Source organism: Cibotium barometz, chromosome 27 (assembly GCF_041138505.1).
Source record: "Cibotium barometz isolate CiBa-2024 chromosome 27, ASM4113850v1, whole genome shotgun sequence".
Lineage (NCBI taxonomy): Eukaryota > Viridiplantae > Streptophyta > Polypodiopsida > Cyatheales > Cibotiaceae > Cibotium > Cibotium barometz.
The window spans coordinates 54,493,333-54,619,389 of NC_141072.1; the positions used below are offsets into that span (position 1 = coordinate 54,493,333).

Below are 126,057 nucleotides of genomic sequence, written 5' to 3' on the forward strand. Positions count from 1 at the left end.
GCCCATGTTCCCTTCCATCTGCTCTCTATTGTTCCACCCTCACATGGTAGAAACAATCTTCAAGAGAGCACGTAGGACAAGAGAACACTACACAAGGTAAGTGAACCATGAGTTCCATAAGTCCAATGCATCCCAAATAAAGGGAGTCAAAAAGAATAATCCATAAACCACCTATCATCATTCTTGTACTTGAAAATATTCCGCCTGCCATCATAACACACCATGTGTGCATGGCCGGAGTCCACACGGGCACTGCCCGAAGGTCCACAAATGTCCTGCCATATCCTTGGACTCGTATGCATCCACTCATATGATCCATACACATGCCCAGGTATAATACATACATGCATCCGCATGTTTCTAGGCCTGACACGCATCCGCATGTCCCTAGAATATAGGGGTTTGTGACACTGTGGTTGGCCATAGTGTATGCTTGTCAAAAGTTTCGCCACCACTTACTGGGTGTGCACTTCATAGTCCTCACTGAACATCATGCTCTCAAGTACCTCCTCAACAAACCCCAGGTGGCGGGCAGAGTGTGGAGATGGCTCCTCTTATTCCAAGAGTTTGACTTAGAAATCCTTCTACGGCCGGGCAAACACCATGTGATGGCGGATCATCTCTAACGCATCGACTCCGGCGAGCCCGCCACCCCTGCAGGTATCCATGATAATCTTCCTGATAGTGTGCTTTTCACGGTAGATGCTACCCCAGCTTGGTATGGGGATGTGGTTGCTCTTTTGTCCACAGGCGAATTTCCTGCCGGTCTCTCTCCCAAGGACAAGAGTCGCCTCTAGCTAAAAAGCCGTCCATTTCAACTACTGGCTGGCCAACTCTACAAAGCTGGTTAGGATGGCATCCTCTGTCGGTGTGTCAACCCCCACAAGGTCCCTGCGCTTGTGGAGGATGCTCATGATGATCCATCTAGGGGTCACTATCCTGGTCAAACGTCTTTTTCACTCAAGACTCTGGTGGCCTTCCATGTTCAAGGATTGCGGAGTTCATGCCCAATCTTGTGACATTTGTCAACGGTGTGCTCCCAAGCCCAGTAAGCAAGCCAACAGACCTCTCCACATCTCCTTGGGATGGTCTCCATTTGAAAAATGGGGACTAGACTTCGTGGGTCCCATTGAACCCATGGCCCACCCCAGTTGATGCAGGTACATCCTTGTGGTCAGTGATTATGCCACTAAATGGGCTGAAGCCATAGCCACCAAAGACTGAACATCTCAAACAGTAGCAAAATTTTTGTACGAGCACATCTTCGCTCGCTTTGGTTGTCCCGAGGAGATCACCAGTGATTGTGGCACCCACTTTGTCAATGAGCTGAGCACCACCCTCCTCACTCAGTATCAGATCTTCCATAGGAAGTCATGCGCCTATTATCCTCGTGTGAACGGTCAAGCCGAGAGCACCAACAAAGTCTTGTGCCGACTACTTCGCAAGGCTTGCCACCAACATCCTCGACAATGGCCGGATGCTCTCATTGGTGTACTTTGGGCCTACTACACAGCTTCCAAGGCCACCACCTAGCACACTCCATTCTAGCTTGCATTTAGTCTTGAAGAAGTCTCCCCCTTCGAGTCAAGTGTGCCAAAAAACTTATTCCTACATGGGAAGGACCATTCCAAGTACATGCGATCTTGCCCCAAGGTGCGGTGGAGCTCCACACCTTGGGTGGACAGCCACTCCCATTAGTCAACGGCTCTCGTCTCAAATTGTATTAGTCACCTAGGATCCTCGCCTCAACCCCCCATCCTACCTCGCCTTCATTCCTCACATGAGGTGGATCAAAAAAAAAAGCCAAAAAAAAGCGCATTACTTTGGGGTCTTGTGCCCACATTCGACAGCCCATCAATGTCCCATCCTCACCTTCCCTCTTGGGTGTGCAACTTTTTTGGGATACAACCGCTACTTTAGGTGTACACCACTTTATGCACCGTGCACACCACTCAGCATCCCATTCCTGTACTTGTGCACCCTCGTGCATCCCCCTCGTGCATCTCCCTTGTGCATCCCCACACTTCCCCATGGACACTACTTGGCATCCCTGCACGTGCACCCGCGTGCATCCCCCTTGCGCATCCCCACACTTCCATGCATCACCGTGGACACCACTCGACATCCCCCACTTCCTGCATCCCTGCACTCATGCATCCCCATGCAACCCCATGCAACCCGTGAGTGCATCCCCGTGGATACCACTTGTGCATCCCCGCACTTAGTGCATCCCCACCCTCTTGTGCATCCCCACCTTGCGCATCCCCATCTCCTCACCATGGACCCCCTCATGCATCTAGTGCATCCCCACCCTCTTGTGCAACCCACTTTGCGCATCCCCATCTCCTCACCGTGGACCCCCTCGTGCATCCCGTGCATCCCCACTCTTCGTACTTAGTGCATCTCCACCCTCTTGTGCAACCCCACCTTGTGCATCACCATCTCCTCATCGTGGACCCCCTCATGCATCCCGTGCATGCCCACTCTTCGTGCATCCCCGGCCTCCCGTGCATCCCCGTGGATACAACTCGTGCATTCCCATCTTGTGCATCCCCACCTCCCATGCATCCCCGTGGATACAACTCGTGCATTCCCATATTGGGCATCCCCACACTCCTGTGTATCCCACGCATCCCCGTGCATTCCTTTTGTGCATCCCCACTCTTTGTGCATCCCCAACCTCCCGTGCATCCCAGTGGATACCACTCGTGCATTCCCATCTTGTGCATCCCCATCCCCTCACTGTGGACCCCTTGCACATCCCCCCCTTTGTGCATCCCCACGTGGACCACCTTGCGCATCCCCACCGGACAACCCTATAAGAAGAAAAAAAAGAGAAGGGGAGGGGGGGGAAGTAGAAAAAAAAAGCAATGCCAGCCACTTGAGCCCTCCTTAACCCTTTCTCGTACCCAACCCCCCTCGCATACCCTGCGGCCCCCTCCTCGCGTGCCGCGCCTCACCTTCTCGCACACCTTGACCCCAACCCCCCTCGCTTACCCTCGTGGCCCCATCCTCGCGGTACCCCCTTGTGCCCACACCGGCTACCCTTCACGCCTCTATTAGCATCCCTAACCTCCCTCGCATACCCCCTGGCCCCCTCCTTGTGCGCCGTGCCTCACCTTGGCACGCACCCCAACCCCAACCCCCCTGGCATATCCCCGTGGCCCCCATCCTTGCGTCACCGCCTTGTGCCCACCCCACTGACCGTCCTTCGCATCCCTAACCTCCCTTGCATACCCGTGGGACTCCTCGCCCATGCCTCACCTTCTCGCGCACCCCAACATCTCCTCGTGGCCCCATCTTGCACCGTGCCTCACCCCCCCTGCGCAAACCTCTCGTGCCCACACCACCCGGCTTCCCCCTTTGCGGAACCCACCAGCCCTCGCATACCGTGGGCCCTCCCCTCTCATGCACCATCAACCGCACCACTCCATCGGGCTGTCCATCTCAACTCCCGTGTGCACCCTTCTCTGCAGCCCCCGTCCTCCTCTCTCCTGTGCACCCCACCCACCGCCTCTTCTTACCCATGGATTCTTCCAACTCCCCTCCACTACCCCATCCTGCATCTGCCCTGCTCCCTTTCTCCCCATCAGGAGGACGGGTGCCCCAGCCACACCTTGTGCCGGAACCTACCCACTTCACTCGTGCGGCCCGTCCCCCTGCTGCCCCTCTCATCTCCATCACTTCCGAAAACGACCTGCAGGTGGACAACCTTCCCATATCTTCTTCACGCACCACCACCCCCACCAACTCCTCTCCCTCTGCTCCTGATGACGGCTCCGGAAGCGAGGCTGATGATCCCAGTTACATCGCTCAACACACTACCGTCCGCTCTACGTTTGAGCTTGTAAACCCATTTCATACCAATGGCATTCTTGTTAAGAGGTAAGTTTGCCAAATCCCATGTATCATTTTTTAGTATCAAATCATACTTAGATTGTATAGCACTCATCTGATTTTCAAATTCCTTTACTTCATCAAAGGAGACACGTTTCTCTTCATTACATAAACTGGCAATAAGAGCATGCCGTGCATCAACATGAGATGCATGATGAGAATCTGCATGCGAATTCCGATTTCAATAGTTTCACTGAATTTTCTCATTGTCATCTTAGAGAATATGAAACGGTAGGATTTTCTTTCACAGAGTATTTACTTAATCATTTATCAATTTTCAGGGAAATTAGGCATAGGATTAAAGAGAACTCTTATTTTGATATAAAAATAAAATTCTTTTATGCATCCTTTTATGCATAAAAATCGATATTAGTGAAAGTAACACTTTTACAATAAAAAATTTCTTTTATGCATTATTTTATGCATAAAAATCAATAATGATGAAAGTAACACTTTTATAATTAAAAAAATATTCTTTCATGCATACTTTTATGCATAAAAATCAATAATGATAAAAGTAACACTTATATAATTAAAAAAAATCTTTTATGCATCCCTTTATGCATAAAAATCAATAATGATAAAAGTAACACTTAAAAAAAATCTTTTATGCATTCCTTTATGCATAAAAATCAATAATGATGAAAGTATAATAAAATATTATTCTTTCATGTATACTTTTATGCATAAAAATCAATAATAATAAAAGTAACACTTTTATAATATAAAAAAATTTCTTTTATGCATCCCTTTATGCATAAAAATCAATAATGATAAAAGTAACACTTTTATAATAAAAAATATATTCTTTTATACATAAAAATCCATTTTGATGAAAGTAACACTTTCATAATTAAAAATCCATTTTGATGAAAGTAACACTTTCATAATTAAAAAAATTATTCTTTTATGCATAAAAATCCATTTTTGATGAAAATAAAACTTTCATAATAAAAAAATTATTCTTTTATGCATAAAAATCTATTTTGATGAAAGTAACACTTTCATAATAAAAAAAATCTATTTTGATGAAAGTAACACTTTCATAATTAAAAAAATCCATTTTGATGAAAGTAACACTTTCATAACACCCTCCATCTGCCTCTCCCAACACCCTTCCCTTCATGGTCACGCCCTTCCCTATGACCCCTCACCATGCCTCCCACTTCTATTCCTTTCAAATTAACTTCCATGAGCCTCATCCCTTTCCATGCCCTCCTGTCAGCCGAGTTAGTCTTCCTTCGAGCGTGCCTCACCACCACCGAGACCGATCTTGCGGCCACTTGCTCTCGCCTCGAGGCTGCCCAGCATGAACTTTTTGAGCTTCCATCTCTTCGGGAGTAGGCCTCGCAGCTTCATGGGATTTGACAAACCCTATAGCTCGCTTTTGGTGGTGTCGGTCTTGTTCCTGTAGCGCCACCCTCCAGCACTACTCCTACGAGCACCACTGCTACCACCTAGGGGCGTCCCACCCATTCCAGCACTTTCAGTTTTGCTTCTTAGTTTTTACTTTTTCCCATATGTTTTTTTTCATGTTATTCTGCCTATCTTGGCAACTCATTGTATATCTTATCAGAACTGCTACTCGGTTATGCTACATGGTTACTGCTATATATGGATCATTGCTTGTTGCTTACTTTGTCCCACACACACCAGCATGCACCAGGGTTACTTCTCAAGGTGGCAGTGGCTTGTGGTGGCCGCCTCTCTTCTCTTCATCTTTCTCGGGAACATTTAGTGTCACACTTCTTCCACAACACTCTTGACCTGTGGTGGTCTTCGGTTTTCGTCATCCTGAACCTGTGGTGGTTCTACTTCTTCAGCACCTTCTCCGGTTGTCTCCCATCTCCGCAGTCCTACACCTGCGGTGGTTCTGCTTCTTCAGCACCTTCCCTTCCCCGCCCTTGACATGCCTCTCCGCTCCTAGTGGTCACCGGGACAGTGAACAGATTAATTGGTGGGGGACCTGTAGTCACCCTCATTGCCCGGGCACCCAAGCCTTGTGAATCCCCAAGATTGGGCATCCCCAAGTCGACATCCTCACTGTGTGAACCCCTAAGATCGGGCATCCCCAAGTTGGCATCCTCACTGTGTGAACCCCAAGGTCTGGAACCCCCAAGATCAGGCATCCCAAAGTTCGTGAACCTCAAGGGCACCCACAAGGCCAACCACCAGCCACACAAAGTGGGAATCTCTGGTGACCCCACTTCCAAGTTTGGTTACCCACTTGACCGACGAAGCGGCGCCCACCTACTCGTCGGTGCCTCTCACCCACTCCAACGGCATCTGACACCATGCTCGGTGCTCTCACCTACTCCAAAGGCATTTGTTAATGACTACTTTTAGCACCTGGCTCAGGATAGCCCAGGGGGCACGCCCATTGTATATAGAGAGCCTGTTGTACGGAGAGAGGATCCCTAATGCAATACATGGTCTTGTGATGTTCCAACTTTGGCTTACTTCTATCTTGTGTTGCGTGTATGTCACTTAGGTAGCTCTTGTGTGGTGTTCCATTCTTGAGTCTGTGTGAGTGCGTAGTGGAGTGGGACAGAGAGGTCGCCATCTCCCTAGCTTGTGCCAACTCCTAAGGGTATACTTCCCTAGAGTCTAGAGAGGACCCTAGTGATTTAGTGTGCCTGCATGATGGGCATCCCAATCCGCTACAAATCTCTTACAAAATAGGAGCTCAACCACAGATTTGACACCAGTTTATGCAAGCCAGATATGATTGACATCCCAAGAGCTTCCCACAAAGCTAGACAAGTTTGAGGGACATGCTTTCACACATGGCAAACAAAGATTAAATTTACCTTCATGAAAAAGGGTTTGTGGAACATAGCTAACGGAAAGAAAAGAAACCCAACACAAGGGATGGCGAGGCCACATGGGTTGCATGGGATGAGAAGGCTCTAGCCATAATTGCTTTCGGTTTAAGTGATAATTACATACACCAAAAAGATGGAAAAGATTCATCTAATGAAGCCTAGGAAGAGCTAGATGTCTTGTTTGGAGCTCAAGCTAAAATTTCTTCTCATTAAGTTCTTTGAGTTGAAAATGAATCCGCAAGGTTCACTCCCAACTCATTTGAACTACACAAAGAGCATATTGACACAACTTACAAGAATCAAGAAGATGAAGATGTTGTCATTGCAATTCTCTTAAAACGTCTACCTTGAGAGTAGTATGGTAACATTTTACCACTCACAAACCTTCCTTCTTCAAATCTGGTGGATGTTGAATCTTCCTTACTTGAGAAAGAGAAGAAGATAAAGCAAAGGTAGGGACACTACTTCAAGACGAAGCCAATTTCAACAAAGGTGGGTTCAAGAAAAGTGATACAATAGTGTCCATGTAATCTCATCATGGTATAAAAGAAAACAAAGACTAGGGCTATGAGTTGGGAATGTCAAATCGAGCCATATGATCCAAAATAGGAGGGGGCCATGAGAGAGAACGAAAGAAACCCAATGGGTCTATGACACCAAAGTGATACAATGCTATCCATGGTATGTCTCATGATGGAAAAGAAAAACAAAACAAGTACAAATAACATAGCTCTGTCAAAGTAGAGGATGATACAATGATCATCATGGGGAAGTACACGGGGTATAAGCGCTAGTACAAGAGAGTCTTATCATGGAGTACATGAGAATATGAAGCATGTGGGGCACATCACCCTCTAGTAGAGGGTACACCTCTCTCAAGTATGTCGAGCATGGGGCTACTGAGTATGGCTGAGAGGTCCCCTTCTGTCACGATACGTGGGAAGGTGGTGCGATGACGGTTAAGCATGTCTTGGATCTGGAGCTAATGGGAGGATTGTGGTCAGTGTCCCGTGGGCTTGGGATGCTGGGTACGCCAAAGATCGCAAGCCCATTCCGAAGTGATTCCTGGGGACGGGGTGTTACATGTAGAACATCGGCCATGGGGTAAATGCCAAGAGGCCGCCTAGGTACAGCGAGTCGGATGGCTGAGTGGAAGGGAGAGAGAGAGAGAGAGAGAGAGAGAGAGAGAGAGAGAGAGAGAGAGAGAGAGAGAGAGAGAGAGAGAGAGAGAGAGAGAGAGAGAGAGAGAGAGAGAAATGAAATGAAATGAAATGAAATGTTATATTAACGTCTTCAAAAGGCCATAATGACCTATGAGACCAAAAGTTACATCATGGTGGATCTGATACAATGTCTGGATAAAAAAAAAACCCAGAAAAATGAAAAATAAAGATGATACTACTGGTACCTAGAAAATGAAACTGGAACTGGAATATAGCGAGGGGGGGGGGGTACGCTATGGAGGTGAGTGGAATATAGTGAAGGGATACAATAGAGAGAGAGAGAGAGAGAGAGAGAGAGAGAGAGAGAGAGAGAGAGACATGTTTACATTCTTGCAAATACATCTACATGCTCATATATACATGTGTAAAACAATCTGAAGTGCCACAAATGCTGCTTTGTAAATGTCTCTAGGTGTAACGAGAGTATCCAAATTACATAAGTACTCTGTTGAGACCAAAGGCTTGTAGGATATCAATACTAGCTTCGCTTGCTATGGTTTAGAGGTCAAAAAATCTGATCATTAAGGGACTTCTCAAGATCTGCGAGTTTAAATACAAGCGATGGCTGCCTTACCAACTCACCCTGACCGCTTGTCTTAGGACGGGCAGAAAGCGGAGGCACATCACTAGGAATATATGCTTCATTTGCTGGTTTGTGTGAGGAAACATTGGCTACAATTTCTTGAAGCTGCTTTGGCAATATGAGAGGATGCTCCCTCTCATATGCGCTCGTGTACTTGACATCTTGTGAGAATTCTGCCTCTTTTGGTTTGGTGAGCTCTGGCCTTGATAAAGATAATCTGATTTTCTTTTCAAGTATATCTGTTTCTAAAGGAGCGAGCCATATTCTAATGGAGTTGTCCCATGAACCTGAAAGATACTGGTTTCTGTTGCTCAAATATGCAAGGGTATGCACCTGTTCTGTGTGTCCTGTATATGCACACACTTGTTCTCCTGTCAAATCGAGCCTGTAAGCCCTTATGGCATAGTCTGATTGCATGCTGACAAGAAGGAGCATATTGGCTTCATCCACTAGCAGGGCTGTGACAGGTTCTTTTCTGTAACAGATGGATCGGATGGGGCTTAGTGATGTGGGGTCCCATAAAGCAATGGTTCCGTCATCTGAAGCTGTCACCCAGAAACCTTTATCCAAGTTGCACCATTTCACCTGCAATATTGAGATAATGGCCCTCAAATGAATCTTCAGATTCTGCACAAACGCCAAATACTTTTACAAACTTGTGAAGAGAACCTACAATGATTATATCTCCCAAGTTGCTTGCCACACTCTTCAATCGCCTCCTTTTGCGGGCATTCCAAAGCTTGAATCTAGGCTCTCCAGCACAAGAAGCAAGCTCATCTCTTTTGTCACAAAATTCTAAGTTCTATAAACAACCACAGTGTAGTTCAAAGAGTTGTTAGAATGTCTGTCAAACTGTATATTAATGATTCTTTCTGCTAGAACATTAGGGTGATCACAAAATGTGCATCATAGGACCTTCACCAAATGAAACCATAGATGGAAGGGCCATTAAGAGTGTGTATTTTATCTTTTAATGCAATTATTCTGAGCAAATGAACCCCAGGGGAGCCATTCAAAGACAAGGATGCAGGTGCTTAAGTACATCAGAGGCATTCCAAATATTGGAATCACTGTTGCAATTTTTTTTTTCCAAGAAAGAGACTTCTATAAATGCATTAAACTGAGAAAATGAACCCTAGGGGAACCATTCAAAGACAAGGATGCATGTGCTTAAGTACATCAGAGGCATTCCAAATATTGGCATCGCTGTTGCAATAGACTTCTATAAAGGGCATACAACAATCACGGCTATAATCCGGAATAGAATAGAATCACCCCAATATGTAAGGTGATTTCAACCACTGAGGAGCATCATCATGCCATGAGAGACCTGTGGGACTAGAGGAAAAGAAAATGCCACGGTCCCACTCCCGCATAAATATAACGCGCTTTGCTTGTGCGGAACGAGAGGACCCCTGAATACGAGCCCAAGTAGCCATGAGAGTATGGATAATATCACCCCATATAGTACTAATGCACTGAGACCCAAAGATCTGGACACCCTCAATAGCCTTCATGCATCTAGCTCTCAAGATCTGCCATGTTATAATACTAGCAACAATCTCCTAACTGGTGTCAATCCTCTGTCTTGGGGGTGTATAATTAGAGTGAGGGACATCCTGCAACAAACCATACTGGGCAATACCTCTACAAATGAAAATAGCAGAGTCTGTACCACTGCCCTCGTAAAAAAGCTGCGGATCGGATTGGGAGAGCCAAGCAACTGCCCCCCAAGTCACATGCATGGCATGGCCACTCAATTGCCCATAAGTTGGGCTATAGAAACCCCAAATCTGCTGTACAGTTCCGCATCCCCATAAAAAATGCTGCACACTCTCAGAATCAGCTGCACATCTCAGGCAGGTAGGTGCTACACCGAAAACCGATCTCCACTGATTGGTGGGAAGACCACCATGTAAAAATAACCAAAAGAGATGAGAGATCTAACTCCTTCTGTATGAATGCCAAAGCCTATGCCAATATCTGCCTTGTATCGTTGGAGAGATATCATAACTCTCCCAATCAGGCCAGAGAGTAGGGATCCTATGCATTTGTCGAGTGAGGAGAAGCCTGGCATTCCGGACCGTAAAACTGAAAAAGGAAAGGCTTTTCAATGGATCGAAGGCATCAATCCACTTCCACTCTCTTGGATCCCACTAAAAATATCTGATAGGACTACTACCATATAGCCATAAACACCAGGAGCCATGAGTCAGTATTTGAGGGGAAGGGTCAATGAACCAATCCTCACTGGAATAAGCCTAGTATCTGGGATGATCCCCTCCACGCTACATCTCCGCAATCTCCCTCCAGGCATGATAGAATAAATGATGCAATGTATAGCCTCCTAGCCTGGGAGAGCAATGACCTACAGAGGTATGCCTATCCTCGAAAAGACTCCTAGCCAACTCGGATGATAGTCTCCATGAAAGGTCCCAGAGAGCCACTCATGCGGAATAGCTCCATCAATCTGATCAATACGTATGCGAGAGCCCCTAAGGTTCTGAATGGATGCAGCTCTCCGATCTGCCGGAAGACTCTTAAAGGTCTTCCAAGCAAGAACTATGCCTTGATGTTATCGATTTGGACAGACTTAGTGATGAGAGGTGCTCAGTTATATTGTTTCTGCCACATTTTGCGAGTTCTCTCAAGCTAAATACTAAGTAATCTATAATGACTCTCTCATAAACCTGAAGTTGAGAACAAAGCCACATGTTTTGCATCCTGTAAATCAGTGTTTAAGGAGGACATGGGAGTGGTGCAAAGACACCCAAATGTACTGTGCGAATCATATAAGAAGCAGTCTAAGCATGCATAGATGCAGCCTGCATCCCTCGTACATTCTTGTTTTCAAACGATATGCCCTCACACATAATAACACTTAAAATAGCATACTGCCATGGTTTTCTCCATATGATTGAAAGCCACACTCAGGCCAATCTTTGTACTTACTGACATACTTGAATAGGAAGCTCGTGTGCCATCTCAACTGTGTCCAATGGTAGGCACAGGTTCAGGTCCCACCATCTTAAGCTCTTATCATATGAACCAGAAACCAAAATCTGCACTTTCCAAAAATAAAATATACCATCAATCTTGAGGAGGAAAATGACTACCTGCATAATGGTGTATCACTGCTACCAGTCAGCACATGGAAGCATAAAAGACATTGTAATTTGTTTAAACAACTAGGACCAGTTACAGATAACCCCCCTGCCCGTCCCATGGGCAGGAGGCTCAATGGGCACATTGACCAATGACAGACAGCCGGATATCTGTAACACGCCTTAATTTGCAGCTGTCCAATTGCAAAATCAGATATCTAGAATGAAGCTCACATCATCTCTACACACAGCAAGTGCAGTTATTTTTCCTGTATGACCTCTCAAAACATCTGGACCCCGGCTGGCAGACTGCACTGCCTTTTTCCATTTTGGTGCACCTGGATGGCCTTCCAAGTTCCAAACCCTCACCTTGAAGTCTGCAGATCCTGTGATATATAACATAAAGAATGAAAATTTTATGTTCTATCACATGGATATGCATGAAACTGTAACCGCAGTGGGTCACATGGAATATACAGAGATTCTTTACTTAATTAACACACTTTTTTTAAAAAAATCACTATTATATTACTTTACTGTACAGAGAAAAGCACCTCATGGGATTAATTCACAAAATTAAAAACAATCGAAAAACAAATCTAGATGTATCTGATCTAGCTGTTGGCAGTCGTATAAGGATTGACTGCCATCATTGATGAAAGTAATGATACTTGTCAATCAAGGGTGACTGGAAAGCGAGTTGATTGCGTGCAATCCAAAGTGACCAAAGAGACCAAAATCTTGTCCATTCAAAAAATGGAGCCGTTACTTGGAATCCCAAAATCCAAAGACAGCTTTCTTTTGCTGGGTGTATTATGGGCCAAAGTCTCTCTGCAGTTGACAGACTGGGAAATTTCCCGACATTCTTGCTAGCCTCCTCTTTATCTGCCAAAGATCCAGAAGTTCCCGGAGAAATGTGTAACAAGAAATCTAGCAGTCAAATGCACGTATAAACTATGCAAGAAATCATGGGTGTAAATACATCGCCATAGCAAGTGCTGGTTGGTAGCATTAGAGCCTGAACACCTTGGGCATTGAGTATTCGTAATCTTTCTTTTTGCCAAAGTTTCACCACTATGCGCAGGGTATACAAGAATGCAATGCAGATCTGTCTAGCTCCAACCAGTACCAGTGAGAGAGAGAGAGAGAGAGAGAGAGAGTACCAGTGATAAGAACATCCAGCTTCTGATGATGTAACATGCATAATATTGAATGTTGCAATGAGGGACCAAGCTCTGAAAGAGCCCAAGTTTTTGAAGTCCTATCAGTCTGCCACTTTAATAGAGCTCCATCACCGCCTCCACTATAAACTTCAATATCAGATGGAATAAATCCATCTTCGTCGGTTGCAACATCACTCTCCACCTTTGGCTCTCTTTGTTTCTTAAAGGAAGGAGACCAATTTGGAAAACTGTTTCCGAGGTGTGAAATGGGAGTTAGTTTTTCACTCCTTTTTAAATTTTACGGGCTCCTATCTAATTGAAATAGAGTAATTATTTAAAAACAAGTAATTATTAAAAGAGGTGATTTCAACAGTACAGTTTCTTTAAGGAAGATGCAGCTTTCATTGCATCTTCTTTTATTTTGGTTTGTTTTCTGTGGGCGACTACAATTGCTTCAACCCAATCACTATGGCCTTGCAAAACACGATGTGGTCCAAATTGATTATATCTCCATACTATTATCTCCCGGTCAGTTGTTAAGCCAATTGCAACATCCGTGTCTGGTGCATGGAACACCTGATTAAAATCAACCATTGAGCCTAAAGTAGTACATGAAATAATACACTATCAGGTGGAAGACACTAAAGTAGTACATGAACTAATACAATATCAGGTGGAAGACTCTACAATGAGATTGGATTTTTACCTTGCACAAAGGGAGCCTACGGAAGGAACAAGTATCTGCCACCCAGTCTGTTACATTGGCAGGAGCCAATGCATCAATAATGATAGGGTACCTTCAAGAAAACCAAAAAAAAATGGTTGAACCGAAAACAAAATGGATATTGCATAACATTTTTCTAAGTATCTTACGGATTTGAAATTCAGAGGTGTTGAGGTCGTTCCTAGTCATCCATGTCTGCTCTGGCATGTCAGAGTGCTAATTATGACATAAATGGAACCTCAAGCATACTATGTCACAGGCTGAACCATGTTACCACCCACATGAAGGGCACAAATTATAGGGATGTTGTAGAATGTATGTGATCCTAACTCTGTAAGCAATGCATGTGATCTTAATTCTGTAAGCAGTAGGGATGTTGTAGAATGTATGTAATCCTAACTCTGTAAGCTATGCATGCAAATCTGTTTAACAAAGCATGGCGTTTTTTTTTGGGAAAAAAGGAGACTTCTATTGAGTATGAAAAGACCATACAAGATCACGGCTGGAAGCTGGAACAAAACAAGACCTTATCCCAAAATGTAGGGTGATCTCAACCAATGAGGCACAAAGGCGCCAAGAAAGTCCTGTGGTGGGGGTCATTGAGAAAAAGATCCCTTGATCCCACTCCCTCATGAAAACAGTGCGCTTTGCATGTGCAGATCTGGATGGTCCCTGTATGCGAGCCCATGTGGCCATAAGATATGGTTTTTTTTTTAAATCTTGACAAAAATTCAATCAATCCCAAGATAACGTCTGAACCTCTCTGCATCCCCACACACAATGTGGAATGGTCCCTGCTGGAGCACCAGAGATGAGCTAAGACGGAAGAGAATCACTAACCAATGATGTCCACAAGTTTACTGGCAGGCCACTGTATAGTGCCAATTATAGAAAAACTGTGATCTTCCATCCTTCATAAACTTCATATCTTCCTCTAGGAAAAAATATGCACAGCGCTAGTATTATGCTATATCTCTCAGTAAGGTCTCTTGGTCTAGCTCCAAATGGTCTCTGAGGTGATTGTGTCTACCATACTTGTATAGACATAGACTGGTATTATCTACAACAGCTTCTCAGCATCAATCCAACGCCAATCATCCCAGTCCCAATGTGTATCTCACATAAAAACTTCCAAGTTCGTCCATCCACTAATAATCTAGGATTTTACATGAGCCATATAACCGACAGAACTCTAAGAAAGCATGTCACAGTTGTCAAGGCCACCAGCCATTGGTGGCTTGAAACCTTCTTGCCCTTAGAAGTACCCTTCAGGTAACAAGTCTTCTTTGGAATCAAGTGAAGTATGCTACTATGTTATCACCAGAGAATGGATGGAAATTGCAAAGAATTGAATGGCACTAAAGAATGGACAGAACTGAACCTTAAAGAGCCTCTGGTTGATGAAAAGATACATTATATTTGCAGCCACCCTGGCTGCCCATGGGACTTCGCACTGGTCAAAGTGGTAAAGTGTCCATTTGTGCCAGTCAAAGTGACACTGGGCTAGCCCAAGTGTCACACCTCTTCTTTGGACCCACCTCTCCAGATGCCATCAATGTCAGTCATGAAGAACCTGCAGCCGTTGCTACATACTCAATGTGTCACGACCCTGTGTTTTTCTCTGGACAGTATGCAGGTGTGCACGGGGACATGGTGGACAGTGTGAATGGCATCGGTTTGGAAGTCAAAAAGGACTCAAGGTTTTAAAAAGGTCCCTTGTTCACAACCCCATGTGGGGGGAGGGGACAAAAGGTGCACTTACATGCTGGCTTGCTGGACTGCAGAAAGCAAAGGGCTGGATGCGCCTCTCTATTGGCTGCAGGACTTGGGCTGCAGCAGAGAAGTGTGTTTTTCCTGGTCGGCAGAGGCAGCCAGGAGGATAAGGCAGGGGGCTGGTTTCTCTGGACATACAGGCGCAAACCAGACTTGATTTTTCAGAGAGTACATGGGCTGTGCTTCTCTGGCTGCTGTGCTACAGACAACACAGGCACAGACCAGGCTTGCTTTTTTTGGAGAGAGAAGGTTGGCTGGTTGGCTGGTGTGATACAGAAAACACAGGCGCTGAACCTTCCTCTCTCTCTTTGCTTTTTGGAAGGAGAAGACCAGTTGGCTGCTGGACAGAGGTGCACAAGTGTGCTGATCCTCCTTGCAACAGGGATGTTTTGAGACTGTTTATGGGTTGTTTTGCTTGGCTGCAAGTTATTTATTTATTTATTTATAGAAAGGAGACTTCTATTAAGTATGAAAAATTTTTAAAATGGAGATTTCACAACAAGCAAACAAGCAAGGTGGAGATCTCAACCAATCAGGAGCCCTGTGCTGCCAATAGGGTCCCGAATGAGAGGATGTGAAAAAGATACCAATATCCGACTCTCTCATAAACTGGACGTGCGTCCTCTTCGCAGCCCTCAAAGATCCCTAGATTCTGGCCCCCCAGGTAGCCATAATGGTGTGAATAATATCACTCCAAATCCTGCAGAGACACTGAGAAACAAGAACGGGAGTACCCTCAATAGCCTCAGTGCATCTAGCCTTCCAGATATTCCAGGCTGAGATGCTAGCAATAATCTCCCAAGAACTGTATAACCTCTGTGCCGGAGGGAAAAGTGTGAAAGTGGCAAATTCTGAAGACAACACTTCCGAGCAACTCCTTGTTTAACCATAATGGCCAAGCTCCTGTCAGTCCCCTCGAACCTCAACTGAGGCCCAGACTGTGTCAACCAAATGATAGAACCAAAAGAAATGATAGCATCCCTCTTAATCCTACCAAAGAGGTGTGCAATCGCAGACCAAACCCTTTGTGCTTCCCTGCATTCCCATAAACAATGGTAAACTAACTCGGAAACTCCTGCACATCTAGGGCATGCTAGGCAAGCACCAGTAAACAGACCTCCACTGATTGGTGGCCAAACCACCATGAAGGGAAACCCAGATAAAGGAGGAAATCTGTGGCTTCCTATAAGAATGTCACAATCCCCGCCAAAATACCCTCTGAATGTCAACCGAAATGCCGTAAGACTCCCAATGGGGTCTAAGCGTAGGGACACTCTGAATGTGTCCCAAGATAAGATGTCTGGCATTCCGCACCGTACAACTGAAAAAAGGCATGCTTTTCAAAGGGTTACAAGCATCTTTCCACTCCCACTCACCGGGGTCCCAATGCAAATGTCTAATAGGGCAGCCACCATACAACCAAAGACTAACACTCTCTGTGATCATCCCTTGGGGGGGGGGGGGGGGGGGGGGGGTCAACAAAGACGTGCTTCCCTAACTTGCCAACAACTGTGACTGGATGAATATGGGGGCCCTCAATAAGGTCCTGCACATCACATCTCTCTAGCTGCCATCAATGTACAGAAAAAAAGACCGGTACATCATCCTCCCTAGGCAAGGAGATACCCATAACCTGAAGAGGAACACTTGTCTCGCAGAGAAAACCCCAAACCAAGAATGATGACGACCTTCCAAAAAAGATCCAGTAATCCAGTGGTTGGGAATGGCTGCATCAATCTGTGCAATCCTCCGGCTAGAACCTCTAAATGTTGCGTGACATCCAATCTCTTCACCTCAGTAAGGCTCTGAAACCTCTTCCAATCTAGCAGTGTGGGGCATAGGGTCTCCCAGCCAGCCCAGAGAATATGCATAGCTGCCCCAAGAGGCCTACCATGCACATCTAAGATCAAATTATTCCACAGAATGGGTTGCCGGTTAGCTTCCTCCGCTGAACGCGGGGGGATGTGTACCAAAAACTCCTCAAGCAGTCCCAGGCCCGTAGGAGGGACCTAACCAGGGGGAACGAAGGGGAGCGGTGAATGTATCTGAAAAAATAAAGTGTGAGCTGAGAGTCCAGTCACCTCCGCGAACAGGGACACACTTCGTGATCTGCTGCATGAGAAAGTCCTTCCATGGCTCAGTGCCTGGAAGAAAGCCCCTAACCAACAAGCTTACAGAGCAAAGCCTTACATTGCACCTTGGGGTCAATGATATTCAATCCCCCTTCCTGCTTAGGCCTGATAATGGTTTCCCAAGCAACTCTGGCCCTGGTGTGTGCATTTCCATCAAGCCTTGACCAAAGAAAGTTTCGAATAAGGCGACGAAGCTGGCCAATGCAGCCCTTATGAAAAATCCAACACGAAGCAATAAACCAAGTCGTGGCTAGCAAAACTTGGTTAACCACCAAAGCTCTACAGGCCAAGTCGAGCTTCCTCCTACTCCAGTGATGAAGTTTGCTTTTAATGCTTAAGAGCACTAGAGCAAACTGTTGTGCAGGGGAGATGTCAACGCCCACCTGACAACCAAGGTATCTGGCAGAGCATCCTCTCTCAGTCCAAGTAAAACCAACATCTGTACCCCAATCTGCAAGAGGAGAATCACTGATCCAAAAACCAACTGATTTATGCCAATTGATAGTAGCTGTTGCTGCCAAACAAAAGGCCTCCAAGGCTGTCTGGAAAGCACATAAACAAGCATGTGAAGCCTCAAGGAACAATGCCGTATCATCTGCTAACTCAAAGTCCAATGGCAGCCTGAGACCCACAACACTAGGGGTAGCCCAAGGAAACCTGCTCATAGCCTCAGCTACAATGAGGTAAAGTAAGGGGGCGAGGGGATAGCCCTGTCTCACCGGATGGGAAATCTGAAAAACGCTCGCCGCATCCCCCACTTTTTTTTTTTCCCCAAAAAGGAGACTTCTATTAAGTATGAAAAATTTTACAAAATGGAGATTTCACACCAAGCAAGGTGGAGATCTCAACCAATCAGGAGCCTTGTGCTGCCAATACGGTCCCGAATGAGAGGATGTGAAAAAGATACCAATGTCCGACTCTCTCAAAAACTGGCCGCGCTTCCTCTCTGCAGCCTTCGAAGATCCCTGGATTCTAGCCTAGGTAGCCATAATGGTGTAAATAATATCACTCCAAATCCTGCAAAGACACTGAGAAACAAGAACGGGAGTACCCTCAATGGCCTCAATGCATCTAGCCTTCCAAACAATGGCTCGATTTGTTTGTGGATGCCAAGTGGATATGAAGCCATGATGCAGGGTCTTTGCAGGCTTCAGGAGTTCTACTATGACGGCTGAGTTTCCAGCCTTATTGTAATCAAAGCTCTCTTATAATCAATTAAAGAAATACCGCAAGGGGCACCACTGCGTTTTGGGGCCAATTGGTGTCCGTGTATTGTTTGCAAGAGCACTCTAGCTCCCCCTGTTTGTTTTTCTTTTCTTGGTCCTCAAAGGTGTTGAAGTGTTTTGTGTGCAAGTTTATTTTTGCATCGCCCTTTGGTTTTGTCTGAAGATCGAGGCCGGTTTACACAATGTTCACCTATGATTGGCGCACCAACTTGTGACTTATGCATGACATCTACAGTGATAATGGAGGCAACTACACTGACATTCCATCTTCCACCATGGATGGCGGTGTTCCTAGTTTAGGTGATGCCCACCATTGGGACCGATGTACAAAGAGGCCAACCCATTGATATTTCACTGATAGCGCACCAACTTGTGACCAGTGCATGGCACCATTGGGACCGATGTACAAAGAGGCCACCCAGTGGACTGCGCTAGGGCTAGTATAGTTTCTAGTTCAAGGGTTAGTGTGCTTATTGGTTTGCCCGCTAGAGCTTCCTATAGCATATTTTCATCTCGAGTCATTTGGTTGCTCTCAATGTCTAACAGTGTGTCAATCCTCTTAATCGTGTTAAGTGGTTTTCTACATGTGTGGTCTAGTGGTGTTCCAAAGGTGGGGTGTGTTACGTCCCAAGGCTAACCAAGGTTAAGACTTTTAGGTTACGTTAACCATAGCCTACGGGTTAGGCATCTTAAGTGGGGGTTAGTAGCTTTCATGAGACATGCTATATTTGGCTCCTAGTTATAGGAGGCCTATATAGGTGACTTTATGAGTCAGTTTGAGAGAGAGCTCCTAAGACCTAGACTCGAGGCCTTGAGACCACTCTGCGCTTACATTTGATGGGTGTATACTGGTGATATGAGATGCCAGGGCCTTTGCACGTGGAGCCATACCTTGGATGCTGCTATCCCTTGTGCTCGGGAGTGAGCCTGAACGGCTCTATAGATGCCAATGTCTATGTGTGTGTCCTTTATGTTTATGCTTAATCTCAGGGATTGTTAGCCTGGGGGCTTGACATTGGTATTAGAGCCAGACTTGTTAGAATTAAGCTGGGAAAATACATCTCATGGATCTTCTCGGTTCTGATCTATGCGCTGCTTTTTGTCTTCCGATGCCTAATGGTATGGGACACTTAAGAGAGAAGATGGAGCAGAGTCAAAAGTGAACATAGAAGACACTGGTTAGGTTTGCTTAGACGGTTCTTGAAATCGTTGTGTATCTATGAAAATGCAGGAGCTTTTTGTCGTGTTTATCTGAGATTTGTGTGGTCTTTGACTGACCCTTGTATGCATGTGTTTTGAGGGTGAAACCCTAGGCCTTGGTCTTTTTTATGCACATGACGTTTTGAGACTGTCTACTGTGTCATATAAAAATCTGATCAATTTCTACAGAGGGCTTAATCCTATGCAGTTTTGGGTGTATAGGAGTTTTTGCTTTCTGGGACTGTAATTGACATTTTATGCCTACATGACTGTTCATTACCTTGGAATGAGCAGACAACTGAGTGAAGGGGGGAAACCTGCTGGTTGTAGCCACTTAAACCATCCATGAAACTGTAGAGAGCATGACCAGCTACATCTTCCAGCACCCTGTCCATGAAGGGGATGGGGAATCCATCTTTGATTGTGGCCTTGTTGAGAGCACAGAAGTCAACACAGACCGGGATTTTGTTAGTCTTCTTCTTGGGGGAGATCCACTTCGTGTGTTCCACCAGGGCAATGATGCGAGCGGCCTCCATTTTCTCGAGCACCACCTTCACGGCTTCTGCATACTTGGGGTTGAGTTTGTAGGCACGCTGGTCAGGTACCGTCCTGGAGAGGGATGGTATGCACGCCTATGTCGGCTGGCACGTCGTCCAGATCTTGGTAGGTCCAGGCGAATACATCCTTGTAAGAGTGGAAAAAACTGGTGGCCTGGTAGAGTAAAGCAGGGTGGTCCCATAACCAAGAAGCCAGTAGAATGGGACATGGATCCTCTGGGGTGCCTAGGTTGAACTCCTTGACTGGCTCCTGGAGAGGGATGGTGTGCACGCCTATGTCGGCTGGCAGTCATCCAGATCCTGGTAGGTCCAGGCGAATACATCCTTGTAAGAGTGGAAAAAACTGGTGGCCTGGTCGAGTAAAGCAGGGTGGTCCCATAACCAAGAAGCCGATAGAATGGGACATGGATCCTCAGGGGTCCCTAGGTTGAACTCCTTGACTGGCTCCTGACATGAAGGAAGTGGGAGGGGCTCTCCAGTGGCCGCGGAGTGAAGGATGTCGGGGTCATGTGCTGGTTGTTGGTCCAATGGAAAGTCACCAAACTGCTCCTTGGTCCAAGATGGGGGTAGTTCCTCTATAGGGATTGGGGGCTCCACGGTAGCCGCGACCTTCGGCTGGCCCGAGATGGGTGTGGCTATGGGTGGATTTGAGTGCACCTTTGTCGTGGTTGATCCCTTGGTAGTGGCCAACGGTTCAGATGTGATGAAGGTGGAGTGCTTGCCACGCCTTCTATTAGTGAGAGGCTCTCCTAAGTTAATCACCTCAAAGTGCTCGATCTTGAGGTCTTGAGGGGTGGAAGCGTCATGAAGTGGTTCTGGTTCTCCAAGGGCCTGCTTTTGAGCACGAGTGACCACACCTGTGGTGGGGTGCTCCACATGAGATGAGGGTGGTGGGTTGTTTGGGTGAGGGGACATTCCTAAGGTGACAGAGGGGTGCACTGGCACCAAGGAAGGGGTGTCTGCAGCACTTCCCACAGAGACCAAGTGAGTGGCAGCTGGCGCTGGGAGGTGAAGTCAATGGAAGCACCATCTCGTTGCTTCGGGCAGTCCCGAGTGTAGTGATCTTTGGCCTCGGGGCAGTGACGGCACGAGGGTGTCCCTTCTGGATGAGGACATCAACCTTGTTAGTGACCATATTCCTCACAGCGGTAGCATAAAATGGGATGGTTACGGGGAGCAGGTGGGCGGGGGACAGGTGTGACTGCAAGGGTGGCGGGTGTAGGAGGTGGTGGGGTGGGCATGAGGGGTGGAAGGTAAGGGTTAGGGGGTAAGGGTGGGTGTGGGTGTGGGTGTGGGAATGCGGGAATGGCGGGCGGGTAGACAGGTATGGGTGCGGGGGTGAAAGATGTGAAATGGCTGGCGGGGGTGGGTGGCAGATGCAACGGTCGTTGGTGATGCAATTGGCGGAAGCCCTTCAAATAGTAGCAATCCCTGTCCTCATGACCACCTTTCTCACAGAAAGAGCAGTACTTTCTCCGTGGGCACTCTTGGGGGGAGTGCCCGGGGCTTGGCAAATGGCGCACCACACTGTTTTCTTTGCCTCTTGTAGCCCCTTGATTTCTTCTATCTCCTTCTTTAGCTGGGCCAGGGTGTTGTCTTCACTTTGCACCTTGTGAAGCTTCAGGGCGTCCAGCTCCCTTGTGAGTGCAGCCACAGGGTCTGTGGGTGAGGACGTGGCATTCTCCAGTTGAGAGACCAACTCTTGGAAGTCCAGTAAGGTGGTACGTGCAGGCCTACTTTCTTTGATCTTTTGTTGGGTGGACTGGGGCAGGGCTTGCAACACCCATTGCTTGACCATAAAGTCACCTGGGTAGGTTGGCAGACGAGATACCAAGACCCTTGTCCACGTCATCAGCTCAGACACGCTCCCCCGGGCAAGAGTTGAAGTCTTCCCAAGTCTTGGAGAATGCGGTCTTCATAGTTTCCTGGCCTGAAGGTGCAAAAGAAGGTATCCCTCAAGGTGGGCCACTCCACGAAATGGTTACTTGCAACTAAACCACTTGTCAGCGGAGCTTTCTAGAGTGGATGGGAATAAAGCCAAGTAGGCATCCTCCCGCTCGAGACCACGGCTTTGATGAAGCGCCGCACGTGGTCATCCCCATCTTCCGAGGTGGAACCCTTGAACATGGGAAACTTGATGATAATCTGGCCCAACACCACGGACAAGGGTTCTCAAACCGGAGGGTTGTTCCCAGCGTGACCTTGATTCATGGCGGCCATGGGTAGAGGGAGAGGAGCAGGAGCACTTTTTGCAGGCACAAAGTGGACTAGCCACTTGCGGCTGTAGCACTTGACAGAAAGGGGACTCTTGATGGGACTGATGGAAGGAGAACTCCGTGAACGTGTATTGAGCATGCAGAGATGATGAACTATGACAGACTCAAAATTTTGGGAACTCCTGATTCACATGAGTCCCCAGCAGGATCGCCAAATTTTTAGTGTACCTGTAGCGGACTGGGATGCCCGTCGTGCAGGCACACTAAATCACTAAGGATCCTCTCTAGGGCAGTATACTCTCATGAGTTGGCACAGGCTAGGGAGATGGCGACCTCTCTGTCCCACTCCACTACGCACTCACACAAACTCATGAATGGAACACCACACAAGAGCTACCTAGGTGACATACACGCAACACGAGATGGAAGTAGGCTAAAGTTGGGACACCACAAGACCTTGTATTGCATTAGGGATCCTCTCTCGGTACAATAGACTCTCTACATACAATGGGCGTGGCCCCTTGGGCTATCATGAGGCAGGTGCTAAAAGTGGTCATTGATAGATGCCATAGGAGTAGGTGAGAGGTACCGAGCACAAGTAGGTGACAAATGCCATTGGAGTAGGTGAGAGGCGCCGACGAGTAGGTGGGTGCCGCTTCGTCGGTCAAGGGGGTAGCCAAACTTGGAAGTGGGGTCACCGGAGATTCCACTTTGTATGGCTAGTGGTTGGCCTTGTGGGCGCCCTTGAGGTTCACAAACTTTGGGATGCCTGATCTTGGGGGTGCCCGATCTTGGGGGTTCACGCAGTGAGGATGCCGACTTGGAGATGCCCGATCTTGGGGGTTCATACGCTTGGGTGCCCGCCGACCACGGGCAGTGAGGCTGACTACAGGTCCCCTACCAATTAATCCGTTCACCGTCCCGGTGAACACTAGGAGCGGAGAGGCGTGTGTCAAAGTGAACCTACAAATGGAAGGGGGAGGTGCTGAAGAAGTAAAAACACCACAGGTTCAAGGCGGCGGAGACAGGAGACCACCACAAGTCCAAGTGGGTTGGTGAAGAGGTATGACTTCTCAAGAAAGATGAGGGAGGAAAGAGGTGGCCACCATAGGCCACGGCCACCATGAGAAGTAACCCTGGTGCATGCTAGTGTGTGTGGAACAAACTAAGCAACAAGTGAATGGATTGTATCGATTGTCTTCAAGAGTAGGGAAAACCCCTTTTATACAAAAAGCCCATAGGCATTTGCAATCCCCTCATGTGGGATAACTCACACACCTCATGCTTCCGCATGTGCCTACCGCAGGCAACCTACCCATTTACAAGTGCCCCAGGTGTTGAGAGTTCACTATCCCGGTGAACAAACATGAAGACTAGCACATAACTCCCATACATGTGTATAACCATGAACCACCACAATCCAAGAACCAAAAACAGCCATCATCAATCACATGAGTAGGAGAAGGTGGAGTCATGCTTGAGTAATCGTGTTACCAAGCCATATTCTCCCTACTGCACCAAGGAGCGGGTCTAACCCTCCATCCCCTTGGCTCCTAAGCTAATGCGCCACACCACATGGCTCCTACAACTTCTCATACCCAAATGTTTACTTTGGAATGAATCCCATCCATACAACCAGAAAAACCTCATACACATGAATGGAGCTACATAATTGCAAGCATGTGAACACACCCAAGATACAAAGAGATCACCCACTACCATAAAGGTTCCAGCTTCACTTGGTTCTGTAGGAATAGCAGAGTACCACAGCTTGGAGTTGAATATTTGGCTTGTCTGACATTGAGATCGTTGCCCAATCAGCAATGCAGCAAATTCCATTGCACCATGAGTTCCTGCAGTAGTGTACTTTATCCCCATGCTAGAAAGCAGTGAATTCATGGAGCCCCCCCTGGCATGCAATTTGAGTGCCACAGAGAGGCTCAGTTCAACAATAGTTGTATGCACCTCCGCAAGATTTGGAGACACCTTCATGAGCACCAAGACTTCTAGTTGAGACCCTGCACTATCATAAAAACCAGGGGATCTATTTTGATGGTCCCACCTCTGGTTGCCGTTGTGTAGGTTATGCAACAGTTCCTTTTGCACCATGACATTCATCATGAGCTTGCCATTGGTGTGCAGCCTCCACTGTAGTGATGAGATGCACTGGCTGGCGCGGAAGAGATGGAAATGTCAAGAAAAGAAGATATGGTGGGAGGAGGAGAAGCAAAGAGATAGGGTTTTGGTTGGCTGCTTAAGAGAGGCTGAAGATAGATCACATGGCAGGGCAATAGGTAGGAGTAGTGAAGGCGATGAAGGGGTGCAGTAGTGATAGGCACAGGTAGAGGGGGTTATACGCGGGTGGAGTTGATGATAAGGTATGAGGAAGGCGATAAGGAAAAGAGCGGTGATAAGCGTGGAAGAATGGTAAGGTGATAAGTGGGGATAGAGGGAGGCTGGAGCAGAAGAGTCAGGCGGTGGGCAGAAGCGTATTATGAAAGGGCCATTTGGGTGTGAGGGAGCCCACCGTGTGAGTAGCCACTTGAGACTGAAACGGGCAAGGTGGTTGGCGTGCTGTGCGGAGACACGTGACACTGAAGAACACTACGGTTGACGGACGGCACCACAATCCCTTTTGCAGTTAACAGACGGCACCACTCGAGAGTATGCTATGCAGATCAACGTTGCGAACGATGCCAGGCGGGGCGAGTATGTGGAGGCGGAGAATGTGGGAGCAACTATGAGGTGAAGTGAGGGAGAGGTGAAAGGTGGTTGGGTGAGGTGGGTGAGTGAGTGGGCAGGGTGTTGAAGGATGCGAGTGAGGTGGGCAACAGTGGGTAGAAGGGAACGAGACGCCGGGGGGGGGGGGGGGGGGGGGGGGGAGAGGGTGGGGGTTGTTGGGTTGGGGGGGAGAGGGGGGGGATAGAAGACCGCGAGATCATCACTGGCAACCATGCGACCACACCAGCCACAACACCGAATATACTGCAACACCCACAAACAGCCACCAAGAAGGGAGCCCACCCATGAGAGCATCCGACGGGACCCCATTCGTAAGAAGACGAGCATGATGACAAGCATGGTGACGAAACCCAATTGCAGAACTCCATTACTGACGAACCCTAGAAATCGAGAAACCACAGGAGACTCTAATCCTAGAACAGAAGATGGGGAAGGGAGGAGATGAAATCCCCCTTCCCCATTAGGATCATCAGAAATCAGCACTACCTATAGCTGACTTGAATGCCCAAAACAAGAGAAAATGAACAAGTGAATGGATTGTTTGCCTTCAAGAGTAGGGAAAATCCCTTTTATACAAAAATCCCATAGGCATTGCAATCCCCTCATGTGGGATAACTCACACACCTCGTGCTTCCACATGTGCCTACTGCAGGCAACCTACCCATTTACTGCATGTATCTACAAACACCCACAAAATTAGCTCTCTTACCCTTCAAATTGGAATAAAAGCCAAGTATACATATGTTTTTATAAAAAATGCCCAAAATACCACACACGCTTCTTTTTTTGGATGGTGTGTATAGTGCACCCATGCTTCCAGCCATATTCAGCCTTAATGTCCGCCCTATAGACACACATGTGGCCCTATTACTTTTTTGTTTTTCGAGCCAGGGTCAGAGACAAGCGAATTGTTCTGGGCCTCTTATTGTACACCGGACATACTCAGGCCTCCATCCTTGTGTGTGAAGCAAATGGCAATCAAGCATGCCTTTAGCTCCACTAGACCATGCTCTTGAGGAATCCACAATCGGTCAGAACCTTGGTCATGCACGACACCTGTACTTCTAAGCCATGGTTGACAAATGAGTAATGAGTAGGCCCCTCTGACTTCAAGAAGCCGGATCACCAAAAAGTCTAGTAGGAATGGGATCCCCTAGATAACTACAGTGACACCTTCTACCAGGCCGGATGGGGGTCACCTCCCGTTGGTAGGCCATCCAAACACAGAAGATGGCTGATTGTGTTACCTTGAGACCGACTCCATGGAGTGGGAATTATGGCATGAGGTTTACCCCAGAGCCACCATCGACAATTGCCCCAGAAAGTGGCATACCAAGAAGCTCCACAGAGAGGTAGGGGCTTTCGTAGTCAGTAAGGGAGGGACTAGAACGGCTGTTACGCATGCAACCGGCAACACCTGACCCGGAAGCCCACCATACTGCCAGGCACTAGAATTGGTTGGCATACCATTGAGTTTCTCCAATAGTGCATTGAAACATTGTCGTACGCTCAATCTAATCTCGAGAAGATCAAAGAGGTTCACTGTCATTGTATTTTCCTTGAGTAGATCCTCCACGGAGAAAGGTGTAAGCTGTGGTTTGGAAAGTGGAAGGGAGAGTGTAGGTGGTTTGTGCGACACACAGGGGTGGTTGTGGAGGTCCTTGAAGGCTTGCAAGAAGGGCTAATCTATGACTGTGTGGACGAGTGGAGGAGTGTTATCATTGGGCTCATTTCCCATTTGCTCTTGGCCTTCCTTTGTACCACTATGGCGGATGGTGGATCCTCATGAATGGTTGGTGTGAGTGTGACGGACATATCAAGGGTGGGAGAGGAAGGGGGGCAAGTGGACGGTGGATGTCCTACTAAGATTAAGTGGGTGGTCGGGTCTGGGAATGTGAAGTCGGAGGAAGCGGATGCCCTTTGCTTTGGGCAATCCTGGGTATAATGATCCTTGGATTCTAGACAATGCCTGCAGGGTGGAGCACCTTTAGGAAGGGGGGATCGGCTTTGGTAATGACCATATTCCCCACATCTGTAGTAGAGGACGGGGCGACTGTGGGGTTGAAGGGGGTGCGAGTAGGACGGTTCATGGGAGCTGCTGCCATGGTGGCTCGCGCAAGAGGATTAGGAATGAGTGGTGGGAGGTAGGTCACTTGAGGAGTAGGTTGGCAAGGGGAAGGTGTGGGAGTGTGGAAGGTTTGTGAAACGGCAAGGGAGGTTGTGGCGTAATGGGCTAGGTTGGGGGTTGTCAAAGCGGGGTGAGGGGTTTTTTGCTGATGAAGTTGACGGAACCCCTTCAGATAGTAGCAGTGTTTGTCTTCATGTCCTCCTTTCTCACAAAAAGAGCAATACCTCCTCTTTGGGAATTCTTGGACGGTGTGTCCAAGTGACTGGCATATAGCACACCACAGGCCGTTCTTGGCTTCTTGTTGAGTCTTTGATTCCTCAATCTCCCTTTTGAGTTGGAGAAGGGTACTTTCCTTGCTCAGAGATTTCTGGCTCACTTTGAGTGCCTCCAGCTCCCGCTTCAGCTGAGCCACCGGGTCATCCAGTGGTGTCACTGTTGGATGTAGAGAGCCCACATTATGCTCAAACATAAGTCGTGCATTTTCAAGTTCCGAGGCTGGGAGTCTTACGGCATTTCGATTTGGGAGTCTTACCGCATTTTGATTGACATTCAGAGGGCGTTTTGGCGGAGATTGTGGCACTCTTATAGGAAGCCACAGATTTCCTCCTTTATCTGGGTTTCCCTTCAGTGGAGGTCTGTTTACTGGTGCTTGCCCAGCATGCCCTAGATGTGCAGGAGTTTCGGAGTCAGTTTACCATTGTTTATGGGCATGCAGGGAAGCACAGAGGGTTTGGTCTGCGATTGCACCCCTCTTTGGTAGGATTAAGACGGATGCTATCATTTCTTTTGGTTCTATCATTTGGTTGACACAGTCTGGGCCTCAGCTGAGATTCGAGGGGACTGATAGGAGCTTGACCATTTTGGTTAGGCAAGGAGTTGCTTGGCAGTGTTGTCTTCAGGATTTGCCACTTTCACACTTTGTCCCTCCGGCACAGAGGTTAGACAGTTCTTGGGAGATTATTGCTAGCATCTCAGCTTGGAATATCTGGAAGGCTAGATGCACTAAGGCCATTGAGGGTACTCCCGTTCTTGTTTCTCAGTGTCTTTGTAGGATTTGGAGTGATATTATTCACACCATTACGGCTACCTGGGCCAGAATCCAAGGATCTTCGAGGGCTGCGGAGAGGAAGCACGCCTAGTTTATGAGAGAGTGGGACATTGGTATCTTTTTCACATCCTCTCATTCGGGACCCTATTGGCAGCACAAAGTTCTTGATTTGTTGAGATCTCCACCTTGCTTGGTGTGAAATCTCCACCTTGCTTGGTGTGAAATCTCCATTTTGTAAAATTTTTCATACTTAATAGAAGTCTCCTTTCTGGAAAAAAAAAAATTCCGGAGGCTCGCTCCTAGAATTCCAACAATGTAGTTGGTGGGGGCTGACTCTCTCAAATATTATGTTGGGTGGTCCTGGGCAAGGCTTGTGTCGTGGGCCACCCGCACTGTGTTCCGTGTCATAAGTTCCGACACCCTCTCCCTTGGTAGCAGTTGTAGCCTCCCGAGCTCTTGGAGAATGCGATCTAGTCTGCAAAGTGGTGAGCTGGAAATAGATTGAACCACTTACCTACAGAGCCTTGTAGAGTGGACGGAAAGAGTACCAAGAAGGCATCCTCCCGCTCAAGGCCTCGCCTATTGTATATCGAGATGAACTGCCGGATGTGGTCATCAACACCTTCAGTGGAAGAACCTTTTTTTTTTCTTCTTCTTCTTCAAGAAAGACACTTCTATTAAGTATGAAAAAGGCATACAACAATCACAGCTATAAGCCGGAAAAGAATAGAATCACCCCAATATGTAAGGTGATTTCAACAACTAAGGAGCATCATGATGCCATGAGAGACCTGTGGGACTAGAGGAAAAGAAAATGCCATGGTCCCACTCCCGCATAAATATAACGCGCTTTGCTTGTGTAAAACGGCAGGACCCCTGAATACAAGCCCAAGTAGCCATAAGAGTATGGATGATATCACCCATATATTACTAATGCAATTAGTACTGAGACCCAAAAATCTAGACACCCTTAATAGCATCCGTGCATCTAGCACTCCAAATCTGCCATGCTATAATACTAGCAATAATCTCCCAACTAGTGTCAATCCTCTGTCTGGGGGGTGTATAATATGAGTGAGGGACATCCTGAAATAAACCATGCAGGTTAATACCTCTACAAATGAAAATAGCAGAGTCTGTACCACTGCCCTCGTAAAAGAGATGCAAACCGGACTAGGAGAGCCAAGCAACTGCCCCCCAAGTCATATGCATGGCGCGGCCACTTAATTTGCCCATAATTTGGGCTATAGAATCCCAAATCTGCTGTGTAGTGCTGCATCCCCATAAACAATGCTGTACAGTCTCTGAATCTGTCGCACACCTAGGGCAGGTAGGTGCTACACCAAAAACCGATCTCCACCGATTGTTGGGAGACCACCATGTAAGAATTAACCAAAAGAAATGAGAGATCTAGCTCCTTCTGTATGAATGCCAAAGCCTATGCCAATGTATCACTAGAGAAATATCATAGCTCTCCCAATGAGGCCTGAGAGTAAGGATCCTATGCATTTGTCGAGTGAGGAGAAGCTTGGTATTCTGGTCTGTGAAACTCAAAAAGGGAAGCCTTTTCAATGGATCGAAGGCATCAATCCACTCCTACTCTCTTGGATCCCACTGAAGATATTTGATAGGACTGCCACCATACAACCACAACTACCAAGAGCCATGAGTCACTATCTGAGGAGAAGGGTCAATGAACCAACGCTTCCATGAATGACCAACAATCCTCACTGGACTAAGCCTAGTATCTGGGATCATCTCCTCCATGCTACATCTCCTCAATCTCCCTCCAGGCATGATAGAGTAAATGATGCAATCTGTAGTTTCCTGGCCTGGAGAGCAATGACCTGCAAAGGTATGCCTATCCTCAAAAAGACTCCTAGCCAACTCGGATGATAGTCTTCATGAAAGGTCCCAGAGAGCCACTCATGCGGAATAGCTGCATCAATCTGCTCAATATGAATGTAAGATTCCCTAAGATGCTGAATGGATGCAGCTCTCCGATCCTCCGGAAGACTCTTAAAGGTCTTCCAAGTAAGAACTATGTATGCACATCTCTCCCATCCTAGAACTATGTATGCACATCTCTCCCATCCTGACCACTGCATGTAACGAGATGCACCAAGTGGCCGACCGGCCTCATCCCTAATGAGCTCATTCCACATAATAGGTTGTCGGTTTGCCTCATCCAAAGACCTAGGAAGCCTTTGTCACAAAAAAGGTCTCATGCTTCTCCATGCTCTGACAATAGCTGCAATAAGAGGGGAGGATGGTGCCCTAATATCAGCCTCTGTGAACAAAAACCATGTGCCGGGCAGCCATTCTCTCCCAACCCGGGGTGTACATCCATAAATGTGAGACAAGAGAAAATCCTTCCAAGGCTCAGCGCCCGGTAGGAAACCTCTAACCACAAGTTTGCAGAGCAACGCCCTACACTGAACATCCGGATCAATAATATTCAAGTCTACCTCTCATCTGGGATGAATAACTGTGAGCCAAGCTACCCTGGCACGAGTGTGTGAGGTGCCATCCAAACCCGACCCGAGAAAATTGTGGATCAATCTCCGCAATTGACCAATGCATGCATGAGAGAAGCACCAACAAGAGGCAATAAACCAAGCCGAGGCAAGCAATACCTGACTAGCCACCAAAGCTCTAGAAGCTAAAGGTAATCTTCTAGAGCTCCAATGAAGAAGCTTCTTCAGGATACTCATAAGTACCGGAGCAAACTGTTGTGCAGGAGAAATATCAATCCCAACCTGGCATCCCAAATATCTGGCAGTGCATCCTCTACTGATCCAAGTAAAACCAAGCTCTGCACCCCAAGCAACTCTTGGTGAATCACTAATCCAAAGACAACAGATTTGTGCCAATTAATGAATTCCCCTGCTTCCAAGCAAAACTCTTCTAGTGCTACCCCGAAGGAACATAAGCATATATGTGAGGCCTCCAAGAACATGGCTGTGTCATCAGCTAACTTAGAGTCAACCACCTCCTCTTATTTGAAACGATAATGACCCTATCATCTCTGTAGATAGCGCACTTGCCCGCTCTATATCCCTCATGAACTGTCACCATCACATCACGCCGGTGAGCCACCTGTGCTGGGGTGAGATCACCCCCCATGTACACTTGTGTGCCCTTGAGGGCAGCCCATCTGTCTAAGAAAGTCTGTCTGCTGATGGTATCAAGGAAACTCCGATGATGAGGGGGTGCTCTCGTGTCATATCCTTCCCTGCCCTCCATATAGCTGCTGCAAACACAAAGTGTCATGGCATCTGCCTTGGGGAAAGCCCCCATCTGTAGCCCTCGCACTTGCACATGGAGGGCTCTATCCTTCAAACATTTCTCCTCCTCAAGAGTTTCATGTATGATGTTCTGTGGGGGTTTGTGCTTCTTCACCACCTCCACGAGAGTTTCTGTGGGGGCCCTATCCTTCCTATGTTTCTCCTCCTCGAGAGTCTCATGTATGATGCTCTGTCAGGGTTTTTCCTTCACCTCCTCCACCCAATCTTTCTTGGTGGTCTCTGCAGTTCTTCCTGCAACTTATCACCAGCAGCCTTCAGCTGCTCCAAGTGTGTCCTTAGAATATGCAGTTCCCCTTCCTCCATTGTGTGGACCTTAACAGTAGCCTTTAGGGCTTTCATTTCTGCATGGAGCTCCCCTATCACTGGGGAAGCCTTTGGCATTGCTTGTTGTTGCATTTGGGTCTCTTTCAGCGTCCAAATCTCCTGCTCCTCGTGGTTCACCTTTGCCTCCAGTTCTTCAATCTTGTTATTCTTGCCCAGTATCTCCTTACACAGGCCTTCAAACTGTTTTTCATGTTGGTTCAGGACCCTGAGCAACACCTTCTTCTGCTCGACCAACGCTTTCCGGTGTTGTCCTCTACAGTCTTAATGTATGCGTCCAGCTCCTGTATGTTCATCTTGGCTATTTCCCCCAAGTTGCTGCCTTGGGGGCCTGAGCAGGGTGGGTAGGGTAAGGGAGGCAGAGGGGCGAGAGTACCACACAGCTCTGTGCGCAGGCGAACAGCAAGGCGCGGAGGGCCAATAACAGCGCACAGTTCTATGCGCAGGCCAACAGCAGCCACATGTGGCAACAAGTGCTAATGCCAGCAGCGCGAAGCGCAAATAGGGCAAGGTGCCCATCGCTAAAACGAGAGAGATGGGGGGGAGAAGAAGAAGTGTTTGCACTTATATTCACACAAAAATGAAAAGTGATAGAGCTTGATTCTCGACCCATTTGCTAGAGGAAGGTGCTCATTGGACAAGGTGCACAATTGCATGGCGCCTTGTGGCATGATTTCTTGAACCTAGGTCCTTTAAGTTACCGAGCCTCGTAGAGGAGCATCAAGTGAGCATGAGAAAAGTGAGCACCACATAAATGACGGTCGTGCCATGTCTTGCATCTGTGTGTAGCAGGGCTGGTTTTCCGGCACACTACATGGTGGCTCTTATCTGGACAGTATGTCCGGAGTCCTCAATGCTTACAGCGCAACATAGAAGACACTATGTAGTGGACCACAACACAAGAAGAGACGAGACTGCGGAAGGAACGAGAACACTTGCACTACTCAGAGAACACTCATACATGTCCTTCACTGTACCGTGCACACTCAGCAGAGGTCACAGTGAAGAGGACGACACAGCTCAAACTAATGACAAAACACAGGGGTACAAGTGGTATGGAGGATGAGCACAAGAATGTCCTCCAAGGTAGGATAAGGATGCGGGAGAAGGATGTCCTGCAAGATGGGTCGAGGGGCCACATATGCTTTGGGCCGAGTCGGTAGCATCTCCTTTCTTTGGTGGATGCCTTGAGGTGGCAGCATAGCCTTTGGTGGAATCTCCTATCTCTAGGAGATGCCATTGGAGTGTCAGTCCGTGCCATCAGTGCCGTTGGAGCCTTCAATGCTGGGTGCACCTCCTTGTGTCGGTTGTGGTGGTGGCCACTTGATGATCCCAATGCTTGGCGCCTCCATCGACTCAATGTGGTGGTGTGGAGTCACGCTGTTGCGGTGGGCAGGCTTCACAATGGCACCCAGTTCGTGCACCGCCTAGGCAGTCCGGTTCGATACGGACGGTTCGGTTCAGTATGGGTGGTACGGTGGCGTTTCAGTCGAATCCAGTCAACTGTTTTTTTCCCTGTTTTTTTTTTGGCCATTTTTTGGCCTTACTTTTTCTGTTTTTCTCGCCATTTCTTGGGCGTTTTGGGGATTGTTTTAGGCTTTAGCCTTTGGCCCTTTGCTTGTATGATGCATCCTATAAAACAGCCCCTCCCCCAACCCCATCCTCACAAGTGCTCATTGCTCAACCCTCCCCTCACAAGTGCTCATTGCTCAAGATCAATCCTCTCCCTTGAGCTCTCCTTCAAGTCTCAAGCCACTCTCCAGGATCATTGACTTCCAGGACCAGCGTTGCATGGGCCTCTTCCTGCTTGAGCTCCGCAGACACAGTTACACCTTGAGACAGCAGGTCCCAGCCACCCCGCCCCCTCCCTCGGCAACCAACCATCACCAGTTTCTTCTGGACCCAGGAGGTGGAGGACACCGACATCGTGGATCTTGTGGACCCTCCACGAGCTGCTCTGGACCTACCTCGCCCGAGAGGAGTTACCTCGGACTGAGCCTCTGCACTCCAGCGTGCGCCTCTAGCTCCCGCTTCAGCTGAGCCACCGGGTCATCCGATTGCGTCACTGTTGGATTTACAAAGCCGACATCACGCTCAAACATGAGTCATGCATTTTCAAGTTGGGAGGCTAGCTCCTGGAATTCCAACAATATTGTTGGTGTGGGCCGACTCTCTTGAATCTTTTGTTGGGTGGACCTGGGTAAGGCTTGTGTCACCCTGATGCACTAAAATTTGGCATGCCCGGTGGGACTCTTGAAACTGGAAATCTTGATAGCTCACCCTTTCCTCTGCATTGCATCCTCTTTCTGTGTTTCTTTCTCTCTACATACATTGCGTCCTCTTTCCGTGTTGTGTCCTATCTACATGCCCAATACACGCTCCCGTGGTAGTTTGGTCAGCCCATCCAAAAATCCTCTCTCAATACGCTGCTACAGTTAAAAGAGGTTCCGCTACGTGCCACCTAGAGAACCTCCTCCACCTTTTCCTATGGTGGCTAACCTTGGTAACCCCACCCTCGGCAACGCGGGAGGCCAAGCCAACCCTCCTAGTCCAACCAATCCTCTTGGTAGAGAACCCCTTTTGACAGTGATGTACTGAGTCAGCGTCAAGCTTCCCACCTTCAAAGGATCATCCACTAAGGATGTGGATGACCACATCCGACGGTTCATCTCAATTTGTAAGAGCCGAGGTCTTGAGTGGGAGGATGCCTTCTTGGTGCTCTTCCGGTCCACTCTCCAAGGTTCTACAGTCAAGTGGTTCAGTTAATTTCCAATCGACCACTTTGCAGATTGGACCACTCCCGGAGCTTCCATCTACCTGTAGTAGGACTGGTTGCCCAGCACACTACATGGTGGCTCTACTCTGGACAGTGTGTCTGGAGTCTTCAATTCTCACAGCGCAACACAGAAGACACTATGTAGTGGAACACACCACAAGAAGAGACGAGCACTCGCACTACTTGATCCCAATGCTTGGTGCCTCCGTTGACTCACTATGGTAGTGTGCAGTCACGCTGTTGTGGTGGACCGTCCGTGTTGCAGTGGATAGTCCGTGTGGTGAACAGTCCGTGTGGGCACCCTTGGTGGCTACACTATGCTGTTCTACTTCCAAGGCCAAGTTGGCAAGGGCACGGGTTTCTTCCAAGCATGAGAGGAAGAATGAGAGGCTCCAAAGAAAGAGACATGTGGAAGGCCTACCCTAATTGAAGCATGGTTGAATTCGAAAGGGGAGATGGCTTCGAGCCCAAAGGCCAACTGGAAGGAGCTGTGGTGAGTAGTTGCTTTATTAGCAATTTGATATGCCCAAAGTGTGCCTAGAGCATCCAGCCATTGCTAGGGATGTTGGACAAGCCTTCCAGAGAAGATGACATAGCACTTTATTGTTGCTTTCTCCCTAACCACTAGCCCGAGGCTTGATGACCCAACCCGAGAGCACGTGTTGGGCATGGGACACTAGACTCTAGAACTCTCGAGGAAATCCAAATTGTTAGAGTTCCCCAGTAGGATCGCCAAATTTTAGCATTCTATAGTAGACCTTGTTGCCCACACACTAGGGTCTGTGACACTAGTACGTGTCATGGGTTCACTCTATGGACGTATGCCTTCAGTTTCTTCTTGAATACGGAGACGTGCGGCTACAATGCCCCGCTCCACTATGCCCTCACACAACTCTAACCAGACACTATGCTTATCCTGCACCCAAAACTAGACAGTGACATAAGAAAGTGACAATCGGCAAGAGGACTCAAGAGACAGTACACGACATGAAGATTGTAAAACTGACACTTTGATTCATTAAAAAGTCCCTCTCTAGCAATCCCAGAGTTACATGTATATACAAGTGGTCATCCCATAGTAGGTGCACCGTTTGGGACTGAGGAAGGTGTGATTACTACATGGTAGCCCCTAATTTTCGATTTGGTGGCACCACATCCAGGCAAGTTGCTGCTGATCTAGGTGGGTAGCCGATGGAAATGGCAAGTGGATGTCACTTTGTCAGCTGAACCCTTGTCAGCTCTGCAGTTGGACACTTTAGAGTTGTAGCTAAACACCTGTTAGCTGGACACTTGTAAGCCGAACACGAGTCAGCTGGACACTTGTCAGGGTAGTGTGGTGTAGAAGGGTTGGTCGCCCAGCACACACAGTGGTGGCTCTTCTCTAGATAGTATGTCTAGAGTCCTCGATGCTCACAGCGTGACATAGAAGATACAACGCAACACATAAGACACTATGGAGCGGAACACGGCACAAGAAGAGACGAGACTGCAAAAGGAATGAGAATACTTGCACTACTTGGAGAGCACTCATACATGTCCTTCACTATACCGTGCACACTCAGTAGAGGTCACAGAGTGAAGAGGATGACACAGCTCAAGCAGATGACAAGTGACTGTCGAGCACAAGGTACAAATGGTATAAATGATGAGCATAAAGGATGGTGAGAGATGAAGAATAAGGATGTCCTTCAAGGTGGGATAAAAGGATGTCCTTCAAGGTGAGTCAAGAGACCATATATACCTAAAAGGCCGAGAAGGTGGCATCTCCTATCTTTGGTGGATGCCTTGAGGTGGTAGTGTAGCCTTTGGTAGAATCTCCTATCTCTAGGAGACGTCATTGGAGTGTCAGTCGGTGCCGTCAGTGTCGTTGGAGACTTCAATGCTGCTGTGTGCACCTCTTTGTGTCAGTTGTGGTGGTGTGTCTCTACTTGTAACGGTCCCAAATGCTTGGTGCCTCCAGTGACTCACTGTGACGGTGTGGCAGTGTGACACTGTCACACTGTTGCGGTGTGGTAGTGTCACGCTGTTGAGGTGGACAATCAGTGTGGGCACCCTTGGTGGCTACATGTAACCAGCTACAAGAACCTATAGCAGTGAGGCAATGCAACTAGTGTGATGACTTGCTCTCCACATCAGCTCCCAAAAAAAGGAGGTTCTTTCCAACCACAATGAAAGAAAGGCCTTACATAGATTCCCAAAAATGAACAAGTTGACAAGAAAGTGAGCGAAGGCATAAATCAAACTCTTTATGAGAAAGCGGAAGAACACCAAGGAAAAAGGATGCATAGCCGATGAGGTGATAGCTCAAGTGGTGAAAGGTGTTTGCCTAGGACCAAGAGGTCCTAGGTTCAAAACCCCCCTTGGTGCTTCCTCGGTAGCATCACCTACGGGTGGATAAATAAGCGCCTATGGGCGGCCGTCTACGGGCGGTGAAATTTGGTAACTATGGGAGGATCTTGGGCCAAAGGCTAGTTGAAAAAAAAAAAAGGATGCATGTAAAAATTGGGGAATTTTTTATTTTTTTTTTCAGAAAGAGACTTCTATTAAGTATGAGAAAAACATACAACAATCACAGCTATAAGCCGGAAGAGAATAGAATCACCCCAATATGTAAGGTGATTTCAACCACTGAGGAGCATCATGATGCCATGTAAGACCTGTGGTACTAGAGGAAAAGAAGATGCCATGGTCCCATTCCCGCATAAATATCACACGCTTCACCTGTGCAGAACGAGAGGGCCCCTGAATGCGAGCCCAAGTAGCCATAAGAGTGTGGATGATATCACCCCATATAGTACTAATGCATTGAGACCCAAAAATCTGGACACTCTCAATAGCCTCCGTGCATCTAGCTCTCCAGATCTGCCATGCTGTAATACTGGCAATAATCTCCCTGAGGAACATCCGGCAATAAACCATGTTGGGCAATACCTCTACGAATGAAAAAAACAGAATCTGTACCACTGCCCTCATAAAAAAGTTGCAGACCGAACTGGGAGAGCCAAGCAATTGCCCCCCAAGTCACATGCATGGCACGACCACTCAATTTGCCCATAAGTTGGGCTACAGGATCCCAAATCTGCTGTGCAATGCTGCACCCCCATAGACAATGTTCTACGGACTTAGAATCTGCCGCACATCTAGGACAGGAAGGTGCTACACCAAAAACTGATCTCCACTGATTGGTGGGGAGACCACCATGTAAGAATAACCAAAAGAAATGCGAGATCTCGCTCCTTCTGTATGAGTGCCAAAGTCTATGCCAATATCTGCGCTGTAGCTCTCCCAATGAGGCCTGAGAGTAGGGATCCTATGCATCTGTCGAGTGAGGAGAAGCCTGGCATTTCGAACAGTGAAACTGAAAAAAGGAAGGCTTTTCAAAGAATCGAAGGCATCAATCCACTCCCACTCTCCTGGATCCCACTGAAGATATGTGATAGGACTGCCACCATATAGCCACAAACACCAAGAGCCATGAGTCACTATCTGAGGAGAAGGGTCAATGAACGAGTGCTTCCCCGAGCAACCAACAATCCTCACTGGACTAAGCCTAATGTTTGGTATGATCTCCTCCATACTACATCTCAATTTCCCACCATGCATGATAGAATACATGAGGAAATCTGTATCCTCCTGGCCTGGCAGAGCAATGACCTGCAAAGGTATGCCTATCCTCGAAAAAACTCCCAACCAACTCGGATGATAGTCTCTGTGAAAGGTCCCAGAAAACCACTCATGCAGAATAGCTGCATCAATCTGATCAATGCGAATGCGAGAGCCCCTAAGATGCTGAGTGGATGCAACTCTCCGATCCTCCGGAAGACTCGTAAAGGTCTTCCAAGCAAGAACTGTGTATGCGCATCTCTCCCATCCTGACCATTGCATATAACGAGATGCACCAAGTGGCCGACCAGCCTCATCCCTAATGAACTCGTTCCACATAATAGGTTGTCGGTCAGCCTCGTCCAAACACCTAGGAAGCCTTTGTCGCAAAAAATATCTCATGCTTCTCCATGCTCTGACGATGGCTGCATTAAGAGGGGAAGATGGTGCCCTAATATCAGCCTCTGTGAACAAAAAACGTGTGTTGGGCATCTAGTCTCTCCCGACCCTGGGTGTACATCTGGAAATCTGAGACAAGAAAAAATCCTTCCAAGGCTCAGTGCCTGGTAGGAAACCTCTTACCACAAGTTTGCAAAGCAACGCCCTACATTGAACATCCGGATCAATAATATTGAAGCCCCCCTCTCTTTTGGGCTGAATAACTGTGAGCCAAGCTACCCTGGCACGAGTGTCTGAGGTGCCATCCAAGCCCCGACCAGAGAAAATTTCGGATCAATCTCCGCAATTGGCCAATGCACGCACGAGAGAAGCACCAACAAGAGGCAATAAACCAAGCTGAGGCAAGCAAAACCTGATTAGCCACCAAAGCTCTGGAGGCTAAATCTAATCTCCTGGAGCTCCAATGGAGGAGCTTCTTCCGGATACTCATAAGTACCGGAGCAAACTGCTGTGCAGGAGAAATATCAATCCCAACTTGGCATCCCAAATATCTAGCAGTACATCCTCTGCTGATCCAAGTAAAACTAAGCTCTGCACCCCAATCAACTCTTGGTGAATAACTAACCAAGAAACCAACAGATTTGTGCCAATTAATGAGTGCCCCTGCTGCCTAGTGCTACCCGGAAGGAACATAAGCATATATGTGAAGCCTCCAAAAACAGGGCTGTGTCATCAGCTAACTCAGAGTCAACCAACTCCTCATGACTACGAAGAGGCAACCTCAATCCTGAAATACCAGCAGTGGAGCGGAGAAAGATGCTCATGGCCTCTGCAACTATGATATATAATAAAGGGGCTAATGGGCAGCCCTGTCGTACTGAGATAGAAATCTGAAACCGCTCTCCTCTATCACAGCAAGCAAGAACTCTATTGTGGGCATCACGATACATGCATGAAACTCCCTTGATCCATCTCTGAGAGAAGTCCATATGACTAAGAGTACCCCCAAGAAAGTCCCAATCCACTCTATCATAGGCCTTCTCAAAATCCAAGAGCAGAATGGCTAAGGGCTGATTGCTCGCTTTAGCCCATTCGACGGCCTCCCAAAACGAGAAAATAATATCAAAGATGCTCCTACCGTGTAAGAATCCATTCTGGGTATCATGAATAACATCCTACAAAATTGACTGCAATCTGATGCTCACTGCCTTAGCGAGAATCTTATAGGCAGTCCCAAGTAAGGTGATAGGTCTCCATTGGCCAATCAATGTCTTATCCCTGCTCTTAGGAGGAATAAGATAAATAAGCCCCTCAATGAGAGAAGACGGCATAGAACCTGTGTCCCACATCTCCTGCAAAGCCGATGTTATCTCAGCCCCAATCTCATCCCAAAAAGTAGTGAAAAAAATAGGGGAGAGGCCATCCTCCCCTGGACGCTTACCATGAGGTAAGGCATGAAGAGCATGACTGAACGCCTACATAGAAAAAATGGCATCCAGAGTGGCACACATCTCCTCGGTCATCAAATGTGGCAATGCATTCCAAACCTTCCTCTCTGCCCTGGGTCTCAGATCAGAATGCGGCTCAGCACTAAGAAGCTGGCAATAGAAATCGGTGGCAATCTGTCTAACCATGAGAGGATCTGAGTGAAGAGTGCCATGTGAATCCTGCAAAACTGCTCTATCTCTGGCAAGAGATGGGCCGTGAGAAGCAAAGAAATGTTTGTTACATCTGCCACCCATCTGTGTCCAAAAGGATTCCTGGGCATGGAAACGATACTCCGCGCGCTGCTCAAGAGAGTGATGAAGTTCTGATCTAATAGTACATAAAGAATCTGCAACCCATTGAGCATGAGGAAGTTTCTCGTGCTCTTTCTGCAAGGCAGCCAATCTACGTCTAATAGCCCTTTCTAAGTCCAAGGCCTCTTGCCTTTTAGACAGGGCACATGTGTGATAAAAGTCACTAATATCACAGAGAGCAGAGGCAAGGCTTTGAGAGGCCTGTAAGAAGTCATGAGATCTCCAAATATCAAGCATACGACGCGATAGTTTTGCATCTGAAAACAAATGATCAGGGATGCGTACATGGGGTGCTAATCCATGGCAATTCGGATCTCTAATACATAAAACCACTGGGCAATGATCCGATTTGGAGGTGCCTGTAGCAATTAAAGTATGTCCACCTCTGTCAAGCACCCAATCATCCACATAAAATCTGTCTAACTGTGCATAGATACATCCTACATCTCTTCTCCTGTTAGACCATGAATAAAGAAGAGTGGATGGACTCCTCCAAATGTCATCCTCATGCCAACAATCTCTACCATGAATGGAGAGTATAAACCTCTCCCAAGACGCTCTTTCAAGAGGATGCACCAAGCCCTCATGTCCACCTCTTTTATCCATTGGCATCTCAACCATGTTAAAATCCCCACCAATGGTCGGCAAGAGGCATCAATGTAGTGACAGATTTCCAAAAGGCAATCCTCTCACCTCTACGGTTAGGAGCATAGAGGTTGAGAATACCAATGCGTGTAGTACCCTGCATAAGAAGGATCCACTGCGCTCTCGTAGGCAGAATGGCACCATGTCCAATGATGCAAGGCAAGATCAAAGCTGAAACAGAGATACAAACACCACCCTTGGTACCAACAGCCGGTGACCAAAAGGTGTGTCCCGAGAGAAGCTTGCCTGATCTCCCACACTGACTAGCATCCAGTTTATGCTCTTGCAAGAGCAATATATCCATAGGTACACCTGTGACTGCACAATGAAGCTGGGTTTTTACAATTTGTTTCCGTCGACGCGGGAAAAAACCCCCAAGACCTTGAATGTTCCAAGAGACAATCCTCATAAAGACTCAGAGTAGGAACGACCAGATCTCGTGGTCGACGAAGGACCCCCTTTAGAGGCGGAAGTACGTCTCGCATAGGTAAGGGAGGGAAAATCTGACGATGTCAACCTTACCTCTCTCTCCCACTCCGGGGAAAAGCCAGGGCTAGTCCTCAGAACCGGAGAGGTACCATGACAATGCGAATGTGCAACATCATCCTCAAGGGTGCAATCATCCTGTAACTGTAATGCAGCATCTCCTGTGAGGGATCGAGATCATGTGCTTGCAAGGCCTCATCCTCCAAAAAAGGATCAACATCCTGTGAGGCAAGAGCTCCATAGGGGTTAGGGTGCTCCACAAGGAGGGTGGGTGAAGGGGCAGGTACGGGGGTCCGAGGGTGCCTGCCATCCCTAACCACAACCCAACGTTGTGTGGTCTACTGTGGCAAAAGAGCAGCTGGAGTCTTAGCATCTGCAGAAGGCCTCTGATGGGCAGGACCACGCTGCCTCCTAGCATGGCCCCTCGATCTGGGACAATCTCTAGCAATGTGACCCTATCGACGACAAATCCGACACTGGTCAGGTCTGCTTCCAATCTCCATCCTCTGGCGGAAATGAGATCCGTCAGGTCTCTGAAGCATAACATGATCATCTGTAATCGATGGATAAGGACCCGGGGTACACCATCAAGACTGGCGATAACGGCCGCGGAAGCTAAGGCGGAAGAGCTCGGGAGGATTGGTACCTCTAGAACCTGGCCAAAGGATGCCCCTATGGAAGCTAAAAGCTTCCAATAGGACCGAGGAAGAGCAGGGACCGTAGTGAGACCGGGGTAAGGCGCTGATCCTCCACCACTGGATCAAAGCACACCTAATACTGAAAGAAGAAAATCTTTCTAGGTCCAAGAGGAAAGGGGCTGCTAGCCAAAGCTTGAGAAGTAGCTTCTGAAGAATGAAAGTCCACCTGGAAGAAGCCTCGACCAAGTAAACGAGTATCCTGAAAGTGCACCCTGAAAGTGCACAATCAGCTCCGAAGGGAGAGCTGCTAGAAGCCATTCACGGGCCTGCGAACGAGAAGGGTGGGAACCATAAACTCTCGCAACAAGGGTAGTCTGGACCTCAAGGTCAATGTCATGCTGAAGAGTGGTGAGCTCGTCTTGTGAAAAATTGATGATTCTCCTGGCCAGTGGGGGTGATGAGAAAAGTGGGCGGCCGACTTGAATCCAGATAAAATAGTTGCTGGGAAAATGGGAGCAGAGGAAGGGGGGCAAAGGTGGGGAGCAGCTGGGGAAGCAAGGGCAAAGGGGCAGCAGAGGGGCAGGCGGGGACTGAATAAGGCAGGGGGCGGGCAGCAAAGGGGGAGGCGGGGCAGCAAAAGGGGGCTGGCGGGGGCAGCAAAAGGGGGCAGGCGAAGGCAGGCGGGGGGCAGCAGAGGGGCTGACGGGGGCAGACGGGGGCAGCTGAAGGGCAGGCCGGGCAGCAAAAGGGGGGCTGGCGGGGGCAGCAAAAGAGGCAGGCGAAGGCAGGCGGTGGGCAGCAGAGGGGCTAGCGGGGGTAGCTGAAGGGCAGGCGGGGACTGAAAGGCTAGTGAAGGGCAGAAGTTGGGCAGGCGAAGGGGGGTGCGAAGGCAACAGAGGCAGGCGGGAGCAGCAAAGAAACAGGCGGAGGCAACAGAGGGCAGGCGGGGGCAGCAGCGCAGGTTCACGTCACTTCAGCACGTCGTCACTTCAGCAGCGCAGCTCACCGAGTCAGCAACTTTTGGAGAATCGTTTGGGGAAAATTCTTCCCATGTGCAAACATAACCGGCAGCGAGAATCAAGTGTTACTCGACCTCACGTCATTCTACATTGCAGTTTTTTAGTTATTCTCTTGAGAGTAATCATATCCGATTTCAATTTGCAAACCTCTAAAAAATAGTGTGCTAACAAATACAACATTTCCTTAGTGATTCCACACTCACTTAAATTTAAAAATTACACACCTTGCTTTTCCTGTGACCCAATAGCACTTTGTTTGTGGTATGTAAGCAATAGATGTGACACAATCAATAATGTTGTTGAATGTATCCAAGCAATGCCCTTCATGACTCCATAATTTCAAACAACCATCATATGAACCACTTACTAATGATTTCACATCTTTATCATAAGCAGCTGCACTGATTGCTCCCTACAGTGGTCGAAACAATAAAATGCTTCAACAAACAAAGGATACGTGGGAAAAAAATGCTTCTCTATTAAGTATGAACAGTCTGCAGACTCCAAATGCACCATGCACATGGAAACACCAAAAGTGGATGAAAGCATCAAGATAAGAAGTCTCACAGAAGAAAGGGCAATTCTTTGATTCTCTGAGAAATCTCTTCCTCTTGACTGTAGCAGATCTCGAGGAGCCCTGTACTCTGGTCCAAGTGGCCATCCAAGGACGAACAATATGACCCCAAATGCAATAGCATCTGTGACGGATGTATACGAGTATCCTCGTTCGCCTCTGTGCATCTTACTCTCCATATGTTCAACGGAGTAATGCTGCCAATAGTGTCTCAGACTGTGTCAACTGATGTATTGCATGCCCTGAATTGAGAGACTGGCACCTCATCCAAGTGGCAAAACTCAACCGTGTGACTATGTATCCTCCTGGCTCTGGACAAATGTACTCTCGTGGTTCTGGATGAGTTGAGTGGGTTACTCAGGCAACTGAGCCCCAGGTCATATAAATCATGGATGATACAAATCACCCCCACGCCCCCCCCCCCCCCCCCCCCCCCCCCCCCCCCCCTTGATTGAAGTACATGTCCCCCTCATTTGCATCAGATGGTCCCGTAGGACATGTGTACTTCCCCTTCTCTGCTGAGGATCTCAAGCAGGCACTCCATGCATTACCTCAAGGAAAGTATCTAGAGGATGATGGCCTTTTACCCACCTCTCTTGTGACATTTTGGGAGGAGTTTGGGAAACACCACCATGGTCCTTCAAGAGATGTGGAACACAGGGAGTATGCCTTCTTTCTCCTATTGAGGGTCTTATTCACCTTATCACAAAAGGTGGTGAGAAGACGAATATTGGTCGATGCAGGCCTATAACATTGCTTGGGACTGCCTACAAAATACTTGCCAAGGCAGTAAGCATGAGGTTGCAGCCAGTATTGCATGATGTGATTCATGATACACAAGGGATTCCTTCAAGGAAGAATCGTATTTGATAATTTCTCCTTTTTTTGGGGGGGCGATTGAGTGGGCTAAGGAAAGCAACGAGCCCCCAGCCATTTTGTTGCTAGACATATGATTGAGCTGATTGGAATTTTCTTGAAAGAACCCTTAGATGTATGGGATTTTCTCAAAACTGGATCAGAGATGTTTCATGCTTATATCGGGATGCTCACAGTAGTGTGCTCGCATATAGTGGTAGAGGTGATCGTTTCCACATCTCTCGTTCTATATGATAGGGATGCCCCTTAGCCCCCATGTTATATCTCATTGTTGCTGAGGCTATGAGCATCTTTTTTGCTCTCCACTGCTATAGTTTCTGGTTTGAGTCTGCCCTTGTGCAGTGAAAGATAGCCTATGAGACCAAAGTGATAAAATAATGTCCATGGCATATGGCATCATGGAATGGAAAATAAAATAAAACAAATCTATACTATCTCACTGGAGTGATACAAAATATCAGCGGTCAAAGAAAAGGAACGAATGGAAAGTAACAAAAAGGTAATCAGAGTCGGTGGTCTTCCTCAAGGCTGGGATAGGGCAGACATAGCTCAAGAGCTTCGAGAAGACTACATATTAGATACAGATGTACTTACAGCACAACTGAGCAAAGTAGTCCCCTTCGTGGACTTAGGAGACCCTATCTCTATTATAGTAAAGGGTACACAGGCAAAAGTCTCCTATATGGACAACAATGAGAAAATAGCAGTGATGAAGCAAACAAGGTCTCTCCAAGGGACAAAGGTATGGATAGCTGATGAACTCACCCCGCTACAACTCAAGAATAGATCGACAGAGCTGAATAAAGTTAAAGAAGCAAGAAAGAATTGCAAATGGGCAATATACAGAGGAGGACAAGCAATCATTAAAGAATTCCGTACCCCACCCCCCTCAAGAGCAAATCCATCCATGGATGAAATATAGCTATTTTTATTTTGAACCTCATTTTCGAACTAGATGCAATAGAACCCATTGTAATTTTTTCAGTTTTATGCCTCTTTGGCATCGATACCCAGAGTGGAATGTAAATGGATGTACCTGATCTGTCCCATAGGTCGGATTCGGCCTCCCGTGGACGTTAATATAACTCTCTCTCTCTCTCTCTCTCCTCTCTCTCTCTCTCTCTCTCTCTCTCTCTCTCTCTCTCTCTCTTCGCTCCCCTTAGTTCGCCTTCTCTCTCCCCGCTTCTCTCTACCTGCAGGTTCGCCCAGTTCGCCTTCGCTTCTCTCTGCCCGCAGGTTCGCCCAGTTCGCCTTCGCTCCCCTCTGCCCGAAGGTTCGCCCAGCTCGCCTTCTCTCTTCGCCCAGCTCGCCTTCTCTCTCTTTCGCTCTCTCTTCGCTCCCCTTAGTTCGCCTTCTCTCTCCCCGCTTCTCTCTGCCTGCAGGTTCGCCCAGTTCGCCTTCGCTTCTCTCTGCGCGCAGGTTCGCCCAGTTCGCCTTCTCTCTTCGCTTCCCTCTGCCCGAAGGTTCGCCCAGCTCGCCTTCTCTCTTCGCCCAGCTCGCCTTCTCTCTCTTCGCTCTCTCTTCGCTCCCCTTAGTTCGCCTTCTCTCTCCCCGCAGCCCAGTTCGCCTTCTCTCTCTTCGCTCCCCTCTGCCCGAAGGTTCGCCCAGCTCGCCTTTTCCCACCCACCCCCCCCTTTTCCCACCCACCCTTGCTCAGGCTCCCAAGGCAGCAACATAACTCTCCCTTGCACCTGTAGCTGAGCATCTTGTAGGTCGCATTTTTTGAGTCTCCCCCAAAGGGGAGAGGGTACCCTTGAGGGGGGACTCGTTCCACCAACAACAGCCCTCTCCTTTATCAGCAGCAACACATGGAAAGTAAGAAGTCTTTTGCCTCAGTCACCGCTTCACGATTACCGCCCATTCCTCCTCCCGTGAGCAAGCCGACACCATGGGAAGCCTACCTCATGCAAGAACTGAAGAAAGAGAATTAGCAGCACTGAAACACGAGACTATCAAGAAAGATGAACAAATCAACGAACTGAAAGTGCAAGTGCAAGCCATGAAGACGAAGCAAGAGGAAGCACGAGAAGGACCCATACCTACAACACTACAAACAGAAACGACAAACCATGTTTCAAAGGTAAATTCAGTTAACTCACAAGATTTTGTTAAAGAAGTCATATCAGCAGTCAAAGAAAAGGAACGAATGGAAAGTAACAAAAAGGTAATCAGAGTCGGTGGTCTTCCTCAAGGCTGGGATAGGGCAGACATAGCTCAAGAGCTTCGAGAAGACTACATATTAGATACAGATGTACTTACAGCACAACTGAGCAAAGTAGTCCCCTTCGTGGACTTAGGAGACCCTATCTCTATTTATAGTAAAGGGTACACAGGCAAAAGTCTCCTATATGGACAACAATGAGAAAATAGCAGTGATGAAGCAAACAAGGTCTCTCCAAGGGACAAAGGTATGGATAGCTGATGAACTCACCCCGCTACAACTCAAGAACAAATCGGCAGAGCTGAATAAAGTTAAAGAAGCAAGAAAGAATGGCAAAATGGGCAATATACAGAGGAGGACAAGCAATCATTAAAGAATTCCGTACCCCACCCCCCTCAAGAGCAAATCCATCCATGGATGAAATATAGCTATTTTTATTTTGAACCTCAATTTCGAACTAGATGCAATAGAACCCATTGTAATTTAAACTCTTAAGAGTCTTAAGAGTTCATTTTGAGTTATTTTTTTTTTCAGTTTTATGCCTCTTTGGCATTGATACCCAGAGTGGAATGTAAATGGATGTACCTGATCTGTCCCATAGGTCGGATTCGGCCTCCCGTGGACGTTAATATAACTTTCTTTCTTTCTTTCTTTCTCTCTCACAGGACCTAGCCGAGGTGTACGACTATCATGTTCAGGATCAGCTATTTGCTTTAGATCCATCGGCACCCATGGCCATGCTCACCTCCTAGCTCTCACATGTACTGCACTCCGCAACCGCGAGGAGTTTCCCATACCACATACAGATAGGACGGCCACCTACATCTGGGAGCATGCCCCAGAACCGATGGTATGATGATGAGTGCAGAAACCTTTACCGCAGTCTCCGAGTGCAGAGGGCTCGCGGGGAGATCACCCGGAGGCAGGCAGGCAGGAGGATGCATACTCTCACCCGCCGTAAGCGGCGAGCTTATGAGGAGGCTCAGTACTGGGACACATATCACATGCTCATGAGCAGAGATGCTGCTGCTGCTTGGAGGAGACTCAGAGAGCCCCGTCCTCCCACACCTATTGCCGATCCTCAGATCTGGCAGACATATGCAGAGAGACTTTATGATGTGCCTGCATAGCCCCTATACCACAACCCACAGAGCCATGCTCCACAGTCTCCACCTTCTTCACCCCACCTATGGTTAGGAGGGCCATATGCCGACTCCAACATGGACGGGCGACAGATCATACAGGATTACAGGGAGAGCATCTCATCTATGCTATTGATACATTGGCACCATTTCTTGCTCATCTCTTCAACAGAGCTCTGTCAGAGGGGTTTCCGGCTGAGTGGACGATGCACACTATTGTGCCGATCCATAAAGTGGGAGATGTACTAGACCCCGGGAACTACAGGACCATCATGATTGGCCATATATTGGCCAAACTATACGGGGCAGTTTTGGAGGCAGAGCTGAGCACTCATGCAGAGGTTGGGGGATTGAGAGCAGCAGGCCAGGGCAGGCTTTCGTCGAGCCTTCTCGACCATCAACCACATTTTTACATTGAGGTGCCTGATTGATCAGACCAAGGCACGGAGGCAACGGCTCTATTGTTGCTTTGTGGATTTCCGCAAGGCATTTGATACTGTGCCCAGAGAGCGCCTCTTTCGGCGACTGCAGACACTAGGCATACCTTCAGACATGATGTGGGGCATATACAGGCTATATGAGCAGGTCTTTGGGAGAGTCCGATGCCCAGGAGGCTTGTCCGACACAATTGCTAGCACCATTGGTGTGAAGCAGGGGTGCCCACTCTCCCCCACGCTCTTTGGGCTCGATATTGATGAGGTGGTCGATTATATCACACAGGGAGGAGGCTCTGGGGTTGAGCTATCAGGTATTACTGTCCATGTTATGCTTTATGCTGATGACATCGTCTTGGTATCCGACACGCAGGTTGGGCTTCAAAGACACCTTGTGGCTCTTGATAACTTCTGCGCACAGCAGGGGCTCACAGTGAACCTTGGGAAAACCAAGGTTATGATCTTCCACACTTCACCCGCCGCAGTCAGGAGCCACACTACTCTCACATTAGCAGAGGGCGGGTCGAGGTGGTGAGCTCTTATGTTTACCTTGGCATCACATTTACTAGCTCAGCTGGACGCTTCTCCATGGCTCAGGCAGTCTGAGACAGAGTGACCCGGGGGGTATGCAGCTCTTGCTGGCCTTGAGCGTCAGTGTCATCAGGCACATTTTCAGGAACCCCGCACGAAGGGGTGGCTCTTTGATACATTAGTGACACCAGCCTTGATGTATGCAGCAGCGGTTTGGGCACCAGGGCTTGCAGCCTCCACATGGGTACAGCTGGAGAGACCACAGATCTTGATGCTCTCGAGGATGACCATCCGTCCCGCATGACATTGTTCGAGCTGAGTTTGCTGCACCACCTATGGCAGTGGAGGCATTGTTCTAGACGATCTCCTTTATATACAGGATGAGGGAGATGCCCATGGAGAGATTATCCCGCCGAGCTTTTGAGGCATCCAGACAGCTGGCCGAGGCTGACACACTGAATCTTGGTATGCACAGATGCTACAGTGGTTCTCACATCATGGTATAGACATTAAGCGGTTGCCACCTTTTCAGTATGATCAGTCTGCTCCACGGGGTTACCTCTCTCTCAATGAGAGGAACAGAGTGATGAGACAGGACATATGGTAGCACTACATACAGGAGACATGGACAGCACCAGAGAGCCCACTACCACCGAAGATGCTATATTACAGAGACCACTTTATGAGCATCTCAGGGATGGGTTTATACATTGACCGCGGTACATGGATGTATACATGCCACACAGCTCTCGCGTTGCTATTGGACAGTTACGAGTCTCATCACATTAGCTAGAGATAGAGGCTGGGAGAGCGGCACACGTTCCTAGAGCTGAGCGGATATGCAGATTGTGCCGCGGGGAGGTGGAGACCGAGGATCACTTTGTATTTAGATGTACAGCCCACCAGGGGGTCAGAGATAGATATGCAGGATTGTTTGAGGAGCACTCTTCACTACATCAGTTGATGGAGGCCTCGGACCAGCGACAGCTTGGCAGACTACTACTAGAGCTTCATAGTTCTCGAGAGAGACTCCTCCAGACACCCGCTCCCACTAGGGGTGGGAGACAGTCCCAGCTCACAGATTTCTTCCAGAGAGCTATGCCAGTGCCAGCTGATGTACCACGTGGGGTGACCGCACAGAGAGCAGAGGAATTGAGAGCCAGGAGGAGACCTAGACAGACTGGACATAGAGCACCCCAACTCCGTCACCGAGAGATAGCAGCTATCCGAATGAGACACCAGATGGAGACACAGGAGAGGCTAGCTCGCTTTCATTCAGACTCAGGGTTCATGTTCATGCCATTCACAGCCTCCGCATCGGCGATGTATGATATCTTATATCCCTCTTATGGCACTGGATGGAGTTAGACATAGATCTGCATAGCCTGCTTGTACTACCCCTTCAGCATATAGAGATGCATCTTGCCTTAGCACTCCATCCACATCCCCACCCCCCTTATATTGTTTGTATATGGGCTCCACCGATCCATGATGATTCACAGTTGTATCCAGATACATGCACACTTTTTCTTTTGTTTCTTTTCTTCTGATGACCGGAAGAACACAGTTGTATTATTTTTTGTCTCATAGGCCGACTTTGGCCTCTCGTAGACGTTAATATATCTTTCTTTCTTTCTTTCTTGCATGCCACGAGTCTTACACACGAGGAGAGAAGGCAAGGTCGGGTCATCATTGAGCCGACCCATGGATTAGCGGTTTGGGGCCTATGGGACACAGACCACGCCATTGACAGAGATACACATGGCAGTATGGAACTGTAATGGTTCACTATGGGTGCAGCCTGGACGACTGGAGCATGTTATGGTGGGGAGAGACATCATACTTCTGACAGAGACACATCAGAGCCCAGAGAGAGGGCTACCTCGAGTAGAGGGATTCTAGTGGGAGTCAGCATACAGGAGGACCACACGCCAGGGTACCTCGAGAGGGTCGGGGGGAGTAGTAGTCCTATTCAGACGGGAGCTACAGGGGAAACTAAGAGTGGTAGCACAGGATCCAGAGGCCAGATACATGTGGATCAGCTTACAGCTCTCAGAGGACAGGGTTTTATACATAGCTCTATGTTACTTTTCTCCATCAGGATCCTCCTATGTCATTACAGAGGACATGCCACAGGAGGAGGAGACAGGAGCCTCGCCATACACTTGTCTGTCAGAGGAGATTATGCATTATTCTACACTAGGGGAAGTATTTCTTACGGGCCACTTCAATGCCCACACACAGAGCAGACAGTGTGAGGTGTATGACTATGATGACATGAAGATCCTCCACCCTGTGGATCCAGAGGAGATAGGGGCTAGTCGGGCATCAGAGGACACTGGACCAGACAGAGGACTGTTGGAAATAAGTGCACACTAGGTGTACTATTTCTAGTCTAGTTTCACTTAAGTCTTTGTGTCTTGAGTCTAGTGCCATGTGGCACCTCTACATTTATCCCATAAGTCAGTCTACTCAATCTTGTACTTCTCACCTATATATTGTAGGTGTCACATCAATGAAAGTATCAATCTTGTGTCTTGTCTACACTCATCTCAAGGTAACTCTTTGTATTTCATTTGCTCTTGTTTTATTTCTAGTTTTGCACTTGCTTTTATATTTCCTTCATGGTATCAGAGCTAGGTTGCCTGCCATAGCTTCTCCCTAGCTGCGCTCAGCCTGTAGGACCAGCCGGTTCCACTCATCTCATAGCTGCGCCAACCTGAATCTGCTGTCCACCCTGCGCCGGCTCCATTTATCTCAAGGCTGCGCTGACCTGAATCTACTGTCCACCCTGCGCCGGCCTGATTTCAGTAGCTGCTGCATACTTCTGTTGCTTTCGTGAAGCTGCTACTGCTCTCTCACTTGGAGCTGCTGCTGCCCGCCATACTGTTGCAGCCCATCTTTGGCTGCCTTCTTCATCAACTCAAGAGTGTGTATCATCTCAAGGAAGCTGCAGATCGACTGTCCTCCTAAACGAGCTATTTTTTTGCTGCATTCAGTTCTGCCATTGCTTCCTCTTGAAGAGTCTACAAGGTAATTGTGCATTGTCTCCATCAGTTTGCTGATTAGTCCTTTTTTATCTACAAACTGCTAGTTCCTCATGCTTCGATAGGCTGTCAAATGCTATGGCCTTGACAAGTGGTGAGAGAGCCGGCTTCTAAAAACAGTTTGGATCTCTTCTTTCATTCATTTCTGCAATCTTGTAAGGGAATAGACACTGCCCTTGCATTTTAGCAAGAGGTAAGACCTTCCCACATGGCCTCTTCTACTCATTCTCTCATGTCTATCGACAAATTCAATGGCTCCAACTTTCATACTTGCAAATCAAAATCAAGTGCCATCTTATGAAAGAAGGTCTCTGGGACATTGTTCACCATGCTGCTCCCGAAGATTCCGACATTGAGCAAGTTATCACTTATGCTCCCACTGCTAAGAATGACAAAGCCTATGCTATCATCCTGCTCGGTCTTGGAGATGATTACATTCATCACATCTCCGACATACAGTCTGCTTCTCGAGCATGGATCACTTTGGATACCCTCTTTGGACCCCGCTCTAAAAATTCTAAGATTGCACTTATGATCTCATTCTTTGATCTATATATGCAGGAGGGAGCTACTATAGCCTCTCATGTCAATTATTTTCGCAGTCTTATGGTTCAGCTTGCTTCAGTGAAGTCCCCCATCTCTGAAGATATTGCTATTGCTGTGCTTCTCAAAAGCTTACCTGATACCTATGCTACTCTTGTCACTACCTTCAAGTATCACAATAATCCTACTCTTGAAGGTATCATCAATGCTCTCCAAGAGGAGGAAAGAACAAAACAACAAAAGGTAACTGACACTGCATTTTTAGCAAAGAAAGGAGGATCTAAGGTAAGAAAGCCTTGCACCCATTGTGGAAAAACTAATCATTTGGAGAAGGACTGCTTCAAGGCTCATCCATGCCACCATTTGTGGCCGTGATAATCACCGGGAAAAGGACTGCTACTCTAAAACCTCTACATCAGTCCCTGCATCTGCCTCAGCACATGTTGCTGCAGCATCTACAACAGCAGATCTTGCTGTTCATTCCTCACATGATGAGGAATGGGCTTTCTGATTACTTGTCTACCACTTTGACCACCGATGATGTAGGTCAAGGGGTTCTAGTGTCTTACTCATTATGCTTTTTGACCTCTATCTTGTCCCTACCCAAGAGGCAGCGATTGCCCTTGAGGAGGGGTTGTCTTCAAGGTCCATCTGCTTGTCTACAGTCAGTCATCTGTCTATCTATCTGTTGTCTGTCTATCTATCTGTTGTCTGTCTAGTCTTGTCTGTCTATCTATCTGTTGTCTGTCTATCTGTCTATCAATCTGACTGTGTCTTGTTTTAGATCCATCTTGTCCCTACCCTTGTGGACCCATATGAGGATATCACTTGAGGAGGGGTGTCTCAGGATCTTCTTGTCTCTCATGTCTTGTCTCTCAGTCTATCAGTCTTTATGTCTATCTTCTAGTCTTGTCTTTTTTGTCTTCCTCCTAGTGTCCACTTAAGGAGGGTGTTGGAAATAAGTGCACACTAGGTGTACTATTTCTAGTCTAGTTTCACTTAAGTCTTTGTGTCTTGAGTCTAGTGCCATGTGGCACCTCTACATTTATCCCATAAGTCAGTCTACTCAATCTTGTACTTCTCACCTATATATTGTAGGTGTCACATCAATGAAAGTATCAATCTTGTGTCTTGTCTACACTCATCTCAAGGTAACTCTTTGTATTTCATTTGCTCTTGTTTTATTTCTAGTTTTGCACTTGCTTTTATATTTCCTTCAAGGACATTATGGGGACCACTTACTAGAGTTGGGAGCTAGGCCGGGATTAGGAGGGCTGACATGCTTCCCACATGGGGGTCATACACGGACCGGAGGCACGATGGCAGACTACATTATGGGGTCTTTGGAGGCATCACAGCTTGTCACCTCATTCTCCATTCCACCTCGTCCTATTGGGGCAGATCATACATACTTGGCATTTTCACTAGCCGGATCACCAGTATCACCAGCCCCCCACATACGGACGCCACACACTACCATCTACTTCACACATGACATGGCAGACATATACACTGGCAAAGTAGAGGATGGGCTCCTACTCATGGATCCCCTGGCACCTATGGATACCATTACAGCCCAGCTGGCATCACTCCTATACACGGCTGCATTACAGAGCTTCCCACATCGTGTACACTCAGGAGAGCCTGGGACTATGCCCCAGAACAGATGGTATGATGACGAGTGCAGAACCCTATACTCACGGCTCCGCATACAGAGAGCCTTGGGAGCCATCACAGAGCAGGAGAGAGATGAGGAGACTTACTCGCCGCAAAAGGCGGGCCTTCGCAGAGATACAGGAGCTAGAGATCTTTCATTTCTTCATGAGTAGAGAGAGCCCTGTCTGACCCCGACACCTATTGGAGACCCACAGACATGGCACACATATGCAGAGGGCCTATACCATGCCCCACAATAGCCACCTATACCTCAGCCACAGGAGCCTCGACCTACCACAGCCCTGCAGGCCCATACGGTCGGCGGCCCGTCCATGCTGTAGGCGGCGGATAGCTTCCTGTACCGCATCTCATATATGCAGTAGATTCTTTAGCTCCTTTTCTTGCACACCTGTTTAACAGGGCACTAGTAGAGGGTTTGCTTGCGGAGTGGACGATGCACACCATTGTGCTGATTCACAAAACAGGGGATATGCTCGATCCGAGCAACTACAGGACGGTTATGGTTGGCCACGTGCTGGCCAAACTCTATGGTGCAGTGCTGGAGCAAGAGCTTAGCTTATATGCTGAGCGAGCAGGTTTACGCTCATCAGGGCAGGCAGGCTTCAGGAGAGCTTTCTCTACCACTGACCATGTATTCACCTTGAGATGTATGATTGATCAGGCTAGAGTGAGGAAGAGAAAGCTCTATTGCTGCTTTGTGGATTTCCGCAAGGCATTTGACACAGTACCACGAGAGAGGCTCTTTTAGCGCCTGCAGTCTCTTGCATACCAGCAGATATGACATGGGGCATCTATGCATTATATGAGCAGGTTTTTGGGCGAGTCAGATGTCCAGGAGGTATGTCCGAGACTATTGCTAGCACCATTGGTGTGAAGCAAGGATGCCCACTTTCCCCCACGCTATTTGGGTTATACATTGATGAGGTGGCTGACTTCATTACACGGGGAGGCGGAGATGGAGTTGATTTAGCAGGTACCTCAGTACATATTATGCTCTATGCTGATGATATTGTACTAGTGTGTGAGTCTCCAGGTGGTCTACAGCAGCATCTACATGCACTCAATGATTTTTGCACACAGAGGGGTCTTACTGTGAACCTTGGGAAAACCAAGGTTATGGTCTTTCATACATCGAGACAGGGCAGGAGTCAGCTGACATTCACTCTCGCAGGATGCCAGGTGGAGGTGGTGACATCATACGTGTACCTAGGGGTTACCTTCTTTGCAGCAGCCACACGCTTCAACAACCAGAGCTAGATTGACACGGGGATATGCAGCATTGGCTATGCTAGAGAGACAGTGCCACCAAGCGCATTTTCAGGAGCCCCGGACGAAGGGTGGCTATTTGACACATTAGTCACACCGGCATTGATGTATGGAGTAGCGGTATGGGCGCCAGGCCTTGCTACCCATTGGTGGACACAGATAGAGAGACCACAGGCCCTCATGATGGCACGCATGATACGCAGCAAACCGTCAGTACCTCATGACATTATCCGAGCAGAGTTTGCTGCGCCTCCTATGATGGTAGAGGCCATATTTCAGACTATATGCCTGCTAGACAGATTCAGAGAGATGCCACAGGACAGATTGTCATACAGAGCTTTTGAGGCATCTAGACAGCTGGCTGAGGCAGGAGACAAGAGGATCATGGTATGCACAGGTCACACATTGGTTCTCACAGCATGGCCTAGACATGGATCATCTACCACCATTCCAGTATGACAGGGATGCACCACATATCCGTCTCTCTCTAGTGAGAGGACCAGAGTATTGAGACAGGATCTATGGCAGCTCTATACACGAGAGACATGGATATCGCCTACACAGCCTCTTCCACCGAAGATGCTATACTACAGAGATCACTTCATGAGTATCACTGATGATGGATTTATAGAGAGGCCTAGATACATGGAGGGCTTTTTACCACACGGCTCTCGAGTGGCTATTGGTCAGCTTAGAGTTTCATCACACCGATTGGAGATTGAGACTGGCAGAGCAGCACGGATCCCCCGAGAGGAGAGGGTATGCAGATTGTGCACAGAGGAGGTGGAGAGTGAGGAGCATTATGTATGCAAGATGCAGAGCATATACAGCCATCAGAGAGAGATATCCCATTTTATTCACAGAGCCACATTCACTACGCCAGATCTTTGAGGCAGCAGACTAGCACATACTGGGGAGATTCATTCTAGGCATACAGCACCACAGAGAGACATTATTACAAGCTGAGACGGCTCCAGAGGGGGGGCGACAGACACAGATTACTACATTTTTCAGAGATCCATCCCCCTCCCAGCCCCTACACGGCAGGGAATTACTCTCCAGAGAGCAGAGACACTTAGAGCCCGCAGGAGACAGAGGACACCTGGCTTTCGGACACCACGCCTATACCAGAGAGAGATGACAGAGATCAGAGCTCAGTTTCTCAGAGAGGGTGCGGAGCAACTGGCTCGCTTCAGAGCACACCCAGGCATGTTCTTCAGGGAGGTGTGGACACCCCCTTCACTCATGTATACCATTTTATACCCCCAGTATGGTACAGGATGGAGCTAGCTAGGTTGCATATCATGATTGTATACTCCATGCATGTAGCTTTGCATTCTCCTAATAGTAGAGCTCCATCCCCTGCACACCCAGATTCAGTTTTTTTTGTTCAGTACTTTTTCATTTTGTTGGGATGACAAAGGATACCCCATACAGGTACTCCGATTTGTCTCATAGGCCGAGTTCGGTCTTTTGGAAGACGTTAATAAAATCTCTCTCTCTCTCTCTCTCTCTCTCTCCTCTCTCTCTCCTCTCTCTCTCTCTCTCTCTCTCTCTCTCTCTCTCTCTCCGATTTGTCTCATAGGCCGAGTTCGGTCTTTTGGAAGACGTTAATAAAATCTCTCTCTCTCTCTCTCTCTCTCTCTCTCTCTCTCTCTCTCTCTCTCTCTCTCTCTCTCTCTCTCTCTCTCTGTGTGTGTTGATCTCTGACTCTCCTGAGGGTATGCAGCGTCATCTGGATGCTTTACATGAGTTTGCACATGATAGTGGATTGTCTGTCAACCTTGGCAAAACCAAGGTTATGGTGTTTAACACCACGCCACAGTGGGTTCGGCGATCAGCTTCCACATTTACATATGGGCAGGAGATTGTGGAGTATACAGATGCATATACATATCTTGGGGTAGTATTCAGTGGGCCAGTGTTTTCGATGAGGAGAGCAGCAGAGACTAGATTGACTAGAGCACATGCAGCCCTGGGTGGTTTGGAGAGGATGTGTTCGCAGGTTCAGTTTCAGGAACCTCGAACAAAACTCTGGCTTTTTGACACTCTAGTGACATCAGCTATGCTTTATGGAGTGCAGATATGGGGACCTTCAGTGGGCCATCACAGCGCAGGCGGGTGGAGAGGTATGGAGAGGCCTTTGGTATCTATGATTGCTAGGCTTATTAGAGCCAAGGCTGTGGTACCTCATGAGATTATTCGAGCAGAGCTGGCGGCTGCCCCTCTGGTGATTGAGGCTCTTACGAGATCAGTCTCCTACATACATGGCTTGTGGGATCTCCCCCGAGACAGATATGCACGCCTCGCCCTGGAGTCCTCCCGACAGTTAGCTTTACAGGGAGACACGGCTTGTTGGTATGGACAGATGACATCTTGGTTCCAGGCACATGGTTTTAGCATGGACAGATTGCCTCCCTTCCAGTATTCTCTGGAGGCACCCTCTCTCACTCTTACACGGACAGAGATTACCAGACTCATCCGTCAGGATTTAGTTCAGCTGGACATTAGGAGGACATGGATACAGCCGACTGAGGAGCTGGGCACGAAGATGGCTTTCTACAGAGAACATTTTCTTCAGCTCACAGCAGATGGTTTTGTGATCAGACCCAGTTACATGGATGTACACTTGTCTCATGCAGTACGATGTGCTATTGGTCAGATTCGCACATCCTCACACCAGCTTGAGATTGAGATTGGCCGATATAGAGGTATACCAGCTGAGGCCAGGATATGCCGAGTATGCCATGGGGAGCCAGAGACAGAGCTGCATTATATATGCCATTGTACTGCATACTATGAGATACGTGGTCGTTTCCACTGTTTATTCAGAGAGGGTTTTGGACCACTTTCCAGAGTCATGGGGTACCAGGACCAGAGGTGTTTGGGATTGTTCTTGCTTGAGCTGCGGAGACATAGAGATAGCCTGCTTAGGCGCACAGAGAGCCAGACTCAGAGGCACATTACAGACTTCTTTAGTCCGGCCATCACTGCGCCAGATGGACTACAGCAGCAGCAGGACATGGATACCGCCCACACCAGAGGTACACTGATTGATCGTGCGATTGAGCTTGGGTGGTCCAGACGCCCACGACCACGGAGGAGGGCATCCCAGCATAGACGGATGTTGCAGCGGCAGATTCGGATTATTCTTGCGAGGCATGCGAGACACCCAGTCAGGGTGCTGACCACACAGGATATTGAGGAGATCCGCCAGTGTCCGATGCGGCACATATTATGAGATGGAGGTACCTCCATAGTGTACCTTCCAGTTCCAGTTTCATTTTTTAGGTGCCAGTAGTATCATCTTTATTTTTTCATTTTCTGGGTTTTTTTATCCAGACATTGTATCAGATCCACCATGATGTAACTTTTGGTCTCATAGGTCATTATGGCCTTTTGAAGACGTTAATATAACATTTCCTTTCATTTCATTTCTCTCTCTCTCTCTCTCTCTCTCTCTCTCTCTCTCTCTCTCTCTCTCTCTCTCTCTCTCTCTCTCTCTCTCTCTCTCTCTCTCTCTCTCTCTCTCTCTCTCTCTTTCGACCAGAGATTGAGCAGTCAGGTCAGCAGGCATTGCAGCTAGCCCCAGAGTACAGCCGCACCAGAGGTACACTGATTGATCGGGCTATAGAGCTGGGGCGGTCCAGGCGCCCCAAGATGAGAGGCCCATCTCGACACCGGCGGAGACTACAACAGAGGATCAGGACCATACTAGCACGGCATGGGAGACGTCCGGTCAGAGTACTCACCATGGAGGACATTGAGGATATCCGCCATCGACCGATGAGAGACATCTTTGGATAGTGATGTGTATGATGCTTACCTTTGTTGCTGGAGTTTTCCTCCCACATGTTATCCATTAGGAGCTCCTGGTACCGTACTTTTCCTCATAGTTGTTTCAGTTTCAGTTAGTTGTTTAGTTGTTTTTAGCTTTCCTTACACAGACATTGTATCAGATCCACCAATTGTTGTAACCTTTTTGGTCTCATAGGTCATTTTGGCCTTTTGAAGACGTTCTCATCTCATCTCATCTCATCTCTCTCTCTCTCTCTCTCTCTCTCTCTCTCTCTCTCTCTCTCTCTCTCTCTCTCTCTCTCTCTCTCTCTCCCCGCCAGTTCGCATTTTCGCCCTTCTGGCCCCCCTTTCCCCACCCAGTCGCCATTTTCGCCCTTCTGCCCCCCGCTGCCCAGTTCGCCTCTCTGCCCCCGCCAGTTCGCATTTTCGCCCTTCTGGCCTCCTTTTCTCCACCCACCCTTGCTCAGGCCCCCAAGGCAGAAACATAACTCTCTCTCTCTCTCTCCTCCCTGCCTGTGGGAAGGACTGCAGAGTGATTTGGAGGAATGGCCCCGAGTCTCCAAGAGAAACTCGAGGCCCTCGAGATGGCAATGAAGGCATTAATCAAGGAGAACAAGAAGACATCCGATTCCAACCTCAATGAGGTGGAAAACAAACTACACAAGCACATCATAGCTCTCGAAGCACGGGTCACGAACCTCGAACAAGAGAACACGGCACTCAAGGAGGAGGTGAGTGCATTGAAAGTGGAAATGGTAGCCATCAAGAATGCTGAGAAGGAAGAAGGGGAGATCAATGACAACACTCTCACGGCCATCAAAGAAGAGATCTCCAAGGAGATCACAAAGGAAATGGAAGGAAAGCTCGAAGCCAAGCAGTCAGGATGGGTCGAGGTGGTGAAGAAGAACATCCGTAAAGAAGTGAGAGAGGAAACTCAAAGGGAAGAAAACCAAATCATTCACACCACCATTGAGGAGGAGAAGATGAGGCATGCCCGCCGCCTCAACATCCGAGTCACAGGTATAGCCGAGACACCCGACTCCACTCCCGAGAAAGATGGACAGCTTCTATGCATGAAGCTCGGCTACAAGGAAGAGCACCCTCTCCCCTTCACCAAAGCATGGAGAGCCGGGAAAGACTCAACACGCAAGCGAGCCCTCATCCTACAGTTTGCAGGAGAGACGGAGAGGGTCACCTTCATGAGGAAGAGGGTTATACTACGGGGTTTAGAGGGAGCTCCTATTTTCTTGGATGATGATCTCACGAGGATGCAGCTTGAGCATAGGAGAACTTGCATGCCACGAGTCTTACACGCGAGGAGAGAAGGCAAGAAGGCCTTCTATCGAGATGGTCGGGTCATCATTGATGGCCGGCCCATGGATTAGCGGTTTGGGGCCTATGGGACACAGACCAGGCCACTGACAGAGATACACATAGCAGTATGGAACTGTAATGGTTCACTATGGGTGCAGCCTGGACGACTGGAGCATGTTATGGTGGGGAGAGACATCATACTTCTGACAGAGACACATCAGAGCCCAGAGAGAGGGCTACCTCGAGTAGAGGGATTCCAGTGGGAGTCAGCATACAGGAGGACCACACGCCAGGGCACCTCGAGAGGGTCGGGGGGAGTAGCAGTCCTATTCAGACGAGAGCTACAGGGGAGACTGAGAGTGGTAGCACAGGATCCAGAGGCCAGATACATGTGGATCAGCTTACAGCTCTCACAGGACAGGGTTATATACATAGCTCTATGTTACTTTTCTCCATCAGGATCCTCCTATGTCATTACAGAGGACATGCCACAGGAGGAGGAGATAGGAGCCTCGCCATACACTTGTCTGTCAGAGGAGATTATGCATTATTCTACACTAGGGGAAGTATTTCTTACGGGCGACTTCAATGCCCACACACAGAGCAGACAGTGTGAGGTGTATGACTATGATGACATGGAGATCCTCCACCCTGTGGATCCAGAGGAGATAGGGGCTAGTCGGGCATCAGAGGACACTGGACCAGACAGAGGACATTATGGGGACCACTTACTAAAGTTGGGAGCCAGGCATCGTCTCGTTATTTATAACGGGATGCTACAGTGGCCGGGATCAGGAGGGCTGACATGCTTCCCACATGGGGGTCATACACGGACCGGAGGCACGGTGGTAGACTACATTATGGGGTCTTTGGAGGCATCACAGCTTGTCACCTCATTCTCCATTCCACCTCGTCCTATTGGGGCAGATCATACATACTTGGCATTTTCACTAGCCGGATCACCAGTATCACCAGCCCCCCACATACCGACGCCACACACTACCATCTACTTCACACATGACATGGCAGACATATACACTGGCAGAGTAGAGGATGGGCTCCTACTCATGGATCCCCTGGCATCTATGGATACCATTACAGCCCAGCTCGCATCACTCCTACACACGGCTGCATTACAGAGCTTCCCACATCGTGTACACTCAGGAGAGCCTGCGAGACCTGGGACTATGCCCCAGAACAGATGGTATGATGACGAGTGCAGAGCCCTATACTCACGACTCCGCATACAGAGAGCCTTGGGAGCCATCACAGAGCAGGAGTCGAGGAGAGAGATGAGGAGACTTACTCGCCGCAAAAGGCGGGCCTTCGCAGAGATACAGGAGCTAGAGATCTTTCATTTCTTCATGAGTAGAGATAGCCCTGTCTCATGGCGGCACTTCAGAGAGCCCCGGACCCCGACACCTATTGCAGACCCACAGACATGGCACACATATGCAGAGGGTCTATACCATGCCCCACAGCAGCCACCTATACCTCAGCCACAGGAGCCTCGACCTACCACAGCTAGCTTCTTTACCCACTCGATGGTACAGGAAGCTATCCGCCGCCTACAGCATGGACGGGCTGCCGACCATATGGGCCTGCAGGGTGAGCATCTCATATATGCAGTAGATTCTTTAGCTCCTTTTCTTGCACACCTGTTTAACAGGGCACTAGCAGAGGGTTTGCCTGCGGAGTGGACGATGCACACCATTGTGCCGATTCACAAAACAGGGGATATGCTCGATCCGAGCAACTACAGGACGGTTATGGTTGGCCACGTGCTGGCCAAACTCTATGGTGCAGTGCTGGAGCAAGAGCTTAGCTTATATGCTGAGCGAGCAGGTTTACGCTCATCAGGGCAGGCAGGCTTCAGGAGAGCTTTCTCTACCACTGACCATGTATTCACTTTGAGATGTATGATTGATCAGGCCAGAGTGAGGAAGAGAAAGCTCTATTGCTGCTTTGTGGATTTCCGCAAGGCATTTGACACAGTACCACGAGAGAGGCTCTTTCAGCGCCTGCAGTCTCTTGGCATACCAGCAGATATGACATGGGGCATCTATGCATTATATGAGCAGGTTTTTGGGCGAGTCAGATGTCCAGGAGGTATGTCCGAGACTATTGCTAGCACCATTGGTGTGAAGCAAGGATGCCCACTTTCCCCCACGCTATTTGGGTTATACATTGATGAGGTGGCTGACTTCATTACACGGGGAGGCGGAGATGGAGTTGATTTAGCAGGTACCTCAGTACATATTATGCTCTATGCTGATGATATTGTATTAGTGTCTGAGTCCCCCGGTGGTCTACAGCAGCATCTACATGCACTCCATGATTTCTGCACACAGAGGGGTCTTACTGTGAACCTTGGGAAAACCAAGGTTATGGTCTTTCATACATCGAGACAGGGCAGGAGTCAGCTCACATTCACTCTCGCAGGATGCCAGGTGGAGGTGGTGACATCATACGTGTACCTAGGGGTTACCTTCTCTGCAGCCACACGCTTTACCATGGGTTCAGCAGCCAGAGCTAGATTGACACGGGGATATGCAGCATTGGCTATGCTAGAGAGACAGTGCCACCAGGCGCATTTTCAGGAGCCCCGGACGAAGGGGTGGCTATTTGACACATTAGTCACACCGGCATTGATGTATGGAGCAGCAGTATGGGCGCCAGGCCTTGCTACACATTGGTGGACACAGATAGAGAGACCACAGGCCCTCATGATGGCACGCATGATACGCAGCAAACCGTCAGTACCTCATGACATTATCCGAGCAGAGTTTGCTGCGCCTCCTATGATGGTAGAGGCCATATTTCAGACTATATGCCTGCTAGACAGATTCAGAGAGATGCCACAGGACAGATTATCATACAGAGCTTTTCAGGCATCTAGACAGTTGGCTGAGGCAGGAGACAGAGGATCATGGTATGCACAGGTCACACATTGGTTCTCACAGCATGGCCTAGACATGGATCATCTACCACCATTCCAGTATGACAGGGATGCACCACATATCCGTCTCTCTCATAGTGAGAGGAACAGAGTATTGAGACAGGATCTATGGCAGCTCTATACACGAGAGACATGGATATCGCCTACACAGCCTCTTCCACCGAAGATGCTATACTACAGAGATCACTTCATGAGTATCACTGATGATGGATTTATAGAGAGGCCTAGATACATGGAGGGCTTTTTACCACACGGCTCCCGAGTGGCTATTGGTCAGCTCAGAGTTTCATCACACCGATTGGAGATTGAGACTGGCAGAGCAGCACGGATCCCCCGAGAGGAGAGGGTATGCAGATTGTGCAGAGAGGAGGTGGAGAGTGAGGAGCATTATGTATGCAGATGCAGAGCATATACAGCCATCAGAGAGAGATATCCCATTTTATTCAGAGAGCCACATTCCCTACGCCAGATCTTTGAGGCAGCAGACCAGCGCATACTGGGGAGATACATTCTAGACATACAGCGCCACAGAGAGACATTATTACAGGCTCAGACAGCTCGAGAGGGGGGGCGACAGACACAGATTACTACATTTTTTCAGAGATCCATACCCCTCCCAGCCCCTACACGGCAGGGAATTACTCTCCAGAGAGCAGAGACACTTAGAGCCCGCAGGAGACAGAGGACACCTGGCTTTCGGACACCACGCCTATACCAGAGAGAGATGACAGAGATCAGAGCTCAGTTTCATAGAGAGGGTGAGGAGCGACTGGCTCGCTTCAGAGCACACCCAGGCATGTTCTTCAGAGAGCTGTGGACACCCCCTTCACTGATGTATACCATTTTATACCCCCAGTATGGTACAGGATGGAGCTAGCTAGGTTGCATATCATGATTGTATACTCCATGCATATAGCTTTGCATTCTCCTAGTAATAGAGCTCCATCCCCTACACACCCAGATTCAGCTTTTTTATTCAGTACTTTTTCATTTTGTTGTGGACATTAGGAGGACATGGATACAGCCGACTGAGGAGCTGGGCACGAAGATGGCTTTCTACAGAGAACATTTTCTTCAGCTCACAGCAGATGGTTTTGTGATCAGACCCAGTTACATGGATGTACACTTGTCTCATGCAGTACGATGTGCTATTGGTCAGATTCGCACATCCTCACACCAGCTTGAGATTGAGATTGGCCGATATAGAGGTATACCAGCTGAGGCCAGGATATGCCGAGTATGCCATGGGGAGCCAGAGACAGAGCTGCATACTATGAGATACGTGGTCGTTTCCACTGTTTATTCAGAGAGGGTTTTGGACCACTTTCCAGAGTCATGGGGTACCAGGACCAGAGGTGTTTGGGATTGTTCTTGCTTGAGCTGCGGAGACATAGAGATAGCCTGCTTAGGCGCACAGAGAGCCAGACTCAGAGGCACATTACAGACTTCTTTAGTCCGGCCATCACTGCGCCAGATGGACTACAGCAGCAGCAGGACATGGATACCGCCCACACCAGAGGTACACTGATTGATCGTGCGATTGAGCTTGGGTGGTCCAGACGCCCACGACCACGGAGGAGGGCATCCCAGCATAGACGGATGTTGCAGCGGCAGATTCGGATTATTCTTGCGAGGCATGCGAGACACCCAGTCAGGGTGCTGACCACACAGGATATTGAGGAGATCCGCCAGTGTCCGATGCGGCACATATTATGAGATGGAGGTACCTCCATAGTGTACCTTCCAGTTCCAGTTTCATTTTCTAGGTGCCAGTAGTATCATCTTTATTTTTTCATTTTCTGGGTTTTTTTATCCAGACATTGTATCAGATCCACCATGATGTAACTTTTGGTCTCATAGGTCATTATGGCCTTTTGAAGACGTTAATATAACATTTCATTTCATTTCTCTCTCTCTCTCTCGGAGGAGCCGCCAACGTTGAAGAGGAGCAGCTAATGCTAATGAAGTAACAACATGGACGAAGAGGAGATTGCCGCCGAACTCGGAGGAGCCGCCGATGCTTCATTTCATACACCGGTAAAGTACCCTTCTGTTAAGAAGTTTTATGTGAGAAAAGGTAGGGAATGGACGCTCTCCCCGTGGTCAAAGCGACTGGGGAAGACATCCAAGAGAATCGATGAAGCAATATATGATGAGATACACAGATTGGTCAGGACAGAGATACACACAGATTGGTCAGATTGGTCAATAATTTCATAAAGTATAAATACTTAAAGAACTTATAGTAGCCATCTAAAAACATAGTGTAATGATGAAAAAATGGTCTCTTCTCACCCATCTCGGGGAACCATCCTTATTTTGGTGAGGCATTATGGTAATTTTACTTCATTACATGCCACAAGTGGTTCAATCAAGGACTCTTAAGATTGAAGAAGAGAACGCAAAATTTGGGAAAGATTTAAGACATTGAAGGAAGAAAAAGAGGAAAGAAGAGAGGAGAAGAAGAGAAAAGCAAGGGAGAAGAAGAGGAGAGACAAAGAGAAAGGAAGAAGAAAAGGAGAGAAGAAGAGAATGAAAGAAGCAAGAGTAGAGGTGAAAAAAGTGACAGAAGATGGAAAAGGGAAGGAGGGAGGTCGGAGAAGAAGAGGGAAGAAAGGTGATGAGGAGGCTATGGAAAAAATAAAAAATAAAAAATCCCAGAAAAATCAAGGAGGAAAAAAAACAAAACCTGAAATTCAGGCGAAACTACCTTACTAGAGAGGTTTTGAGGTTTTTAAAAACCGTTTCGAAGTTTCGAGGTTTCGAAAGCTAGAAACAGGTTTTTTTGTTACTATAATTCAAAGACATAGTAGACACCGGGTTCTTTTTTTTTTCAGAAAGGAGACTTCTATTAAGACCGGGTTCTAAACATCACACTCAGTAGGGTCAAAAGAACCCTCAAAAAGCTTCAATCATGCCGTAACTTCTACAAACATGAGTTCGGCAACCAGGTCTTTCGACCTAGGTAAAGGTTCTTAGAACAGAACCTACATTAGGTAGGGAGGGATGTTAATTCCCATTTTGAATTAACAAAGATGCTCCTCCATTTGAGGACATTAATAAGTATTATATAAAGGCACTATAAAGATTGTACATTTTGAGATATTGGCCAGCCAAGCCTTTAGTTAGTAAGTTTTGGATGCCCAAGTGTAAATAAGGTTGTATATATAAGGCAATTTCTCATGATGGAAAGACACAATCCCCCTTTGTGCTATGAGAGCTCTCGTCTTGTCTTGTGTATGAGAGAGAGAAAGAAAGAAAGAAAGATATATTAACATCTGCGAAAGGCCAAAGTGGCCTATGAGACCAAAACATAGTACACAGCTGATGGTGTCTCATCAAAAGTAAGACAAAAAGGACTAAAAAAGTCCTAAAACAGTCCTAAACAGCTATGAAAGGAAAATACTCCTACTGAGGTACAACAAAAGTGTATAATATCTACAACTAGCATAAGACTGGTGTAATCTGCTCATCTCAGTATCTCTCTCATGGGGTACTATAAGATAGAGAAACTAAAGTGGCGGGGCAGTCGTCTCCTGTGAGACGGGAGACGGCTCTAATCCACCGATGATGAAGCGACCGTGAACGAGGTCCTAGTATAAGCGTGGGCGTCTCGCTCGACAAAGTGCTATGGCTCTATCAAGGGTGACTTCTCCTGAAGGACGTCTATGGGACGTCTCGCTCGCCGAGGGGGTAGTGGAGGTCCTGGTCGTATCTGTCGGGGTGGTCTTGGCCCTGAAAAAATCTATCAGACACTAGTATCTCCCTCGTATCTCATAGTACACAGTACATCGGCATATGTAGTGCTCCTCTGACTCCGCTTCCTAGTGACATAGTTGACAAATGTGGTCTTCTGGATTCATCCCCTCGTATATCTGCCAGTCTCTACCCTCAATTGATGTGATGAAGTGCGGATTTGTCCAATGGCACTGCGAATGCCATGTGAGAGATGGGTGTCCATGTATGTAGACCGTGTCACAAAGCCATCTGGGGAGAGATGTAGAAAATGGTCCCGATATGGGCCATCTTCGTGCCTGGTGGTAGGGGGGGACTGGACCATGTCCTTTCTGCATCTAGCCTCATGATGTCCATCTTGATCACCCTATTCTGCTCAGAGCGACTAAGGTCCAAGAAGGGGAAGTCCAGGCTGTAATCAAATGGAGGAAGTGCATCAATCCTCGTGCCATGTAATCTCAGCAAGGTACACATCTAGGTGTACCAACATCCTGTATCGCCGTCTGCTGCTAACTTCCTTGAAGAGATAAGTGCTAGGTGTGGGTATAGATGTGTACCAACATCGTGTATCGCCGTCTGCTGCTAACTTCCTCGAAGAGATAAGTGCTAGGTGTGGGTATCTCTGTCTGGGGAGCTCCCATATCCTCTGCAAAAATGTCACTGACTGGAACGGGGCTTCGGTAACCACTAGTGCGGCTCCTATCTCTGCTCTGACAATTTCATGAGGTACCGATGGTTTGCTCCGAATCATGCGTGCGATCATAGTCACTAGTGGTTTCTCTAGTACCTGCCATCCATCATAGAAATCTCTCTGGTCCGACCTGGTCGACAAGCAGCTCCCTCCTTGTGTGGTAAGAGGCTGGGTCCCCATAAAATACAAACGTTAGATGGTCTAACGTCGCTTCTTCTCTATGCATTTGCCTAAACGATTGCGTTGCCTTGCTTGCTAGGCCGTTATCAACATATGCCCCAAGCGTAGCATTTCATACTATAGCCTTGTGTTTGAGGTGTGTTGCACATACATGTTACGGTATTACCATGCTGTTCCAGGGGGTAATGGAGTGAGTGTGCTCACAATGTCATCCATGAAACAGTGTCCCTATTGAATACCTTACAAAACAAATTTTTGCTTCAATGATGACTCCTCACTTGTTGTGTATTGTAATAAGTGGGTTGCATACTAAAACATCCCTTGAAAAATTCAAATTGTGGGCAATAGTGCTTTATTGAGTTTTAGTGACACTACATTGCATATTGAGTTTGGTGCACGGCAATAGTGCTTTATTGAGTTTTAGTGACTAGAGTTTGGTGCACGGCTCCTGAAACTAAATGTAGGCACATTGTCTCTCTAGTGCCCCTAGGGCTGCATATCCACGTGCCAATCTAGCCTCTGCTGCGTGCTTCATAGAGAATTGTGGTCCACTGAATGTGACTCCTAGGTACACATGATCTGGTGTACTCCACTGATTCACCTCTAAAAGTGAACTGATGGTCAGATCTAATGACCCAGGTTTGTGCGATATTGAAGACCATAACCTTAGTCTTCCCAAGGTTCATTGTGAGGTCCCTATCTGCACAAAACGACTACAAAGCATCCAAATGCTGTTGCAAACCCTCAGGGGAGTCCGCAATAAGTACAATGTCATCGGCATTTAGCAGTATGGATATCCACATCCCTGCCAGACTGGCCCCTGCCAGACTGGCCCCTGCCAGACTGGCCCCTGCCCCCCCATCCTGTCAATGTAGTCGAAGGCAATGCTCTAGTGTGTGTGTGTTCAGCGAGCGCGAGTAGAGATCTGTCGTCTGCATCCTGGACTGTGTCGGCCCTGCAGCCCTCTTCACAACCTTCTGGGAGTCCCCTCTATGCGCACAGATTCTCTTTTTTTTCTCATCGTCAATCTGCTCCTCTTCGTCTCTTCCGCGACCTATGTGTGTGTGTAGGGGTGTGTGTGTGTGTGTGTGTGCGCGCCTCGCTACATGTCTCTGCTTTCCCTTCTGTGTAAGGTAGTATTCCCGCAAGCCTTCTGTCGCAACAAGTTTCTGGCTTTTCTATCACAATTCATTGCCTTGTCGAAATAGCACTGTCCCCCCTTTTTTTTTTTCTGATCTGTCTATTCCTGCTGATTCGACTAGTCTCGATGGCAGAAACAAGCAAGAATTATGTCAAGAGAGCTCTTTCTCCAGAACCTAAAAGACAATCAAGGGAAACTCTGCCCCCCATAGCTTCTTCATCTGAAGATGCTTCCTATGTGTTTGACATGTTGAATGAGGATTTTCAACAAAGTAGAAGAGAATGGATACTACCTGCTCCGGAACTTACTTCCAAGATGAAGTTGCCTTCTCTTGTGCATCCTCTAAAGAAGCTCTCTCAAACTGCAGTCATCATCTTTTTTCCAGGCAAAATACCCTCGGCTAATGATGTGGGACAATGGGTGAATTCTCTCCTAGGTGGATGCTATGTAGAAGGAGTCTATTTTGCCTCCCGAGGATTTTATGAAGTTCACCTCTTGGATGCATTGCCAAAACAAAAGATGCTGGAAATGTCCCCTTTATTTTTTGGTCGTCAAATGGTGCACATCATGCCTTGGTCTCCTAATAAGGACTATCAGAATCTCATCAAACATCACTGCCCTGTATGGGTTGAAGTCGTTGATTTTCCAGATTACATGAGAACAGAGCTTCCAGGCTTAGCGATGACATTGGGACAAGTGATCTGTCCCCCTCGTCCCACAGGTAATAAAAATCGTTTTTGCATCTTATGGAACACTGATAGACCAACCCCCTCTGCTATTGCAGTTGAGATTGAGGGTGTTAATTTGGGAAAGAAATATTTCACTTTGAAATGGGGCATTTTTGCTGGAGCTTGTTTCTCTTGTCACAAGTTCGGGCACCTAGCTTCTGAGTGTCCCTCTATCCTTCATCCGCCTCCTCCAGCTGCCATTCCTCCGCCATCTAATAAAGGAGGTCAGAAGACATATGTGGAAAAGACTGAAGCTAAAGGAGCAAAGCCTTCAGTTCATACAGGGAGCCAAGCCAATTCAGCTCAAAACAAGGATAAAGGAAAAAGCAAGCTAGTGGAAAATAATTCATCTTCTCACGAGGGTTGGCAGAATGCAAAGAAGACGGTGCCTCTCAAACAAAGACCTCTCCAATCTCGTAATTGGGATGCTTCTGCTCCATCTCCTGGTCAACCTTCTACCTCTTCGGACAGCCCCATCTGAAAGGCATGGGTCAATGCAGTCAAGAAGGGTATTCCACTTTGTGAAGAAGATGATCTAGTCAGGGAATTGGAATCTGAGGGTCAGCAAGACCCTGTGGCAATGGCAGAGGCCTGATGCCTCCCTTTCTCTTTGAGGACTGCTCATCTCTTGTATATATTTTCATGCGTGCTTCTCTTAAATGTATTTCTTATAACATACAGGGCCTCTGCAATCAGCATAAATGGAGGCTCCTATGGCATTATATAAATAATACTCATCCAGATGTTGTGTGTCTGCAAGAGCATAATCAGCATTCTTTTGCTGGCCAGCATGGGTTCTTTTCAGGATATGATATATTTTATGCAGGATCTGAACAATTCTCTGGGTTGTGCATTTTAGCCAGACATGATCTGCAGCCCTACGTAGCATATAATGATCTTTGTGGCCGATGGATGATTATCCAATGTATGATCAATGGAGAGATTTTTGAAATAGGCTCCTTGTATGCCTCTCAAATTTCAGCTTCCAGAGCTCAAATGTGGGACTCCATAAAGCAATATCCTTGTGGTCCTCAAATGCTCTACTTTGTGGTGACTTCAATAATTCTCCTCACTGGAAGGACAATACCACACATAAATCCCATATGCTACCCTTTGAAATCCAGCAATGGGAACATATGACTTCATCACTTCATACTGCAGATTTATGGACACCAACTCACCCTTCAGTTTTGGGATTTACATATCATCATAATGCTTTTACTGAATATTGGGCCAGGCTTGATAGATGGTATCTTATTCATGCTCAGCAATATGATGATTATACATGTCAAATGTGGACTGATTATTCTCAACAACTATTTGATCACACTCCTCTTTGGCTCAACCTTTCATTTGGTATGCCTCTGGATGATATGCAGCTTTCTTTAGTCAGACACTTGCAGGTCAATCAATTATGTCTTTCTCATGTAAAATTCCAGATTGGCTTGCAAGCCATTGTTATCCCATGCTCAAGAGGATCTGGAACTCTTTTGTACATCGTATTCAAAATGTCATTAAGGAATATGGAAGATGGTACATGGCAGAAACCAGACAGCATATCCAGTGGGCAAAATCATATAAGCAGTCCTTGGTACATATTAGCCATCAAAGGTCTCTTTCTACTTCTGAGCAGAATTCATTGTCTTGTGCCTCTTCCATAATTGATGCTAATGATAAACGCAAGCTTTCCAATTGGCAGACAAGGGCTAGAGTTAAACCTATGCTAGATAAGGGTTGTTCCTCGAAATCTTTCTTTCGAAATTTACATGCGTATAGACAAAGTCAATCTATCATGAGAGTCAGGAAACCCGATGGTCTTTGGACCCAGACTTTATCTCAGCTAGAAAAACAATGTCTGGATCATTTTCAGCTTCTTTTTTCTTAACCATCTTCTTCTACACCTCAGGTTGCATTGGCTCGGAGCAGATTTATTGAGCTTGTTTCTCCTATTGTTTCTTTGCAAAAAGCTTCAATGTTGGAAATGTCTTTTTCAGATATTGAATTGGATGAAGCCCTCAAGCATTTGGGTAAACATAAATCCCCTGGCTGGGACGGTTTGACGGTTGAATTTTTGGTAGCCTTCTGGGCTGAATTGAAGGGTCCAATCTTGAAGCTCATTAATGTAGCCTAGCAGCATCAACATCTTCCCTCAGCTTGGAAGCATGGTCTGGTTAAGCTTGTGCCCAAAAAACCTCTATGTGAGACAATGGATGACTGGAGACCTATCACTTTGATGCCTGTTATATATAAACTTATTGCTAAAATGTTGGTACATTGGATAAAGGATATCCTTCATGATGGACTTCATCCCAGGCAATATGGTTTTGTTCCAAGAAGGCATATACATGATAATATCTCCAATACTCTCATCACAATGGAATATGCAAAATATTCTCCTCAAGATGTCTTGGTCATGCAGGTGGATGTGGCAAAGGCATTTGATACGATACAGTGGGATTATGTTTCTCAAATCATGTCTAAACTTGGTTTTGGGCCAAAGCTAGTTAATGTCATATATTGGCTTTACTCAGATTCCACTGCTCAATGCTTTATAGGGAAACATTTGTCTAAGTCTTGGACTCTAGAACGATCAGTTTGACAGGGATGCCCTCTCAGTGCTTTGTTCTATGCTATTGCTTCACATCCTTTGCTTCTTTATATGGATCATCTGGTTGATACTAGACAGTTAGAGGGGCTTCAGATTTCTGGTTCACGGCCTTTCATCGCACAGGCTTATGCAGATGATTCATTCTTCATGCCAAAGAACAGTCCTCTGGAGCTTCGCCTATTGATGGATACTCTTTCAGATTTCGGGTTGGCAGCTGGTCTAAAAATTAATTTTCAGAAATCAAAACTCTTACCTCTCAAGCATTGTGACTGGCATGCTATCCTGTGGCCCGGCCAGATTATTTATCCGGAAAACATGGTAAGACATTTGGGTTATCCCATTGGCTGGAAAATCAGAAATAAGCAACAAATATCTTGGGTACTAAACAAAATTCAGGACAAATTAGAATATGGGAAGATCTCCACTTGGCCATTGCACGTACGCCTTCGAATTGTTCACTCCATTGTTCTAGCTTATGTTTAGTTTTACCTTCCTCTATTACATTGGTCATCTCGAGATCTTTCTTCTTTTATGTCTCAAGCCATGGAGATTTTTTGGAAAACTAAGCTTCATAAAAAAGCTTTAAGGTTGCTCAAAATGGACCTACTTTGCTCACCAAGAATGCATGGTGGTTTGAATATTATAAACATCAAATTTCATGTGTTGGCAAGAAAGATCACTATGCTCAAAACCTTTTTTCAACAAGAGCAGCCTTGGTCTATCATGTTGGCAATTTTGTGTGGTCAGATGCGCACAAATGCTTATGGACATTAGCTAGTTGATCCATCGGAAGTAGTACTTGGAAAATTTCAAGGTAAAATCCCTGGTTGTCCATTTTCTACTTCCTTGATTCAGGATTGGAAGAAAGTGCTCTCTCGCATCAAATGGTCTCCCCATCCTGCTTCTATAGCTTCCGCGCTTCGAATGGAAAGCCTACATTGGAGTGCTGTTTTTTCTCTCCCCTTGCTGTACAACAACCAATCAGAGCTTACAATCTTATGAAGTTGGGCATCCGGTTCATTGACGACGTGGTAGATACTCGAGGGCATATTCTCTCTTTTCCGGCAGCATGCCAACAATACAATCTCGGGATGCATCATAGACCTATATGGAAAGCTATTGCAGATCTCTTACACCCTTTCATTCCGATTCCAACATTGGATGTAAGAGACAGGCTTCAAGATTGGCATCTTCAGTCTTCAAGTTCAAGATTATCCTCTTAGCCTTTGCATCTATTGACTTCCATACAGGCTTATCGATTGATATTACCTCCTCCATGGATTGCTCATCATGCTTATTCTCTTTGGCATCTGAATAGTCTTTAGCTTGGTGAAAAGGAAAATTGACATTGATATGGAAGTTAAAAATGCCATTGAAGCAGAGACTCTTTCTTTGGAGATGCATTGTTGGTATTTTTCCAGTGGGAGTGAAATTGGCTCAAAGAAGGATTGCCTCTCCTCTTTGTCCAAGATGTCATCATACTACTGAGAGTATTCCGCATTTATTGTGGTTTTGTTCATATTCCAGAGACCTTCTGGACAAGATCTCCTATTTTTTATCTCTCAGATTTCCTGCACACAGGTTCTACAGGTTTTTCTGGATGTTTGGCATATTATCAGCTTCTTTGTCACAGTATTCTCTTTTCTTCCATTGGATCAGATACTGGGCCTTATGGACCCTCTGGCTACAGCGAAATCATGCATATCTGAATTCACCCCTTCAGCACCCTTATGAGTTCTTCCAAGCCTCATTGCGGCAGTCCTTATATGATGCCTTACATGAGGAAGATTTGGATGTTTCTTGTATTCAGCTTTTCTTTTACTGTTTTTTATGGATAGGGCATAGGCTCTTTATTGAGCACTGCCCTGATGTAAAATGGATGTTTCATAATATAGTTCCTTCATTTCAACAAAAAAAAAAAGTGTGTGTGTGTGTGTGTGAGAGAGAGGGAGAGAGAGAGAGAGAGAGAGAGAGAAAGAAAGAAAGAAAGATTTTATTAACGTCTTCCAAAAGACCGAACTCGGCCTATGAGACAAATCGGTGTACCTGCATGGGGTATCCTCTGTCATCCCACCAACAAAATGAAAAAGTACTGAACTAAAAAGCTGAATGTGGGTGTGCAATAAGTACAATGGGTGGGGGAGGGGATGGAGCTCTACTACTAGGAGAATGCAAAGCTATATGCATGGAGTATACAATCATGATATGCAACCTAGCTAGCTCCATCCTATACCATACTGGGGGTAAAAAATGGTATACATCAATGAAGGGAGAGAGAGAAAAAGAAAGAAAGAAAGAAAACTATATTAACGTCCTTTAGAGGCCACATCTGACCTATAGGACTAATCAGATACATCCATGTGATTACATTCCACTTCGGGGGGGGGGGGGGGGGTGGCTGGGCGCAACAAAATGAAAATAGAGATAAAACTCAAAATAGTTCAAATTCCCTACATGACCGTAGGAGAATCCTAGATAACATGAAGGATTTCTCTAGCAGCTACTCTTCATTACTACCATGTTTGGTTGTCCTGAAATCTGCAATAACAGCTCTACCTCTTCGGTAGACTGCCCATTTTCCTTGTTTCCTTGCTTCGTATACTTTATTGAGTTCTTGTTTCCTGTTTTTTAGTTGTGTGCCTGTGAGTTTATCCGCCATCCACACCTTCGTTCCCTTAAGTGACCTTGTTTGCTTCATGACTTTAATTTTGTCTTTCATATCTCCGTACCTCAAAACCACATGTTTTCCTTTGATTGCCACTGAGGGATCTCCAATGTCGATGAAAGGGATAGCTCTGCACAGCTTTCTTTGTAGAATCTCGCATTCCAATTCGCCGTCCTCCAATACCTCCACCTGTTCCCAACCCTCTGACAAACCACCCACCCTAATTTCTTTTGCAATCCATTGCTGCTCGTTCTCTTCATTAATCTGTGATATTACTTCTTTAATGAGAATTTCTTTAGGCTGTGGATCAAGTAAATTTACCTGTGTGATTTCCTCCCTGTTTTCTTTTTCGTGTTGTTGTTCCTTAATCTGTTTCTCCAGGGTTGAAAGATGTTGTTTTTTCTGATGTAGTTCATTTTGCAAGGCTGAATTTGTTTGCTGAAGATGTTGAATCATGCTCAGGAGGTACCGCTCCCATGGTGATGGTTTTTCATTGGGTTTGGTAGGAGGGGAGATAAGGGTTTCGAAGAAGGTTTTCTTGCTGGCCATGTCAAACTGTTGGACTGTTTGAGAGGTTGCTCTTCACGAACCCCACCCCCATAAGGTGCAAGCCCTTACCTGCTTGGAGGTGGGTTACAACCCTACCCTACAACTAAGGTGCGCAGGTGGGCAATAGGTGCACAGGTGCGTATGTGAGTAGCAGGAGAGATGGGCAACGGGAAAGAGAGAGAGAGAGAGAGAGGGAGAGTTATGTTGCTGCCTTGGGGGCCTGAGCGAGGGCGGGTGGGAAAGGAAGCCAACACCAGCAGCAGCAGCGAAGAGAGAGAGAGAGAGAGAGAGAGAGAGAGAGAGAGAGAGAGAGAGAGAGAGAGAAGAAGGCGCACAGAGAGAGAGGGCGGGTGGGGATACGGGGGCGCAGAGAGAAGTGAAGCGAAGAGATAGAAGGCGAGGGGGGCGGCACCAGCACAGCAGGCGAAGAGAGGGAGAGAGAGAGGGCGGGTGGGTATACGGGGGCGCAGAGAGAAGTGAAGCGAAAGGAAGCCGACACCAGTAGTAGCGAAGAGAGGGAGAGGGAACGAGAAAGAAAGAAAGAAAGTTATATTAACGTCCACAGGAGGCCGAATCCGACCTATGAGAGAGAGAGAGAGAGAGAGAGAGAGAGAGAGAGAGAGAGAGAGAGCATACTCTAGTGCATGTGCCTCTTCCATGCTTGTGTGTGGGAGAGTGAGAGGATGATTGCCTTGTATTGTGGTGTGAGCGACTTCACGGTGACAGAGTGGAGGTGGAGATTGGAGAATTGGAGCTTCTAAAAGCGAGCTTGGAGAGCCTCAAGGGATGTGAGCTCGAAGCATTGGTACTATGGTTGTTGTCTATTGCTTCTTCCAGTTGTGAGTGTGTGGAGTTCTCTTGGGAGGTGCAGTAGGCCATAACAACAATTGTTTAACAAGTTGGGAGATGTCACCGAAGCATCAAAATACAGGTTGTTGATATGAAAAACGCAACGCACGCCCCCCACCCCCTCCCCCCCTTTTAAAAAAATTTAAAGTTAAAAAATTTTGAAATTTTTTTTTTTTTTTTTAAGTATTGTGGCATTGATGACATGGCACTAACATGTGGCAGAAGGCAGCGCAAGGTCACCTTACAGGCTTGAAATGATGTGACTAGCTTTTGAAAAGAAAAAGATTAAAAGCTTTTTAGAAGGGATGGCTCCCACTCACCAAGATCCAATAAAGAAATTTGATGGGACATACACAAAATATAAAAGCCAAAGTTTAAATAATAGTCAAACCAACATTAGGCCATTTCACCTCAATAAGATACATCATCATGGTGTTTTAAAGCTCCTTTAGCGAAGTACCTCATGGCATCTTGAAATCTTTACTATAGAATCTCCTGGTTTAGCACTATCAAATATACAAATACATTTATCAAATCTGCAAAAAAAAAAAACAAATAGTAGTGTCATGGTCAATCAATTATCGAGCTATATTTTTTTTACTTGAGCCAATAAACAAGCTATGCCATGGAAGCCTTTCCTTTAAAAATATGCAAGGAATGATGTGGCACAAAAGTAAGCATCCCTCAAAAACATTGGTACGATGAAGAATGCAAGGAAATGCATAGAATGTACCATTGTCAAAGAAGCTACATGGCCAAACAAAAAACCGAGTTTTGAGAAACATGGAGGAGAATCCTAACAAAGAAAGAGAGTGCATCAGTGAGTTTTTTCCCTGCTTGTAGGCATGAAGAGAGCCCCTGCCCATAGGCGGCGGTCTAGAGACCCGCCTGTAGAAGGTGGTGCCTTTTGCCTTGGAGAGGCTCGAATCCAGGACACCACACCCACCCCCCCACCCCCCCTCCCCCCCCCACCCCACCCCACCCCACCCTGAAAAGATGTAGGGGAGAAGAGAGCTTGAGCTCTCGCAAGCACACACACACTCACAAAACCCTAAAAGAGAACACACAAGGTGAGAGGCTGAAAATCTTCTTCTTCTTCACACAACACTCAACACACCATATACAAAGATAAGAGTACACACAATATGAAAAGGTACTCAACCAAATACATACTAGGGTTCTATATAGTGTGAACCCAACTAAATGAGCTGGCGCTATAATTATGCCAATCTCTAGAATGGCTGTCACACAGCCTGTCATCCCATTGGCCGCATATCACCCATGATCTCACCAACCATGCCAGTGGTGTAAGTGTGTGGCCTATCTCCCAGGTGGGTCATCAGTGTCCACCGCCTCACTAGATGAGCTCGATATCTCAACACTCTCCCTCGAGCTCAACTCCATCTCATGTACACCAAGAGAAACCTTGAATCTGCGGAGCTTCTCTGTACCCAATGCTTTGGTGAAGATGTCAACGACCTGATCCTGTGTGCTGACATAAACAAGGTCAACGTCTCCTGTCAAAACCTTCTCTTTGACAAAATGGTAGTGGACCTCTATATGCTTCTTGCGAGCATGAAAAACTGGATTCCTGGCCAACTGTGTACTGCTAATGTTGTCACAGAAAATGACAACTTGTCTATCTACTGATAGACCCAAATCTGCAAGTAGCTTTCACAACCAAGCTACCTCACATGCTACCATAGCAGCACCTCGTACTGGCTGCTTCTTGCTGTTCCAAGTCACAGCAGCACTCCCTAAAGAAAACATGAAGCCACTAGTAGATCTTCTATCTGAGATACTACCAGCCCAATCAGCATCCGTGTACCCATGTACACATACCTCTGTCCCAGTTTCATAAAATAGTCCACAATGCAAAGTAGACCTCACAGACCTCAGTATACGTCTCAATGCATCCAAATGCGGCTTCCGAGGAACCTGCATAAACTGACTCACCAACCCAACAGCATAGCTCAAATCTGGCTTGGTGATCGTCACGTAGATCAAGCTTCCTACTATGCGCCTATACATAGTAGGATCCTCCAAAATCTCTCCTGAATCTGCCCTCAACTTGCCATTCTGATCCCTCTCCCAGATCTTCGTAGCTTTGCATTCATGGCTTCCATAGCCTTCTTTACACCAGGTGTTCTCATAGCTGGTATCCCAAGATCCTCATGAAGGCTCATCTCTGAGCCACTAGACTCTCCATCAACATGAGAATGCCCTATAGAAATGTCAGGCATACTAAGGGACTCAATCACTTTCTCTTTGCCTTTATGTGATGTACTAATCACATTTGCAAGACTGGTATTATGATGCAGCGTGCCACTCCATGGTCTATCAACTGAACCACTAGATGAGGACTCTCCTGTTCCACTCAAAGACTGTGATTGCTAACTTGCATTCTGTGCAACCACATTTCCACTCAAATAAGCCCCAACAGCTTCTTTTTCAGCAACATACCAGCTGCTCATCTCATCAAAAACAACATCCCTGCTTACCCTCAACTCACGTGTAGCAGGGTTATAACACCTGTATCCCTTTTGCTCAAGGGCATACCCAATAAACATATATTTTTCAGCTTTTGGATCTAGCTAAGTTCACACCTCATCTGGCACATGCACATATGCAATGCATCCAAAGACTTTCAGATGAGACAAATCAGGTTTTCTGTCAGTAAACCTCTCCTCTGGAGTTACATCATGTATGGCTGCAGTTGGAGTCCTATTCATGATGTAAACTGCTATAGAAACAGCCTCAGCCCAATAGCTATGCGGCATATTCTTCTCTCCCATCAATGCTCGCGAAATCTCAGCAATGTGCCTGTTTTTCCGCCCAGCAACTCCATTTTGCTGCAGAGTGTATCTGCATGCAAACTGTCTCTAGATACCATTCTTCTTAAAAAATTCAGAGAACTCATTGGAGAAGTACTCTCCTCCTCCATCTGACCTTAGGCACTTTACATGTTTCCCTGTTTGCTTTTCAACCATAACTCTGAAATTCTAAAAATGAGTGAACACCTCACCCTTCTCCTTCATGAAGTATACCCACACTTTCCTTTGTGGTCATCAATAAATGTCACATAATACCTGCAGCCTCTCATAAACATGGTCTTCGTAGGACCCCATACATCTGAATGCACAACATCTAGTGCATTTCTGCTCACATTTCTGTCACGTGGAAATACATGCTTTGTTTGCTTTCCAAATTGGCATGCTTCACATATTTTCTACATACCTTCAACTTTAAACTTTGGCAGCCCTGTCACAATTCCTTTAGTCTGCATAGACTTCACTCTCTGCACATTCACATGTCCAATTCTTTTATGCCAAATGTGTGTGTCTGCAACAATTCATGAACCATTTGCAAACATCGTAGCACTCACTTCAGGCATGTTTACATTCAATGTAAACATTCTGCCCACTCTGTTGCCTTTTGCAACCAACCTGCACTTGTCTTTAAAGTCTTCAACATAACAACCATCAAGATTAAACCAAACCTACAAACCCTGCTCAATCACCAACTGAAATCAGATTCTTTGTTATGTTCGGAACATGAAGTACATCTACAAGGTACTTCACTTTGCCATCCTGCATAGACAATGGCACATCTCCAACATGGGCAGTTGGATGAGCAGTGTCATCTCCTGTTTCCACAAAACCTGGTCTTTCAAGGTTTTTGATCTCCTTGAACCACTCCCCATGACTTGTCATGTGGTTCAAAGCACCTGAATCAACGTACCATACATCATCTTTATGTGCTTCTTCAACATTTTCAGACATGGCATTAACGACATGCTGCATAATAAACAACCTTTCATTATCCTCATTGTTTCTGCTCGAGGATGCATAGTTGTTTTGCTGCAATTTTCCATTTTGCATGTCAGCCTGCTTCTTATAACAATCTGCCAAAAGCTCTTCCCAGGCCGCAAGCTCTGCACCAGAAACGGTATCGTGGCTACCACCTAGTCTATCCTCCATGGTCTCCTACATATTAAAGTTCCCCCCCATACACAAAAAATCAGCCTGAGGGATGCCCTGTCATGACCCTGTGAAATGGGTGCGGCATAAGTGTGAGCATAGTGGTCAGTGAGCAAGTTATATATTTAAAGGTACATACTTGGGTGGCCGGACAAAAAGGAAACATATGTGAACAAACCCAAGTGCGAAGGGGACAAAGGAATTAAAATTTAAAAGGTTTTATAACCTTTGGTGGCCCCTAGGAAGGTTTTATAACCTTGAGTGGCCCCTAGGCTATTTATGGGGACTACTCTACTTTTGGAGGACACGCCTTTCTCTCTCATACTTTTTGGGAAAGGGTGATGGCGGCCAGCATGGAGTTCTAGTTTTCTGGGAAAAACAGCTACAGGCGGGCTGTGCTTCAGGCTTACTCTGGCTTTTTGGAGAAAACAAGTGCAGGCGGGTCTGCGCAGCTAAATAACCTGGGCTTTTTGGAAGGACTGTAGGCGGCGGGCTATGCTACAGAAGCTACGGGCGCAGCTAAATGACTCCTTAGGCATGCTTTTTTGGAGATTAAAGGGCTGGCTGCTGTGCTGTGCTACAAAACAGAGACACAGACCTTCTTTCTCCCTCTCTCTTAAGCTCTTGGAGGACAAGTTGGCTGCTGTGTGGCTGAATATTCAGGCGCCCACAGGATCTTCTTCTTCTTCTCTCTCCTTTGCTTTTGGCAAGAAGCTGACTGTCAGCTGAGATGCGTGGACTGTAAGAGTGGATTGTTCTTGCTTGAGCTGCGGAGATATAGAGATAGCCTGCTTAGGTGCATAGAGAGCCAGACTCAGAGGCACATTACAGACTTCTTTAGTCCATCCATCACTGCGCCAGATGGACCACAGCAGCAGCAGGACATGGATACCGCCCACACCAGCGGTACACTAATTGATCGTGCGATTGAGCTTGGGTGGTCCAGACGGAGGAGGGCATCCAAGCATAGACGGAGGTTGCAGCAGCGGATTCGGATTATTCTTGCGAGATATGCGGGACACCCAGTCAGGGTGCTGACCACAGAGGATATTGAGGAGATCCGCCAGCGTCCGATGCGGCACATATTATGAGATGGAGGCACCTCCATAGTGTACCCCCCTCACTATATTCACACCCTATAAGGGTTTCTGTTTACCTTCCAGTTCCAGTTTCATTTTCTAGGTGCCAATAGTATCATCTTTATTTTTCATTTTCTGGTTTTTTATCCAGACATTGTATCAGATCCACCATGATGTAACTTTTTGGTCTCATAGGTCATTATGGCCTTTTGAAGACGTTAATATAACATTTCATTTCATTTCTCCCGGCTGCAAGACAAGAGGGTCGGACTGAACGGGGTTTTTCCTCGTGCCCTTTTCTCTCTTGTGAAAAGCGACATAAGGACTGTAAGTTTCTCTCTTTTTGTGAGCAGGTGGGACTGCAGGAGGTGTCATATTGAGTCTCTCTTTTCACTGGCTCGTGACTATTCCGGAGTTGTTCTCTCTGGCTCTTTGTGAGAGGAGGGGTTTGGCAGTTCAGAGGGTGGAAACAGGGCAAGATTTTGGACTGATTTGGAAGCGTTTGTGGACTGTTTTCATGGCTGAGTTTGTGGCTATGTGCATGGTTCAGTCAGATGCATATTCAAGGCCTCATGGATGCACTGACTTAGCAGATTAGAGGAGATAACAGTGTGGTGTTCTTGGGACACAAAGCTATGTGTAACCTCTATGCTAAGAGGTCCAGAGGACTGGCAGATTGGACTTGCAGACATACGAGCCATGAATGGCCACGTTGTAATCAATTAAACTTTTCCATTGAAATTGAATAAAGAAATACCGAAAGGGGCGCCAAGCTTTGGGGCCAACAAGTGTCGTTCTCTTTCATGTGTTGGAGCACTCTAGCTCCTATTTATTTGTTTTATTGGTTGGACTACAATTGGATTGGGTGACTGCTAGTCTACTGCACTTTGGTTTCTACCAGAGGCCAGTTCCAAGGTTCCGTTGCCGGGACCATCATCAACTTTCTTAAGGGGGTGAGCTCGTGGTTGTCTCGAGGAAAGCCATTGCTGAAAATTTCAGCAAGATATCAGACTTTGAAGATGATTATGATTTTGATGATGAGAAAGAGCAGGACACCACTCCTGAGAGGACTGAATCTAAGGATGTACTTGCAGGAGAACAGGCTGCAGAAGATGCACGCTATGAGGATGTAACGCAGCCAGAAGACATGACAAGTAAAGAGGAAGATGATGCCCAGTTTAAAGCCCGTTTGGCAGGGACAGTGGATGTGCTTATGCAGCTCACGCAAAGTGAGAAGTTTGCTGAATTTATGAGAGCCCCTTGAGAGCCTAAGAAGAAGAAGAAGAAGGTGCGTTCTAGGAACCCACATCAGGGTAATAATGGTGCCTTCCCACAAGATCCTGCTTTTGGACAGTTTGCTAACATGCAGAACACTTATGGTACAAACCCACAGAGTTCCTTTTTTGGACAGCCACCTATTCCACAGCAATCTATGCATCCAGGCTATTTTGGTGGTGGTTCCGTGCTCCAATCTATGACTGGGGGTTACGCTCAGGGAGGCATGGGAATGCAAGGGAATTTTTGAGCTAATTTTCAGCGTGGTATGCAAATATTTTTTGCGACAAAGGCTTCCTAGGTCTTTTGACAAGGCTGACCGACAACCTATTATGTGGAACGAGTTCATTAGGGATGAGGCTGGTAGGCCACTTGGTGCATCTCGTTATACGCAATGGTCAGGATGGCAGAGATGCGCATACACAGTTCTTGCTTGGAAGACCTTTAAGAGTCTTCCGGAGGATCGGAGAGTTGCATCCACTCAGCATCTTAGGGGCTCTCGCATTCGTATTGATCAGATTGATGCAGCTATTCCGCATGAGTGGCTTTCTAGGACCTTTCACACGGAGACTATCATCCGAGTTGGCTGGGAGTTTTTTCGAGGATAGGCATACCTCTGCAGGTCATTGCTCTCCCAGGCCAGGAGGATACAGATTTCCTCATTTATTCTATCATGCATGGTGGGAGATTGAGAAGATGTAGTATGGAGGAGATCATACCAAACACTAGGCTTAGTCCAATGAGGATTGTTGGTCGCTCGGGGAAGCACTGGTTCATTGACCCTTCTCCTTAGATAGTGACTCATGGCTCTTGGTGTTTATGGCTATATGGTGGCAATCCTATCAGATATCTTCAGTGGGATCCAGGAGAGTGAGAGTGAGAGTGAGAGTGAGAGTGGATTGATGCCTTCGATCCTTTGAAAAGCCTTCCTTTTTTCAGTTTCATTGTTCGGAATGTCAGGCTTCTCCTCACTCGACAGATGCATAGGATACCTACTCTCAGGCCTCATTGGGAGAGCTATGATATTTCTCCAGTGATACAGCGCAGATATTGGCATAGACTTTGGCACTCATACAGAAGGAGCCATATCTCTCATTTCTTTTGGTTATTCTTACATGGTGGTCTCCCCACCAATCAGTGGAGATCAGTTTTCGGTGTAGCACCTTCCTGTCCTAGATGTGCGGCAGATTCTGAGTCCGTACAACGTTGTCTATGGGGATGCAGCATTGCACAACAGATTTGGGGTCCTGTAGCCCAACTTATGGGCAAATTGAGTGGCCAAGCCATGCATGTGACTTGGGGGGCAGTTGCTTGGCTCTCCCAGTTCGGTCCGCAACGGCAGTGGTACAGATTCTGTTTTTTTCATTCGTAGTGGTATTGCCCAGCATGGTTTATTGCAGGATGTTCCTCACTCTGATTATACACCCCCTAGACAGAGGATTGACACCAGTTGGGAGATTATTGCCAGTATTACAGCATGGCAGATCTGGAGAGCTAGATGCACGAAGGCTATTGAGGGTGTCCAGATTTTTGGGTCTCAGTGCATTAGTACTATATGGGGTGATATCATCCACACTCTTATGGCTACTTGGGCTCGCATTCAGAGGCCCTCTCGTTCTGCGCAGGCGAAGCGTGTGATATTTATGCGGGAATGGGACCATGGCATCTTCTTTTCCTCTAGTACCACAGGTCTTACATGGCATCATGATGCTCCTCAGTGGTTGAAATCACCTTACATGTTGGGGTGATTCTATTCTCTTCCGGCTTATAGCTGTGATTGTTGTATGTTTTTCTCAAACTTAATAGAAGTCTCTTTCTGAAAAAAAAAAAAGAAAAAAAACCTTAGGTTTGCATTAGAAAGCACTCTGCTAATTGCATATCATTCATCCATTGCATATAGACCATTGCACAAGCCTTGAAATAGCATGTAGTTTTTTTAGGATAGTTATTAGCATTTATCTGGCATTTTTTCCATAATTTCCAGCAAAAAATACCATTTATTATCATTGACAAGTCATGTAACAAACTAGCTACAACCGACCAGCCCTTAGCACTCATATAAATAGGCTTGCTTTTGCATCATTCATTCAATCATATCAAACTTCAGCCAAGCGTTGCAGTCCTCAACCGCTGGAGCATCATCACTTGCATCATGAGCCACCCAACAGCAAAACGCAGCATATTCAGCAGCAGCCGCCAGCATCAGGTCATCTTCATACTTGCGTTTTCAGCCCATTCAACAGCTGGCCAACATTAGAGCACTCCCAGCCTTGCATTTTCATTCGTAGAGGTATTGCCGAGCATGGTTTTTTTCAGGATGTTCCTCACTCTGATTATACACCTCCCAAACAGAGGATTGACACCAGCTGGGAGATTATTGCCAGTATTACAACATGGTAGATCTGGAGAGCTAGATGCACGGAGGCTATTGAGGGTGTCCAAATTTTTGGGTCTCAGTGCATTAGTACTATATGAGGTGATATCATCCACACTCTTATGGCTACTTGGGCTCGCATTTAGGGGCCCTCTCGTTCTGCGCAGGCGAAGCGTGTGATATTTATGCGGGAGGCTATTGAGGGTGTCCAAATTTTTGGGTCTCAGTGCATTAGTACTATATGAGGTGATATCATCCACACTCTTATGGCTACTTGGGCTCGCATTCAGGGGCCCTCTCATTCTGCACAGGCGAAGCGTGTGATATTTATGCGGGAATGGGACCATGGCATCTTCTTTTCCCCACACGTCTTACATGGCATCATGATGCTCCTCACTGGTTGAAATCACCTTACATGTTGGGGTGATTCTATTCTCTTCCGGCTTATAGCAGTGATTGTTGTATGTTTTTCTCATACGCCGTATCATCTGCTAACACAGAGTCCAAAAACTCTTCCCTCGTGCGGTTTAAAGGCAGCGTGAGACCCACAACACCAGGGGCAGCCCGAAGAAACCTGCTCATAGCCTCAGCTACAATGAGGTACAGTAAAGGACAACCCTGCCTCACTGAACGGGAAATCTGAAAACGCTCCCCGCACCCCCCATAGGCTAAAACAGTGCTATGAGCCTCCCTGTATAGGCAAGACACCCCTCTGATCCAGTTTTGGGAAAACCCCATGTGTGCCATAGTGCCCTCCAAAAAATCCCAATCCACTCTGTCATAAGCTTTTTCAAAATCAAGCAAAAGAATGGCAAGAGGCTGCTGACTAGACTTTGCCCACTCGACAACTTCCCAGAAAGAAAAAATGTTATCAAATATACTCCTTCCTTCGAGGAAACCATTCTGAGTATCATGGATAGTCCTTTGGCTGCAACCTTATACTCAAGGCTTTAGCTAAGATTTTATATGCAGATCCAAGAAGGGTGATGGGCCTCCATTGCTTGATGTCAGTCTTGTCCCCAATCTTGGGGATAAGGTGAATTAGCCCCTCCATAAGTTAAGTAAATGTGAGTTTTTTATGGCAGACATCATTTACTTGGGACACAAGAGCACTAGAGATGGATTGAGCATTGACTATGACCGAGTTCAGAAGGTTCTAGACTGGCCTATACCGCGAACAGTGAAACAACTTCGTTCTTTTCTCGGTTTTGTTGTTTTTCTTGAGAAATCTGTGCGGGAGTACTCTCAGCTCACACTACCGAGATGACCGACTTGTTGAAAGGTCGTGGACGTAAGTCAAATCAGCCTATCACTTGGAATAATGATCTGGATATGGCCTTCAGACTTTGAAAGATAAAGTCAAGGAAGCACCTATCTTAGCATTACCCGATCCTAGTCGGCCGTATGTTCTTGAAACTGATGCCAGTGACTATGCCATCGGGGCTGTTTATTTCAAGATAGTAGACCTATTGCTTTTGAGAGTAAAAAGCTAGACGACACTCAATCTCGTTGGCCAACCCTTGAGAAGGAGCTTTATGCTGTGATTCATGCTCTCAAGGTTTGGAGACATTATTTATATGGCTCCAAGTTTGTAGTATTGACTGATCATTAGTCAATCAAGTATGTGTGTGATGCGGACCATAATGCCGCACTAACTTCCGAGTGTTGGTAAGGAACACTGGCCAAGCATGATAATCAGCCATGGACACTCTTGTGGAGAAATGTCGTATCAACTGACGCATATAAACATCAAAAACTTCATGATCCAAAAAAGTGTGATTTAAGGGCAAAGGCAAGCATCCCAACAAGCCTTTATATGCATCCACAGGATGATAGACCATTTCAAACACAAGCGGCCAATGATCCGACAACACCTGTTGCTGATCAACCATCATAGTAAGAACCTCTGGCAAAAAGAGATCTTGATGTAAAATATACATCCTATCCAGTCTAGCATAAGTCCCCCGAAACTGTTGTGAGGCAAAAGTGTAACCCCTTTCATCTGGATGCAACCAAGACCACATGTCTTGTTTTAGCGACCTTGCTGCAAAAGCTTCCCACGCCATTCTCTCCAGGCCATCCATTACAGAATGAGGCCACGTGGCTTGCTCCCTAGAGACACACATATTAAAGTCTCCCATCACAAAGCCAGGATGAGAGATTGAAAGAGCACACAAGTCATTCCATAGCAAACGGCGTGCACGAGCATTATTTGGAGCATACACCCCTAACAACCATAATGGCATATCATCCCAAACAATCTGTATCACTAGAAATCTTCCATGAACATCTTGAATCACAAGAGAAGGCTGAAACTGCGAACGAACAGCAAACATAACACCTGACTGCGAAGCAGGATGTCCGCTGTAGAAAACATGAAACCCCTTATATACATAGGCTTTGCCAGCCAACTTATGCTGCTTATGTTCAACTGCACACAAAACATCCCAACCATGACAAAAAGTTGTACGCCAAAGCCTGAACTGCTTTTGGCGCGAAGAAATACCCTTTACATTCCATTGTACAATTTTCATAAGCCTTCCCAGAAAAGGAATCAACAAGGCCGTGTACTAGGTCCAGGACAATCTGCCAAATCACGAACCTTTTGAAGCATTGCATTTTTAGACATGGTATTTGTGATCTCAGACTGCCCTTGGAGTTCCCGAGCACGTGCCGAAGGGTAATGACCATCCCATGGCAAGATGACCTCACCCTTCGAGAACCAAACACAAGAGGCAATTGTTGTTGTGCTTCTTTTGTTAGCCAACTTCTAATAGGATAGCGTTCTACTCTATCCACCCCAAGAGCCCCTGTACCCCCAGAAAGTTGGCCTCCTGGCCTCTTAATCCTGGTCTGTTGTTGGGCACCTGAATCCAAAGGGCGACAAGCATATGTAAGGGCCCCTGATGAGTACGCAAAGGCCCCCGCCAAACAGCATCTGAGATATCCCCCCTGCGGGACAACAAATTGTGTCTTTTTACCACGTACTTCCACCCATGGCTGCTCAACCTCATCCTGAACATCCACATGTACATCCATGTGCTGGGCATCATGTAAAGGAGCATCATGCTCATCTTCCATGGGCAACTGCCCATCAACGATATCCTTGGTAGCAACAACTTGTTCTTTCTTAGGACATTCGGAGACAAAGTGGCCCATCTCACCACATTTGAAACAGTGGCCAGCAAATGTATCCCACCTCAATTCATACATTAAAGGTTGCAGCCCAGCCATATTGACACGCAAATGTGTCGGCCTAGGTCTCCCAGTATTCCACAACATGCATAGACGATTTCGGTTTCTAGATGTCATTCGAGGCACCACCACCAAGAGCGATACCTCGCATGAGACCTTGTAAAACACACGAAAACATTGGTGGGAATTGTTTCACTTCAAACCAAACTGGGCAAGCCTGGCGCAACATATCTTGGTACTCTGCCATAGGCTTCCACGGAACCACATGAACCAACTGCCCATCCAAAAAGAGTGGCACCTGCTCCAAGACTGCCCTACGGGCTTCCGAAGTGCGAAAAAATATTTCATAAAAGCCTCTCGGACCATCATAAATCTCCTCAAGTGCCTTAGGCGACACCAAGCGGCCCAACCATGCTCTAAGACGAGGCAACAACGGAATACACCCAGTAAAGAAGAAGATAGCAGCACGATCATGAAAATCTGCTAGCTGTTGTAGCAACAAAGGAGTCTCCATGCATACATCAGCCACACCACCATTATCTACTGCAGCCATTTGCACGCTATTTGCCTTCACATATTCTTGCAGAAGCTCACCAGTGATTTGCAGCAAACGTGCAAACTCCGGAGAAGGTACCTGAGAACTTTCCTCTGCATTCTCTCCAACATTCACTGGAGTGTAGCTTGCATCAACATCAAGCCTTTGACGTTTTTGTTGCTCCGAGGCATCTGAAGCATAACCCACATCCTTCTCGATCATCTCCTCAATAAGATCCATGTTAAGGCTATTGGCAGCCATGCCACCAACAGCAGCAGCTGGGTCATCCAAATCCATGTACAAAAGCAAAGAAAACCCAGTCTCTCTCTCTCTCTCTCTCTCTCTCTCTCTCTCTCTCTCTCTCTCTGTGTGCTGCAAGGAAAACCCTAAAACAGTAGCTTTGTTGTAGGCAAAACCCTAAAACAGCAGCTATAAACCCCAGACAGCAACAAAACCTCTGTTCGAAACCCTGAAAAAGCTGTTTTGCTGCAGGCAAACCCTAAAACAGCACGTGTAAACCCTAAAACAGCAGCAAAATTTCTGATTGAAACCCTAAAATAGCATCTTTGTTGCAGACAAAAACCTAAAACAGCAGCTATGTTGCAGAGGAAACCCTAAAACAGCAGCTCTATTAACAGACGAAACCCTAAAACAGCAATTTTGTTGCAGACGAAACCCTAAAACAGCAGCTCTGTTGCAGACGAAACCCTAAAACATGTACAGGAAACCAAGATTCGCCCCCTATATCTTTTTCAAGAGCTCTCTCTCTCTCTCTCTCTCTCTCTCTCTCTCTCTCTCTCTCTCTCTCTCTCTTTTCCAAGCCAGATCTCTCTTTCCTTCCTCTCCCTCCCTCTCTCTCTCTCAAAATCTCTCTCTCTCTCACACACACACACACAACCCAATGCCCTGAATCAGAACTTGTCTTGTATCCCAATGTAACTATTCACTTGTTTTATGCAAAGCAGGATCAGAAAGCAGCAAGCTCGCAGAAATTGGCACAAATAACTTTTCTTTCCTTGTCAAAAGCAATGATACACACACTCTTGTCGCCTCTTCTCTGCCCCGCCTCTGTCCATTTTGCTCCCGCCTACCCTGTCCACCTCTGCCCCAGCTTCTCCCGTTCTGCCATTGTTGCGCCCGCCTGCCCCATTGCTGCTCCCGCCTTCCCTTCTGCTCCTGCCTCTACCCCAGCTGCTCTTGCCCTACCACCCCCCCCATTTGCTCCCGCCTCTACCCCCTTCCATCTGCACCTGCCTCTATTGCTCCCACATTTTGCTTCCGCCTTGCTACACCCGCCTTGTCATCCAGCAATTTTATTTGGATTCAAGTCGGCCGCCCACACATTGTCAATTGGCTTTATGGCTTCTTCTGCCGCAGCCAATCTTTCGTCACCCCCCACTGGCCGGGAGAATCATCACTTTTTCTCAAGACGAGCTCACCTCTCTTCAACACGACGCTGACATTGAGGTCTAGGCCACCCTTGTTGAGAGAGTTTATGGTTCCCACCCCTCTCGCTCGCAAGCCCGTGAATGGCTTCTAGCAGCTCTCCCTTCGGAGTTGATTGTGCACTTCCAGGATACTCATTTGCTTGGTTGAGGCTTCTTCCAGGTGGACTTTCATTCGCCAGAAAGCTACTTCTCAGGTTTTGGCTGGCAACCCCTTCCCTCTTGGCCCTAGGATGCTTTTCTTCTTTCAATGTACCAGGTGGGCTTTGATCTAGTGGCAGAGGATTAGCGCCTTACCTAAGTCTCACTGCGGTTCCCTGCTCTTCCTCGGTCCTATTGGAAGCTTTTAGCTTCCATAGGGGCATCCTTTGGCCACGTTCTAGATGTACCAGCCCTCCCGGACTCTCCCGCCTCAGCTTCCGCGGCTGTTACCGCCACTCTTGATGGTGTACCCCAGGTCCTTCTGCTTGTTCCTAATCCATCAATTACTAACATCCATATTATGCTTCAGAGACCTAACGGATCTGGCTTTCGACAGAGGATGGAGATTGCAGGCAGACCTGACCAGTGTCAGATTTGTCATCGACAGGGCCACATTGTTAGAGATTGTCCCAGATCGAGGAGCCATGCTAGGAGGCAGCGTGGTCCTACCCATTAGATGCCTTCTGTTGTTGCTCAGACTCCAATTGCTCCTATGCCACAGCAGACCACACAGCGTTGGGTTGTGGTTAGGGATGGCAGGCACCCTCGGACCCCCGCACCTGCCCCTTCACCCACACGCCTAGTGGAGCACCCCAACCCTTATGCAGCTCTTGCCTCACAAGATGTTGATCCTTCTTTTGAGGATGAGGCTTTGTAGGCACATGATCTCGATCCCTCACAGGAGGTTGCTGCATTACAGTTACAGGATGATTGTACCCTTGAGGATGATGTTGCGCAAGAGCATTGTCATGGTACCTCTCCAGTTTTGAGGACTAGCCCTAGCTTTTCCCCGGAGTGGGAGAGAGAGGTAAAGTCTATATCGTTTTCCGCCCCTTACCTATGCGAGACGTACTTCCGTCTCTAAAGGGGGTCCTTCGTCGACCACAAGATCTGGTCGCTCCTACTCTGAGTCCTTATGAGGATTGTCTCTTGGAACATTCAGGGTCTTGGGGGTTTTTATCCGTGTCGGCGGAAACAAATTGTAAAAACCCAGCTTCATTGTGCAATTACAGGTGGACCTATGGATGTATTGCTCTTGCAAGAGCATAAACTGGATGCTAGCCAGTGTGGGAGATCAAGCAAGAGAAAACCCAGCTTCATTGTGCAATTACAGGTGGACCTATGGATGTATTGCTCTTGCAAGAGCATAAACTGGATGCTAGCCAGTGTGGGAGATCAAGCAAGCTTCTCTTGGGACACACCTTTTCGTCACCAGCTATTGGTACAAAGGTGGTGTCTGCATCTCTGTTTCAGCTTTGATCTTGCCTTGCATCATTGGACATGGTGTCATTTTGCCTGCGAGAGCGCAGTGGATCCTTCTTATGCAAGGTACTACACGCATTGGTATTCTCAACCTATATGCTCCTAACCATAGAGGTGCGAGGAAATCTCTTACTACGCTGATGCCTTTGCCGACCATTGGATTATTGGTGGGGATTTTAACATGGTTGAGATGCCAACGAATAAAAGAGGTGGACATGAGGGCTTGGTGCATCCTCTTGCAAGAGCGGCTTGGGAGAGGTTTATACTCTCCATTCATGGCAGAGATTGTTGGCATGAGGGTGACATTTCGAGGAGACCATCCACTCTTCTTTATTCATGGTCTAACAGGAGAAGGGATGCAGGATGTATTTAAGCACGGTTTGACAGATTTTATGTGGATGATTGGGTGCTTGACAGAGGGGGGTATACTTTTATTGCTACAGGTGCCTCTCAATCAGATCATTGCCCAGTGGTTTTATGTATTAGAGATCCGAGTTCCCATGGACCATCACCCCATGTACGCATCCCTAATAATTTGTTTTCAAATGCAAAGCTATCACGTCGTATGATTGATATTTGGAGATCTCATGATTTCTCACAGGCCTCACAAAACCTGGCCTCTGCTCTTTGTCATATTATTGACTTTTATCACACATGTTCCTTGTCTAAGAGGCAAGAGGCCTTGGATTTAGAAAGGGCTATTAGACGTAGACTGGCTACCTTACAGAAAGAGCACGATAAACATCCTCATGCTCAATGGGTTGCAAATTCTTTATGTATTGCTAGGGCAAAACTTCATCACTCTCTTGAGCAGCATGCGGAGTACCGTTACCATGCCCAGGAATCCTTTTGGACACAGATGGGTGGCAGATGCAACAAACATTTCTTTGCTACTCATGGCCCATCCCATGCCCGAGATAGTATCAGGCATGTGCAGGATTCACATGGAACTCTTCACTTAGATCCTCTTATGGTTAGACAGATAGCCACTGATTTCTATCGCCAACGTCTTAGTTGTGCTGGAGCCGCACTCTGATTTGAGACACAGGGCAGAGAGGAAGGTTTGGAATGCATTGCCACATTTGATCACTAAGGAGATGTGTGCTACTCTGGATGCCCCTTTTTCTATGCAGGAGTTCAGTCATGCTCTTCATGCCTTACATCATGGTAAGTGTCCACCTCTCCCCTATTTTTTTCATTACTTTTTGGGATGCGATTGGGACTGAGATCACATTGGCTCTCCAGGAGATGTGGGACACAGGTTCTATGCCTTCTTCTCTCACTAAGGGGCTTATCTATCTTATCCCTAAGAGCGGGGATAAGACATCAATTGGCCAGTGGAGACCTATCACCTCACTTGAGACTACATATAAGATTCTTGCTAAGGCAGTGAGCATCAAATTGCAACCAATTTTGCACGATGTCATTCATGATACTCGGAATGGATTCTTACACGGAAGGAGCATCTTTGATAACAATTTCTCGTTTTGGGAGGCCCTGGAATGGGCTAAAGCGAGAAATCATCCCTTAGCCATTTTGCTCTTGGATTTTTAGAAAGCCTATGATAGAGTGGATTGGGACTTCCTTGAGGGTACTCTTAGCCATATGGGCTTCTCTCAGAGATGGATCAAGGGAGTTTCATGCATGTATCGTGATGCCCACAGTAGTGTGCTCGCTTGTGGTGATAGAGGAGAGCGGTTTCAAATTTCTCGCTCAATACGGCAGGCTTGCCCTTTAGCCCCATTATTATATATCATAGTTGCAGAGGCCATGAGCATCTTTCTCTGCATCTTTCTCTGCTCCGTTGCTAGTATTTCCGGATTGAGGTTGCCTCTTCATAGTCAAGAGGAGCTGGTTGACTCTGAGTTAGCTGATGACATAGCCATGTTCTTGGAGGCCTCACATATATGCTTATGTTCCTTCCTGGTAGCACTAGAAGAGTTTTGTTTGGCAACAAGGACACTCATTAATTGGCACAAATCTGTTGGTTTCTGGATTAGTGATTCACCGAGAGTTGCTTGGGGTGCAAAGCTTGGTTTTACTTGGATCAGTAGAGGATGCACTGCTAGATATTTGGGATGCCAGGTTGGGATTGATATCTCCTGCACAATAGTCTGCTCCGGTACTTATGAGAAGCTTCTTCATTGGAGCTCCAAGAGATTAGATTTAGCTTCCAGAGATTTGGTGGCTAATCAAGTATTGCTTGCCTCGGCTTGGTTTATTGCCTCTTGTTGGTGCTTCTCATGTGTGCATTGGTCAATTGCAGAGATTGATCCGCAATTTTCTCTGGTCGGGTTTGAATGGCACCTCAAACACTCGTGCTAGGGTAGCTTGGCTCACAATTATTCAGCCCAAACGAGGGGGCCTTGAATATTATCGATCCGGATATTCAGTGCAGGGCGTTGCTCTGCAAACTTGTGGTCAGAGGTTTCCTACTAGGCACTGAGCCTTGGAAGGATTTTTTCTTGTCTCAGATTTCCGGATGTACACCCCGGGTTGGGAGAATTCTCACTCTTTCTATTTTGCTTGTTTCACATTTTGATCATGCTCAATCCTTCATTATGAAACACCTAGATTTCGATCTGCCATAGCCTTTCTCTAACAAACATATTGAGATCCACTTTCACTTCATTCGTGAGCTGGTTGTCGCCGACGGCATCATTACACTAGAGTATTGTCCTTCTCAGGATAACATTGCTGATCTCATCACCAAACCTCTTCCTCAAGATACTATCGAGACGATCAGCTCCTTACCCATATGGGAGTTGAACCCCCATGTTGGAGCTAAGAAGAGGTGTTGGACATGTCATCTCCAGCTCTCTTTTACTTCATTCTATGCCCCTTTTTGTCCAGATATTTATCTAATTTTTAAAGGTATTTTCCCATATTTCTTAGGCTATTTTAGGCATTTTTATCAGTCGTGGACATTCGTCCTCCAATGCTACTGGCCGCTTGCTCTACATGAGATGTATATAAGCATAGCCATTGTGCCTTCATAATTAATTCAATACATTCAATACTTTCAATTCTTGGCTCAAGTGTTGGATCTCTCTTGGCTGTCTACTTTGTCTTGTGTGATCTCTATTTGCTTCCGCTTCATATTCACATATTCTCACATTCTCGACATTTCAGTCTCTTCAGCACCAGCCATTGCATCTCATCACCAAAATGCAGGCTGCACACCAATGGAAATCTCATGATGAATGTCACGGTACAAAAGGTACTGTCACATAACCAACACAATGGGAGCCAGAGGCTGCAGGCAGGATCATCAAAATAGCTCCCCTGGTTTTCATGATAATTCAGGGTCTCAACTAGAGGTCTTGGTGCTCATGAAGGTCTCTCCACCAAAGCTTGCAGTGACATGTAGGACTATTGTTGAGGTGAGCCTCTCTATGACACTCAGATTACATGCCAGGGGGGCTCCATGATTTGACTGCTTTCTAGCATGGGGATAAAGTACACTGCAACAACTCCTGGTGCAATTGAATTTTCTGCATTGCTGATTGGGTGCGATGATCTTAAGGTCAGACAAGCCAAATATTCAACTCCACGCTATGGTACTGTGCTATTTCTACAGAACCAAGTGAAGATGGAACCTTCATGGTAGCGGGTCACTGTTTTTTCACCACCTGGAGGTGTATTTCACTGCCCATAGGGGCTTTTTTTCCACCCGTAGGTGATGCTGCTGAGGGAGCACATAGTGGGGGTTTGAACCCAGGACCTCCCGGTCTCAAGACAAACACTTCACCACTTGAGCTACCACCTCATTGGCCATGCGTGTGAGGTTTTGATGGTTGAACCAACACAATGGGAGCCAGAGGCTGCACGCAGGATCATCAAAATAGCTCCCCTGGTTTTCATGATAATTTAGGGTCTCAACTAGAGGTCTTGGTGCTCATGAAGGTCTCTCCACCAAAGCTTGCAGTGACATGTAGGACTATTGTTGAGGTGAGCCTCTCTATGACACTCAGATTACATGCCAGGGGGGCTCCATGATTTGACTGCTTTCTAGCATGGGGATAAAGTACACTGCAACAACTCCTGGTGCAATTGAATTTTCTGCATTGCTGATTGGGTGCGATGATCTTAAGGTCAGACAAGCCAAATATTCAACTCCACGCTATGGTACTGTGCTATTTCTACAGAACCAAGTGAAGATGGAACCTTCATGGTAGCGGGTCACTGTTTTTTCACCACCTGGAGGCGTATTTCACTGCCCATAGGGGCTTTTTTTCCACCCGTAGGTGATGCTGCTGAGGGAGCACATAGTGGGGGTTTGAACCCAGGACCTCCCGGTCTCAAGACAAACACTTCACCACTTGAGCTACCACCTCATTGGCCATGCGTGTGAGGTTTTGATGGTTGTATGGATGGAATTGATTCGAAATTTAAACATTTAGGTATGAGAAGTTGTAGGAGCCAATTGGTGCGTGGTGCATTAGCTTAGGAGCCAAGGGGGCAGAGGGTTAGTCCCGCCCTTAGTGCATTGTGGTGCATTAGCTTAGGAGCCAAGGGGGCAGAGGGTTAGACCTGCCCTTAGTGCAGTAGGGAGAAGATGGCTTGGTAACACAATTACTCAAACAAGACTCCACCTTCTCTTGTTCACGTGGTTGATGATGGCTATTTTTTGTTTCTTGGATTGTGGTAGTTCATGGTTATAGACATGTACGGGAGTTATGTGCTGGTTTTCATGTTTGTTCACCGCAACGGTGAATTCTTAACACCCAGGGCACCTGTAGAGGAGTAGGTTGCCCATGGTATTTTCATGTGAAATCACAAGGTGTGTGTAATGCCTACGGGTTTTTTGTATAAAAGGCGATTTTCCCAAAATGAAGAGGGGTAGGTTGCCCACATGTGAAATCATAAGGTGTGAATGAGTTATCCCACATGAAGGGATTGTAATGCCTACGGGCTTTTTGTATAAAAGGGGATTTTCCCAACGTTGAAGGAAATCAATGGAATTCAATCTCATTTCCTCATCTTGTTCATGCGCATTTAATTTAGCTCCATTTCCTTGCCTCTTAAAAGGTCTATCTTAGCTCTCATGGTTAGATAACATACTTGCTGAGCACCTAGGGCTCAAGACTTTTTTTAACACGTGACCAGCAGGGTCATACTTGACCTTTCAGACTATCATCTTTCTTTTTCCTATGTGTAGGTTCCACATAAAAGGATTTGTAGGACCAAACTGGACTGCTGCAGTAAAATGTGTTACTACTTTAGATGACCTCCATGTTCAAAGAACTCAAGCTTCAAGTAACAATACATTTGGCAATGTAAAAAACTTTAGGAAAAACCACATAAGTTATTAAATTGAAACATGTGTTAAGTTCCATTCATGAGGGATCAGATTGTGTTACCCAGTTGTGAAGACATTCCCAAGGTCTGATGTACATATGCTTTGTATTACATCCTTATGGGTGTACAAAACAGTGTGATGAAGCAAAAATTTGGCCTGCAAAATCATGAAGAAGGAAGAGCAACTTTCACATCCTCAACAACTTAACCTCTTCATGCTCATTCAATCAATGTAGAAGCTAGCAAGCAGGGCTTTTATTTCAATCCCTTTTCTTTTCTTTCTTCCCCGACAAGGATATCATTTTGTTAGTAAAGTGAAAGAAACATCTGGAAAGCTCAGATTGCAACCCTCTTAGAAAGGTAAAGGAGGCGAGGGAGTGTGGGAAAGGGGAAAGGGCTAGAAGGGAGAAGGGAAAGGGAGGCGTGGTTGGGTGGAGTGGTAGGCGGGCAGCCCAAACTAGGGGGGGGAGGAGGTGGGGTGTGTGGTGTGGTAGGTGGGCAGACCAAACTGGGGGAGGTGGGTGGCCGAAACTATGGGTCCAGTAGTGCCAAAACATGCTGCCCTCGCCCCTGGATAAGGGTGGGCTGAGGCTCCAGGTCCGAATAGAATCCTGCATTACCCAGATCCTGCATGAATGTGCGCCACATGGCTGTGGAAAGTGTAGATAATATCAGTCTAGATATCTCACATAACTTCCATAGGAGGTGGTGATGGTCTCATGGCAGCCTACTCTACAAATCTGATATGCTGGATTTATGTGATCAACTCCAAGCAAGAGTCAGGGTGAGTCATCGAAGTTCAGGAACCTTGTGTGGGAGAAATTTTCTGACCTCTTCTTGCTCTTGCAAGTGGTCTTGGCACAATTTAAGAAGGGTCCACTGGCCAAGGAGATGGTGTACTTACTCCAGAATAAGTTGTTTCTTGCATGGATTTAGTGGGAGTAGGTAGGGGGACCAAAAAAAATGATCCACCTGCATAGTTCAGAAGGGCTGAATCAGGAATCATGTATAGGCAAATGCATCACGGGGTTTTGGGAAAGGAGCAAAAAGTAGTTCATCAGATATTCAGAGTGCGTCCGAATATCCAGAGAGATCTCATCCAAGGCCCAAACCAAGCGACAAGCATGAGCCACCCGGAAGATGCAGGGTATCGAGAAGCCAAGTGAAGGGAAGAACGTCCCAAAGGGGGGTCAGGATTGGCTTCTGTGAAGAACGGAGTCACTCTAGCGGCAACCACTAGATGGGGATCTGGGTGCACAGGGAGGGGGAGGAGGTGATTAGAGAGAGTTGGTGAGGGGCAAACTCGAGATCAAGAAGTTTAGGGCCCTCGTAAACTTTGCTACATGGTGGAGGCGCTATGGGTGAGGTGAATGTGGGGAGTTGCACAATGGCAGAGGAGGAACTGATGGACGATCAAGGGTAGATGTAGGCCGTGTGGTTGTAGTGTTGGACAGGGGTGGGATGGTTGAGGTATTGGTGGATTGTGGTGGGTTGTGGTGGGACTGAAAGGGGTGGGATGCAAGAGGTAGAGGTAGAGCACGGAGGTGATGGTGGAGAAGCAGAAAGGGTAAAGGGAGGCACCAAAGGGGTGGGGGGGGTGGGAGCCAAGAAGCAAAGACGGTGGAGGTGGTATCTGTCACATGCACAGACGTGGACATGGCTAGTCTCCTCGTTAATCCCTGACTAGGCAGAAAATTTAGGATCAATTTAAGGCATTTGATAGGCTCTGACAGTCAAAGATGAAGCCCTAAGGACAAAGGAACCAAAAGATGAAGCCCCAAGGACAAAGGAACCAGTCAGCCAGGACCTAAGCCTTCAGACAGGAGAGTCAGCATCATTAAAAGATATTTAAATGATTTTTATGCTTGTCTCTGCTGGCCGACAGCAGTCGGATGGATGCAGGGATAATTCCAAGAGCTTACAATAGCAAGTTCAAGGCAGTCGTTAGATCATCTCATCCCCCTTATGGGACAGGTCAATAGACAGTCTAGCAAGTCAGGATTCAGTCCATTTTGGAAGGCCAAAAGGCCATAGTCATATACATCTTTTTGTACTATATCAATATACTGCAAAAACAGTTCAACTCTCTCTTCCCTCTGCTTGCTATTCAAAGAGCTTGCATAAAGGTTCCTAACCAGTACGCTTAGGGCTGGATCAAGTACAACAAAGCTTTCTGCATGCAACATTGGAATCAGAGCATTTAGGCTCAGAGATCTAAGCACTAAGAAAGGTGCAAAGATCAATGGAAGAATGCAGTCAGGGTAGCATTTATGAAGTAGTCCGTGGCAAGAAAAGCCAAAGGAAAGCATTCCCTGGGAGTTGTGTGCTCAAAGGAGCATACCATTGGCTCTCAGATCAGTTCCAAAGGTGGAGCATCAGGCATGATTATTCTCAATGGGAGACCATAGCTGTGTTAGGGGAAAGGGATTGTAGGAATGGGGACAAAGTGGAACAGATGCACAGTTTTCAAACCAGACTTGGAGTGGAATGAAAGGAGTGACAGAGTTTTCAAAAAAGTAAGCAATCAAAGTAGAGAGTTAGTAGTCCTTGTTGACTACATACTGCAAGTACTTCATGCAAACCATGGCAGACTCTAACTTGTCTGAAATTACTTGTGAGAAGCTTGATAAGAACAAATTTCAAGCTTGGAAGTTCTGAATGCAAAACTTCCTTATGGGCAAAGGAATGTGGGATTTGATTACAGGTGATGACAAGGAGCTAGGTGAGAAGACACCCGCAGTGGAACATAAGGCATGGGAAGAGAGAGCACGAAAGATGCTTCATTGGATCTCTGTGAGTATTAGTGACCATATGATTGTGTACATACTGGATGCAAAGAACTCAAAGGTTGCATGGATACTCTTATGGGTCTCTATGAGACAAACACAAAAGGCAGGGAGATGCAGTTAAAGCAGGAATCACATGGGATTAAGAAGAATTCTATGTATTTAAATGATTATGTGCTAAAGATCAGAAGTGTGGCGGATGCTTTGGGTACTATAGGTTCTCCAGTGGATGATGATGACTTGGTTGCAGCTACATTAGCAAGCCTTGGAAAGGAGTACAAACCTTTTGACATCCAAGATCAAGTCATTCCACATAATGAGTTGTCTGTTAGCCTCCTCAACTGACCTATGGGTCTATGATGTTCAATCCCCCCTCTTTCTTGGGTAGGAAACTCTAGCCATGGTGTGTACTGTGCCATCTAATCATGACCAAAGAAAATTTTGAATGAGGTGACGTAACTAGCCAATGCATCCCCTATGAAGAACTCAACAAGAAGTAATAAACCAAGCAGTGGCCAGCAGCACTTGGTTAACCACCAAGGCTCTAGATGCCAAATCAAGCTTCTTGCTACTCCAATGCTAAATTTTGCTTTCAATGCTCATGAGCATAGCCACAAACTGTTGTGCTAGGGAGATGTCAATGCCAACCTCGCAGCCAAGGTATCCAGCAGTGCATCCTCTCTCAATCCAAGTGAACCCCACATCCAAATCCCAATCTACCTGTGGAGAATCACTCATCCAAATCCCACAGACTTGTGCCAATTAATGGTGGATCCTGCTACAAACAAAACAGCACTTGGTTAACCACCAAGTCTCTAGATGCCAAATCAAGCTTCTTGCTACTCCAATGCTAAAGTTTGCTTTTAATGCTCATGAGCATAGGCACAAACTGTTGTGCCACGGAGATGTCAATGCCAACCTCGCAGCCAAGGTATCCAGTAGTGCATCCTCTTTCAATCCAAGTGAACCCCACATCCAAATCCCAATCTACCTGTGGAGAATCACTGATCCAAAATGATCGAACGTGCAGCGGAAGAAGGGAAAGTGGAAACACAGGAGAGAGTGAGAGAGAGAGATGGAGAGGAAACACAGGTGAGAACCTACTCTCAATATCATCACCAAAAGGAATACATGTCCCGAGCAAGAGAGGAGAACCTCGTATGTGAGGGACTGCAGCAAACAAAGCTAAGTGTCACGATTGTGACGTATGTATGTATCAGATTCTCTCTTCATTGCTGATTCCTGTTGCAAATGCAAAGAGTAACCAGCCAAGGGAACCCCTGCCCTCGACTGGTTGCGACTCTTCACCAAAGGATGTACCTCTTCATTGAATAGCCACCTCCCTTCAACGAATGGTTGTATCCCTTGATGAATGGTTGTGCCTCTACATCGAATAGACACACCCTTAGCCTAAAGTTGTATCCTTTCATCTAGGGTTATGTCCTTTCATCAAAGGACATGCCTCTTCAAATGTGTCTCTTCATCTCCTATATAAGAGACCTATTGTAATCAGTTTAATCAATTCAATTCAACCTTCTCTCTCGTGTTCTCCTGAAGTCTCTTGTTAAGTACTCAAGTAGTAATTAGTACACAATATGCAGGATTAACAATACAATCCTCACAGTGGTATCAGAGCTAAAACCTTTCCTAAACGTGGGTTGTGAAGCCCTCACCCTCTCCACGGCACTCCCCCTTCCACCCCTCTTCTCAGTGTTGTATGGAAGCAGCGGAGCGATGGTGGACTTGGCGTAAAGCTTTTCCCATGGTGATGTTAAAAAAAATAAAATAAAATAATAAAAAAAAATCCCACACCCACACACACGCACCTTTCATGTCTCAGAGAGAGAACCCTTTCTGCATACCTAGATTACCCCCTCCCTGCTGCCGGTGGTGGTAGCCGTTCGCTGCAGGTCATGAACCCCCCCCTCTCTGCTGAGAATGGAGCGCCCCCCTTCTCGCTTCGTTTGCTGCAGGCCATGAGCCCCCTCCTCGCTTCGTGCAGCTGCCGGCCATGAGCCCCCCTCTCTGCTGAGTATCGACCGCGCCCTCTTCGCATCGTGCAGATGCAGATTGCGTCGCCTTTTCGAAGAGGCACACCCCCTTTTCCGATCGGGTACGTGACGATTCCAGGCCGCCGTCACCCATAAACCACAAACAAAAAAAAACCCAAAAAAAAACGTGCTCTTACGTGCGCGAGTGTGAAGTCCCCCCCCCCCCCCCCCCCCCCCCCCCCCCTTGTGTTGGCGATTCGACGCTTAACCCCCCAACTGGCAGGATGCCGCCGACTACACTTTCGCTGTCATCCTCTCTCCCGGCTCTGCCCACGTCACCCTGTGTGTGCGCTCTTGCCATTCACGTGTATGCTTCATGGACAATTTTTCGGAGGAGCCCTACATGCACATCCCCTACCTGAGTTACATCAACGAGATCCCAGGCTCTCCTTCCTGAACACAGCCCTCTGCGTGTCCCCACTCCGGAACCGGTGCCACTTTCCGCCGATGCTGGGTGGATTCCAAGTCTCCCAGACTCTCCTATCCCAGTAGCCCCGGCCTCACAGGTGTACCGCATACATGTCAGCAGCCCGCATGCAACCGAACCCCACACTTGGGCGATCTGGACTATTTTCTTGCTCATTTCGAGTACTTCCTGTCACGGTACCCTCAATTGGCACACTTTCTTCCAGAGTGCAGTGTGGATGGCCTCCGCAATATCCTCTCCACGCGCCCCCCTGTGACATTCTACTGCGAGATCTTCGTCCCCGATTATACTCCATCATCTCCGGTGCCCAGGCCTTAGGCGGAACCAAACGAGGAAGTGGAAGCAGACAAAGTAGCCTCCGAGGACGATCCGAGGAAGTGGAGGACCCTGACTTCGAGTACGAGGATCGCGATACTGCCTCTCCAGCAGCTGTTCCTCCCATCCTACATCTCGGGTGGACCTTTCCTGCTTCACCTCAGTACTCTCTCTGAGTTCTCCAGATGTCGACTTCGCACGACAACGTGCCACCCGCCGATCCTCCGATGGAGGCCTTGCAAATGACCACTCTTCAACAACAGCTGGAGGACTTACAAAGGGCCCTTTTCGACGGTATGGCATCAATGCGATCACAAATGGAGGACATGCAACAACGGAACCAACACCAGCGCGAGGGATCCAGGAAGTCACAGCGAGCGCATCGATCGCGTTCACCAACATCATCATCATCCTCGGTGGGCCAGCAGGACGATCCCTCAACTCCTCCCGATCCGACCGCCGAGGTAGACAATGTTGAACTCAAACTTTTGTATAAAAATCACCACAACACAGACAAGAAAGATAGATATCAAGTTACCTGAGCCCTACAATGGCCGCAGCGATAAGCGGTTAATCGATCATTGGCTCTACAAGATGGAGGTTTATTTCTCAAATACCGATTTGCCCGAGACTATTAAGGTGGCATTGGCCAGTACCCTCTTTAAAGATACCGTCTTCCTTTGGTGGCGACGCAGGATTTCAGATGGCAAGTCTACTCCGATGTGGGATAAATTCCGGCGTGCTCTTCACTAGGCTTTTGAGCCTGCAAATGCGAACTTTCATGCCAGGTCTTCTCTCCGCCGCCTAAGTCAAACTGGCTCCGTGGCCGCTCAGAGTTTCAAAAACTGGCTCTCGAGATAGAGACACTCAACCCCTCTGACCAGCTTCATAGCTTCAATGACGGGCTTAAACCCACAATCCAAGACGAAGTCCATAAGTACTTGGAAATAAGTGCACACTAGGTGTACTATTTCTCTAGTCTAGTTTCAGTTCAGTTTTTGTGTCTTGAGTCTAGTGCCATGTCGCACCTCTACATTTATCCCATAAGCGAGTCTACTCAATCTTGTACTTCTCACCTATAAATTGTAGGTGTCACATCAATGAATAAATCAATCTTGTGTCTTGTCTACACTCATCTCAAGGTAACTCTTTGTCTTTCATTTTGTTCTTGTTTCATTTCTAGTTTTGCTCTTGCTTTCATATTTTCTACACCGTTGTCGTGCCATGGCACGTCTATGGTGTGAAACCATGCATATGAGGCCATGAAGTGCAAATCCAGATGCATGGGATTAAGTGCCATGACTTGAGTTATGATGCCTAAGTACATATGTTCATATTGTAAATGAGGTTCAATAAGACGAGCTGAGACTGAGTCAGGTCTCAAAGCCTGTGTACATAATGGGTGTAGTAGGTGTTTTAACACTTGGATAGTGTGATGTTTTTTTTAGTGAAGGAAAAAGGCAGTCTTTTGCTGTGCTGATGCATGCTGAAGGCCAGGCAAACAGTGGAGAAATGTGAGTTTTTGTGAAGTGCACAGGCTGATAAGGAGCCATTTTGGAGGGCAGATAGCAGGAGCTGGGAGTGCCTGATGGGTATGTGATGAACTGAAGAGTTGTGGTCAGACATGCTATGAACAACTTCCTAGAAGGAAATTTTTGCAGAGGAGCTACAGTTTGAGATCTTTTTAGTACCCAAGGTGGGTACTTTTATCCGGAATAGCTACAGATGATAGATGGCTAGTTTGAAGCGACTTTTGTATGTTCATGATGAGCATACTGTGGTGAGATGTAGGTGTCTGGACATAGGTGGTCATCATGGACTTGGCATACTCCTTCTGTTCAAAGAGAAACTGGCCATATCCTTTATGAATATCACCTTCCTTATTAGCTCTAAGAGCAGCATTCTCTGGTGGCAGAACTTGCATTGTATGATCAGACAATGCAATCACTTGTGGACCACTAACTACAACGTGGATACCCATAGGTAGCAGCAGCATCTCTCTCAAAGGGATCATTTGTACTAAGGGGTATGGAGGTTGTAGATACCTAACCTCAATGAAGCGGGATAGCCAAGCAAGGGCATATGGTGAGTTGATAACAATAAGGCTTGGTACTTTAGACCATATGAATCCACCTGAATGTGTTAATTTGCCACGACCACAAGGAAACAACTTAATTGAGAGGCCAGTTGCAGTACACAAGGTGGAAGCTTGCATGGCAATAACACAAAGGGAATATCCGAGTTTAAAGCTAAAAAAAAGGGAGGCGCAAGTGTATTTGAATTTTGGGAAATACGAAATATTAGCTGCAAAAGGTGAAGGGTGGCCCGATTCTCTGGCGGGGAAAGGAATGAGAAATGGGAGAAAAACCAGAAAAACGAGGTACTGTAGGGGGAGATATGCAGAAAGGAGGAAGAAGAAAAACCAGAGTTTGGATTATTGCAGAGTATCTTGTTTTGTGAAGACAATTTCTGTTCAAGCCTTGTAGGAGTTCAAATTACAGAGGAGATTAAGCAGCATCTAGTGATATGCTTCCTGAAACTTTCGAAAAATGAAGGGGACTGCTGCCGAATTCATGCGAAGGACAACTGGCTGGACTCTCTGGTGATATGGCCCTTGTGAGTAGAGAGGTGGTGGTCTACGTGAGTGGAGCGATGGTGATCGTCTACAAGCGCATACCAAAAACATGGTGAGATACCAGCGGCTGACCGGTCAAGGAGGAAACAGAGGCTGCGCAGTTGTATTTTTTTTGTGTGTGAGTGAAGCGCCGGGGCGGGAGAATTCTGCAGTCCACGTACAGTTTTCGCCATCTTTTTTTTTAATGGAAGGGCAACATTTTGGAGCCAAATGCCAAACTAGACCTTAAGTAAGGTTTCTTTTATGTTTGGACAAGTTTATGATGCTTATTTTGGATTAATCTCCTTGCTCAAAGGATCCACATTCAAGCTCAAATTTCTGTCATAAGCATCCACGTTTTTCTTCAACAAGAGATATTCTTCAACAATTTTCAAGCCTTCAAGCCATGGGATAATGTTAATTGTTGTGAGGGTTTTGGAAATCATGTGACGTTGTATATATATGCCATATGCTATCTTTTGCTTTGTGATTTGCTGGAATCTGTAAGGCAGGTATTCATGAAATCAAGAGATACCTTGAAATGATGGAGTTGGGAATATATGAAAAATGTGATGTGAATGGACACATGTATATGAAAATCATTTGTAGATTGTGTTATGCCTACATGTGATTGGTTTGAGGCATTTGGAAAAAGAGTCAGAAGTTCTATGCTTGATCTGGCCTTGCTCTTGACACACAATTTATGTGCAATCATCAAGCTGAATGTGGGAATAAATTGAAGTGAATTGGCACATGTACATGTCAACAACAATGGTGATGTCTTATGCTCCTTGAAGAGCTATCTGTTTTGTTTCCTTGCTGGGATTTTGGAAGCTACTCTCACAGTCAGAAGTCTCGCACTTTCCCAGCGATACCATACACGTCACGACAGCTTTTTGGTGAACCCGATGTGAAACTGCTGGGGTGAGAGTGTGGTGAAATACACAGGGAAGCTATGGCTGAGAATCCTGAGGGTCAGGGGGTTCATTTTGACCCTGGAGTTATGCAAATGTTTCAGATGTTTACTATGTATATGCAACAGCAGCAAGCTGCTGAGAGGGGACAAATTTCCACGACCAAAGCACTGCAGTCAATTGTGAAAAAGGTGGATCAATTTGATGGTAAGGACATCACAAAGTACCTGCGCAATTACACAAAGGAAATGGAGCTAAACAGGGTGACTGAGGAGGATATGGTTCGAAGCTTTGAGCTGGTATGTGTTCCTGAAATAAGAGAGCGCATAAGAGGATTACAGACAGCACATGGTGGCAGAAATTGGGAGGAGTTCAAGCTTGCTTTAAAGGATGAATATTTCATGGAGAACTCTGAGCGGGTGACCAAACGAACTTTTTTGGAATGGGTCACAAAACCCAAAATGGGAATTTCTGCCACCCACAGAGTTGCTAAGAGAGTTTGAGAAGCGCTATGCCCAGCTGTCAAGGATTGAGCGCACAACCTTGGACAGGGAAAAAACAGAGCTCTTCTTACAAGCAGCTGGGAAAGATCTCCAAGAAAAACTGGAAATTCTCCTTGAGGATAAGGATACAGAGCAGGGGCTAAAGAATGATTGGAATGATGTCGAGGATGCGGTCACCATGCTAGCAAAGCGGCAGCGAAGGAGGGATAAAATGGTGATGAGCTCGGCAACTCCTATAACTGCTGTTACCCCTGAGAATCTACCAAAACCAGCTGCTGCAATTCCAAAGGTAGAAGGGCCGATGGAAGAGCTTATTAAGGGCATGCGAGACCTAAAATTGAAGATGTCCAGGATTAAAGAAAAAGGGCTACCATTAGGGCAGGCTTCTATGCAAAGGTCTCAAAGCAAAGAAGGGTTTACATTCAGATGTATACGGTGTGATGACCCAGAACATGCAAAGAAAGACTGTGCTAGCTATAAAGAAGCCCTCAGAAATCAACTTGTGTTTTTCAAAGATGGGAAAATCCACCTTACAGAGACTGGTCTTCCATTAAGCACAACCTTTGGGAAAGGAGGGATGAAAAAGCTGGTTGAGGATATGGCTGCTAGCCATGCCATCTCTATGGTTGAGGCAGCAACCTATGGGTTAAAGGTTGGCCAATCAAAGCAAGAATCTGAGAATGATGAAGATTATGAGCATGAAGATTTTTGGCCATCAACAATGGAACTAACTGCGTCAAAGAAGGTGTCTAAGCAGGCTTTGCATGAGGCAGGTGACTGTATACGTCTTGAGACTGGCTGGGAAGAGCCTATGGATTCTTTATCTGTTCATGCCTACATTGCAAAATGCCAGAATAATGAGGCACAGGTAGAAGAAAAGCGTAAGAGGGAAAATGAGGAAGGAGGGTCATCAAAAAGGGTCACTCGTGGTAGTGAAAAGAAGGATCGTGGGCCATCACATATGCCTCCACCGCATAGCAGATCTCCACAGGAAGTATCAATGGAAGAAGTGCCAGCAAAAATGAAGCATGAGAAGGAGAAGGGTAAAGGGAAAAGTCCACTCTACAAGCTTCAATCTGATATTGAAGCCGCAACAGATCTCAAAAAGGTGCTTGAAGAGAGGATTTTAAACAGCAGGGTGGAATTTACACTAGGGGAAGTCTTGGGGATTGCAAAGAAAGAATTCCATGATGAGATAATTGATATTATACGAAGAAAAAGGCAGTCCATAATTGAATCTATTCCATCACAAGGGGAGGCAAGCACTTCCAAGACTCATGGAGTACAGGTACAGCAAAAGGAAGAGAGAGAGAATGTGGTGGAATGTAATCACTCTGCTGAAGGGGCACGACAAGTGCGCTTTGTGGATGAGGATGATGAAAAAGAAGTTCTTACAAAGAGTCATTACTCCAGGAGCCATTGGGCAAGGGCCACCACTGAAACCTTTGTCAAGATAGGTGACTTGGAAGAGCCGTATGTCGCTCTAATCGACCATGGGTCTGAAATAAATCTTATGGTTAAAAATCTCTACAACAAATGTAAGTGGCCAATGGATGTAGATCATGGGTGGATGATTAAAGCAGCCAACAACTCATCTGGAGAGCTCTATGCAGCCTGTCCAAATGTAAGGGTAACTATAGGGGATGTGAAAGATGATCAGAACTTCTTTGTTCAGGAGATGTCATCGTATCCCCTCATCCTTGGGCAACCCTACATTACAGCTGTGAGGATGGAAACAAAGGTTTTGGATGATGGTTCGGCATATGCAAGAATAAGGAGTAAAGATGGTAAGAAAGCTGTTCAGTTCTTGACAGTTTGCATTAACCATGAAAGGAACAGTGAGTCTCTTCGAGCACAGTCACTCCCAAAGATAAACAGAGAATTCATGAACTACAGGGAGATGAAGGATTTTGGCCAGGTGCCATTGTAAAGCGGGATTCCAATGGTACAAGAGAAAATGAGTTCTCGCAGGACTCAATCAATGTAAATAACTTTTCAGCAAATTTTCAGGGATTTTCTAGCTATGGGTCACTGGTCTTTGTAAAAAGTAAGGACTTGAAGCGGGGTATGCGTCGACATGTACAAAATGAACAAAAAAGTCTTGAGCAGTGTGGTCTTTTGGAGAAGAATGAGTTTATTTCAGGGGTGCTTGATGAGGTGTCATTTGTGGATACTATGGATGTGCTTTTTGCTATGGAAAGAGCATGCTTACAGGGTGGAAATGAGATGATAGAGGTGTCATCTGTGGGGATGTATGATATAATCCGGGAATTTGAGGGGATGGAATGTAAAAACATGAATTGTGAGATGGATGCTCATGTTGATACAAAGTACAAAACAGTTGCAAAGAAGGTGAAACCAGTTGCCTTGTCCTTGCCACCAGGAAGCAAGGAGAAAATAGATGAAGCCTCTATGCAACCGAATCTCAGAGATCCGAAGAAAATTGGGCATAAGTTTACACAGGAAACCCTAAAAGAGCTGAAGATTGGTGAAAAGGATTTTCTGTTGCCAGTTGAAAGGAAATGCTTTGAGGAGATGCTTGTAAAACATGGGAAAGCCTTTGCTTTTCAGCCGCATGAGATAGGTTATGTTGATCCAAGTGTAACAGCGCCAATGGTGATCTTCACTGTACCACATGTGCCCTGGAACCTGCGGCCGATTCCAGTACCAAAGGCTCTCTTGCCAAAGCTGATGGAATTACTAAAAGAAAAGATCAGGATGGGAATTTTGGAGCCATCATGCGCTCCATATTCCAACAGATGGTTTACCGTGCCAAAGAAAAATGGAACATTGCGCTTCATTCAAGACATGCAACCTGTAAACAAGGTCACAATCAGGAATGTGGGAGCAGGTCCGATTGTGGACGAGTTTGCAGAAGCATTTGCAGGGAAAGCTATATACTCTATGGGTGATCTGTATTCGGGATATGATCAGTTCCAGCTGGATATACAAAGCAGGGACTTGACCACAATGAAAACTCCTTTGGGATTGGTAAGGATGTGTACCTTACCACAGGGAGCCACCAACTCAGTGGCGCATATGATGAATGGAATGAATAAAGTCTTGCGAGACTTCATACCACAAATAACTATGCCTTTTCTGGATGATGTGCCAATAAAAGGCTGTGATGAGAAAGACAAAGATGGGGATTTGGATTCAAAGGGGTGCCGCAAGTTTGTGGTGAATCATATAAAGGATTGTGATATGATTCTATCCAGGCTTGAAGAGGTGAATCTTACTTTATCTGGACTGAAATCAGTGTTTGGGGTTGGTGAAGTGCTAATAGTGGGGCATCTTTGTAGTACTAGTGGACGCCGACCTTGTCCAGCCAAGATAGATGCAATACAAAGAATGAAAGAGATATGCATTAACGTTACAGAGCTGAGGAGATTTCTTGGTGCATGTGTCTTTTATGTTATATAGATCCCGCATTATGCACATGTAGCAGATCCTCTTTATCAACTTTTGAGGAAAAATCAAAAATTTTTGTGGAGTGCAGCACATACTAAAGCTATGCGGAAGCTGAAATACCTGCTTCAATCATCACCTACTCTAAGGAAGGCAGATTATGAGTGTGGCAGGTCTGTAATTGTTACAGTTGATACTAGTCCTACTGGGATAGGATGGGCAGTAGGGCAAGATGATGAGGATGATCACAGGTATGTAATCAGATTTGGAGCAAAGGTATTAAGCATTCGTCAACGAAAATATCCGCAGATCAAGAGGGAGTTATGGGGAATAGTCACTGCTCTGAAATGTGAAAAAGAATATCTTATTGGGGCATCTGTACTTGTGGAAACTGATTGCTTGCCACTCCTTGGGATGATTGCAAGCTGCACCACTCCAGATATTGCTATGCTTAGGTGGATTGCCTATATCAAGTCACTAAATCCTGAGTTTGAGCATATTGCAGGAAAAGATAACCCAGTTGCAGATATGCTATCAAGAGCCAGGTATGAAGATGAAGAAGAGATGATTAGTGACATTGATGATGTAGGTACAAAGTTCTATACTACTGCATATGCAAAAGGGGACCATATTTGCTTATCAAATGCACTTGAGTCTTTTAGTGAGGAAATGTATGAAGGAGATTGGTTGCTTATTAGTCAATACTTGAGTACTTTGACAAGACAGGAAAATTGGTCTGACTCAGAATTTAAGAGGATCCGCAGAAAGGCATATGGGTATTTTCTAAAGGATGGGTACCTGTGGAAGCATCCTAAGCAGAGGAATGCTATGCCACAGAGAGTCATATGTGATAAAGAGACTCAAAGGGAGCTCATGAAAGAATTCCATGAGAGTCTCTGGGCTGGACATCGAAGTGTGTGGGCCACCTTTACTAAAACAAAGGAAAGATATTGGTGGAAAGGAATGTACAAGGATATTTCCCAATATGTGGAAACTGTCAGAATATGCAGCGGAAATGATATCCAAACTTGGGTAGACAAGAGCAAGTAGACTGCAGAAAGCACAAGAAACACTGAGAGATGTGTGTAAACTCTTCTCTATACACAAGATCCCGGAGATAACTGAATGAGAAAGTGGAGGAGGATGGGGGGCAATATATACAAGCCCATGAGGGCAGTCGGCCAGCTCTGGAAGAGGCCCACGACTGACTAAATGTCCACGACTGCTGAAAAACAGCAATCGGCCAGCATCTGGTGCCCCACGTCTGCACAGAACAAGTCGGCCAGCACTCAGATAGCCCACGACTGCTACAAATGCAGTCGGCCAGCTTCAGAGTGGTCCTGGCATCACCTGGCAGCCCTCCAGCCACTAGGAAAAAATGGGAAAAATAGGGAAAAAATACGGGGAGTGTGGAAAAACGATATACGGGCGGGCACACCCACAACAGAGGCCCTGGTGTATACAAATAGACAGGAGATGACTTCTAACGCCCCCTCTCAGCTCCTGGCTGTGAAACCAACCCCAGGGAGCTGGAGTGCCGCCTGAGCGTAGCCTGAGGTAGAGACTTCGTGAAGAGGTCCGCCGCATTGTCCTCCGTCGAACAATAAAGTAGCAAGATGTCACCCGCCAAGATCTTCTCACGAACAAAGTGATACTGTATCTCTATATGCTTGGTCCGGGCATGGAAAACCGGGTTCCGAGCAATAGCTATACAACTCTGGTTATCACACTGGATGACTGTGGGCTCCCTCTGTGGAAACCCCATCTCGCCAAGCAGCCTCCGCAGCCATACAACCTCACAAGCAGCACCACAAGCAGCCCGATACTCTGCCTCTGTCGAAGAAAGGGCAATAGTCGGCTGCTTCTTGCTGCTCCAAGAAACCGCTCCTGAGCCGAGGGTAAAAGTGTATCCTGAAGTAGATCTCCTCGTGTCTGGATCTCCTCCCCAATCTGAGTCACTCCAACCTTGGAGCTTGACTCCATTCCCTCCTGTGTAAAAGAGTCCCAAATCCTTCGTACTCTGCAGATACCGCAAGATCCGCAATCCTGCGTCCCAATGAGTCTTCAATGGCGTCTGCATAAAAGAGCTCAACAGCCCCACGGAGAAGCTCAAGTCCAATCTGGTGTTCAGCAACCAGATCAATGAACCAACCAACTTCCGGTACTGCGAGGCATCAACTGGCTCACAAGGATCTGTAACGGTTAACTTTGTGTTCGGGTCCATCGGCAAAGTAATAGGCTTGCAATTCTCCATCCCAAAGGCCTCAAGCAACTCATGAACATACCGCTGCTGAGAGACGAAAAACCCCCTCTGGTCTGCCAGATCTCCAATCCCAAGAAGAAGTGGAGTAAGCCTAAATCGGTCATCTCAAACTCCTTTGACAAGGCAGCCTTCGTCACTCCAATGTGCTCCACATGACCGCCGGTGAGAATGAGATCATCCACATAAAGGATGATGAGTGTGACCATGCAGCGTTCCCGAAAGAGATACAGGTTCGGATCTGCAACCGATCTCTGGAATCCAGTCCGAATAAAGAAGGAATCGATCTTCTAATTCCAAGCCCGCGGAGCCTGCTTAAGACCATACAAGGCCTTACGTAACCTATAAACCATCCCTTCCGATCCTGGAACAATGAAGCCTGGAGGTTGCTCAACGTACACCTCCTCCTGCAGGTCACCATTAAGGAACGCCGATTGCTGGTTACTCTTTGCATCTGCAACACGAATCAGGAATGAAGAGAGAATCTGAGACATACATACGTCACAATCGTGACATTCCCTCCCATTTAAAATAAAACCCATGTGTCAAATGATCCGTTTGTCAAAGAACTCCTGAAGAAGATTAGGGTACTGCTGCATGTCTTCATCTGTTTGCCAAGTGGAATCAGACTCATCCAAATCCATCCACTTCACAAGAAATTCTGTAATCAACTTTCTTCTTGTTTCCTTCTGTCGTACGTCAAGAATTACTTCTGGAATAAGGATAATATGGTCATCTTCAATTTCTGGTACATATGAAGATATGTCTAGAACAAGCGAATCTCCTTGAACATACTATTTGAGCCAAGAAATGTGAAAAGTCGGATGAACCTCCCCCCATGAAGGTGGAAGTTCCAACTTGTAACTGACAACTGAATTTTTCTTAAGAATCTTGAAAGGTCCATAGAAGTGAGGTCGCAACTTTGGAAAAACCGACTTCACTGTTTTGTAGCGGTGAGGTGCCACATACAACAAGACCAAATCTCCTCCTTGAAAATCTGCATGTCGACGATGCTTGTTGGCCTGTTTTTGATATTTTTGTTGCGCATGGTCGAACTTGCACAAGCACATCTTGCATCTCCTGAACCAACTGATCTGCCAACGCCACTTTGTGTTGTAAAACAAAGTTTGTAGGCACAAGAGGAGTATGCCCATATGCTGCTTGAAATGGAGTTAATCTAATTGCTGAATGATGGGAATTATTATAAGCAAATTCCAGGAGTGCCAAATAATCTTCCCATGATGCCAAACGGGCTTGAATGTAATGTCGAATCATTTCTTCCAAAATCTGATTGACTCTTTCAGTCTGTCCATCTGTTTGAGGATGATAGGTTGAATTGAACAACAAATTCGTGCCAAGAGATTTGAACAAAGACGTCCAAAAATGTCCTTTGAACTTTGGATCTCTGTTAGAGATGGTCTTTGGCAAGCCATGCAATTTGAAGACATGTTGTACGAACAATGACGCCACATCTGGGGCTGAAGCAGCTTTCTTGCAAGGAATGAAATGCGCCATTTTGGAAAATCGACCAACCACTACAAGAATCTGAGCATTGCCTTTGGATGAGCGAGGCAAAGTGGTGATAAAATCCATACTGATACTTTCCCATCTCTCATTGGGAACTGGCAAAGGTTGAAGGAAACCTTGAGGAAGTTGTCGAGAGGCTTTCATTATCTGACACGAATGACAAGCTTTGACAAATTTGATAACATCTTGCTGCATCTGAGGGCCTCCTTAAGTGGACACTAGGAGGAAGACAAAAGACAAGACTATGACATGACAAAAGATAAGACCAAGACAGAGAGACTAGACAAGGATTGAGAGACAAGCTAGAAGACAAGATGGACAAGACTAGAAGACAGATATAAAGACTGATAGACTGAGAGACAAGACATGAGAGACAAAAGATCCTGAGACACCCCTCCTCAAGTGATATCCTCATATGGGTCCACAAGGATAGGGACAAGATGGATCTAAAACAAGACACAGTCAGATTGATAGACAGATAGACAGACAACAGATAGCCAGACAGACAAGACTAGATAGACAGAAGACTGACTGTAGACAAACAGATGGACCTTGAAGACATCCCCTCCTCAAGGGCAATCTCTGCCTCTTGGGTAGGGACAAGAGAGAGGTCAAAAAGCATAATGAGTAAGACACTAGAACCCCTTGACCTACATCATCGGTGGTCAAAGTGGTAGACAAGAAAGGTGAAATAATCAGAAAGCCCATTCCTCATCATGTGAATGAACAGCAAGATCTGCTGATGTAGATGCTGCAGCAACATGGGCTGAGGTAGATGCAGGGGCTGATGTAGAGGTTTTAGAATAGCAGTCCTTCTCCCGGTGATTATCACGGCCACAAATGGTGCATGGCTTTCTTACCTTAGAACCTCCTTTCTTTGCTAAAAATGCAGTGTCAGTTATCTTTTGTTGTTTTGTTCTTTCCTCTTCTTGGAGAGCATTGATGATACCTTCAAGAGTAGGATTATTGTGATACTTGAAGGTAGTGACAAGAGTAGCATAGGTGTCAGGTAAGCTTTTGAGAAGCACAGCAATAGCAATATCTTCGGAGATGGGGGACTTCACTGATGCAAGCTGAACCATAAGACTGCGAAAATAATTAACATGAGAGGCTATAGTAGCTCCCTCCTGCATATATAGATCAAAGAATGATATCATAAGTGCAATCTTAGAATTTTTAGAGCGGGGTCCAAAAAGGGTATCCAAAGTGATCCATGCTCGAGAAGCAGACTGTATGTTGGAAATGTGATGAATGTAATCATCTCCAAGACCGAGCAAAATGATAGCATAGGCTTTGTCATTCTTGGCAGTGGGAGCATAAGTGATAACTTGCTCAATGTCAGAATCTTCGGGAGCAGCAGGATGAACAACGTCCCAAAGACTTTCTTTCATAAGATGGCACTTGATTTTGATTTGCCAAGTATGAAAGTTGGACCCATTGAATTTGTCGATAGACATGAGAGAATGAATAGAAGAGGCCATGTGGGAAGGTCTTACCTCTTGCTAAAATGCAAGGGCAGTGTCTATTCCCTTACAAGATTGCAGAAATGAATGAGAGAAGAGATCCAAACTGTTTTTAGAAGCCGGCTCTCTCACCACTTGTCAAGGCCATAGCATGTGACAACCTATCGAGGTATGAGGAACCAGCAGTTTGCAGATATGAGCATGAACAAAAAGGAGACAATGCACAGTACCTTAGACTTTTCAAGAAGAAGCGATGGCAGAACTGAATAATTAGGCGGCCTGAAGGGGAGAAATGCGAACTCAAGATCGTGAAGAGCTGTGTGATATACTCAGGATTGTTGTAGGGGGCGGCGGCGGCAGCTGTAATCAGGGCGTGAGCAGACTGTTGTAGAGATAGACAGCTGTAGCAGTCAGCTGCAACGTCAAAAACAGGTCGGCCAGGAGCTATGTATGAGCCTGAACACGTACAGGCTTCCGTAGCAGTTGCTGGAAAACAGGTCGGCAGCAAGAAAGTGGCCGGACGGCAACTGAACAGACCCGGCCTGAACTGGATGTGAGTAGGCTGGTCCTAACAGCTGAGCGCAACTTAGGGAGATGGTGGCCTGAAGCTATGGCGGGCAACACAGGACAAGAGCAGCCCGCTCTGATACCATGTAGAAAATATGAAAGCAAGAGAAAAACTAGAAATGAAACAAGAACAAAATGAAAGACAAAGAGTTACCTTGAGATGAGTGTAGACAAGACACAAGATTGATTTATTCATTGATGTGACACCTACAATTTATAGGTGAGAAGTACAAGATTGAGTAGACTCACTTATGGGATAAATGTAGAGGTGCCACATGGCACTAGACTCAAGACACAAAAACTGAACTGAAACTAGACTAGAGAAATAGTACACCTAGTGTGCACTTATTTCCAACAAACGGGCTGCTGAGAAGAAACGCCTCGAAGAGGCAAGCGGCCAACAGCACTTTTGAGAAAAAAAAAACGCAGATCTGTCCACCTTGTTGAAAACGCAAAAACGCCGGAGGGAGAGGAGGAAGCATCCAACACTAAAGATCATCGGTGCTCTGATACCATGATAGAAAGTGGAAACACAAGAGAGAGAGAGAGAGAGATGGAGAGGAAACACAGGTGAGAATATGCTCTCAATATCATCACCAAAAGGAATACATGTCTCAAGCAAGAGGGGAGAACCTCGTATGTGAGGGACTGCAGCAAACAAAGCTAAGCAAGCAGTGAGAAATGAGGGAGGCAAGCCAGCTATATATATGCCTATGAGTAGGCAGCCGACTGGTGATAAAATCCTCTACTACTGGGTAAATACCCAAGACTCCATAAAATGGGAAATAATGTGGGAAAATATATATAAGGGGTGACTAGCCCCTCTGACTAACATGGTCAGCCCTAGAGGCTATAATAGGACACCAAACAGGAAGCCAACAAGAAGGAGATGATGTCTAACACAAAATCCCATAGACTTGTGCCAATTAATGATGGCTCCTGCTAGCAAACAAAACACCTCTAAGGCTGTCTAGAAGGCACAAGGACATGCATGTGAGGCCTCCAAAGACACCGCAGTATCATCTACTAGCTCCGAGTCCAATAACTCTTCCTTTGTACATAGAGGCAACTGAGGACCAAGACTCCTAGGGTAGCCCGAATGAACCTACTCATAGCCTCTGTTACTATGAGGTATAGTAAGGGAGCTAGGGGGCATCCCTGCTGCACTGAGCGGGAATTCTGTAAATGCTCACCACGTCCCCCGCATGTCAAAATTGTGCTATGAGACTCCCTGTACAGGCATGAGACCCCTCTAGTCCAGTCCTGGGAAAACCCCATACGTGTGATCAAGAAATCCACTGTGTCCCAAGCAATCATTGAACCCGCACCCTCGTGACAACAGACTTCACATGCTTAACCACTATAATACACGGCAGGCACGTCACAACTGGGTTGAAGTATTAAAGCCTAAAGGCTTTCTAAAATAATACTGAATTTCTCAATCCTATGCAGGAAAAAGAAGTTGATTAAGATATATGTCTTGCAATCATCATTTCATTAACAGAATGTAAGGAAAAACACACTTCATCTTGGAAGTTATAAGGGAAGACTCACGATCCCAATTCTCTGGTTCTGCGAGTCAGATTTGATGTACATGCTCGACGATGATCTCACACAACAGAAAAGTTGCACTACACCTCGTCCTCCTGCTATCAAGTGCTTGCCTTTGGCATCCCATGCTAGACAGTTGACAGGTCCTCCAAATTCTACCATCTGGCCAAAAAACAATTAGAAACTTATTGTGCCTTCTCTACACACTTCCTTTACTTACAAGCATAAATATTGTATGCATACATAAGACATATACAAGGAAGCACAGTGAGCAGGCCCACACTTCCTTTACTTGCAAGCATAAATATCATACGCATACATAAGACATATACAAGCAAGCACAATCAAATGTTTCAAACTATAATAGCCAACTTTAATACAAATAAACAAAGAAAAACTTTTCTCATACTAATTCCTTTGTAGTGGATGGATATAAAACATCTATTTTGGATGTTATGCATCCATTTTGAAAGAAACTAGATTTTCAACATATATTTTTAAATGAAATGGACATCGAACATCCATTTTGTGCCAATTTGGATGTTGAACATCCATTTTGACCATAAATACCATTGCATATATAAGACATACACAAGCAAGCTCAGTCAGTGTGGCTATCGCACCATGCTTCCAAGCACATAGTGTGAGTTAGAACCCCAATACCTAAGTATGATGCATAACTCTCAAATACAAGCATTAGTGGTCAATCATCCAAGCAGAGAAGGAAAGCCAGATTCCTGCCTCCAATTTCAAAGACTAGTTATCCTTGGGGCATGCTTAAGCATCCTAAATTGCAAACAAGAAAGAATTAAAGCCTTGGGATCGGGCTATAAAAAAGTGCCCCCTTTCTCTGGTTTTGTCTCAGCCCAATGCGTGTACATAAGACACGCGGGGCTGTTCGATATTTATCACAACCCAGAATGAAAATAGATGAGAAAACCACCTGCAACAGCTTGCCCTTGTCCGACCAGACGAGAATGTTTCCATCTAGGGAGCAGGAGAACAGGAGGGATGCTGAATAGGAATACAGGAGGTCTGTGACCCAAGCCTGGTGACCTTGCTGAATCCTTAGCTGTCTGCCGGTTTCAACGTCCCACACCTTAGCAGATGGATAATAAACCCTAAGTATCAATCAAATATGGTGAGAAATAATTTCGTATGGAGAAAAGAGAGGACCTTAATCTTCGCGTCCTGGGAGCCACTGTAGATCTCCTTGCGGTCTTTGTTGTAAGCGACGCTCAGGATGGGGCAGCCGTGGGCGTTGGGGATCCGGCAGGTTACCTCCATGGCCATCACGCCCGTCCGCCCTCAAGCGCGGTGCTGCAAGAGCCTGTTTCTGCAGCATGTGTGCAGATACGCGATCGTCTCCACGCCCAAGGTGGCAACGTTGCTGCACGGTTTTCTAACCAAAGGCTTTTGCTCTATTTTACATGAAATACGCACCCAAACCTTTTTTGTGGGTTGCATTAATTAATTATTCAATTTTCAAACCTCGGACACTTGTAAGCCTTTCGTTTTGCATGCACGTGTAATCCCTTCATTTTGCATGTGTTGTATTCTATTTGCTCATCGTCGTCTATCTGTCCCGTCTTCTGGAACCTGTGCTCACGTTTGTGGCTTTCGATATGCTTAATGGCCGTCTTCTGAGATGGTATGGCACAATTTTCTCCTGGAGCGATTCGTTATCACCGATTCTGGGATGGTATGGGATGGTCACGTGCTTGTGGATTGCTCCCAAAACAATTTCCTTTCTGCATGCAACACGTATTAGGTTTGGGCTCGTTTGGGTTTCGTTCATTGGGCTTCTGGAGCGAGTTGTGGAGGAGCGAGTCGTCAGGTGGTTCGTTTCGTTGCTCTTCTAGAGAGTTCATCGTCGTTAAAATTCCTGGTTGTGGCTCTTCTCAATGGTATGGAGAGCTATTTTTCTTCACGTGCTTCTGGATTGGCAGGTTACAGTTCTTGTGCCTATTTAATGAACGCTATGTTAGTCTTTTCAGTGCATCTATTTCCTATCACTGTTCGTATTCTTCATTTCTGTTCCATTTTTGTGATTCTGTTCTGTAAAATGGCTCCTAAAAGGAAACCCATGAATGATATAACAAACTATATGTGTGTTGATCATCGTCCCTCCCCCATCATGGTTTCTGATGTGCATGTTCCTCATTCAGATGGAATTCGTGCATGCATGCAAAGTCCGCCTTGATTATCTCAAGTTTCCAATTGTCCTACGGCATCTACTGTGCCTAGAGCCATCTCTGTGAGACCTCGCATCACCACTCCACTCACCGGATGGGCCTTCTGGAGTCCGTAATCTTTGTGCAGTGAAGCAAACAGCCAGATCGTCCGGTGTATAGTTGCTCCCTTATTTTCTGTTGTTATGCTCTCGTTTTTTCCCCACCTCATTCATTGAATTGTGTTTCTGTCCAATATGCAGGAAAGTGAATAAATATGTTTGCACAGTGAACCCTAAACGTTGTATGTTCCGTTTTCGTGTAAGCTATGCTATGTATTGTCCACCATGTAGAATTATCAAAATAAATTAATGCAGTCGATTTGATACGCGGACTGTATTTACGCAGAATTATAAGAATTATGAGATATTTATTTTCGTTTCTTTTTTTAATATTTATCTATTTTTTTAATAAATGCATAACAATTTTTTTTAGTCAGAATAAATTAATGCAGTCGATTGATACGCAGACTGTATTTATGCAGAGTTAAAAGAATTTTGTGATATTTATTTTCCTTTCTTTTTTTAAATATTTATGCTTAATTTTTTTTATAAAAGCCTAACAAGTTTTTTTAGTCATGCGCACTCCATATTTTTTCCAAAAACTTCTTTAAAATTACCAAACTCATACTATAAGACAATAAAAGAACAAATGTTTCTGTTCGATATGTAGAAAGAAAAAATTGTATTATTTATTTATTTATTAGAACTCTGTAAAGTCAATAAAAACTCACATTCTTGAATTAAATAACATACAAAATCTGCAATTCATAGGACTGTAAAACCTTTATGTTGTACTGTAAATGTCATTCATACAACATTTTAAACGATAATTGTTTCAATTTTAAACTCTCGTGAACTGTAAGATTGACACACTCGGATAAGAAAGGCAAAAAGCCAGAGACGTCGGAACCGTCGGTTCACAAGATACCTAAATTCTCAAAGCAGAGAAAAAAACAAGGCTACTTGAAGTATCTATGACAATAGGTATTGGGAATGGTGATATTAAATTGTCTTGCTGGGAACCATTAGAAGAATTCGTTAGAATGGAATGCTTTAAAGGTCTTTTTGCTCTAGAGAAGAGGGGCACATTAAATCACTTGCACTTTCAAATGGTAGCTAGTTTAATGGCACCATCTTTAATTAGCATAGGTAAAGCCATAAAGAGATACTTGGGGTGGGATGTGTTTAAACTTGAAGGTGGTCTAGTGATGTGTAGAGGCCTTCGACAAATTAGGATGCACACACTAGAAGGAATGATAGGCTACTGTATGAAGGATTTGCACAAGCCACACTTTAAATTTTTCTCACACAACATCGCGACTGAAGAGATAACAAGAGGTAGCTGATAGCTATATGCTTTGTATGGCCAAGCAGACTTAAAATAAAGGTTTGCCTATCACCTGTAAACTTATTTGAGAGAGCTTATGTATATATGGACAACTACATAGTCAATAAACTGGGAGCCTCATTACAAAGCACACTTTTGAAGATGGTACATACGGGTAAATACTACTCGGCTGCTTCATGGATCATTCCCAAAACTGGTTCCGGCATGAACAAGCAAAGATCGGCTACTGTTTGGAAAGTAATGAAACTCCCTCACTTGACCCAATGTATCGACATCGAAGAAATTTTATTGTCACGTAGGCTGTAATGCCTGTGAACCGACGGCAGACCAGATGGCCATGTCCAGGGTTCAGTGGGAGAGGACGCCCGTGCGGAGTCATGGGCGGCCAGGCTAGTGTGGACGACAGGCCACACACTATATAGCTTGGGGGATGAGGGGCAATCCTCATTCTTCCTCTATGGCTGGGTGGTGAGCCAGAGGCCATCACCTCTCGTGGTAACGCCCATAGTGGCGTTACGGATATCTAACACTGGTATCAGAGCGTGGTTCGAGGGGATCGTGAGAGTCCGCGTGTGAACGGGGGACCGGAGCCCACTCGATGGTTTTCATCCACAATCTTCTCACCCTTATCTCCACAAGGGAGTGTGTGGAGGAAGGAGGGCCAAGATTTTTTGAAGGGAAGAACTCTCTCTCTCTCTCTCTCTCACTCTCTCCCCGTCACACACAGCATCGCAGGTAAGCAAAATTTTTGTTTGTTTTCTTTTTGTTTTCTGCGTTGAATGGCTACAAAAAAACTCTGCGTTGAAAGGCTTTCAAAGGATTGAAACCTGTGTGTCGAGATGGGGGGGCGCAGACCAGCCCCACGAAATACACTAATTGTTAACACTGTGTGGGATGGGGGGGCGAAAACCAGCCCGGCCAGTCCCACGTACACGTTAATGAGGGGGGGGCTGCTAATGCTGTTCGCCAAGGGAGGCCTTTCCTTTCTGAAGCGAAGAAGCCCTACTATAGCGCCGACTTGCGTGAGCGAAGAAGCGTACACGTTCAACTGGGGGGCGCCTTGCGTAAAGAAGAAACCCGTTGAAGTGGGAGCGTGTGGAGGTGAGCGAGCTCGGGTGGCTGCAGCCCCTCCATGCAATGGCTTAGGCGGCCAGCCCAAGCGCCCAGGCCAGCTAGGCCCAGGCGGCCAGCCAGCAGCGGCCAGCCATGGGCGGCGGCAGCGCCGGCAAGCCAGCGGCGGCCAGCCATGGGCGGCGGCGGCGCCAGCAAGCCAACGGCGGCCAGCCAGGGGTGGCGGCCAACCAAACCAGAGCAGCCGGCGACGACGACAGACGGCCACCAACGGCCAGAGACAAAAAAAAAGAAGAAAAAGAAAAAAAGAAAAAAACTATTTCTTTTTTATATATATTTTCATTATTCAATTTTGATAAAATTAAAAATAAAAAATTCAAACAAACGCTCTCTCTCGGCTGGGGAGGAAGGATAATCCCCGCAAGAAATAATCCCGGCAAGGCACCTCTCGATCATTTAAATTTTTGTTATGAGTTGTAGGCATTTTTCTCGTGGATCGGAGCATCCCGGAAGCATCCTTGTAGAGGCCCGCAACAATTCGACAGGCGACCGTAAAGGGGGGTGACTATTATTCTCTCTCCAACGCACAACAATTCGACAGGCGACCGTAAAGGGGGGTGACTATTATTCTCTCTCCACCACTACTCATTTTTATTAGCGTTTTTTTTAGTAATTTCCGAGTTCTCGCATTATTTTTTGCAAGAATTAAACATGTCTGCTAGGCGTAGTGTGTCCCCACCGCCTTCTACTTCTCTAGGTTTTTCCAGTCTCTTGTCCTCGGTCGCAGGTTTGACCCCGACCGAATTGTCAGGCCGTACACGCCTCGGTCCAGATCGCGCTTATCGATCACTCGTGATCCGCCCAGCGCCCTCCTCGTCTATTGACCCTGCCTTAGGACCCAGCGAGCCCACAGCGGCCGCATTGGCTGATGACCCCTTTCTGGCCGATGAGCCAGAGGACATGAATACTGACGTCACCGAGGGGACCGAGGAGGACTTCTTGGATTATGACGACGACCACTATGACCTATTGGACCCTGCTGATGTCCTGACAGAGACGGAGCTCTCTAGTGGACTGTTTAAATATCTTAATGCCAAATTGAACACTATGGGTAAAGTTCAGGCTGATTTAGTCACGATGCTACAGAGCATCTCCACACGGTTAGATGCACTGACAGCCGCCTCAGCTAGTACTCCGACTCCTCATGGTAGCTGAGCTCCTACAGCACGGGTGAGCGTAGCCTCGCCAGTGGTTGCAGGAGTACAGGCCGATGCGCCTGCGGGGCCGTCTGTAGCGACAGCTTCGTCGTTGTTAAAAGACTTAAAGCTGCCTAGTTTTGGTGGCGAGGAAAAGGAGAGAAACAAGGACTCAGTCAATATGTTTCTAGCGAAGTGGTCAGATTTGCACGCTCTGCATCAGCAGCCTAGCCGTATACAGCCCGTAGAGGCTAGCCTCTCATTAACCGGCAAAGCCTAGCCGTATACAGCCCGTAGTAGAGGCTAGCCTCTCATTAACCGGCAAAGCGTACAAGTGGTGGATGAGTTTGACAACTCGCCCTGCCACTTGGACGGAATTTGAAACAATGTTTCGAAAAGAATTTTTGCCTGTTAATGAGGCAGAGAGAAGCTGGGAGTTATGGGACAAGTGCTCGATGGAGAACAAATCCCTAACTCAGTACATCTCAAACTACAGGGAGATAGTACTTAAGCTACAGGGAATCGATGCATTCCAAACATTGCGAGGCTTTAAGAGAGGCCTCAAAGATGATTACCTTGAGTACGTAGAACCCCTACAGCCTAAAGACTTAGCAGAGGCAATTCAATATGCACAGATATTCGATGACATCAAGCGCCGTAGTGCGCGTGGTGGTTCTAGCAGGGTCGAGGGTAGTGAAAAGAGGAGGTCAGGCCTCAAAAGAAAAGGGTTCCGCAGTGAGAAACTAGGGGATAGGACGGACCAGGAAGGACAGGGTGGTCATTGGTCTAAAAAACCGCGACCATCCAGGAAGAAAAGAGACACCGAAAACCAAAAGAAAGAGCAATATATTAAAGCACGAAAGGAAAATCGCTGCTTTAATTGCAATGAAGTAGGACACACGAAGGCTGAGTGTCCAAAGCCTAAAGCCAGCACGAGTGGCAACGAGCCCAAAAAAGATGGTAAATCTTCTAGGCAGTTGCATACAGTGCAGAGACTCCCTCTCAGTTCCGTAGAGTTCAGAGAGGTGACAGTGTGTCATTGTGATGAGCATCACGCTTGTTCAGTGACACCAGCGATGTGGCAGCCTACTGTAGGTTCGCATGACATGGTGCGCATGTATGGCACCATAGGTGGCCGTAGAGTCACAGTTTTTATTGATGATGGAGCTAGCCACAACTTCTTGAACTACTCGTTAGTCAAGAAGTTGGGATTGACTGAGACCCGGAGTGATCATGAGTATACTATTGGCCTAGCCAACGGATATGACAAAACGGTATGGAATACCGTAGTATTGGGGGTCCCATTATCTATGCAGGACTACGAGGCTCCGCTTGACTTTCAGGTCATGCACTTAGCCAGAGCAGACGTATATCTAGGTAGGGAGTGGCTGTATGGCTTGGGCCCTAGTCTAGCTCGGAATTACTTACATAATACGCTATGTTTTGAGCATGGAGGTAGAGTCATCACCCTGCAGGGCGACCGTACTGTCCCTGCCACACCACTTATTTCCTCCATGGAGCTGTGTACAGCAGTCCGCAGAGACCAGATAGCAGAGGTATATGCTTGTTACCCTCTTTTGAATTCTGTTTCCGTATAGATGAAACAATAAATGATGTTTGCGTAGACAAACAAGAAAAACAAAATAACCTTGGATGAGACCCACTGTTTGAAAACCCTGTTTGGCATGCATATGATTCAAACAAGAAAAAATCCAAGGTGAATGAGACATTAAAGAAAAAGTACGTAGATACTTTAACTAATTTATTAGAGGAATTTCAGGATGTTTTTCCTGATGATTTACCAGATGGTTTACCACCATCTAGAGAAGTAGACCATGGCATCGAAGTTATGCCAGGATCAAAACCTATAAGCAAACCTGCTTATAGATTAAGCCACTCCGAGGCACAGGAGGTGGAAAAACAATTAACGGAATATTTGAACAAAGGCTTTATTCGGCCTAGTTCAAGTCCGTGGGCATTGCCTATTCTTTTGGTAAAGAAGAAAGACGGATCTATGCGGATGTGCATAGACTATAGGGCTCTTAATCAGATAACGATTAAGAACAAGTATCCGATGCCACGCATGGATGAGTTGTTAGATCAACTCTATGGATCGAGATACTTCACAAAAATAGACCTGAGATCTGGGTATCATCAGGTTCGAATTAAACA

The 126,057-nt window shown here is 46.6% G+C and overlaps 1 protein-coding gene across 3 annotated transcripts; it reads right to left on the reverse strand.

The window, feature by feature from the left end:
* Window positions 1–8,267: 8,267 nt before the first annotated feature.
* On the reverse strand, window positions 8,268–119,461 carry LOC147623533 (uncharacterized). Of its 3 annotated transcripts, XM_086821713.1 has the most exons (13): window positions 119,214–119,461; window positions 118,981–119,136; window positions 118,041–118,199; window positions 97,714–97,808; window positions 77,464–77,539; window positions 43,760–43,947; window positions 13,502–13,592; window positions 13,172–13,371; window positions 12,796–13,043; window positions 11,867–12,018; window positions 11,489–11,590; window positions 9,202–9,330; window positions 8,268–9,113 (listed from the first exon to the last, which is right to left on the reverse strand). In XM_086821713.1, the coding sequence occupies exons 1-13, from the start codon at window positions 119,328–119,330 to the stop codon at window positions 8,451–8,453; spliced, it is 2,376 nt and encodes a 791-aa protein (XP_086677839.1). In that variant the 5' UTR covers window positions 119,331–119,461; the 3' UTR covers window positions 8,268–8,450. The 3 variants fall into 3 exon arrangements, with proteins under 3 accessions (XP_086677839.1, XP_086677840.1, XP_086677841.1); XM_086821714.1 differs by lacking the exons at window positions 43,760–43,947; window positions 77,464–77,539; XM_086821715.1 differs by lacking the exons at window positions 77,464–77,539; window positions 97,714–97,808; window positions 118,041–118,199; window positions 118,981–119,136; window positions 119,214–119,461 and adding an exon at window positions 44,103–44,478.
* Window positions 119,462–126,057: the final 6,596 nt, after the last annotated feature.

What these genes read in the sequence shown, in the direction of transcription:
- LOC147623533 (XM_086821713.1), bottom strand. Translation starts at nt 119,330, where the DNA reads ATGGCCATGGAGGTAACCTGCCGGATCCCCAACGCCCACGGCTGCCCC. An exon ending in GGGAATGTCTTCACAACTGG is followed by an intron (nt 77,540 to 97,713) that starts GTAACACAATCT and finishes TTTTTTTTGCAG; the next exon opens with ATTTGATAAATGTATTTGTA. An exon ending in TGGGTCACAGGAAAAGCAAG is followed by an intron (nt 13,593 to 43,759) that starts GTGTGTAATTTT and finishes GTTTTCTTGAAG; the next exon opens with GTACCCTATCATTATTGATG.